Source organism: Monodon monoceros, unplaced genomic scaffold, assembly GCF_005190385.1.
Source record: "Monodon monoceros isolate NGI ecotype Baffin Bay Population unplaced genomic scaffold, NGI_Narwhal_1 Super_Scaffold_11, whole genome shotgun sequence".
Taxonomy (NCBI): Eukaryota; Metazoa; Chordata; class Mammalia; order Artiodactyla; family Monodontidae; genus Monodon; species Monodon monoceros.
In genome coordinates, this window is record NW_021703767.1 from 80,009,583 (window position 1) to 80,141,678 (window position 132,096).

Below are 132,096 nucleotides of genomic sequence, written 5' to 3' on the forward strand. Positions count from 1 at the left end.
ATGGGGAGTCCTGGAACACTTCACAGAGAACATTAATGGAGCACTCATGTGAGTAGCATGTTCTCACAGCAGGGATGGTGTGGAACCTTGGTGAGACTGCTGGAGAATGGACTTAACTGGAAGGCAGAGAAAGTGATGTTCTGTGAGGTTGATGAGTACTAGGTTGTGAAGAGTGTGAATGCCACGCAAAGGCATTTGGATTTCATCATGTCAAAGGGGGAAAGAGATTCAGGAGACTGACCTACACATTGGTGGGTTATGGTGAGAATTCATTGAGGCACTGCAGGCTTAAATGCCTCTTCATTGCATCAGACTTAGGCTCAAACAAGCATTTGGAGGATTTTAAAAAGAAATACCAAATAGGAGGTTGACATCTACTTAGGAGCCAAGATAGTTTACCAGGAGTTGAGAGAAGGAAGCCATGTCTTCCTAGAGAAACCGGGTGTGTCCTGAACAGGCAGGGAGGAGAGAGAAGGTATTTCAGGCTGGGCAAGGCTTGGCACTAGGTCCAGCAGCACTTCTCAGCAAGGGCACTAACCATTATCATAGACCAAGAAGGCCTTGATAGGTTTTTTTTACCTATAGCTGTGTGCAAGCTCCTAATGAGAAGGGGTCGTGTTTGGCCACAACAGTGCAAATGGAGCAACAGGGTGGTGCCAGCTCTGAGGACCAGGTGGGGGTGAGCCCTATACTCATACTGGTCCCATGTGGTACATTTTAAAAGGGAGGAAACACATTCTCTTCTTTCTGAGACTGGTCTTATAGAATCAGAGTTCCTCAGCTCTGGAGGGCCCATAGAGCTCCTGCATACCAACTCTTACAGCTCAGAGAATGTCTGAGGGTGCAAGGACCCGCCCAGAGTCACTCTGCCATCTAATCCCACCTGAAGTGTGACCTTTTCCCTAACAGTACCCTCCTCTATTCCCTGGTTAGCACACTCAGCAGCACATTGGAATAACCTGGAAAGTTTGAAAAATATTTATGCCTGGGTCCCACCCCCAGCAATACTGACTTAATTCATGTGGAATGGGGCCTGGGTGTTGAGAGTTATCAACACTACCCAGGTAATTCTAATGTGCAGCAAAGCGTGAGACTCACAGCTCCATTCTTACCTTTAAACAGTCAACCAATAAGTATTAGAAGGAAATGAGTGATTCAGTAATTGAGGTGTTAGCTAAGAATGCTATTCTCATTTTGATGAAGGATTCTTATTTTTCTTTTATACATATCTTGCTGATTTTCCTTTCAAACTCTGAAAGCAATCCACTTATTGCTGCAGTCCAAACAACACAATAAATATATTTTTCTATGATCTAACACTAAACCATGTCTATATTTTCCCCTATTTATAATGATAAAAATGATAACCTCCTCTTTGCCACATCATACATAGGAATCATTTTGCATTTGGGATCTAGCATAATATTGATTTATTTTTTATAGTCAACAATTATTAAGATTTAATTAAAAATTGTCTCTCTGAAATAATTTTCTCTTGTATTCATTTTGCTGGACTATAGCTTTCAGAAATTCTTACAATAAGAGTTGTTGTACAGACTTTGTATTCTAAAATCCTTTTATTTTGACCTTACATTTTAATGTTTATTTGGGTTGTTAAAGAATTCTAGGCTCAAAATTATTTCCTCTCCTAATATTGAAGATATTATTCCATTATCTCTCGTAGCCATTATTGGTCATCAGAAACTTGTTGTTTATCTGATTCTTCCTTCTTTGTAGGTAATTTTTTCTGAAGCTTTTAGATTGTTTTCCTGTTTGTTGCCCAAAATTTCACTAGGATGTGCCTAAGGTTGAATTTTTGTTTTGTTTCATTTACTCAGAAGCAAGGTATCCTTTTTTGAATCTAAAAACATCTTTCTTCAGGACTGGGGTATTATTTTCAAATATATATATATATATATATATATTTTTTTTTTTTTTTTTTCCCGTACGCGGGCCTCTCACTGTTGTGACCTCTCCCTTTGAGGAGCACAGGCTCCGGACGCACAGGCTCAATGGCCATGGCTCACGGGCCCAGCTGCTCCACGGCATGTGGGATCTTCCCGGACCGGGGCATGAACCTGTGTCCCCTTCATCGGCAGGCGGACTCTCAACCACTGCGCCACCAGGGAAGCCCTCTACTATATTTTTGATTTTCTCTCTTTTGTTTTGTCTGTTCTCTCCATCTTCAACTCATATTCAATAAATAGATATTGGACTTTTGACTCTGTCTTCCACATGTCTTAACTTTCTCTGAATGTTTTGTCTCTTGGTCCTTCTGTTCTAAAAACTGGTGGAATTGCTCAGCTCCAGCTTACAACACACTCATTTTCTCTTCAACTATGTCCAATGTGCTCTGTACTCATTGATTTGCTTTTTCTTTCCAACAAGCATATTTTATCATTTCTGAAATCTCGAATTGGTACTTTTTCGTAACATCTTGTTCTTGTTTCATAAATGTAAATATTAATTACATTTTCCCCCATTTTTATCTATTCCACTTTCTCTTTCCCAGGGAGCTAATTTTTCTGTTTGTTGAGTTTTATTCCCTTCTTATATGATGTTTGTTATCCTTAAATCTTTAGCAGTTCTTAGTAACGTGCTCAACTTTTATTAGAGGTTGCCTTTAATGCCACCTGAGGATGCATTTTCTTTACCAAAATCTGACTCCAGCCCTGTGGTGGAGGGGCAGGATGTGCTGTAGGCAATGAGTTGTGCCTGTGGCCAGACTTCTGGATGTGGGAGCTCCCAATTGCTTCTGGTTGTCGCAGGTACTGCCCTTCTTTGCAGCCCCAGCACTCAGAGGCTCCATCCTGATCTAAGGGCACTCACCCATGCAGCTTGCTGTTGGCTCACTGAAGGGAGGAAGTGAGGATGGATAGCACTAGCAGTGGGTCTTGAGACTGTCGGGACCTGGGGAAGTATACAGCTGATGCTCACATAAAGAGGAAGTGTGTCTCTCTTTTAATTTTATTAGAACTGGGCTCAGAGACAGATGAGGAATATATAGACCCAGCCAGAACTTAACTCCAAGTCAAAAGGACCCCAAACACTTCACTGTATTTCTTCTCCTTATTCTAGGAATATATCTGTATCTCTATATAGATACCTATCTAGATATATAGATAGATAGATATAGATATCTATCTGAATATCTATATAAGGTATGTGCTATGTCTATATAGATAGCTAGACATATGTACTAAATATTTCTACGTATATATTTAAATATGTACATAAAGTGTTTTACATAAGCCTTGGCACTCAGTAAATGAGAGCTACTACAAAGAAGCCTCATCAACATAATGTATTACTGCCACCAAAAGTCAATACCGTCTGCTTATTTTCTCTATCTTACTCTTCCTTTAAAACCCGATTTTGCGTTGGAATTGGTCTCAGAAGCCATTTACTTCAATCTCCTCATTTTTAAAGGTTAATTAAAACATTCTCATTGCAGAAAATACAGAAAAGGTAAAATAATTTAAAGAAAAACCTTTTATCCATAAGCCCATCACAGTTAGCACTATCAGCTCCATAATTTATGAACTGCAGCCCACAGAGGAGAAACGGTCAGCCAACAATCTGACCTGTCAACAGGTCATTGACCAAGTGTCCTCCATACCACCCTCTGTCCTTCTCTCTGAGACAGGAAGACTGTGCTTTGTTCTACTGGTTAGAGGAACACACGACTGACTACAAGCCTGGGTGGAGTTACTGTCCCATACAAGAACCCTCAGTTCTGCCTGCCCATGCCCTCTTTCCTTCACATAATCTCGTTGGTCACAGCAATGTCTTCCTCTTGAATTCCATGACCTCGAGGAGCTGAAGAAATCATTTGGCTCTTCACTTGTCTTAAACTATTAGTGTGGCATGTGTTTTGTTAGTACAGGTGTAGAGGTCATGCTAAAACCAGTCTGGGGGAGAGGAATGGAGAGAGCTGCGGGACTGTGCAGTTTTTCCCCTGCACCGCCTGGAAAACTCCTCTAAGAAGCTTCAATATCACCTCCAACTTGAAGTCCTCCTTCCTCTGCCCAGGCAATTGGTCAGTCTCAGCTCTGTGCTCCTTAGCAGTTAGTTCATTTCTCCCTACAGCATTTATAGGGTATGTGTCTATAGGTCTGTATCACCTGATGGATTATGAATTTCCTAAAGACAAGGATCCAACACCTAGCACAATTCCAGGTTCATAGCAAGGGCTTAATAAAAGTCTGATGAATGAATGATTGAATGTTTGAGTGAATAAACTTCACTGAGGAGCTTTAGCAAATATTCCAGAAGCATTTTGAAATGTTTGAAGAATATTTTGTTGAAATACAAAGAATGTCCCAAGAACAAGCAAGACAGCTTCACCTACCATATCTAACATGATATTACCAATAGTGTACCATAACTAAGCCATTTAACTAGCCTTCCTTCTATTAACACAGGCGTTTATTCCTTGACTTACCACCGAGTCAAGGGTGGAAAATGTGAGTGGCATGTACTCTAACACCATAATTATTGCTTGAATTTGTTCTACAGAATCCTAGAAGAGTACTAATCTATGTTCCTGAACTTCTCCAGTGTCAGGGATACACCTGCCCTCAAATTCACCTATTTCAAAATCAGAAAAATCATCATTTTTAAAGAAAGTATCCTAGGAGATAGAAAGAGATTTGAATTTTAAATTAAAGGTTTAGATTTGAGGCCCAGGTCTATTATTAACTGGCTGTTGTGTTCATCTCTTTACTATTCGAAGCCTCATTTCCTTATCTTGAAAATAAGGAAATGCTACCCTGCCAGAGCAGGGTAGCAGTGGACACAAAGTGTGAAATGAATACAAAAGTATTTTGTGAACAGTGAAACAGTGTACATATTTAAGGGTGGAAAGGAAGGGAGGATGGGAGGTTAGTAGGGACACGGATATCTGTTTTAAATGAAAGAGAGTATCTGTCAGAACAAAAGAGAAGAGATTCTTCTCCAAAGAGGAGGAAATCACTGGAATCATGGAATGCTGTGTCACAGGGGATGAGAATGCCTTGCTTACAGTCACATGGGGTCAGTGGAGAGAACAGTTTCATAACTACTGATGCTCCATCCTTCCTGCCTCCTTCCTCCCACCTTTCTGGTCTTGTCTCAAAGAACACAGGCTCTGAGATGCACTGCCTAGATTTGGGTTCTGATTCTGCCACTGACTGAACCCCCAAAAGTACTTCATTTCTCTATCCGTCACTTTCTTCATCTGTGAAATCAGAGTGATCATAACATCTCCACATAGGATCCTCCCTTCCCTGTTATCCAATTTTATTTCCACAGTCTATCATTACAACTTCCTTGTATTTACTCTCAACTCCCTTGATTCTCCTTCTCCTCTGGGTGCTGTACTCACTTTGCAATATCACGCCCTAGTGAATCATAACTCTCCTCACACTCTCTGCCTGCCCTTCTGCAGCTGACTGGAGCTTGAGAAAAATTCAGGACCCCACTGACTGACCTGCCTTAGATGCAGGACCAAGGGCCACAGGTGTGCCCTTAAGAATACCCAGATGCTCTATTGTATCCCCTTAGACCACCCACTCTCCCACCCTGCTAGAAACAACTTGACAACAAACTCCTCCTCAATCTGCCTTCACCCACACTCTCAGCTAATGGCCTTGCTTTTCACGTCACTGAGAAAATAGAAGCAATCAGAAGAGTATTTGCATGGACTCCCACAAATCTATCTATAAATCTGCCATCATTTTCAGTGTTCTACCTTCCATTCTGTTACTGAAGATAAATTTTCCACCTCTTATCGAAAGCTATTATGGTTGAACTGTGCCCTCCAAAACTGTATATTGAAATCTTAACCCTCAGCACCTCAGTGAGCTTATTTAGAAATAGGGTCATTGCAGATGTAATTAGTTAAGATGAGGTCATACTGGAGTAGGGTGAGCCTCTAATTCAATACCACTGGCTGGTGTCCTTATGTGAAGGGGGAATTTGTTCACAGACACACACAGGAAGAATGCCAAGTGAAAAGGAAGGTAAGACCAGGGTGATGTGCCTACAAGCCAAAAAATGACAGATTTCCAGCAAACCACCAGAAGCTAGGGGAGAGGTTGCAAACAGATCCTCCTTCATAGACCTCAGAAGGAACCAACCCTGCTGACACCTTAACCTTGGGTTTCTAGCCTCCAGGACTGTGAGAAAATTAATTTCCACTGCCACTCAGTGGCCACAAGCCACTCAGCTTGTGGTACTTTGTTCTGGCAGCTCTAGAAAACTACAACAAAAGCCAGCCCTTCAGTCACCTAAAGTGACTAGATTCTACCGCGTTTAGACTACCCTGAGACATTGGTCCAACAGCATTTTTCTCCTATAGCATTAGCTTTTTCCTCTCTACTGTATCATTCTCATCGGCTCCACACAGGCTGTTATTTGTCCCATCTCAAAAAAAAAAAAAAAAATTGTTTTTAACTTCCCTTGACCGTGCTTTCCCTGCCTTCTACCATTCTTCTCTCTGCAACACTTTGCAGCAAAACTTTTTATGTTGATATACTCATTGTCTCCGATTCCTCTCTTATCTTTTCTTAAACACACTCAAACTAGGCTCTCATGCGCTTTACTCCACAAAAAGTGTTTTTGTCAAGGTCACCAATGGCTTCCACGTTGCTACGCCCACTGACCAACTCAGTCCTCCTCCTACCTGAGCCACCAGTGACATTGGACACAGCAGATCATTGCTGCCCCCTCAAGGCACTTCTTCCCTAGACTTCTGGGACTACACACTCTTGGCTTTGTCCTCCCTTTCTGACTGTTCCTGTTCATTCTCCCTGGGTGGTTCCTCATCTAATCCCAGACTCAGGGTCCTGTCCTTGGTCCTCCTCTCTATCTACCTACAACATACAGCCCCTCAGTGAGCTCATCCAAGCTCAAGGTTTAATTACCATCTATGTACCAAAGACTCTTAAATGTATAGTTCCAGCTGAGCCACTCCCCTGAAATCCAGGCTCATGGAGCCAACTGCCCACTCCAAAAAAATACCACAAACGTAACATGTCCCAAACTGAACTCCCGACCTTCCTCCGAAAGCCTGTTCACCTGCATTCTTCTCTATCTCAGCTGAGGGCGACTCCATTCTTCCAGGTGCTCAGGCCAAAACCTGGTATTCGTTTTTTGTGTTTTGCTTTTTAAAATTTTTATTGGAGTATAATTGCTTTACAATGTTGTGTTGGTTTCTACTGTACAGCAAAGTGAATCAGCTATACGTATACATATTTCCCCCTTTTTTTGGAGTTCCTTCCCATTTAGGTCACCAGAGCATTTGTATTCGTTTTTAACTCCTTACTTTCTCTCCCGCCACAGATCCAAGAAGTCCTACTGACTCAATATTTAAAACATATCTGGAATCTAAACCTTTCTCATCCCCTCTCCTAAGCTGTCATCATCCTTCACCAAGATTATTGCAACCGCCACCTAACTGATCTCCCTACTTCTTCCCTTGCATCCTACACTCTATTCTCAACACAGCAGTCAGGTCCTATAAAACATAGCTCGCCTTAAGTCAAGTCCTCCCATGGCTTCCCACTTGATAAGAGAGAAAGCTGGGCCCTTCCAATGGCCTCCTGGTCCCTTCATTGCCTCTGACCTCATCACTGGGCTGCTCCAGCCACAGCAGTCCTTGCTGGTCCCAGAGCATCCAGGTTGCTCTCACTGCAGGGTCTTCGCACTGCAACACTGGTCCCCCAGGTAACCACATGGATAACTTCATTACCATCTCCTTCTCCTCCCAAATGTCACTTCCTCAATGAGACCTACCTGGACCAACTATAAAATTGTGATTCCTGCTCTCAGATGCTCCCTTTCCCTCCCCCTGCCCCATCACTTCCTAGTATACAATATAATTTACTTATTCATTATGGTCCTATATTTTCTGTCTCCCTGTACCAGAATGTAAGCTCTGGAAGGTAGGGGTTTATTTTTCTGTTTTGTTTTATTTATAGATTTATTAAGTGCCCAATAAATATTTGTTGAATGAGTGAACAAATGAAAGGATGAATATAAAGTGTCTAGAATAGTGTCTGGTGCAAAATATGTACTTAAGAATTATTAGCCATCGTCAGTATTACCTCGCATTATTGAATGGGAAATCAGATTTTGCAGCAGGAAGATCTAGGAACTTGTCTGGCAGAGTGCCCCTTGAAGGAAAGACACTGGGTGAGGGGGGAAAACTTGCCAGTTAATGAAGCTTATCCAAGGCTCATTTCTTTCCAGTTGACTTTGCATGGACTCTTTTGGTTTTCCTCTGACTACTCTCTTGTGGCAAACTTGGAGGAATCCCTTGGACCTACCCTGGCAGGGCTCTGCTAGAATCACTGCTCTGTGCTCTCAGGAGAGCCTCAGGCCCAGTTTAGCCAGTGGGAAACAGGAATTAATAACCTCAGAGAAGTCTCAGCCCATCTCTGCTGCTACCTCATTTCCAGGAGTTTTCAGTCTTTAAGAGGCTATAGGAGAATTAGGTCCAAACCCAAGAGCTGGTAGTAGTTAATACTACTGAACAAAGGACACACAGATTCTGCCCAGCCCGTCAGACATTCCCATGGTCAGTAGAGAACACAAATGGTTTATAATTTTTTTTTCGATGGAAGGGTTTGCCGGGAAACTGATTGAATGTGACTTAGGTTTTATAGGACCACTCTGGCTGTAATTTTTTAAAATAGATTGTAGAGGGGAAGTAGGGAGAGCAAGTAGGAGGCTATTGCACTAATCTTCCTGAGAGCTCAGATCACAGTAGAGAAGTAAGAAATGGTTGGATTCTGGATATGTTTTGAAAGTAGAGTCCATAGGATTTCCTGACTGGTTGGATCTATGGTATGAGAGAAAGAGAGAGGTCACAAAGACAGCATGGTTTTGGGGCTGAGCCCCTGGAGAGATGGGAGCTGTCATAGCACCTCATGTGACCCACAGGACACTCTTGGTATTGAGAAGGTGTATATGGCTGGGGGGCGGGCAGAGGAAGGGTTGCCTTAAATTGTTTTATACACAAACATTGCAAATATGTCTTCTTTAAAGCAGACAGACAAATGTTCTTCAATTTTTCCTAGAAACAAGAGAGAAGGTTTTGTCCTCAGAATTCCTAATAATTAATTCCTCCTTTCCCTAGTCTTTTTTTTTTTTTACTCTGTCCAGGAAAATTCATTTTCTGAATAATTTGCACAGAATAGAATAGCTCAGGTCTAACATATTGTTTAATAAAAATGCAACTTTAACAATGTCCACACACTCACACCCCTTCCTGAGTGAATTCAGACCCTCAACATGCAGGTCTTGTCTGAAAACATCAGTGTTGATTTAAAGCCCACCCAGTGAGAGGGGTGGGTATTCAAAGGACTGAGAGGGCTACTGGGGAGAGAGGGGGGCTATACTCTACATTCCTTAGCATTTGGGGTGAGGATGAGCCCCATTTTCTCATCCAGAGTCCCCTGGGCTGTCAGACTTCTGCCACTACACAGTGTCAGCCTGTCCACTGACAGCATTTCTCCCAGACGGAGCCTAACCCGGAGGAAAGGGCCTTGTTGGAGAAGAAAGGGGAAAAGAGTGGAAATGAGGATCAAGGGTCTCCCAGCTCCCCATTACTAATATTAAACTATTTTGTGTATGTAACATATGACTTGGAAATTTGGGATCACATGGAACAGTAGGATCAAACGGAAACTTTCAACTGGTTGTCTTAGGAATCAGTTTGCCTGGGAGGCTTAGGGCACTGTGGGGAAGAACACATACAGACGAGGGACATGAGACTCGGGGGTGTCCTGGGGTGCTGCCCTGGCCAGCAGCGTCCCACCTACATTGTCCACAAGATGGCGCTTGTCTGCCCAAAGCTCGGTGGAGGACTTTGGATTTTGTTTGAATAATGGAAACTGCAGTCCCATCCACTTATCTTCCAGGAGAAAGACTACGAAAAATGTCATGAAGAACCTAGGGGTAAGACAGGAATAAAGACACAGACCTACTAGAGAATGGACTTGAGGCTATGGGGAGGGGGAAGGGTGAGCTGTGACAAAGCGAGAGAGAGGCATGGACACATATACACTACCAAACGTAAAATAGATAGCTAGTGGGAAGCAGCCGCATAGCACAGGGAGATCAGCTCGGTGCTTTGTGACCACCTAGAGGGGTGGGATAGGGAGGGTGGGAGGGAGGGAGACGCAAGAGGGAAGAGATATGGGAACATATGTATATGTATAACTGATTCACTTTGTTATAAAGCAGAAACTAACACACCATTGTAAAGCAATTATACTCCAATAAAGATGTAGAAAAAAAAAAAAAAAAAAGAATGCGGATGAGCAGGGCCAGCCTGGTTGCAATTTCCCACCGAGCAGGACTGAGGTCCATCAACTCTGCTTGAAGGTAACTTCCTCATATTTGTGATGTTTGGAACCCTGAGTCTGTGTCTCCTGCCACAATAGGCCGCAAAACCATTCAAACAAAAACAGAAGGAAGATTGTATGTCAGCAGAGCACTTTGTAGTTAACACAAGGTGTTCAGATATGTTTTATGATTTGATTTTCAAACTAGCCTGGACTGGAAATCCATGTCTGTCTCATTCATTGTATCCACAGTGTTTGGAGCAGGGAGTGGCACATAGGCTCTAATGCATATTTGTCAAATAAACGAACCCTGTGAGGCCAGAAAAGGAATCATTATCCACATTATATATCTGAGGCCCAGAGACTCACAATTAATAAATGGCAGAGCCAGGACCAGACAGAGACTCCCACCCCAAGGTCATTGCTAGTTATTCTGTCCTCTGATGCTTCTGGGTCACTAGCCTCAGGAAGCAAAGAACCCCAAAGCCATGAGTGTGTGGAGCCGCTGTACAGTGCACGGAAAAGCAGGCAGCAGGGGTTTTCTAGCAAAGAGAAAGATATTCAAAGAAAACTCAGGACCAAGATGTGGACATATAGCTGGCAAAAAGCTTCATGTCCTCCCTGTGCAGCCAAGGTGTGTTCCAGCAGGCAGGCACTGGCTGGAAACATACGCAGCTCTTCAGCCTCCCCTGGAGCAGAGCTTGAGAATGCAGCCTTTTGCACGGCTGAAGTGCTCACAGGAAACCCAGATCCAAAAGCATTACAGTTATATCTAACTGATCCTTCATGGCCCGCTATTTAGTTATTAGCCATGGTAAGACTCGGGATCCATCACTCCTGCAGCTGCTTCTCTAGGGGAAATAACCAAGAGTTTAGTCTTGCCACAGATCAGAAAGCTAATGTGCATAGCTGACCACTGAGAGTGAATATATGACATGAGGTTCTTAAGACTGAGAAGAGCTCTGAGTGGTCCATAGTCAGGGTCCCTAGACACAAGGCCTGAGAGGCTGCTGAAATAACATGTATATTACGAGTGTTCTGGAGGACAGGGTCTATGGCTTCCATCAGATCCTCACAAGGGTCTCTGCTCCAAACCTAGCCACTGAGGATCAGAAATTACCTCCTTAGCCCCCCAGCTGCCCAGCTTTGGTCAAAGCCCCAGGGACAGGGCATAGATACCTTGCAAGGCAGCCCATCCATTTCCTGTGGTCAATATCTGCCCCCAGAGAGTGAGGGGTGGGCAGCTTGTCCCACTGGGACCCGAATAAAACACCTCCCTCCATGTGTCCAGCACACGGGATCAGAACCAGAGCTGCAGCATAGCAATGCTGGGACGGCCTCGGAAGTATATCAATAGGCATCACGGGGGCTGCTTTTCAAATACGCATATTTAAAGACAACTAATGACTAGTTCCCCCAAAGTGAGGGAGAATTCTTTTAAATAAGAATTGCTGTTCATATGTCTCAGAAGAGCCTCTTACATAGAAGCCAGGTCTGGAGCTGGTGGCGTCTATCAGCCAGCCCCAATTCTAATGAACCACCCCCAAGGCGAGGTTTCAGTGATGGAGGTAAAGCCCGAAGTTTGTGCAAAAATAGATCCTCTCCTGCCATCTGGTGTCTAACACTATTAATGCACCTTTTACAACATACATTGTATCAAGTTCCCATCTCTGATCTTTTCAAGGGTTTCAGAACCGAACTTAGTTTAAACTCCACCCTTTACTTACATGAAGTCTGGGCTCAGGAATTGTGTAAGCATGTGTCACACAGCTTATCAGTGGCAGAGCCCAGATTGAGGCTTAAGCCTTTTTCGCTGTCCTTCAGGAGCTCTTTCCCATCCTGTGCACTGTTCCGTGTTTAACCTTCCCTATCACTTTGCCCTTTTCCTGGGACAGGAACTTTCCATCTGGAACCAAGGTCCCGGCTGACTGTTCTCCTCCATGCTCCCACAGCTCTCCACACTTCCCTCTGTAACAGCATTCTGCACCCAGATTTTCCCCACCAACTTTTCTGTGTCCTTCACTCAACAAGAGGCCCTTGAGAGCAGAGACAGTTCACATTCCGAACACAGGGCCCAGCCTGGAGCCTAGCGCACGTGAACTGATGAGAGAAGTCGCCCCTCACCCAGGAAAGCAGCACCCTTGCTGCACCTGTCATCAAGACCATTGTCTTCCTGTTCTGTGCTACGGAACCCCATGCTCCTGGGGTTCTGAAGAGAATGGACATGGGTCCCCTCGTGCAGAGCTCTGGTGGGTAGGAGGCCCGTCCAGGACAATACTGAGTGAGGAATCTTACAAACGGGCGCCCTAAGGGCAAAAAGAGAACATGGTGAGGCTGTCAAGCTCAGGGTAGTTTCGGAGAATAATGTTCAAGGCAGTTTCTGAGGCTTGAAGGTGAATTCAGGAGAACCTTGGTGGAGAGCACTTGGGCAGCAGGAACAGCCAGGCCCAGAGGTGCAAGCAGGCAGGTGTGTTAAGGGTATACCTGGAGTGCAGAGAAATTTGAGAGCTGTGGGGAGAAAAAGCCTAACCCAAGAGCTTCACAAGGGCCAAGTGACAAAGATCTTTAATGCCAGGATCTGGGAGCTTAGCCTCAGTTTCCAGGGACAAGATGCCTGTGTAAAAGATTTTAAGGAGTAGAACAATGAGATGGGGTCTGGGCAGCAGTGGGATGGATGAATCAGGAAACGTTAGATTAAAGAGTGTGGCCCAGGGGAAGTCTGTAGAGCTGCTGTTCTCACACTTCAGTGTGCTTTACAATTTCTAGGAGAGACAGCTTGAATGCAGATTCCTAGGTGCCCTCCAGAGGTTCTGATTCAGTAGATCTGGGCTAGGGCCCTGGAATTTGCACTTTCAGCAAGAAGCAAACTCTTTGGGTGCTTCTGATACAAATGGCTTAAGGGCACACTTGAGAAACCACCGGAGGAGAATGAGAGGAGGAGAGAGTAGAGGTCGGAGGTCAACATGTAGGGGATGGGAAGTGAAAGGGATGAGATGCCTCCCAGTGGTCCTTGAGGGAAAACAGTTGGGGGACGGGAAAGGGAAGGGAGAAGCAGCGCCTGAAAAACCAAAGGAAGAGTGCTTTCAGAAGGAGAGACCAGTTCCCCAAAACAAACTCAATGAGACTGTTAAATTAGGTATGAACAGAAAACAGGGTTGGTCAGATTTGGGCGACTTAATCTATACTCTGCTTTATATATTTTTTAAGTTGTTCATTTGCAAACCTTGATATTTTAACTATAACTGGAAACCAGCCTTCGCATTCTATCTCAAATCTGACTACACTGATTTCACCAAGTGAGACTCGCAACCCTCCCTTACCGCCTGGGAGATCTTTGCAAGACTGAAGAATCCTAAAACTTCACCACCTCGGAGGTCTTGGGGGTGAGGTGTGGAGCTGTCCATGAATCATCCTCATGATCAGTTAGGTTTGGAAGTCTTTGGATGTGTCTGATTCCCATCCTAAGCTACTAAGGAGAGACAGAACGTTTTTCCTTGCACTTCATGATCATTCAGAACTGTCAGATTATGCCTTTGGTGAATATGACAAACTACTTGCCTGAGAGTATGGCTAATTATGGTCTACTAATAGCATTTGTTGGTGTCGCATAATGTTGGAAGACTTGCTGCTTAGATTTATAAACTCCTTTTCTTAAAAATGTTTAGTTTTCAGTATAAATCTAATCACTATATATCTATTCTTTCTAATCTTTTCAAATGACTGTAGTTATGAGTAGTATATCTATGTGCAATGATTCTGTGGATGTTATGAAGAGAGACAAATAAGACAGTAAGAGGTGGTTTGGAACTAACTCATCACACCCAAAGAACACATCACAAACAAATCATGTACCATCTTTATCCTTCAGGTTTAATTTTATTAGTGTGTCTCTTTGAGTTATAATTTACATATTATAAAGTTCACCCATTGTAAGTGTACAATTTGATGATTTTTAGCTAATTTATAGGGCTGTGTAACCATCACCACAGTTTCAGAACACTGCTGTCACTCCACAAAGTTCTCCCATGTCTGTTAGCAGCCCTACAGCCCAAATAAACCTCCGAGCTGCTTTCTGTCTCTAATGTTTTGCCTTTTCTAGAAATTTCTTGTAAATGGAAACACAAAGTATTTAGTCTTTCACATTCGTCTTCTTTCACTTAACATAATGTTCATGAGGATCGTCCTTGTGGTTAACAAGTACACATAGTTCGCACCTTACTTTTAGCTCTTACATTTCAATCTAAGATCCATTTTTAATTCATTTTTGTGTATCATGTGAAGTAAGGGTGTAAGTATATACGTGTATATATGTATGTCTGGATGGATGGATGTCTGGATGGATTTTTGCATATGGATATCCAGTTGTGCCACCACCTAAAAAGGCTATCTTTCCTCACTGAATTGCCTTGGCACCTTGGTTGGAAATCACTTGACCGTAAATGCGTAGGTTTATTTCTGGACTCTTTCTGCTGGTCCATTAATCTACATGTCTATCCTTGTAGGAAGGGTAAGCATTGATTTGTGAAAACTTTGTTTCAGTTTTATATATTTATATATATACATACATACATACATATACACACACACACACACTAGATTACTGTGTAAAATGTATTTCTTACTAAGGATTATGGTAAAGATATTTTCTTGAAAAATATTTATCTAGGCATTGCCAGATAATATTCACAAGAAGATATAAAAAAGGGACCCTAGAATAGTCTTATCAGGATGCATAAGGATGGTGGAGCATGAGTGCAGCCTCACACTTCACAGAAGGGGAAACTGAGGCCCAGCGGCGGTGGGAAGGAAGTAATTTACTCAAAGTTACACCAGAATGCAACCCAGGTGTCCTTCCTGGAAGCCCCCATCTTCCCAATGCACCAGCTCTTCCTCCCTGTTCTTTGGCAACTCCTTAAGCCATTTCCACCCCGCCCTCCACTGAAGTCGTGCTGGCAGCAGCTGGCAGAGCCCTCGTGGGCATGCAGCTTGGCAGGAGTCTCCCTCTTTCCTCAGCCTCCCTTATGAGACTCACTGAAAACAGTCTCCCTAGGCACTGCGTTGCCAGCAGGGCTGCCCCAGATGACTGTTCCCTGTGCTCCTGCCCCTCCCTTTCCAGGGACAGTGGAATTGGCTTTTCTTCAGGGACTCTTCTCAGAATGGAAAAAAGAAAGCCGTGCCATCGATGTCAAATGGCTCTTACGCAACGGCGGCATCTTGATGAGAATCGTGTAAATAACCCCAGAACATATGGATTGTATTTCGATTTTCCCCGGGAATGTAATAAGTTATGGCCATGGAGTAAGGCTGCTACCTGGCCCTGGCACTCGGAACACTGGAAAGACTCGTCTCCCCACCCCAGGGGCCTCTTAGCCGGGAACTCTCCTATCCACCTCAAGTTCCAAGGGCATCTGCCCTCAGCAAGGCACAGGCTGTGCTGAGTCACGCTAACAGCATCCCAGGCAGACCCTGACGCCCTCCTTCACAGAAAGATTGTGCTTCTAACCACACAAACTGGGCAGAAGATCTGCTCATTAGTTCATTCATTCATCCATCCATTCAACTAGTATTTATTGAGCACTGTTGTGGGGGGCGGGTGGGGGGAGTAGGAATATCACAGCGAACAAGAAATCACAGTCCTGCTCTCAAGTCCAGTGAAAGGACTTTCTAGCACTCCAAGTTATCAAAGCTTTTGAATAGGGGTGAGTTCCCAGCAGAGGTTGATAGAGACTCAAGCATCAAATGAAGAATTGGGTGGCTGATTTCCAAGATTCCTCCCAAGCGCAAGGTTTCACGAGGTTTTAAGTTCTTGGAACACTGCCAATGCTCCCCTGCTGCCCGCGCAGTTATCTTTGGATGGCACCTGCAGAAGCTTAGACCCAGAGGTTTTTGTTGGAAGGCCTGGGCGGTCCCTGGAGAAGAAATAGTGGGTCCAGGAAAAGCAGATGCCCATCCTTCCTGCTGAGAAAACCCTTTCCATTTTTATTTTTATATCCTGTCTTTTCTGTCTCTTCAGAAGAGATCTGAGAACTTTCTTCTGAGTGAGGAGGATGAATCTGAAGAGTAAAACAAAAACACACAAGCATAAAAGTTCTGGACAAAATGTTTCCATTGGGGGAAACTCCATAAAGGATGCACAGGATGCTCTGTATTATTTCCTATAACTGAATGTAAATCTACAATTACTTCAAAGTAAAAAGTGTAATTAACTCCCCCAAAACTTTTTGATTACTATACTACACATATGTAAGATGTTACCTTTAGGGGAAAAGCAGTGAGGGACTTAAGGATATCTATACTTTTTTCCAACTTTTCTGTAAATCTGAAATTAATTCAAAATAAAAAGTTTGAAAACAAGTTTTAAAATGCAAGAAAATGCTTTTGATTTTCTTGCATTTTAAAGGGTTGGGGACAGAGCACGAGGTTAGGAATTAGTAGACACTGACTTTCTGTGTGATCCTGGGCAAGTCCTTTCTCCTCCCTGGCCCTCAGTTTCCCCATCTGTACAGTGCAGGTGTTCCACAAGACGGTAATGTCCTATCCTATCTATGGTCGTACATTTATGGTCCTGTATTGGTATCACTCTCACCCTATTCTCTTTACCCTTTCCCAGCCCAACCTCTCAGAGTCTCCATCCGTAATGCAGGGATAAATAACATTTACTTTTTTAAAAAAAATTTAAATTAAAAGTGAAAGGAAACAGTGGATGCCAGGTACCTGCTTAGTAGGAAGTACTCAGTAAGTGTAGGATTCCTACCCCTTGCCCCTTCCTTTCCCACAGAACAGAGCTCAGTCTCTGAGCTCCTCCCCCTTTCCCCATCCACCTCCACAAACCCCTCCCTCTCCATCTCCCACTCCCCACTCCCTCTGCATTCCTCTGTCCAGCCATCTCCCTGTACCCACCCCCATCCTCCTCCCCACTCCTTCCTTCTCCCCTCCTCATCTCCCTCCCCCTCCCCATCTCCCTCCCCCTCCCCACCATCTGTGCCTGGAACTAACACATAGCTTTTAACCACAACTTGGGGGGCTCTCACTGTGCTTGTCAAGAAGCAGAGCTGAATACTCAGGTCCTCGGCTTCCTTTTGCGTTGTTTCCCTAGAACAGTGGTTTTCACACTTTGGGTGCATCAGAATTACCTGGGGACCTTCTTAAAAATGCAGATTGCTGGGGCCTGCCCCTGGAGTTCCCGTTCAGTAGGCCTGGTGCCAGACTTCAGAGAATGTGGGTCTCCAGCAAGTCCTCAGGTGATACTGCTGCTAGCAGGGGTTCCCTGCAAACCCAGAGGAGAGCTAGAGGCCCCATGTTCCAGAGGAAAAGCAGACTTGCCAGGGAGCTTGGCCCTAGGGCCTGAAGCCAAGGAGGAGAAGGAGATGCAGACCTGACAGATGGGACGGGGTCTGATAGGAGATCAGGGCAGGGGCCGCCCCCCACCCCCAGGAGAGGGGTTTCTCCAGCTTTTCTTCTTTTTTCTCCCTTCCCACCTGAAATGAAGCACTGCCCCCACCCCTGCACCCCTCCCTCCCACCCCTGGGAAGTCTCCAGAGCCAGGTGAGGACAGGCCCAAGCTGAAGTGCTGACTGCCAGGGCAAAGGGAGGGAAAGGGAGCAGTGCGGGAACATCTCCAAAGCCCAGCACTCACAAGCTGGAAGGGGAGTGGAATGGAGTCCATTTCAGACAGGTTTGTTGGGGGCGTGTTCCTGGTGGTTGGGGGACTGCGTAAGTAGAAGCTTGCCTGTGGCTGTATTTGTCAAGACGCCTGTGTGCTCTAATGGAAAGTGAGGTGGGAGATGAAGAAGGAGAAGAATAGCCAACTTTTATTAAGTATTTAAGTAAGTGCCAGGGCCTGAGTAAGCACATTTTAGTCTCCACGAAGTAGGTATTATCCCCGTTCTCACATAGTAACTGTTCCTCAGTTATGCAGGTACCCACCCCAGCCGACGCCTGTCATGTCACAGTCAAACTGTGCTCTCTGCTCTGTCATGACCTCTTCGGCTCTGCACCCCCTACAGGCGGTGAGACTGACCAAGTCAATCCTTCTGAGCCCCAGTGTCTCTAACAGTAAAAAAAAAAAAAAAAAAAGTCAATATTGAGTGCTCCCAAAAGAATTTTGAGGCACAGATAAAACATCGAGGTGAAATGATGAGGTGAAATGCAGGTAGCTGGGCTGTGTGTATCTCAGCCCCCCACCGAAAGGTTAATAGCAATGACCCTGGCCTCTGACATTCACGGGATAGCCACTTAGAGGTCTTACATTTGGTTCTGGGCACCGCTGGGTTAACATTTCATCCTGTTTAAATAAAACCATTACTCACCAGTGTAACTAATGTTTTATTATTACTAATTCCAAAACCATTACACTGTGGAGCCAGAGTTTAAAAAGAATTTAATTGAAGACCAAAACATGCCCAGTAGCATTGCCTATTTTATAAATAATTTCTGTTCCAAATTCTAACTTGGTGCAGCTTTTTTGGTATATTTCATTTTTCAGTGTGTGATATAAAACGTTTTCATTGTATCCCTGTGCAGAATCCTGAAACATTCATAAAAATAAGAACAAAAATAATAATCCTTCTCATTTTTACAGCACCAAATGGTAGGCTGAATGACCACTCATGTCCTCTTGTTACAGATGAGGAAACGGGCCCAGGCAAGTAACATAGGACGCTCAAGTTCTTAATGCTAAATCCATCCATCCAGGTAGCATGGGTGCAGACCCAGTGCTCTTTGTTTTGTCCATGCTACTTCCACAGAACATTTGAGAAAAGAGCATGACACCCTACCCAGCACTATCAATGCAGCCCTCTTTTCATATGAGTGTGTATAGCCATCCACTGGGAAATGCTCCCTTAGAACCAACACCCACCCCAACCCCCAACTGCTAATTTTACAGAGCCATTTCTCAGGCTCTGGGAATGACTTTGGGTGGCCTTGACCAACCAGCTGTGTTGTGGAGCTTTGCTGATTATATTCTCTATAAGCAGGTCTCTGAGGAGTTGTATGGTTTCACAGGGCTCCAGGAGTTCCTGTTAAGACCATTGTCCCAGAAAGAGTCTGGAATGACTTTCAAGTGACTTAATTTTTTTTCCCAGAAATATAAGTATGAGGCATTTCCTGGAGTGTGTACTTATATGTCCTCTATTTTCTTGATAGCAGAATGTTGTGGTTAACATTAGAGACTCTAGAGAAATGTGAATGTCATTTGTCACTTGTTGGGTGTATGACATTGGAAAACTTAAATTTTTCTGATCCTCAGTCTCCAGGTCTGTATAATGCAAATAATAATAATGCTTAACTCAGAAGGTTGCTGGCATAAACTAAGCGCTTGATATATGTGAACTGTCATCTTAATTATGCCTTTCTTCACACTCAAAATAATATAGACCCTTCTGCTTCCATGAGAATATTTTTTTTAAATAAAGGCAAGGTGAAAACTTTTCCAGATATGTAGTTTTAAAGAATTCATCACCAGCAGACCCACACTAAAAGAAATATTAAAGGAACTCCTTCAGGCAGAAGGAAAATAATACCAAATGGAAATATGAATATACACAAAGAAATGAGAGCGCCAGAAATGGCAACTACCTGGGTAAATACAGAAGATTTTAAAAATTATTTAAATCTATTTTACAGATAATTATCTGTTTAAGTAAAATAATACCAATGTACCAAGGGGCTCAAGACACATGTATAAGGAAAATTAATGACAGCAATCATATAGTGACATGAAGGGGAAAGTGGAAGTACATTATTTAAGGTTCTTATAATACACATTAAGTTGTATAATGTCATTCGAAAGTAGACTGTAATAAGTTAAAACCCCAAGCAACAGTAAAATAACAAAACAAAGAATTATAGCTAATAAGCCAACAAAGTAGATAAAATGAAATAAAAACAAATTCTAGTCTAAATTAATCTGAAAGGGAAAAAAAACCAAAGAAAACAAAGAACAGATGGGACAAATAGGATACAAAGAGCTGTGTGATAAACTCAAACTCAACCAAATAATAATCACATTAAATGTAAATGGTCTAAATTGGACAAAATTGAAAGGCAGAGGTTTTCAGATTAAATAAAGAAGACCCAACTATATGCTTCATACAAGAAATGCATTTTAAATATAAAGATAGAAATAGATTAAAAGGAAAAAGGTAGGAAAAGATATACCATGCTAACATTAATTAAAGGAAAGTTGGAGTGGCTATATTAATGTCAGACAAGTAGATTTCAGAACAAAGAATATTACCAGGGATAAAGAAGATCATAATGGTAAACAAAAGAATTAATTCACAAAGAGGATATAACAATCTTAAGTTTACACATCTAATTACAGAACTCCAAAATATATGAAACAAAACCTGACAGAACTGCAATGAGAAGTAGAAAATTTGACAATATAGTTAGAGATTTTAACATTCCTCCCTAAATAGTTGATAGAACAGGCAGAAAGAAAATCAGTAAGTATACTGACCACTTAAATAACATGATCAGCCAACCTGTCATTTAAAGACAACTCCTTCCAACCACAGCAGAATATACATGCCTTTTAAGTGCATGTGAAATATTTACCAAGATAGATCATATTTCAGGGCTAAAACCAATCTCAGTAAATTTTTTTTTAACATCTTTATTGGGGTATAATTGCTTTACAATGGTGTGTTAGTTTCTGCTTTATAACAAAGCTCAGTAAATTTAAAATGATTCAAGTCATACAAAGTAGGTTCTCTGACCAAAATGGAATTAAATTTGAAATCAATAACAGAATAATTTCTGGAAAATTACCAAATATTTGGAAACCAAATAGCACATTTTTAAATAACCAGAAGTCAAAAAATAAAAAGTTAAATGAGTAAAAACAAAAACACAGCATATATGGGCTTCCCTGGTGGCGCAGTGGTTGAGAGTCCGCCTGCCAATGCAGGGGACACGGGTTCGTGCCCCGGTCTGGGAAGATCCCACATGCTGCAGAGTGGCTGGGCCTGTGAGCCATGGCTGCTGAGCCTGCGCGTCCGGAGCCTGTGCTCCGCAACGGGAGAGGCCACAACAGTGAGAGGCCTGCGTACCGCAAAAAAAACAAAACACAAAAAACACAGCATATAGATATGTGTGGGATGCTACTGAAGCAGAACTTATGGGGAAATTTATAGCACTAAAGATCAAACCAAAATTAAACTCAAAGTAAACAGAAGAAAGGAAATACCAAAGATCTGGGAATAAATCCACAAAATACCCAACAAAGATATGTTGGAAAAAAATCAATGAAATCAAGAGCAGCCTCTTTGAGGAGGTAGTAAAGTTGACAAACTTCTATATAAACTGGTCAGCACAAAAAGAGAGAAGACACAAATACCAAATTCTGGAATAAAGGAAGTGACATTACTAAAGATTTTACAAATACTAAAAGTACAATAAAGGAATACTACGATGAACAATGTTATATCCATAAAGTTGACAACATAGATAAATGGACAAATTCCTTGAAAAACACAAAAGTTTACTCAAGATGAAACAGATAACTTGTATAGCCTTTTATCTATTAAAGAAATTGAATTTGTAGTTAAAAATCTTCCCACAGAGGAGAGGGAGGGGGGAAACTCAGGCCTACATAACTTCACTGTATTATGAAACAAGAAAGAAATAATACCAATTCTACATAAACTCTTCTAGAAAATTGAAGAGAAGGAAATACTTCTCAGCTCGTTCTATGAGGCCAGTGTTTTCCTGATACCAAAATCAGATAAAAATGTTATAAGAAAACTTCATACCAGTGTCCCTCAAAACCATATATAAAATAATTATTAACAAAATTTTATCAAATTAAATTCAACAATATACAAAAAGGATAATATATCATGACCAAGTGGAGTTAATGCAAGATTAACTTTCTGGAAAAGTCAAGAAAATAAACCAATGTAATTTACCTTATTTTTAATATGGTAAAATTTTAACATTGACATTTTAAATATTAACAAATGAAAAATGAAAAATCATATGATCATGTCAATAAAGGCAGAAAAGGGAATTTCCTGGACGCCCAGTGGTTAGGACTCCATGCTTCCATTTCCCGGGCCTGGGGCTCTATCCCTGGTCAGCAACTAAGATCCCACAGGCCATGCCTCGTGGCCAAAAAAATTAACAAATAAAGGCAGAAAAAACAATTGATAAAATCCAACAGCTATTCCTGGTACAAATTCTCAGCAAACTAGGAATAGAGTGGAACTTCCTCAGTCTGATAAAGAACAACTACAAAAAACCTACAGTTAACAACTAAATGTTGAAAGACTGAATGCTTTCTCCATAAGATCAAGAATAAAACATTTATGTTCACACTCTCCACTTCTATGCCATATTGTACTTTTGGTTCTAGTCAGTGCAACAAAATAAGGAAAAGAAAAGAAAGGAAGAAGTAAAACTGTCTTTATTCTTTTGATGATATGATCATCTATGCAGAAAATCTGATGAGATCTTAAAAAAAGCTATTAAAACTAAAATATGAATTCAGCAAGGTTGCAGGAGACAAAACCAATTTACAAAATCAATTGTATTTCTATATATTAGCACTAAGCAATCAGAAATCATAATAAAAATGTCAGATACAATGAAATCAAAATTTATGAAAGACTTAGAGATAAATATGACAATAGGTAGAGAAGAACTATTTGCTGAAAACAACAAATCATTATTGAGAGAAATTTTTAAAGACGCATAAATGAAGGGATATACTGTGTTCATTTAATATGAACACTCAATATTCTTAAGATATCAATTCTCCTCCAAACTGATGTATAGATTCAACATAATCCCAATCAGAATCATAGCAGGCTTTCTGGTAGAAATTGACGAACTCTTACTAAAACAACTTTGAAAAAGAGCAATGTTGGAGAGCTAACACTACATATTTCAAAATTTTTCTAAAGCTACTGTAGTTAAGACAATGCAGTATTGGCATAAAGATCGACAAATAGATGAATGGAACAGATTGAGAAAACAGATATAAATCCACACTTATAAGGACAACTGAGAAAGATGTAAAGGCAAATCAGTGGGGAAAGGATAGTCCTTTTAACAAGTGATGCTGGAACAATTGGATATCTATATGTAAAAAAATGAACTTCAATTCATATCTTGTGCCATATGTGAAAATCAGCTCCATATGGATCATAGACCTAAATGTAAATCATAGGATCATAGACCTAATGTAAATCTAAACCTAAAAATTCTAGAAGAAAATACAGGAAAAAGTATTGTGACCTTGGTGTTATGGACTGAACGTTTGTATCCCCCAAAATTCATATGTTGAAGCCCTACCCCCCAATGTGATAGTATTTGGAGGTGGAGCCTTTGGGAAGTAATTAAGCTTAGATGAGATCATGAGGGTGGGACCAATGATTAGATTTGTGTCTTTATAAGAAGACACGCCCTCTCTTTCTCCCATGTGAGGACACAACATAAAGGCAGTCTACAAACCAGGAAAAGGGCTCTCACCAGAAACCAAATCTGCTGGCTCCTTGCTCTTGGACTTCCCAGCCTGCAAAACTGTGAAAAATAAATGTCTGTTGTTTAAACCCCCCAGAATATGGTATTTTATTATGGCGGACACTTGGGTTAAGAAAAGATTTCTTTGATACAATACCAAAAGCATGATATATAGAAGAAAACATTGATAAATTGTACTTCATCAAAATTAAAAACTTTTCCTCTGCAAAAAACATTAAGATAATGAAAAGACAAACCATGGACTAGGGGAAAATATTTGCAAATCATGCATCTGATAATGGACTTGTATATATAATGGACTCATATATAGATAACTCAATAATTAGAAGAAATTACTTCCCATTAATGGCTTCCCATTAAGCCATCCTGTGGTATAAAAATTGTAGGGAGTGGGAGACTTTTTAAATGTATTATTATGGAAATTTTTGAACATACACAAAATTAAAGAGAATTGCATAAAGAACAGAAATAGAGACTTTTAAGGTAAGATCCTGCCTCTACTCTTGCCTCCCTCCTGATCCCCCTAATTCTCAGTTTCCTTATCTCTAAAGTGGGGCTAACAGTACCTCACTTGTGAAGACTGACTGAGATCATGCATGTAACGTCTGGCACATAGCTAGGGCTCAGCAAATGGTCAGTATTATTACTCATTAGGCATAATCCCTCCATCACTGATTCTCACTTCACTTTTTGCCATTACTGTAGCTCTTGTTCTTCCTTCAGCCTATTGAAATCCTGCTCATCTTTTTAGTCCCATCCTGAAGGCCACTTTCTACATATACATTTCATGATCCTCCTACCCTTGCTGTCTAATTGTATTAATAATAATTACTATCAGTTGAGTCTCCACAAAGGGCCAGGAGCTTTGCAGGTGATTTATAACATTACCAAGGATTAATTACCAGTCCTATAAATACCCAGATACATGTATATTTTATACTTTACTCCAGAGAAGATCAACTTTCATTAGATTCTCAAAGGTGTTACTCATTCAAAAGGCTTTAAGAACAACTGTGTCCTTGAAACAATATGTAAAAAAAAGTGCTATCATTGCTCCCATCTTACGGGAAAACAAAACAAAATAACTCAGGCCCAAAGAGTTGCCATAGCTTACCCAAAAGCCCTCACTGTCCTGATGAGTGTAAGCGTTGAGTATCATGATCTCCTGCTCAACTATCAGGGTCTGCTGGCATGTCTCCAGAAGAGTCACCCTTATTCACTGTCAGATATGGGTAAAGACAGAAGGTCCATAGAGCTCTGTTCCCCTTCCCTCTTCAGCCCCTTCGTCGGGGGGCTGAAAATATTTTGAGGCCCACATTTTAAAACAATTGTCCCAAAGATAGCCAGCTTTCCTGACATGCTTTTTTTGTGAAGTATTTCAGGTTTTAAAATCCTGCTTTTAAAAAGCAATTGTGGTTCAGGTTTGTTGTCTTGTGACAACTGAACATTTAACTTAGCACTGTGGTTTGGCCAGAGAGAATGTTGATGGCCCCAAGGCCCACGTGCTTCAAATGTCCCTGGCCTTCAGTCAATCTGTGCTCTGTACTGGGTGTGGCTGGGAGGTCTTTTCAGCTTTCTTCCAAACTTCTTTGGTTCCATTAAACTTTTCTGAGCCTGGGAGTGGCCTGAGAATCAGGGGGCCTGGGTTCATTGGGTATTGTAGCTCCTGGTTATCCTCCAATCTCTTGCCAACTCGTTTCCAGCTCCCATACTGCTTTCAAATATGAATTTGTTTAAAAACACTATCTGATCATGTCATTCTCTGTTTAAAAATCTTTTCTGTCTCCCTGTGGCCTAAAAATTCAGCGTTCCTCAACCCTTTCAAGACTCTGGGTGGGATCTGGTCTGGGAGTTGTTGCAAAAATTTGAATTTTTCAAGCTCCCATGTGACTCTGTCATCCATCCAGAGTTGAGAATCCCTGGCCTGTCTAGTAGATTTTCCACATCTAGTCCGGCATGCAAGTCTCCTTACACCCTGACCCCTGCTCACCTTCCACCTCTCTTCCCCATCTCAGTAAATGGCACCAACACCGTCTTAAGTCAGAATTCTGGGAGTTATCTTTGCTGTCTTTCTCTCCCTCAATTCCTCACTCTCAATTTATGGCCAGGTTCAGGCTTTTCTTCTTACAAAATATATTTTGTCTTTATCCTCTTGGCTCCATGTTCACTTGCTACCACTCTGATCCATCCAAGCATTCTCTCTCCTAATCTGGGCTTCATTCATAAAATAAATAAATAAATAGAAATTGTATTTTAGTGCTTCATTGCTATAAAAGTAAATGGATTCTTTATTATATATTCATTATTATCTTAGTTTTTATTCTGATTTTAAAAGAATTAAAATTAAAACATTTTCATGGCCCCAGGCTGTGTGCCTACTGTGCCTAATGGTCCTAACTACTGCAACAGCCTCCAAACTGGTCTCCCTGCCTCCTATCCTCCAAATCCATTTTCCTCACAATACCCAGAGTCCTCCTTTTTTTTTTTTTTTATTTCTCTCCCCGGTCTTATTTTTATTTATTTATTTATTTATTTATTTTGTGTGTGTGTTAGTTTCTGCTTTATAACAAAGTGAATCAGCTATACATATACATATATCCCCATATCTCTTCCCTCTTGCGTCTCCCTCCCTCCCACCCTCCCTATCCCACCCCTCTAGGTGGTCACAAAGCACCGAGCTGATCTCCCTGTGCTGTGCGGCTGCTTCCCACTAGCTATCGGTTTTACATTTGGTAGTGTATATACGTCCATGCCACTCTCTCACTTTGTCCCAGCTTACCCTTCCCCCTCCCTGTGTCCTCAAGTCTATTCTCTAGTAGGTCTGCGTCTTTATTCCTGTCCTGCCCCTAGGTTCTTCATGACCTTTTTTTTTTTTAGATTCCATATATATGTGTTAGCATATGGTATTTGTTTTCCTCTTTCTGACTTACTTCACTCTGCATGACAGACTCTAGGTCCATCCACCTCACTACAAATAACTCAATTTCATTTCTTTTTATGGCTGAGTAATATTCCATTGTATATATGTGCCACATCTTCTTTATCCATTCATCTGTCGATGGACACTTAGGTTGCTTCCATGTCTTGGCTATTGTAAGTAGAGCTGCAATGAATATTCTGGTACATGACTCTTTTTGAATTATGGCTTCTCAGGGTATATGCCCAGTAGTGGGATTGCTGGGTCGTATGGTAGTTCCATTTTTAGTTTTTAAAGGAACCTCCATACTGTTCTCCATAGTGGCTGTATCAATTTACATTCCCACCAACAGTGCAAGAAGGTTCCCTTTTCTCCACACCCTCTCCAGCATTTATTGTTTGTAGATTGTTTGATGATGGCCATTCTGACAGGGGTGAGATGATATCTCATTGCAGTTTTGATTTGCATTTCCCAGAGTCCTCTTTTATCCTTAAAATCCCCTGCCTAAACAGCTCTGACCAGACACTAAAGGTTTTGCTTATTACAAATATGAATAAAGCCTCTCACCACATCCTCCATACAAGTGACTAGTTGTGTTTGGTATATTTCCTTCCATGCTTTTTTCAGTGATATATGGAAAATACATGCAAAATATCTATGGTATGTGCAAAATATGTATTGCTGGTTGAGCCTATTGCTTTTTCATTAAATAAATGGTATCCTAATGCACGTGTCATTCTTCAGCCTGCCCTTTTCACTTAATAGTAAATCTTGGAGATAAATCCAGGTTGATGCATAAAGATCTTTCTCATCCCTTCTAACTGGTGCTCTGTGTTTCATAGTATGTCCATATTATATTTAGCCATTACTTTACTGATGCCCATTTTTCACCTTGACAACTTTTGCTACAATAAACATGTTTGCAAATGAATGTTTCCCTAGGACAGATATCTTGAGGTAAGATTGTTGGTTTGTAGGATATGCAAATTTTTATTTTATTAATACCCCCAGATTGTACTTCAAGTAGCCAGGCCACTTTATATTTCCACATGCATGGTACAAGTGTGGTTATTTCTCCACAATTTCAGCAACACTAACCAGCTCCAACATCATCCAGTAACTCTTTCTGAAAGGGCCTGCGAATGGTAGGCTTTTTAGAGTCTGAAAATGTCTTTATTTCAGCTTCATTTACATAATCCTTCAGCTAGTATAGAATGATAGGTTTAAAAGTATTTTCCTTTTGTACATGTGGGTATTCTCTATTTCCCTTTTGTTTCCAGGTGGCTGGTGAGAATGTCTGAATGATAATCTAATTTCATTCTTTCTCTTTGGTAATTTTTAAGATTTTAATTTTATCCTTAGTACACTGAAATTTTGCTGCAAGGAATCTAGATCTAACTTTATGTAAGTATCTCACTTGGGCCTTGGTAGATCTTTTCAGTCTGAGAATTCTTGTCTTTTCTCAATTCTTAGAAAACTGAGGCCAATATTTCTTCAAAGATTACTTCCTGTTCCCCCTCTTTATTCCTTTTTTTTTTTTTTTTTTTTTGGTGGTACGCGGGCCTCTCACTGTTGTGGCCTCTCCTGTTGCGGAGCACAGGCTCCAGACGCGCAGGCCCAGCGGCCATGGCTCACAGGCCCAGCCGCTCCGTGGCATGTGGGATCTTCCTGGACTGGGGCACGAACCCATGTCCCTTGCATCGGCAGGCGGACTCTCAACCACTGCTCCACCAGGGAAGCCCTCTTTATTCCATTTTTAATGAAAATTCTATTAGACATATGTAGGACCTTCTGAATCCATACCCCCTTTATTTTTTTCATACTTCTGATCTCTTTATCTGGGAGAATTCCTCAGCTTGATTTTCCAAATCGTTAATTAATTCTTCATTTGTGACCATTCAGCTGTTTATACTTGCAATTGCATTTTATTTTTAATTTCAATAAATATATTTAATAAATTATATTTAATAAATGTAAAATTGTTATTTTAATTTCGTTAATTAGCCAATTGCTTCTTTTTGCGTTTCAACCTGTCCTTGTTTCAAATCTTTCTCCTCTTCTTGTATCATAGATGATATCCCCTCCTTTAGCTTTATGGAAACAGCTTATTTTAAAATCCTATTCTTATGGTTCTATTAACTCTATTTCCTTCCATGAAATCCTTTTCTTATTGAGTTTACTATCCCTTTTCCATACGCAGGCTTTGAAGAGTATTTGTTGATTCTTGTTTGGCAATTTTTCTGTGGTGGTGATTCTCACTCCTTCCCCAGTGACTTCACATACAGCCCTGTCAGCCCCCAGCTTTCCAGCGGGACTGTGAAGACTTCCCACATGGTCAGGATGGGTTCCCACTGTGGGCAACTCACTGCCATAGCTTCTCATCTACCACCCTCCTTTTGCGGACTTTCCCACAGGAAATAACTTTTCTTGATTCTGAGTGCAGCTGTTCATTTATTAATCTCATTTCTGTATCTTTATTATTTCTATGAACTGGGTTATAAAAATGGGGAATTTCCACATTTGTGGAAGTCCAGGTAGCAAAGTCCATCACTGTGAAATCACCAGCTCTTCACTAGAGAACTTGTACTCATCCTATTCAGCTGAGATACCACTTCACCATGACTTTGCTAACCACTCTGTGTAAATTAAGCCCTTCTATTAGCCTCTCTCATAGAACTCTGCTCTCTTTCAACATGGCATTCATCACAATTTATAATTATAGACTTAGTTGTGTGTTTACCTGGCTTGATGCCTTTTTTTTTTTTTTTTTCAGTACACGGGCCTCTCACTGCTGTGACCTCTCCCGTTGCTGAGCACAGGCTCCGGACGCGCAGGCTCAGCGGCCATGACTCACGGGCCCAGCCGCTCCGCGGCATGTGGGATCTTCCCAGACCGGGGCACGAACCCGCGTCCCCTGCATCGGCAGGCGGACTCTCAACCACTGCGCCACCAGGGAAGCCCCATGTCTTGATGCCTTTTAAAAAATTTATTTAGACATCTATGTATTCAGTAAACATTTACTGAGCCAAAGGTACAAAGGATATTGTTCAGGCCCTCAAATTATTGTGATGAAAGGATGACACAAGTAGACAAAAATTTGCTGTATAATTTGACACATACAATTTAAACTATAATTTAAAGTTTAAGTGTAAGGAAAAAAGGTAGTGTTTACTTCCGTGTTGAGTGATTGGGGAAGATTTTCCAGAGAAGCTGACGTTTAAGCAAGATTTCATATGATAGATAAGAGGAAATTCTACAGACAAGTGAGGAAGAAGATAGCATTAAAGACCAAGAGAACCAAGTATATCAGTACATACAGACATGAGAGATCATGATAAAATCTGGAATATGCAACTAGTTTGGTACCAGTTCTAGACATAAAAGTCTGTATATGTAAGTGTGCTGGTTGTAGGAGAGAATATAGAGGTGAAAGAGCAATCCCATATAAGAGTATTGTGTCAGTCAGAATAGGCTAAATTATCTGCAGTAACAAATAATACTAAAAGCTCAGTGGCTTTGCACAGCAGTTTCTTTCTCACTTATGCAAAGTCTACTGTGGATCCAAGCCATTCTTCAGGGCAGCTGTCCTCCACATGTTGGCTCAGCACTGCAGGCTACTTCAGTTTCACTGCACCTCATGTCAACATTAAACTTCAGAGTTCAAATGCTCTTCTAAGGTATTTTTATTTTATTCTGTAAGCAAAGGAGTGATCTGAAAGGTTTGACAAAGGGAGACAATTAATGAGACTTGTGTATTTATAAGATTGGTACTAAGGGCAAAGAAACAAATGAGAAGTTGTTGAAATAATCCAGTGAGAACTAATGAATCCCGTCACTAATGCAGCGGTAGTGGGGAATTGAAGTTATGCATAATGATGGATTTGAAAGATACTTATATGTAAACAATAGGAGTTATTGATTGGTGGCATATGAGGAGAAAAGGAAAATGTAAATCAGGGATGACACTCAAATATCTGGCTTGAATTTCTGAGCTGATGGTAGTTCATAGACATCGTTGGTATGAGAGAATGAGCAAGTCAGGAATAGAAAAATAATGACCTCGGCCCAGTGGAACTTTCAGATGGAGGTGAGAATAGACATTTGATTTGAGGGTGAGGAACTATGGGAAGACATTTAGACTAAAGAAATAGATTTGCTAGTGATCAATATATAACGGTATTTAAAACTGCAGTGGTGGGATGTATGAGAAATATTCAGGAAGAATGGTTAAAATTGAGCTTCTGGGGCTTCCCTGGTGGCGCAATGGTTGAGAGTCCACCTGCCGATGCAGGGGACACGGGTGAAAAAAAAAAAAATTGAGCTTCTGAGCTTCATGGCTTCAGAAGAGCCATCAAGTCCCTGAAATTATATGCCAAAATTCAAGAATGTGTGCCTATTTAAATGTTTCTTGGAAGATGGCTCATTCCACAAATGTTTATTAAGGTCCTACTTTGTGCAAGTCAAAGGCATTATTGTTGGTACTGGGAATAGAGCAGTAAACAAAAAATATAAAAATACTTGTCCACTTGGAGATTATGTTATTCTAGTGGGGTGGCGAGCAAGCAACAAACCAATAAAAACTTAAAATAAATACCATCTTAGCTGATGGTTACTGCCATTAAGACAAATAAAACAGGATATGGGGAGAGCAAAGCTGGGTGGAAATAGAAATAATAGAATAGATTGGCCAGGAAAGACCTCACTGAAAAGGTGACATTTTTAGAAAGAATTGAAGAAGTGAGGGAGTAAATTACGTGGCTTTATTGGGGGTATTCCAGACAGAGAATCTAGCTTTCATTAGATTCTCAGTGATTCACCAGAAAGATGAGGAATCATTCCTCTGAAGTAAGAAGAGAGTCAAGAAACTGGTAGAGAAAGAAGGATCCACACAGGAGTGCTGGTGATTGGTTGTGGGATTCAGAAAAGATATAAAGCCAAGAGGATCTGATAGACTGGAAATGGAGTGGTGTCAGAGGACTGGATGTCTTGATGAGGTTGAAGTCTAGGGTTATTGAAGGAGTCAAAGACTTAGAAAGGTAAGAGATGGTGGTCAGAGAATGGGGTGTTACAAGTTTAAGATTTCAGAGGTGGATGTGGCTTTAAGTAGAGTAGATCGTTACAGTGAAATGGAAGAAGTCATCGTTGAAGTGAAGAGATCAAGCAATGAGGGTCCAGTGTCAGGATGTCAGGAGGAATTGGGAAGGAGAGGTAAGCATGGTGCCACATGCCTAAGCTCCTAATGAAAGGAACAGAGGATGGGACCAAGAGATTGGAAGGTGACAGTAATAGAGATGAGTAGGGTGTGCCAGAATGATAGAAGAGCAAGGGAGTTTGGAAGGAGGATGGAAAAGTCATGGTCACTGAAACAGCATTAGGGAGTTAGAGAAGTGATAACACTGACTCCCCTGATCTGAATCCTGCCTTTCACATGGTCTAACCTCAGCTGTCCATTTGCTTCTTAAGGCCTAATTAATCCTGTCCTATGGCTGAATCTGCTTGGGCCATGTAGTCTTAGCATCTGAGGAACTTCTGTGGGAGGGGAGACCTAATATGAGTGAATAGCAACAATAATTGGTATCAAATGGATTTAGGTGAGCAAAGGTAAGGGAGATGTGGATGCTCTATTAGCTTCCTAGGGCTGCCATAACAAAATACCACAGACTGGATTACTCAAGTAGTAGAAATTTATTTTCTCACAGTTCTGGAGGCTAGAAGTCTAGGTGGTTTCTTTTGAGACCCCTCTCCTGGGCTTGCAGATGGCCACCTTCTTGCTGTATCCCCGCATGGTCTCCCTGCTTTCTATGTTGTCTGTATCCTAATCTCCTCTTTTTATAATTAGATTAGGCCCATTCTAAGCCCCATTTTAACTTAATCACCTTTTTAAAGCTCCTGTCTTCAAATACAGTCATATTTTGAGATAGTGGGAGTTAAGGCTTCAACATATGAATTTGGGGTGGGGGTATAATTCAGCTCATAACAAACGGTCTATGTCTCGAGTATCTCAAGTACTTAAGAATCCCTGGATTCTTCCTTACACATAGCCTAGCTCCTAAGAATGGCAGAACAGAAAAAAAGAAAATGTCCCCAGGCCCACCTACTGCCTCACTTCTTGCTAAGTGAGGAAAATAAACTCTGTTTCAGCTTTAGTCAAGGTTTCTCTTATTACCTACCAAACAGAACCTTAACTGACCCAGCGTTTGTTAATTCTGTGCCTGCGGTGCTTGAAATCAGCTTGACACCGTGGTGGTATGCGCTCACGCTTTGGGAGAACTTCTGTAAGAGAGCCTGTATTAGTTTGCTAGGGCCGCCATAACAAAGTACCACAGACTAGGTAGCTTAAACAGCAGAAGTGCATTTTCTGACAGTTTAGGAGACTAGAAGTTCAAGCCCAAGGTATTGGCAGGTATTTTAAGGAAGTTCAAGATCGAGGTTGTTATTCTGAGGCCTCATCTCCTTGGGTCACAGGTGGCCACCTTCTTGCTGTCTCCTCACATGGTCTTTCCTCTGATTGTCTCTATCTTAATCTCCTCCTCTTATAAAGATATCAGTCATATTGGATTAGGGCCCACCCTAATAACCTCCTCTTAACTTAGACCTCTTTAAAGTTCCTGTCTCGGGTTTGATATGTGAATTTTGAAGCGGTGCAATTTAGCCCATAAGAGAGCTTCATAATTTATTTTTTGAATGTAATTATATATCCCTTCCCTGAAATCTTGCAGTCACATGACAGCGTGGCTCATGGATGCTCAAAGTCCACAGGCAGGATCAAGGGGCTGCAGATGAAAGAGCCCTGGATTTAGGGTCAGGAGTCCTGGACTCTAGATGTCCATCATCCTCTTGCTGACACACTTAGTCTCTCTGAACTTCAGTGTCCTCACCTTTAAACACATGTAAATATTACATGTAATGATGTATGTGAAGGTATCTGGCAGATACTAAGACTATATCATCAAATCTAAGATGCCATTAATTCTAAGACGCACCATTGTAAGTACCCAAAATGACAAAATCGTCCACGGGAGCTTCTAAAATTACAGATTCAGGAGCCCCACCCGAGATTCATTGAATTTGAATCTTCTGAGATGAAGCTCAGGCACTGGTTTTTTTGTCTTTCTTTTTTAATTTCCCATATTATTCTGATGATCCGATAGGTTCTGAAGCCAGGGTTTCCAGCATACTGTCAGCCAATGTGTTGAATAACCTAAAATTTAATTCTAAGGTGTAATCTTTGGGGCTATTTATCAGTTCTCATATACTCTATAGGAAGCCTGGATTGCACACTTTGCCAACAAAAACTCATTGCCCAAATATTTTACATTTTCCAGCGCATTCATGGAATTCCAGAAAGTCTGGGCTCAGGAGTTGCATGTAATAAATACTTTGGTAGAACATGTAAACCAAGCCCAGTTCTAGTTGTAGGAGTGCTGTAGTATTTACTTTCTTAGTAGTAGCTTTCTGATCCCTTTCCCTGACTATAAACGAGATGTTGAGCCCACATCCGTCATTCTACACTTCTATGATTCTAATTGACATACTGTTAGTTCCTTATATGTTAACCTTTTCATCAACATTTTAAAAAACGAGTTGAACCTTCTTAAAAATTATCTTTCTGAATACCTATGATTGAATCCTGAGTAATGTAATGCTGTTGTGACCACAGATAAAACAAGTGTCAAGATTAGAAGGTCACTCAGGACTCCTTGACTCTCTTTACAGATCATTAGCAATTCACCTCCCCACCTCCACTGCAATTTCCTAGTCCTCACTCCATGATCTAAATGGACTCCTCTCCCCTGATTTTATAGCGGAGCAAACTGGTGTCACTCCTTCCCCTCCTCCAGCAGAGAAAGTAGGTGACTTGCCCAAGGTCCCATGAGTTAGCCTACTCAAGTTGAGTCTATTCCTAAACCACTGTCTTTTCCATTCCTCCCACTCCCCGTGATCTATTCATGACACCCCAGGAAGTTTTTATCAAGAGGTCAGGAAGGTATCACCAATGCAGCCCAACACGATGGGAAACAGCTCTGAATCCCACCCAGATCAGTCCTGAGCCACATAGTTCCCGTTATCATGCAGATTCCATCTGAGCCTTGGCTAACTCCCAGGGAAGCACATATCAGCTCTGCTGTATATTGGCAGAACTTTGGCTCAGAACGTATTTCAAATGCCTCCCGTTGAGCACTGGCAGCCTTAAAGAAACATGGCCAGGAAATTATTCCAGGAGGCTCAGTTACTCTATGACACTTTGCAAGGAGAAGCTGATGGCTTTCCCTCCCAAGCTCTCCCCTCTGTGCCCAGAACAAATGACTGCATTTCCCTGGATGTGCCCTAAATTAGGAGAGGGTCAGCTCAGCTGCAGTGTTGATGGAGGGAATGTCTTTAGTGGGCACGGCCCTCTGCATGGTGCAGGATGCTTCGTGCCAAGTTCCTTATCCCTTGGTTTTAAAACCCTTGTATATTCCAAGAGAAATGTAGTCCATGTGTTTCTGATTCATTTGCACTTAAATCATTAAAATGTTGTGTGAGAGTTATTTGACGTTTGAGGAGCCTGTGAGTCTTCTTAATGGGACTTTTAAAGGGATTTTTTTCTATCCTGCCTAACACAGAAATTTTTAGGCTGTTTAGCCAGAATGGTGCCTAGGTTCACACATATTCTCCCATCTCATATACTTGCACTCACATTATCAAACACAGCCTCTTAATAATGCCCAGATTAGCAAAGCTGACCTTTAAAAGTGATAAAATAGAGAAACTGGAGAGAAAATGGAACCAGGAGAATTTCAGCAAGATGCAAGGCATTGTTCCCCCAAATGTGCTAAAGCAGTGTTATCAGAGGGTGGAGAATGCATGTGTTTGCCACCTTGGTTAGAATGGGTGGGAGCCCTCTCTTGGGTACACTGAACAGCTAAAAAAATGGCAAGGATAATTTCCTTTAAGTCTCAAAGCAACCCCCATTTTCCAGATGAGAAAACAGGATCAGAGATGTTAACAATTGGGGCCAAAGTGCACAGCCAGCTTGGATAGAAAGGGAAGATTATAGCCAACTCTGATGCTGAGTCTAATTGCTCTTTTCAAAATGCCCCAAATTGAGTGTCTTTGTGAATGTGGTGTGTATTTGAAATGCCGTATGTACTATAATATTCTAGTGAGAAGCAGTACAATATTGTGGGTAAGAACTCAAATTCTTCCCCATCACTTTCTAGCTGTGTGATCTTGGGTAACTTACTTATACTCTCTGGGCAGTTTCCTCATCGGGAAAATGGGGATAATATTACTACCCAGATACACAAAATGTAAAGATGATTGAAAGCAATCAATACATTACTAGAGCAGTACCTGACACACAGTGCTCAGTAAATGTTAACTGTTTGCGTTTGCCGTGGTAGCGGTAAGGAGTAATAAAGGGCTGGATAATCCAGGCAAATTGTGTACCTCTCTATGCTTCAGTTTTCTTATTTGTAAAATGAGTATAATAGTATGATCCTCACAGGTTTGTGGGAGTAATTGAGATGATGTTTGCACCTAGCCATGTGCCTAACACAGAAAAGGTTCTCAGTAAAATCTACGTTTTACACGCAGATGTCTCTCTCCCTATTCAGGACTGGTGGTCATTGTTGTGAAGAAAGGAATTTTCTTCTTATTCAGCTTGGCTTATATCTGATGCTGCTTTTCTCCACAAACTCCAGGTCTAGCCACCTTTACAGGCCCAGATCTCTCTACAGCCATGGGATGCGGGGCTTTCTGTCTGTAGTGGGTCCTCCCCGGGCTGTATCAGGCCTCTGAATGCTCTGAGTTGGTAAACAGCACAAGCCTTGCTTTTAAGTGATGAAGAACAACTAACCAACTGCAGGACTGACTGCTCCCCTCACATACCGGGCCAGCCGCTCTGTTCACAGGAAAGCCTGTAGTGGTTTGCAGACAGACAAGCTTTGGGATTTGGTTCTATTTTCTTGCCTAGTGTAGATGTTAGAATTGCCCTCTTAGTTGATCATCCTGTTTAATTGGTGTCCTTTGCCAGTGTCCTGAACACGAGCAGAAAACTATAGCCATCTGGCAAGGGAGACAGAGATCAGACTTTGTCCCCCTCCACCCTTTACACACACACACACACACACATCCACACACATATCCACACACATACACACACACACACATATACACACATATATCCACACACATACACACACACACACATGGTGATACAAATACCTATTTGAGCTGCTCAGTTATTCTCTCTCAGGAGCTGGAAGCAGCCGTATGGGATGAAGGAGGGACCTGGAGAAGCAGATCTTTTAAGGAAGAAGACAGATTCTGTTCTGTCAGGTTCCTCTGTGTGTGTGTACGAGCAAGTCAGAGAAGAGAGAGAGGAGAGAGAGAGGAAAAGGCAGAGGGAGAGAGGGGGAGAGGGGATCTGTTGCAGGCAGGGGAAGGCGTGACCTGAATGGAGAATGCCAGCCAATTCCAGAGACACACAGGGACCTCAGAACAAAGATAAGGCATCGCTGACACCACACCGGGGACGAGCTCGCAGACAAGTCAGGCCGGGGGGACCAGGCAGCCAGGAGCACCCAAGGCAGGAAAATGAGGTGAGTGCCAGGGCAGGAGTGGGCACAGGGGGTCCTTCCAGGGACCAGGTGCCAAGTAGCCCTGGAAGGTCTGACCTTGTCTCTGGGCTGACTCACCTGCGAGTCCTGTGGCTGGTTCAGGGGCTTTTCATCACTCCCTGGGGCTCTGAGAAAGGAGACAGGCTGGGGCCTTCCCTGGGACTCCGGAGACATGCAACTTGAAACGGGAGGCTGTGTGCAAATGCCCCTGACGCCGCTGGAACTCAGATTTCTCCCTCTGCCAGCGTAGGGTGCTGTCTGCTGGCCAATGTGACTTTTCTTCTGTTGCCCACAAGGCTGAGTTTTTGTTTTCCTCCTTTGTAAAGAGCATTGCTTTATCTCTTCCAACACTTTGTGAGTTAGATATGTGTTTGTGTGTTTATTTGTTCTGACCGGAAAAGAAACCAGATTCCCGTAGCTCAGCTATGTGGCTTCTTAAACCTTCAGAAGTTTGCTAGTTTAAAACCTCAATTTAGAAAACTAAAAACCTGTCCCCGTTTTACATTCCACTATAAATTTCTGCATTTCTTACTGGAATCAGAGGCCGCCAGTGGCGTGAATCAGGCTATGAATTGCACCAAATGGCTCTTAAAGGAATATTACAAATTGAAATTAAAAAAAAAAAAAAAAGAGTCTTTGGAGTTCTGAAACTAGGACTTTAAATTCTAATTGTTTCCAAGCTCTTCAATATTCCCCATTCCTTAGCCTAGACTTAGAGTTACCTGATGCTTGTTACCAGACATTTCTTGTAAGTTTTTCTCTCCAAGTGTCAAAATCCGACCACCATAATTACTTTTACTACTTATAAGTGTTAATACTGTTAAAAATACAAAAAAGAAAAAAAAAACACTCTGCAGATGTGTTGCCTCTAAACATCTTTTCCCGTTAATTTTCTTCTCAATTGGAAAAGGGTTTCTATTTGTTTCTCTTCTGCAAAGTCACCTAGCAACTTTTCAGGGTCTGGGGCCAATGAGGGGCTTCAGGCTATGTTAACTCTTTGAACTCAGATTACCTGTGGTTTAGAGAGATAATCAGGTCTTTAAGGTTAATCCAATCATTCTCTTCTTTCTAAATCCATTGTAATGTTAAATCTGCTATCTAACTTCATTTTCCTTTCTCCTAAAAGAGAGGAGATTTATGCCCATCTACATGGAATGACAATTTGATTGATCTGTCCACTATTCAGATCTCACCCTACCACCCAGTGCCCCAGCCATACCAAACTACAAGGCCAATGATCAGCTCTGTATCTTTGTGTTTGCTGATCCCTTAAGCCAGAATAGCTCTCCCTCTTATTTCTCCTATTTCTAGAGGACCCGATTGTTCAAGCTGGCTCATACATCACCTCCTCTTCCCTGCCCAGTATCCCCAGAGTCAGCATCTTCTCCTTTGTGATATCTCTGTCCTTGGGAGCTACCTTTCTTAATACCTCTTTGTTGAAATGTCCACCTCCTCTTCCAAGACTGAGTGTTCCTTAAGGAATAGGATCTATGGCATGTTCATCTTTGTATGCCTAGTACCTAGCATAATGTCTGTTTCCTATTAGGCATGCAATAAATATTAGCTGAATTGAATTCAGTTGTTCAATAGCAAAACTACTACTGGAAAAGTGCTCCACTAGAAGTCTATAAAAGGTCTTCCCTCACATAGACACAACAGTTCAGAGTTTGCAAAGCCCTTTCATAGGCACTGTCTCATCTGGTCTTCAGATTTTGGATGAGGTAGGATTTATGGAGAAGTGAGGATAAAAGAGTTTAGCAACTTGCCCAGAGCCACACTGATGATCTTGAAAAAGCCCAGACCCAAATTTGGATCTTTAGGCTCCAAGTTCAGGATGTTTTTCTACTGTATTTTGCCAGACTCTCAACCAAGTATATTATTCTACACCAGCGGCTCTCAATCCTAGCTGCACATTAGAAGCATCTGTGGTGCTTTAAAAAATGTCAGGGCTTCCCTGGTGGTGCAGTGGTTGAGAGTCCGCCTGCCGATGCAGGGGACACGGGCACGGGTTCGTGCCCCGGTCCGGGAAGATCCCACATGCCGTGGAGCAGCTGAGCCTGCGCGTCCGGAGCCTGTGCTCCGCAACGGGAGAGGCCACAACAGTGAGAGGCCCACGTACCGCAAAAAAAAAAAAAAAAATATCAGTGACCAGGCCTCACTCCAGACTAATTAAACTAAAATCTGCTGGGGAAGGGCTTTGGTATTAGTATATTTTTTTTTTTAATTTTCACATAAAGCTACGGGTTTTTAAATTATTTTTCACAGGATTAATTGCTTTGGCCAGATGCCTGGGCATGATATGGGCATGGACCCAGCATCCTCTGTGAGCTTTTGTTATTCCCTTCTTCTGTTGAAGCTAATTCACCATATGGTATTGGGCATGACATGTCACCTCTTGGGGTATCCTTTTCGTCATCTGTCAAGTACGGGTGTTGTCAAAGGGATCTATATAGTCCATTTCAACTCTTCTACCCCAAAACAGTCTTGGTGTAGTGTAGGTTGAAGTGAGGAGTGAATGGAAAGGATAGAAAGTGCTACTCATTCCACAACCATGGATATCTGCCGGCATTTTTTAAGGCATTCCTGAGAGCTTGCTCCTACAGTAGAGCTTAGGAAATCCTGGCATTATATATTACTTTTGACATTTCAAGCAAATGTAATTAAACTTTTTGATTAGTTGGAGAATAGATAGCAGGTGTCAGAATTTGTACAGCCGGTGCCTGGTGGATAAGAAGCCAAAAACATTCAGAGAGTGTGATGGGAAATGAAAGCTGCCACTTACATTCTTTAATTTGCAGCCCTGAAAGCAAGCAAGCAAGCATATGCTCAGGCTTATTATGTGAAAAGAGAGATTTGTTTCATATGTTTGAAACTGTTTTGAGATGCAAACAAAATAGAACAGAAAGCTTCACAGGCCTTCCTCCCACGATGACCAGTTGCCTACTACACATGGTCCTAGGCCTCTGAGGATAGATGGAGCCGTTAGCCTGGGCCAGCCCTTGACAGAAGCAGCATTAGGAAGCTCAGTCTCCTCCATGTGGTCTGGAAAAAGCAGATATGGAGAAAGTTGACCTTTCAGCCTTACATAATCTGGGTGTCCCTATTGCAGGGAGGTCCAGTTGGGGGATCCAAAGCTCATTCCTAACCCCTGCTTTTCGGGAAGCAGCATGATGGAGTAATCATAACTAATGTTTGCCTAGGGCTGGACAGTTAACAAAGTACTTATTTTCCAATCGTCCTTTATTCTGACAGCAGCCCCGGGGGATGTCATTATTATCACCAATTAAAGAATGAAGAAACTGAGAGGGAGACCTTACGTGACTTCCCCAAGATAGGTCAGATAAATAAAGTCAAAGTCTGGACTTGAATCCAGCTATTCCAACCTAAGACCAGTGCTCTCCCCTCCCCAAGCGGAACTGAACCAGAACTCCTAACCCAGGTACCATCAGTATATTTCCTCACTTGAAAGTGGGGCTGCCTGAGCCCTGCAAGCCAGAGTTTCTAGACTCAAGCTTTCCTACTAGTTCACGAGAGAGCTTGGACCTGTGCCTCCCCTTCTCTCTCCTCCACAGATTGGTTTATAAAAATATTGACCCTGGCAATTGGATTAAAACATTTTGTTTCCTTAGTTGCATCTCACATGTTGCTATTGCAGGGGCCTTGGAAAAAATTTAAATAACTATTTTTTTAATTGAAAAAATAGCACAAGGCCCTTCTAGACACATCTGAACATTTTATATACACAAAAGTAAAATTAAAAACACTCATATTACCACTTCAGAGATAACTACTGTTAATATCCTACTGACACCCTTGTAGGCCATTTTGCACTTACGTATTTACCTTTTATGTAAATATTATATAAGACAGCTAGATAATCTCATTGTAGTTATCTCATTGTGTTTACACACTCAAAAATTCATATGTGTGCATATATAAACATATGTGCATCTGTTTACCGAGCAGCGTGGGGCACCTTGGGGAGAAACAACTTCCTGATTAGCCAAATTGTATCTTAATCTTAAGACGCTGGTATAATTTCCCAGAAGTTACTTTTTAGGCTATATAAGACTCTGGCCCCACTTTCATGCTTTCATTCATTCATTCATCATCTCTTATATACCAGGCTTTATATTAGGTCCTTCACATACATCATCTCCAATGTTCATGTGAGCTCTGTAAATTAGAGATTATAATCTTCATTTTACATTTGAGGAAACCTGAGCTCAGAGACTAATTACCCAAGGTTTCACAGCCAGTAAGTAAGAGAACCGGGATTTGAACCCAAATACACCTAACTTCAGGGACTGTGCCTAAAGCAGTGCTCTAATTGGAAGCATGTACAGGGAGCTGGAATCTGGAGTGAAGGATACTCTGTGGTATCTTGGGAAGCTTTGAGCTGGATGGTGGAGGATAAATAAGACAACCAGGTGAGGAATGAGCAGGGCATGTGCAATGGGACCAAGGCCTGGATGGGCACGGCATGCTCCCAGAATGATCTGCCTCGGCATGGCTGCTATGAGATGAAGTTGGACAGGTGAATCAGCACTAGATCAGAAAGGGCTTATCAGCCATCCCGGGAGCAGATGCTTTGCCCTGCAGGCACAGTGGAGCAGTGTGGACACATCTGTGTTACAGAAAATCAAACTTGGCGGAAGATTGCTGAATGGTATGAAGTGGTAGCCAGGGAGATCAGTTAGGATGAAATAGCAACAGTCCACATAAGAACATTTAAATGAATTGGCTGGAGAGAAGGAGAGGGGTTCCCAAGACATAGGAAGCAGAACATATAGTATTTAAGGGAGAAGTTGATGAGCCAGGATTGGGATGTTTGAGTTCAAGGTCCTTGAGTCTCACAGGGGGAGCAATCTAGTAGATGCCTTGGTTGTCTTGTGTACTGACCATTAGGTTTTTTGTTTGTTTGTTTTTTGTTTTTGTTTTTGTGTGGTACGCGGGCCTCTCACTGCTGTGGCCTCTCCCGTTGCGGAGCACAGGCTCCGGATGCGCAGGCTCAGCGGCCATGGCTCACGGGGCCTAGCTGCTCCGCGGCATGTGGGATCTTCCCAGACGGGGGCACAAACCCTTGTCCCCTGCATCGGCAGGCGGACTCTCAACCACTGCGCCACCAGGGAAGCCCGACCATTAGGTTTTTGACAAGCCTTGGACATTCTGCCTCATTATTGCATCAGCCACTTTGGGTGTATTCTGTAAGTTTTGTTTAATTTCCCGTGCCCCTTATGCAACTCTTTTCACAGTCCATCATCTCTCATTCCTGCAGCTGGAAATAAACTGTATGTTTTTGATCCTTTTATAAAAACACTTGCCAAAAGGAAAAACCTTGTTTTGCTCATTCCTTCTTAATTCAAAATTTTGCATTTCTTGATTGATTTTGTTAAATTTGTTTTAGGTACTACAGATCCCATCATTGAGTATAAGTCTTATCTCAATATTACCATGTTACTATTACTTACTTTTTAGAAAATTGAATCAAGAGTTTATGATTCTTAAATGAAGCTAAGCTAAAGAAATGATATCAGCTTTTACCTAACTGTGAAATTTATATTTTCAACCAAAAAATGATATGCCTCAGAGTCCCAAATATGGTATTTTCTGGGAAAGTTTAATACTATTATCAAATCTTTAAAAAGAGCACAACTGGAAGCAACCTTTAAAATCAAGTTACCGCCCTCCAGTATTAAGGCTGGGTAAGCAAGACCCATAAGGATGAAGTAATTACAGCAGGTCAGCGGCAGAGACATGGCTGGGAACTTGTTCTCCTGGCTGTTGATTTAGCTAAATGGCAAGGACCAGTGTCTGTGAATGTAAGTGAATCCATTCATGTCTTTCAGGTGGCTCCTTCTCTCTCATGCTCTGTGCTTCTCCTTGTTGAAGGCTTTGGCCCACATAGTGGAGCTTAACAATATGTTTGGCCAGATTCAGTCGCCTGGCTATCCAGACTCTTATCCAAGTGATTCAGAGGTGACGTGGAATATCACTGTCCCAGAGGGATTTCGGATCAAGCTTTACTTCATGCACTTCAACTTGGAATCCTCTTACCTTTGTGAATACGACTATGTGAAGGTGAGACCCCTAATGTTCCCTAGGTTCCCCAGGTTCTCTATGGGAGAATCTGCTGGGAGTTAGAGGAGCTTAGATGAATTAGATGCTGTGTTTACCACCCGGGCTGGCAGTCCAGTGAGGGAGACATTACAATGTTATAACATTATGAAGGAGGGTTGGGGGTGGCATGCTAGGTGCAGGCTGAGTAGGAAGACCTAGAAAAGACCTTGAGGGAAACTGAAACTGGCAAAGTGTGACTCAGCCAAACACAACCTTGCCTTTTCCTTTCTGATCTCAAAGTCTTTAACGTTTCCACTAACCTCTGCTCCAATGTCACCTTTAATTCAACAAGCAGAAAAGGGCAGATACCCCAGAGTCAGCATTAATCAGAGTAAGCTAGCATTATATCCAAAGCTGAGGCATTAGAAAGCATTGCCCTGTTCCCTAGGTAATGATCAAGTGTTTGGGAAGTGTAGAGTATGCCGAAGCGGCGAGTAGGAGGTGAAGTTGGAAGTTTGGATTGGGGTGAGATTCTGAAGGGCCTTGAATATGATGCTAAAGAGTTTGGATTTTATCAACAAAGAGTATGGGCAACAGTGGGGGGGTCACTACACAGATGGATGTAAAAGACAAATGGAAGAGGAGCAGAAAATGATTACAACATCAAAACAACATTTCCCAGAATTTAAGGAGAGCCCACAAACAATGCCATGGGTGGGAAGCTGTTCTCTTTTAAAAGTGGAGCTAAGAAAGGTTAAAGTACTTCTGAGAGATGACACTTATTAAGGTTGTATCTGGTTCAAAAAGATGTGAAGACCTAAGAACCTACTTTATAAACTCTCTCTGGCTTCCTGGTAGAAGTTCTCATCAAACCACCCTAGAGTAGGCTTTCTATATTTTTGGTATTAGTATAGTCTCATTTTTCCACAGCCTGTAATTCAACAAGAGTTAACCTTGTATTTACCAGAATGTTTGATCAACAGCAAAGAAGTGAGTTGACAAGGTGATTTACACTTAAAATCTCATTCAACCTTTAAAACAATCCTATGAGACAGGTACTACTGTCCCATTTACAGACAAAGAAACAACCCCAAGAAGGTGAAGCAACTCACCCAACGTTGTACAGCTAGTAAGTGATGGATCAGGGTTCCAAACCCATGTCTTGTGACTTTCAATACCATGTTCTTTTGGCTCCACCAAACTGCTCACAAGCTGTACTACACTGAGCCCTAGGATACTGCAGGGCCTGAAAAGAACAGTGGGATGGGGCGGGGCGGAGGCCTGGTAAGTGGGGCTGTGAACCCCTACCCTGATTAGCTCATTTTAAATGGTGGCTGTTGCTAATTATACATGTTGGATATGCATCAAGTATCCCATTTAAAGCACATTTTCTGTGACTGAAAACTTTCTAAAGTTGGTGCTCCATGACAGTTTTTCAACTTTAACACTATCGACACTTTGAGCCGGACAATTACTTGCTGAAGAAAGCTGTTTTGTGAATTGTAGGGTCTTTAGCAGCATCCCTGGCTTCTACTCACTAGATGCCAATAGCACTCCCACTCCAGTTGTGACAACCAAAAATGTCTCCAGCAGTTATCAATATCCCCAGGGGAGCAAAATCTCTCCATTGGAGAACGATTGCTCTCTCTGTGTGATGCTGCCCATCTTTGAATGCCCTGTGCTAGAAACTGTGAGAATTTAAGGACACAAAAATCTAGTCCCTTAAAAAGAGAGATGAGCCTAGAAAAATAGCAATTGCACAAGATGAAGAAGAGTAATGACAATAAAAGATTGACAAAAAGAATGAGAAAAGGTAAAACTGGTTGCTCTAAGAGATGATGTGGCTTGGTAATCTAGATTGACAGACAGTTTCTATAAATTCATTGAAAATGGAGTCAACTTCTCAGACTCGCAAGGGTCAAGCAGAGAGTATTCACCAAGATCCTAAGTGTTTATCATCCTAAATCGAAATTTCTAACAAACAGGTTAGTTATGTCTTCTAGGACATAATCTAGCCTCTGGCAGAACCAAACTCCAGGATCCCAGATGCATTATGGGTAGGGGGCATTAGGTTAGCAGAATCCCCCAGCCCATTCCCCTAGCTGGTGCTCGCTGTACAACCATGGTATTCTCAAATATTTAGGTTGGAGAGTGAACTTAGCAGAAGGAAAATGACCAAACAGTGACTTAATAGAAGAGTAAATTCCATAGATTTAGACAAGGCTAGATGTGAACTTCCTAACTGCTTTTTTCTCTACTTTCAAATATGTCAATCATCTAGAAATTTTGCCAGCGGAAACACTTGCCTTTATTAGTAGCTGAGGCCTCAAGACCACAGAAATTAGAATTTTTTTCTTTAGCTGTGACAATGACTTATTTTCATTATTCCTCCCTGCCTCCACCCTAAGAATTCACTCTCAATTCATATTCAATCATTTCTCACAAGTTTTCCTCTTATTTATATGGATGCCAGGTTTGACCCTGTTAGGACTCCTTTATCGAGATGATAAACACACAATAGAGGATTTAACTCATTCCTTTGCCCCCAAATAAATTGAGTCTCCTGGCAAGGCAGATTAAAGAGTTGACATCAGCTACACTTTGTAGCGGAAAAAAATGATACTTTTCAAGGGCAACAATAGACTGTGAAGACCTCTTCTGACCCTGAATTAAGGACACTGAAATTTCTACCCAAAGTTTGGCCTTTCTGGTTGGAGAATATTTTGGAAATTGATTGATGGTTTCTATCTAGGGTGGTGAGATACCTTCCTGAAAGCCCAAGGAGATGGGACTAGGACCTCTGGAAGGGCAGCATCATCCTGGTTTCTTGACTGGGATTCAGGAAATGCCTGTTCTAGTCCCAGATCTGCCACTAACTCCCAAATGATCTGGAGTAGAAAAGACAATCTTTTAGCACTCTCTCTGCTCCAAAATTAGACTTATGACCTCTGAGCATAGCAAAGAAACAGTCTGTGTGAGGCAACACAGAGACTGAGCTGCCTACCTGAAGTGCCCGACAGTCCTTGCTTCTCTGATTCCAATACATTTTTCCAGTTCCTTTAGAAGAAGAGATTAGCATATTGGACAGAGAGGTATTACTTTGCTTGGGCTTGCACAGCTCACTTCCTTCCAGAATGCCATCCCAGCACTAGCATTGGCCTCCCTGCAGAGGCTCTAGCAGCCATGGGGCCTGAGCAGGCCTTCCTTCACAGGACGCTGCACCCTGGTCAGCTGATGACGAGTGCTCATGTGGAGACAGGCCCTGTGTCCTTGCCCACACGTGCCCGGCAGAGTTCCCCTCCTGGACTCAAGAACTCATAGGATGTCAGGCCACAGGGGCCCTCTGGAGACCCACCTAGTCCCATGTCATTGTTGTTATTGTTGTTTTTCAAATATTTTCTCCCTAGTGGACATTTTCTTCTTAAAAATCTTCTAGTAGTCCTGATATAGGAAACAGAAGTGAGGCTGCTAGGGTTGAAGGTGGCTCAGAAGCTCACTCTGCTCACTCAACCTTCTTGGTCCCCCTGAAGGTCACACCTTGCAGGAATTATAGCTTGAATACTCCTTAAGTTCCCAATTCAGGGACAAGACTAGTACTCTCACCTGTGAACCCTAAAACCCAGAAGCCTTCAACATATAGTCGAAACCCGTTGACTTTTTCTAATTGTGTTCTCTCCCTAACCTTCCACCCCCAGAATATGTGGCTTTCCTGGCTATGAATGAGAAGGAGGCTCTTCCCTTTTCATCTGAATGAAGCATGAGCATGCCAGCCATGCCACCCTTGGATAAGTCAATACCCCTCTACAAAATTCTGTCTTTTCACCTGTTCCATGAGGAGTAGAATGAGATGATCCCTAAGGTCCCTTAAATTCCAGAATTTTAATCTTCATTCTCCTTGCCAGAGCTTTCCAGATGACCCCCCCAAACCCTCATTATCCTAGTTAGGATAATGCCAGAAAACGGTAATAATATGTTACAGCAGCCACTTCTTGAAGTTCCGTGGCCATAAGCACTCCGTTAAGAGACTATAGTCTGCTGGAGTTGCCTTAGTGACATGTCATTTGAAGAAAACTTGTAAATATATCATGCCAGTGCTGTCCTTTTCCAAGGAACTTGGAATATCACTCATTTCCGTCTGATGGGATAATATCCCCTGTTTTGAGGCTCTTTCATTCTGTGACTGAATTCCCCTGGCAGGCCTGGGAGTGGGTTTAAAGGACCGTCCAGTTCACAGGAATCCTTTCAGCCCAGCCCCAGTCCACAGACTGCCCTTCCCACCCTGGCCCATCAGGGTGATGATGACGGAATTGCTGACACTGCACATGAGCAGCTTGAAGAAGGGCAGGACCCCAAGGCTGTGGTCTGGATGCTCTCATTTTATGAAAATTCCTCTCCAGCCTGACTTCCCGCAGTCTTTGGTCTTCAAGGCACATGCACATCTGCACGACAGGATTTGCTTCCTTGGAATGTGGCTGCAATGTGTGGATTCCTACAGTGCACAGATGAGACATATGAATCACAGCTGGTTAATGCTGTAGGCGAGGGGCAGAGCACAGACACTGGCCAGGAAACTGGAGGCCTAGATTCTTGTGGCCATTCTCTACTAACTAAGTAACCCTGGGCAAGTGATTGCTTTTAGAGTGGACTCTTTCATCCTGTCTCAAATACAGGGAGTTAAACCAGATGTTCTCTAAGGTCCACCTAGCCCTGATATTCTATGTATCTAAGACCTCAGGAATCATGATTCAACTTCATGATCATCATGCTGAAGCCCCGGAAAGGGCAATTCATTGGCCAAGGTCACACGGGGACCAGAATTTATATCTCAAAACTCTCAGTCTTTTCTTTTCTTCTTTTAAAAATATTGAGTGACAGTGGAGTCCCCCATCTTATGGATGCTTAGGTTTTTAAGTGTAATGTAAGGCAAATACTGTCTATAGTCAAACTTACTCTCTTAAATATAGTAGAGCACTGTCTTTTAGAATGTCCAGAAGAGACTTCTTTCCCAGAAATGCAACAAATTATATAGTTCCTTTAGTTGAGCATCAGATGAAGTAGTTTGACTTGTGCTGAGAAATGAGCCCTGGAGCTATAGTTACTGAAAAAGGTACTCAGAAACCAGAACCACCAAGGGAACAGCAGATTCACACATCTTATTTTCAAGTTCACTTCATGGTATCTGTTCACTGGAAAAGGAGATAATAAAAACCTGCATTTGGCTTTTTCTCTTTCTCTCTTTCCCCTTCTTTTATTGAGTGCATATAGCTCAACTGGCATCTGTTAAATGCTCATATGACATAACATCACTTTTCTCCTCTTATATTCTTGATACATTCAACATTTCTTCCATTCTCTCCACTTTAGCCCTTTAGTTCCAGTTCTTATTCCTCTCGCCTAGTTTATTGCAATACCATCCTAAATGTCTACCAGCTGTGGGTCTCTCCCCAACCAGTCCACCCTCTACATGTGTCCAGAGAGATCTTCTTAAACATTGCTTTGATTGTGCAACTCTCAAAACCTTTCAATCGTTCTCCGCTGTCTATGGAATGAAGTCCAAGAATTTTATTGAAAATCTACCATAAGTTGGACACTGCACCAAAGACAGGCCCCGTGAAGATGAGTAAGACAGTACCTGCCCTCCAAGAACTCATGATTTCTTAGTGTGTCAAAAGACAAGTACATAATTAATAAGCTAAAGCTAGGCAGAGTAACACAAGAGTATGGGGCAGTATATAAGTTATAGAGTGATCATTTCTGGGTGTTCAAGAAAAGCTTTGGAAATAATTAATGTCTGAGATAAGTCTTGAAGGGTAAAGAGGAATTTAACAGTGTAATTCCCTAAACTTCTTGATCTCCCTAAGCATTGGTTTTGTGATTGGTACCAAAAAAAAAAAAGACTCAAATGATACAGTACCTTCCTTGCAGTTTATGCAAGGGTTTAAATGAAATGATGGCTTATGAGTGGAATCAGTACTGCAAAAGGCAAACATGTTCAATGGTTTGGAGTTCAGCCTCTAGAGCCACTCAGACCTAGAGTCAGGTCCTGCCTCCACTATTTATTGTAAAATAGGGATAACAGTAATGCCTATCTCTTGGGCTTATTGTGAATGTCAAGTGAGGTAAATGCTATATTGACATATGCCCAACACCTATGTAATTAGTTCAGTAAGCATTATTAGAGTGGTAATGATGGCAAGGGTGTCAGCACTAAAGTGCTTGCTGGTATCACCAGATGCTCAGTGAGTGTCCGTTTTCTCACCTGCTCTGACTTTACCACTAACTGGCTGCCTATGACCTTGCACATATCACTCAGTTTTTCAGGCAATTTATGGAAAAGTACCCTGAAAGGACTAATCAAATGCAAGAGGCTGTTTATTTCTCCTGTGCATTCATTTGTCGTGACACAAGTTTGTGGCACTTTCTGATGTATTGCCTCCTTTGATTCTCATGGACTAGGGAGAGCCGGGATTACTACACCTAATTTACAGGAAAGGACACTGAGCATCAAGAGCTTGAGTGCATTTGTTGTCCAGGACTTTAGGGCAAAGCCAGGTTTCAATCCTTGTTCTTCTTACTCCTAAGTCATGATTGTGTTTCTCCATTTGGCCCTTCTCAGAACAAGTTTTATCCTGGTAGGGATTTCAGGATTTTGATATGCTTCCTGGCTATAAGAGAAATTTAGTAAAATCTTATAAAACTGAAGGACCTTGAGGGTCCCTGTGTTGTCTAGATTTTTGTTAAAGAACTTTCTCTTTTATTCTGACATTGAGAGAAAAAAAAAATTTATAAAAATGGAGTCTGAACAGGCTTCCCTGGTGGCACAGTGGTTGAGAGTCCGCCTGCCGATGCAGGGGACACGGGTTCGTGCCCCGGTCCGAGAAGATCCCACATGCCGCAGAGCAGCTGGGCCCGTGAGCCATGGCCGCTGAGCCTGCGCATCCGGAGCCTGTGCTCCGCAACGGGAGAGGCCACAACAGGGAGAGGCCCGCGTACCGCAAAAATAAATAAATAAATAAAAATTGGAGTCTGAGCTATGAAGGTTGGGAAAGTGCTCAATTTATCTGTTTGTGGTACACATGTCTAATGGTGAACTCAAGGACATTGCACTAGACTGTCAGGCCCAGGAGTTCAGGGCCTATGTCTGTGTTTATTTCTAGTAGTGAGCACAGCCCTGGGGGCAGAACAGGAAAAAGCAAAAATCTCCTGGTGGTAAGCATAAAGGAAAGGGCTCTGGTCTAGAAATCAGCCACTGACTCCTGTTGAGACATTGGGCAAGTCACTTGTCTGCTCTGGACCTCAGTTTCTCCATCTGCCCAATGAGGAAATTGGACTGGCTGGCCTCTCTAAGCCCTTCCAGCCCTGATGCTCCCTTCCCAGGCCTCGTTGGGTCAGTCTGCATCCTGCTGTGTAATTGACAGATAAGTCCCTCCCATGGCCCTGCTCAAAGACTGACTCCTCTGAACCCGGACTCCTAATTTCTGTGCAGTGCTCTGTGTTTACTCTGAATGTGCCCTCGACCTTCAACTACTGCCGAAGCTCTGTTCATTCTCCGGGAGTAGACAGGAGGCCTTGCCCCTGAAGGAAAAGAGGAATGGGTAAATATTTCTCATGAATTTCAATTGTATTCCCTAGTGGAATTCTTCACTCCAGAGATACCAGGTTTCCAAATCCATTCTAGCTGATTCAGAAGAATCAGGAAGTGAAAATGAGCTTCAGAAAAAGCGTGACAAAAGCTTATTTTATGAAGGAAGTACAAACAGCACAGGCTCTGGGGTGATGGAAAACAGAAGGAAGGTTCCCAGCGCTGGGGCAGAGAATGTGGGCAAGTGTGGGTGAGTGTGAGGTGGGAGTGCTCTGGGGAATAGGTGCCCCGGTGTGCAAATCTGTGTGCTTATGTGTACACGGGCCACTCTCAGACACACCTTAGTAAAAAGCAGGGCTTGAATTTGCTTTGATGTGCTCATAGAAGAAAAAGTAGGGAAGGGGAGGTATTCATTTATTCAACAAATATTCATTGAATGCCTACCATTTACTAGAGCTTGGGGTATAGCTGTAATCAAGACAGAAATGCCGGTCGGGGTGCTTACATGACACTGGGGGGAACAGACAATAAACACTACACACAATCCACAGGTTAATTATATAATGAGTAGTAAGGTGATAGGCAAAGAAGTGAAACAGAGCAGGGTAGAGAGGGTCCACATGACGTGGGGTGCATGTTACCACTGAAATATGTTGATCAAGGTGGTCCTTGTTGAAAGGGTGACATTTGAGCAAAGACTTGAAGAAGTTGAGAAAGTCAGCCATGTAGCTTTCTGGGGAAAAGCATCCCAACCAGAAAGAACAGCCAAGACCTTAGTGGGAATGTGCCTGGTGTGTTTGAAGAAGAGCAAGGTTGGCAGTGTGGCTGGAGCAGGAGGGACAGGGATGGGAGATGAAGACAGAGGTACAGGTGGGAGCCCCATCACCAGGGGGCCTGGGAAATAGGGTCCCTGTCTAATGCGCACAGGCAATGGCAGACTTTACAAGCTGCTTTCCCAACCAAGTGTCATTTGACCTCCTGACTCTTAGAGGATAGAATTAAGGTCCACCGAGTATGTTTGTGAAAACTGAGGCTGAACCCAGTGGTGCACTTATCAATGATCAACAACCTGGTCTGGACTGGGGGGGGGGTTGGGAGGGCAGAGAAGAGATACCTCGGTAGCTCTCTGTTCACCACTCAGATATTCTAGACATTAGTAAACTCAAGTGCTGAGATAATAGTAAAATGATAGAATAGTTAGGAGATGATGAGTTTTTATATAATTTATTTCTTTTTAATATAATTTATTTAATTGTAAATTTATGAAACAGTTTTTCACGATGGCTATGTTTAACAACAGCATCGCAAAAATCCCTGAAAAGTTGACAACTGGCCCCTGTAAGTTGGTAAGAGCCAGCTCCAGGGCACCAGTGCCTGGGGAGGTTAAAGTGACACATGTGAGTGGCAGGGCGGTAACCAGAAGCCAGGTCTTTTGGTCCCTATTCTAGCTCTCTTGAAAATTTTCCAAGATTTGAGGATGTGCATTCGGGCTGGGGAGGGCAGGGTCCTGGGCAGTGACGGAGGGACATACTGGCTTGCACATTCCTGGAAAGTGCCTGGAGACGCTGGCCTGTGGCGGGTCCCTTCTCTCCGCTCAGCACTTACTTAATCACTGCTTTCACCCCAGTGCTGACTGTGACCGACCTGGAGCCAGGCTGCCTCTGCAGGAGAAGAACACAACAAGGCTTTGTTTTTGCCTGTCCCCAGGCTATTTTCCTGTCCTGAACCTTCTGGGGCTCAGCTTCCCGGTCCCAGAGGGTATTTGCATGTGAATGGGTCTGGCTCTGAAGTCACAGAAGGGGTGGATGGGGAGTTTAAGCCATTCACGGGCCAATGAGAGTAAAGCCCTTCCTGGCCCCCCTTCCCAACCATGATTTCCAGACGCTCCCACCCACGCCCCCCCAGCCCTGCCGCACTGAGATGCCAGGCGCCTCCAGTTTCCCACCTGCGGGATGCTTGCTTCCCAAGCTCGCGGCCACCCCTCCCCAACCAGCTCTTTCTTCCCGTGCTCTGCTGCCTAGAGACCGTCTCCTTTTCTGCCCGGAGCCCTCCTAGCGACTGGGCAATCCTCCTGGTAGCAGAGGGATTCGGGGACTCTAACACCTGCCAGCTGGGTCTCAGGTCCTCACACTGTTAATGGCGTCTAGCATGTGCATGTACACGATACATACCTTCCTAGGGGCTTACCCAGCTCTGTTAGGAGGTTTTTACTCCGACTAACAAATGTATAAGAACACTTTGCTGGGACTATCAGTATATCTGGGCCCTGATGGTAGCTCTGCCATTATCTGGCCGTGTGACTTTCAATCAGTTACTTCACTTCTCTGAGCCTCAGTTTCCCCATCTAAGAGAGGAAAATGATAGGTAGCCTTTAATGTCCTTTCTATCTCAGACCTTCTATGGTCTTGTAATTCCAGTTACTGAACAAGGCTGGAAGTCAGAACATCTGGATTTTTATCTCAGGTCAGCTACTCCTAGGCTATGTGACCTTGGAAATTCATGTCACCCCTCTGGTCGGGGAATCACAATGTCTACCTGAAGTGCAATCATTACAAGACAGCCGTCAGAAACAAAGAAGGTGAAAACACCTTGTCAACTGGAAATTCCACATGGGGGGGGGGAGTGGGAATTATTACTATTACTACCACTACTACTACAATTATTATTATTATTGTTATTATTATTATTATCATCATTATTATTTTATGGCCAAACGACTTGATCCAGGACTGAAGCAACAACCTGCAGCCCCTCACAAATGTGGCCAACTTGAGTCTTAACCCCACCAGCTGTGCTGGTTTTACTTACATGGCTTTCAAGAGCTTCTGAAATGCAATACACACACACACACACACACACACACACACACACACACGTCTCCTTTTTTTTCTAGACCCGGGTTCTTGTCTGGCATCTGGTACCTTTACTTTGCTCCTTCTCATGATATTTAACTGCAGTTTGGGCACCTGGGTAAAGTAGCAGTTTGAGCTGTTAACCCCTGGCCCAGTCCCTGGAGGGTGACAGACTTGCGGTGAAGGCGACCACAGGAGCACAGAGCACTCACTTGTGAGTCAGGGGTCCTGGGCCCAGGGCTGTCACTGAATCATTGGCCTAAATTCACACACCTAGAGAAATCCTTTGAAACACAGGAAAGTAAAGGGATTCCTGGACTTGCTATTATTCTCTTGTGGATGGAAGCTTTCAGAGATCCCTTAAATTACTCTGGTCCTCTCTTATAAAATTAGGATAATATCTTTTCCATGTCACCCACCTCCCAGGACTGATAGGAGGCTTGTAAAGTTCAGAGAGCCAAAGGGACCTAAGATGCCACCTGCCAAATGAGGAGGCCAGGTTGCAAGGTCTCCCTGGGTTCCCTGCCTGCCCCATCAGCCTGGGACCTGGGGGGACTCATAAAAAGAGATGTCTGTGCTGATGACCCCAGTGAGACTAGGAATGAAAGAGTGGAACCAGGAAACAAGAGAGTATCTAGGGACGGTTTCAGTCTCTTAATTCTTCTTCGAATATGTGAAATTACCCATGCCCCACTTAGCTGGGAGTCCAGAGAGGTCTCACCTCAGTTGGCTGAATCTCAGTGGTCCTGTTTTTCTCACTGATTTACTGAGTGCTGACTATATTTCAGGTAACTTTCTAAATATTTTACATATATTAACTCATGTCATGTTCACAAAGTCCTATGATTTATAAATACTATTATTTTCACTATTTTACAAATGAGAAAAACCTATATACAGAGTGTATTCAATTCCTAGGGCTGCCGTTGATTGCCATTAACCTGGTGGTTTATAACAGCACCTGCTTCTGTCACAGTTCTGGAGGCCAGAAGTCTGAAATCAGGGTGTTGGTGGGGCCATGCTTCCTCTGAAGGCTCTAGGGAAGGATCCTTCCTTGCCTCTTCTAGCTGCCTGGTGGTTGTTTGCCAGTCCTTGGCATTCCTGGCTACGGCCACATATCTCCAATCTCTGCCTCTGTCTTCACACTTTCCTCTGTGTATGTCTCTGTGTCCAAGTTTCCCATTTCTTATAAGGACACCAGTCATTGGGTTAGGGTCCACCCTAATCCAGTATGAGGTCATCTTAACATAATTTCATAGGCAAAGAACTATTTCCATATAAAATCAAGTCCAAGAGTTAGGACTTGAACATGTCTTTTAGGGAATACAATTTAACCTAAAACATAGAGAATTTAAATAATTTTCCTAACATATACTAATTGGTGAAGACTCATGTGCAACTTATATAAAGATGCGGTCCCACATGATCCAGTCTCAGTAAGGGGTTACATCCAAAAAAGCAGAAAACTTACACAATTGAAAGCAATTCACAATTTGACTCACTCTCTTGAGAACCAAAAAAGGGCAGAGATGTTCTTATCACAAACATTCTTAAATGTTCAATCCTCCATGCCCCCTCTCTCCCTCTCCTCTTCTTTCCCCTAAAGTCTTCAGGAATTTCACACCAAGGATCTCTTCTATCTCCCCTCATACCCCCACTTACACCCCATCCTCTGGGTCCCTCTTGGACTTGACAATCACAAAAACTGTTCCCTGACATGAGACCCTCCCTGCCATATGTGAATTTTAGTTGTTCCGAGTTTCTTGATTGTTTTCTCAGAATTCTATTTTTCGCTGTATTGTTTGTGTGGAATTAAAGCAAAAATTTTCACCTCTTTTTCAGCTTTGTTGGGACCCAAGGGCTAGAAAAAAATGAGAGAAGGAAGTGAAATAGTGATGAGGGGGTCTCCATACATGACCACGAGGAAGGGAAGACTCAGGTGGTTATAAGAGATGGAGAGACTGGAAACCAACCCTGAACTTCCAGGCTGGTTCAGCTGCCCCACCTGTGTGCTCCCTTTGTTGGTTGACCTGAACCAACTGATTTTATGCCATTGGGTAGAAGCTAGAGGGAAGTAGCTGTGGGCCCAAATTTCTTTTTAAAATACTTTTAAAATAGAAAAACAGGAAAAAGAAAAATTACCTATCATTTCACTAGCCATTGTTGTTTGCTCTAATTCCTTCCACTTTTTATTTTCAATGTATGCTTTCAACATAGTTATAATTACATTGAATATACAATTTGTCCTGCTTTTTCACTTAGTATAACCTACTAAGAATGTTTCCAGATCACTGAAAATTCTCCATTAATGCAATAATTAATAGCTGCTTAACTAACCTAATGCTAATGCAACAGTTCCCCTAGAATTGGGTATTTACATTGTTTCCAGTTTTCTATTACTATATATAACTGCTAGAAACATCATTGTTCATAAGTTTTTTCCACAATTGGAATATCTTCCCCTCAATTATATTGCCAGTTATGGGGCCAGGGAAGAACTTTCTAAGCCAAAGATAATCCAAAATGGCCTCATCTATCTTGGAAGGTAGTGAGTTTTTCATCTCTGCAACTGATCATGAAAAGCTGATGTGAATTTTTCAAGGGTGTGGTAGAAAAATAAGAGGTTAAATGAGGTAAATTTCAAGGCCCTAAGACGGCATGAGACTGTAAGTCTCAAAATTTCAGTTCACGAAGGTCAGTGTCTCTCTTTGTCCCAGATTACTTCCTAACTCCCTATAATATGTCTAGTGCTGTGTAACAAACCACTCCAAAATTTAGTAGCCAAAACAATATCCATTTTATTTGCTCTTGATTCTGTGGTCAGAAGTTTAGGCTAGACTTGGCAGGATGCTCCTTTTGCTGGATTTGCCTGAGGTCATTTCTGTGGCTCCAGGCTGTATCAGTCAGAGTTCAGTCAGAAAAGCAGAGCCTCTGTGAGTATTATGAGATAAAAGCTATTTATGGGCATTAGAACTCATGTAATTATAGGAGAGGCTAGGAAAGTAAAGATCCCAGCTTCTCCTAGACAGAGAGTTGGAGGACCACAGACAGTTCACTTATCCATTTTCGTGAAGCCCTGGCATGGGTGGAAATATTGGTATCTTCAGAGAAAGCTGAGAATTCAAGCCTATTGAAGAAGCCAAAGTTGGGTCATGAAGGGGGAGCTCATGGAGAGAAGTCTATGAGAAGCTGTTGGCTCTGAGCAGCTACTATGCCTGTGGGGACACCTGCAAGCCTCTGGTGGGCCTGGGCCACTCAGTCATCAGAGCCAGAAGCAGGAAAGAAGAGCTGTATGCAGAGAGGAGGAGAGTGAAGACAATTAGAACCTATTGGCACATCTACATCTGTCCATCTCTGTATCTGATCATAAAACAACCTCCAGAGAGTGAGGACTATTGCCTTCCAAACCCACACAAGTTCCTGTTTTGGCCAACAGTAACCTGGAACTAGAGAGAAGGAAATTCTGGGGAACATGGTTCTGAGGTTAACTAAATTGACAGCAGGACAATTCAGCACACTCCCTGAATGCCTAAATTAAATCTGAAAAGCTCTTCAAGGGCCCAGAGAAGATGTCAGTGGGGCTCCAGGATGAAGCTTGGGAACATGGACTAGCAAAGCTCTCAGGCATTTGGGCTTATAGGACGGCCTCTTTTTTTTTAAATTGAGATATAGTTGATGTACAATATCATATAAGTTACAGGTGTACAGCACAGTGATTCACAATTTTTAAAAGTTAAAATCCATTTATAGTTATTGTAAAATATTGGCTATATTCCCTGTGCTGTACATATATCCTTGTAGCTTATTTATTTATACATAATAGTTTGTACCTTTTAACCCCCTACTCCTTTGTTGCCCACCCCCCCCCCCGTAACCACTAGTTTGTTCTCTGTATCTGTGAGTCTGTTTCTTTTCTGTTATATTCACTAGTTCATATTATTTTTTAGATTCCATATATAAGTGATATCATATAGTAGAGGACAGCATTTTTTGTTTGCCTCCTGTCTTAAAGGAGCATGAGCATTATTGACTAGGGAATCAGGATGCTGCATTGTGAACCTGAAGCCACCACTCACTAGATCATGACCTTGCTTGATTCATTTAAATCATCTGGGCTTCAAGTTTCTCATTGGGTGGCTGTCAGTGTATTTGTTAAGCTCTGGTGAGATAACCTTATGGACATGTGGAAAGCAGCCATAGCTGTCCTCCCACAGAAATTTGACCAAGTTTTCTGCTGCTCTGCCTTAGCTTTGCCTAGGAGGTTTGTGCTGTTTCTACTAAGGTAGAAAATTCATAGAAAACAGGCTCTGGCTTCTTTTCCTTAGATCTCTCTCCCCTGTTCCCTGTCCTCAATAGAACTCCTTTCCTACATCAATAGAACCCCTTTCCTAGGTGGTGGTGGGAAGGGAGGGGCAGTTGAGACTCCTAATGCCCCTGGGACTTCGCTATTCCCTCTGCCTGGATGTCCTCCCCTCTGCCCCCCAAACCCTCCACCTACTGTTTCTACCTGCCTAAATTCTACTCACCTTTCAGTCCCCAGATCAAAGAACATTCTCTTCTTCTGTGTTCTCTGATTCCTCTCAGCTGGATGCAATATTTTCCCATCTTATAAGCGCAGGGGCTTCCTAGCTTTCATTGCAATAACTACAATCTGGTGATCCCCTAACACATACACATTTGAGTACTTATTCTCCTACTAAATTTTACATTCCCAGAGGCAGGGGGGGGGGACTTCCTTATTAAGCACGTGCAACAAATAAGTAATTTTTGACATCCTTCACATTATAATGCAGACAGAACTTGCTATATAAATATTTGCTGAGTTGAGTTGAGAGAAAGCAAATTGAGGACATGCATCCATGTGTTGGTGCCCTAAATCACAATAGTCTGAAAGGACATGGGTGCCCATAAGAAGTAGAAAAATGAAGAGTCTGTGATCCCCAGCCAGATGGTTCTCTAATATTACAAATTTTGTGTTTTCATTTGATAAGGTATTTCCCTCCATCATGTTAATACGGTGACCCTAGAAATGGGATAGTCTGAACAGAAGCCAGAGCTCAATCCTCCATCTGTACTCAGAAGTCAATGCTTTTTGTAGATTTTTACAATCATAGCAAGGGCTGAAGATATTAAGTAGGGCCAGTGACCCCTTCTATTTAGGTTATGGCCAGAGATGTCACTGAGCCACATCCTCTCTGGGAGACAGTCCATGCACCCAAGATAAAGTTTCAAGAGGCCCTTGATCTAGAAAAGTTGTTTGGCAAAGTGCCTATGTCTTTTGCCTTGCACTCTCTGGGTTGGTGGGTTCCTTTCTCCGGGGTCAAAACAGTTCCAAAAACAAAACAAGTATCAGGGAATCATGATAATCTCTCTACTCTTGAGCAAGTCACTGCCCCTCTCTGGACCTCAGTTTCCTCTAGAAGGATGGGGATCGAAACAGCTCTTAAGGGTCCCTTCTTCCACGCTCTGATATTCCAGGACTCTATTCGGAGCTGCAGGCTGAATTCCCAGGGCCCTGGGGCCTTTTCTTCCCTGCTTCTAAAAGTATATCTGGCTCAGATTTCCCCATGGGTCTCAGCTGGGGCGTGCTTACCTGTCCTCTGGAATAGTGAGGCCCTGCAGGTGATGATCGTTTACCTGCCATCATAAACGGTCCTTAAGCCTGGAAGTTACAAGGAGGGAGGTTGTTTATCACAGACTTTCATTAGGTCTCTCCCTAATCCAAATTATCTCTGGCTGATTTCACTTGAAAGTGTCCATGCTACAGGTACTATGGAACCCCAGAGACCTTGGGAATACCGAATTAGGAAGGAGGCTGCTGTGCCTCCAAGTGTTAATGCTCAAGGCATGACTCTTCATTAGTAATTGATTCTGTATCACATGGTTATAGACCACAAACAAGTTCAAGTTCATCAAGTTCCTCAGCAGGAAGCAATCTGTGTGCTGAAATTCCTGCTCACCGTCCTCTAGTTGGTTTATTCAATGTATGGATATGATGACTTGTTAGAATACTAGTATGTCAGGACTGGAAGAGAGTGTAGAGCTCAGCAAGTTGAAACCCCTAGTTTACCAGGTGGATAACTACAGGAGTCAGCCACATAACAGTTTATGGTGGAGTCAGGAATACTCAGGACCTCTAAATGCCAGGTCCATACACTCCAAAGCAGAGGTCACCAAGATACTGCATTCCAGCTCATGCAGTTACTCATAGAAGAAGCCTTCTCCCAGGCCCTCACTCTAAATCTATTTTGTTTCATTTTTATTAAGTTCTAACGATAGCAGCTTAACTGGTTTCTATTTTACAACATATTTCAGCTAATAAACTGATTTTAAAACAGCGAATAAAACATAAAGAAGACGTAAGAATTGCGAAGGCATAATAGTCTGGGGACCTTCAAAGCAGGGCAAGCAACATTACGTAACTCAATATCCCTAAGATAGTTGATGTTCATAACAATGTCCCTGGATCACCAAGAAGGATTAGCATGTTTTACCTGAGAAAGCAGGGATTTGAATAAAGCACTTTAAAAAGCATTATACCCCGCTACCCCGGAAAAAATTTTTTTAGTCATAGCTAGGTAAAAACTTCAGCTACCTGGAAAACTCAGATCAGCAAAACAGCTGTGATGTTCAAGGAAGTGACATTTCAGCTGTGTGCAGATAGGCACATTCTATAGCAATAAGGCTGGTGTGAGTTGGGCTAGTATCTGCAGAGAAGAGGAAAAAATAGCAAAGCTATGATCTCATTTTCTGTTTACACTTCAGTTCCCAAAGTTAGTGATTAATTGTCCTTGTGTTTTGTTGCCAGGGCAAATTGTTTTTCTTTAAAACTCCCACTTATTTTAAATAAATAAATCATTAGTTTCAAAACAGAAGTGTCAAATGTTAAGATACTTCTGACATACTAAACTAATGAACAAAACAATGAATTCATTAGAAGCTACTAGAGATAGGCAGCCTTTGAGAACTTTCTTTAATGACTTTGAAAGGCAGCAGAAATCATTCTTGGTCAGAGATTTTTCTCATGCATCTTGGTTAAAATACCAATCTAGAGGTTGCAAACAGAAACACTACCTTAAAAGGATCGCGGTAGGTGTAAATGATAGAGTGGTAGGTAGGCCAAGTATTAGTAGTCAAATAAATATACCAACCAGCTACAACACTGTGCTTCCCAAACCAAACACACAAATTCTGCTTTAGGCAATCAGTTTAGAATCTCTCCTTGGGTCTCTGAATTTACCCAGGGCCTCAGACTCTTGCAAAGTAGAGAATTCTTTAGCAAATAGGCAATATTTGCATCTGAGTCTTAACACAAATGCACCTGTTTCTGGGTGACTCCAGTAGTTTCTGTATTATTAAGACTACCTATTAAATACAGTTCTGATTACGTCTTCCCTTTACTCACAGAATTGAGTCACTTGTTATTATGTCATTCAAGGTCAACTGTAATCTAGTTTCAACTTATTCCTCCAAATATATCTCCTCCTACAATCCCCACAGACTCCCTGGCATCTCATTGTTCTCAGAATAGGTCTTGCACTTTTAGTTCTTAATGACAAATATTTATTGGGTAACTGCTATGTTCTAGGTCCTGCACCATGCACTGAAGATACATCTATGAAGAAAAGAATCTGAAAAAGAATAGATGCCTACATATGTATAACTGAATCACTTCGTTGTACACCTGAAAAGAACACATTATTAAGCAACTATACTTCAATAAAAATAATAAAAAGCATATGCAATTTTTTTAAAACTTCCACTTCTGATACAGATATTGTATCATTTTATAAATAAAACTCAGATATATCAATAAGTAATTAAGTAATTAATCAATTAAGAATTAATTAATTAAAGTCTCACTCTCTTGCAGCATACATTCTAACGGGGATCCTTCACCTCCTTCTGAGTGCATCCTCAATGACACACTTGTCACACTGTATGATAGCTCTGTCTCTGTTTTTCTCCCCCTGAACACTGCCTCCCGGTGACAGCTCTGCATCTTACTCATCTCCCATCATCCCCACCCCACGCTTTGCTCTGTTGCAGGCATACACTGAATGTTCAATGAATGACTTATATTGTGTATAAACTTTCTTTTCCTGGAAATGTAAGTTCCTGTTGCGTATAGAATCTGTGAGATTATCTAGCTCTTATTTATTTATTCTATTATCCAATGTTAAAATTTATTTATTTTAACATTGAGCTATTTTTAACAAATAAGCCATTTTGTTGTCAACAGGAATGACAAATGCCAAGCTACTTCTGATGGACCTAAACAAAACGAGTGAAACAGTGGCTGGACGGCCACATTGACTTAACCTGTAATGTGTCTTTCCTCAAATCCCAGAATCCCTAAACCCCTTTCTCTGGCTTTCCCAGGCTGCCTGGTCTACTTGTGGGCAGCCCCTCCGTCTTTTCTCCTGGAGACCAGCAGAGAAGAGCTAATTTGGGAAGGTGCTCATCTTGTTTCCTTTCTCTTTGACCCTAAAGGTAGAAACTGAGGAGCAGGTGCTGGCAACCTTCTGTGGCAGGGAGACCACAGACACAGAACAGACCCCTGGCCAGGAAGTGGTCCTCTCCCCTGGCTCCTTCATGTCTATCACTTTCCGTTCAGATTTCTCCAACGAGGAGCGATTCACAGGCTTTGAGGCCCACTACATGGCTGTGGGTAAGTTAGAGAAGTGGGTGGCTCATCCCCGGGTCTCCATTTCTCTCTCAAGATTAAAAGTGCCTTGTGCTCTCTTCTTTAAAATGAACACCTTATACTCACCACATAGATTCTACCAGTAATGTCTTACTGCATTTGCTCTATCACTTATCTATCCATCTATCTATCCTCTATTCATTAATTCATCTTTTTTGATGCATTTCAAAATAAATTGCAGACATCAGTACTCTTCTTCCTAAATACTTTAGCATGTATATTGTTTATCTAATCTATTCACATTTTTTCCTTTTAATGTAAAATTTACATTCAATGAAATGCACAAATCTTAAGTACATTTAAATTTTCAAAAATTTATATTTGTGTCTAACACAAACCCCTAAAAAGATGTTGAGCTTTATCACTAACCAAAAAATTTCCCTTGTACTCCTTCCCAATTGCAACCCACTCCCACCTCCTTTAGAGGCCACAACTGTCCTGATTTATTTTCCACCATAGATTAGCTTTGCCACTTCCAAAACTACATATAAATGAACACATACAGAATATATTTTGTGAGGTGAGGATTTTTCTACTCAGCATAAAGTTTTTGATATTCATTCATGTTGTTGCAATGCGTCAGTAATGGTTTCTTTTCCTAGCAGAGTAATTTTCCATTGTATGAGTATACTGCAATCTATTTATCCATTCTCCTATTGTTGGACACCTGGGTTCTATCCATTTTTTGGCTCTCAATAAAATTTCTATGAACCTTTTTGTACAAGCCATTTTGCAAACATGTTTTCACTTCTGCTGGGTATATATCTAGGAGCAGAATTGCTGAGTCATAGGGCAGGTGTATGTTTAGTTCTATAAGAAATTGTCAAACTTTTTCCAAAGTGTTTGCACCATTTTGTACCTCTCCACCAATGTGTGAGAGTTCTGGCTGCTCCTTATCCTCACCAACATTTGATGTTATCAATTAAAAAATGTTTAACCATTCCGTGGGTTATGTAGTGGTACTTCATTATGGTTTTGTTTTGTTTTGTTTTGTTTTTGCGGTACGTGGGCCTCTCAGTGTCGTGGCCTCTCCTGTTGCGGAGCACAGGCTCCGGACGCACAGTCTCAGCGGCCATGGCTCACAGGCCCAGCCGCTCCGTGGCATGCGGGATCCTCCCGGACCAGGGCACGAACCCGCGTCCCCTGCATTGGCAGGCGGACTACCAACCACTGCGCCACCAGGGAAGCCCTTCATTATGGTTTTAATTTGCATTTCCCTGGTGCCTAGTGATGCTGAGCATCTTTTCATGTGCTTTGTGGCCATTCCTGTATCTTTTGGGAAGAAATATATGTTCCAATTTTTAAACTGGGTTGAGAACATACATCTTTTTATCCTTATATTTCCAATGCCTAGGATAGGGCTTGACCCCCATAGGGACTTAGAAAGAGAGAAGCAGCATGGAGGAGAGGTTAAGAGCCCAGATTCTAGAGCCAGCCCACCTTGATTTGAATGCTGACTCCACCACTTAACTCTTGGTGTGACTCGGAGTAAGTTCTTTAATGGCTCTAAGTCTCAGCTTCATCATCTATAGAAAGGGGATCATAATGGTCCTGCTTGCTATTATCACAACTGTTAGAGAACAGTGGCACCACCAGAAGTCAGGTTGCCTGGGTTTGAACCAGGCTCTCTGTGATCTTGGGTAAGCCTCCTCATTTGTAAATGGAGATAGTGGCTACTTATGGGCCTTCGGTGAGGCTTAAATGAGGGATGCAGGAACCTCCCAACACAGTGAGTGGCCCATACTGAGTGCTCTGTAAATGTTGGCTGTTGTCTTCACCATCACACATGAACTGGTTGACTGAGAGGCTCTACCTGCCCCGCAGATGTGGACGAGTGCATGGAGCGGGAAGACGAGGAGCTGTCCTGTGACCACTACTGCCATAACTACATCGGCGGCTACTACTGCTCCTGCCGCTTCGGCTACATCCTCCACACAGACAACAGGACCTGCCGAGGTGGGGCCCAGCAATGATTCTGTGCATCACCATTATGCACTGTATTTTCTGATAAGATTAGGGGAGGCTCAGAGGAAGGACAGATATGCAGTAGGGATGATTTAAAATGAAATCAGAGAGCTATGCCTCAGATACCCAGGGGTAAAGATGCTGAAATGCCCACCAGCCTGGAAGTCAGGTTCAGGTTCTCAGAGGACCGCATTTCAGAAGCCCTAGCCTCTAGTTCATCTTTCTTCCTGGGCAGCAGGAATTTCTGCTCCTTAGTCCCTATTTCCTCTTCTACTGTAAGTAACTGGCCAAGTCAAGGGAAAACCCAGGTTTCCCAGTCCTGAACCATGAACTAGGCTTCACCCACCAGGTCCTTTTTTCCTGCTCTTTCATGGCCTCTCAAGTTCCTCTGTGATAGAGAGAACCTCAGTGCAAGGGAGAGAAGAGGGAAGAGAGAGGCAAAGACAGAGGTGGCAAGAAAACGTCCCATTCCTTCTAGCTCCCTTTGCTTTCACCTCTCATCAATGTGCCTTCTCTGCCACAGTCTCCAGGCTGAGGCAGGGGTGGAGAAATAGGAGGACTCGGCCACTTTCCATGAGGACCTCCTGGCTAGCAGGTAATAGCCACATAGGAAAATGGTAAAATGTAGTAAGTGCTGTAAAAGAAGTGTGGACATGGTACCATCAGACTGAGTCTGCACAGAGAAGTGAGCAAGCACTTCTCAGAGATGGTGCCCTTGATGAAGGAGAAATAACAAGGAAAGGAGGGCACTCCAGGCAGAGAGAACAGCTTCTGCAAGCATTCAGAAGCATGACAGAATTTGGAATGTTTGAGGAATTGCCAGTAGATTAGTTTGACTTCAGGGTAAGGATCTGCGTTTTAGAAAGATCACTTGGAAGCTGAGTGAGGGATCATTGGAGGAGGTAAAGGCTGGAAACAAGAATTTTTTTCCTTTCTCCTTCAAAAACTTCTACTTACTTCCAAATAAAACCCTATAGGACCCATCAGTACAAAGCAGGCACATAACAGGAGTTTTCTCGAAGAGGGTTAGTATTTTCCATGATTTTCATTCAGTAAGTATTTATTTATTGAGTATCTACTATGTGCTGAGTACAGAGGGGCTAAGAATGAGCAATGTTTCCCAATCCTGTTTTTCATTTTCACTTCTGCCCCCAGGAGCCTTTTTAAACATTCTCTTCCTAATTGCCTCACCCACGAAATTTTAATACCACAGACATACTGTATATATGCTTGTGCACTGTATGTCTATCTGTGTATTATGCATAAAAAGAGTAACAACTCCCCCTCCCAAAGAACCAATTTTGGCCCCCTTAGGGGCGATATTCTCCCCATGAAAGTGGTTGGTGTAGAAAACGAAAGCTTCGGGATTCAGAAACCACTCTAAACCTTGTTCTGCAGCTCGTAGCTGTGGGACTTCAGGTTAGTCATGCCCCCTTTCTGGCCACAGTTTTCTCATTTACAAATAAGCAGGATAAACAAAGGCTTAGGAAGAACTGTCATGCCAGATCCAGGATGGGTCAGCCCAAGGACAATGGTTCAGTGGCAAACAACAGGGCCTTGGCAGGGCTCAGCCATGGCCGGGATCCAGGACCCTGGGTGCTGGGTTGCAGCTGTGGTGAGGAACAGGGCAGAATCCCTGAGCTCAGGGAACTTACAGTCTAGTGGAGACAGGAAAATCCACTGACAAATATATTTCATACTGGCAAGCAGTGGTCAGCAGCATGAAGAGAAACAAAAGCAAGACCAGGGCCAGAGAGTGAGGGTACGTGTGAAGGTCCTGTGTTATATGAGGGATCCAGGAAGGCTTTGAGCAGAGACCCCAGGGAGTCCTGGGCTGAGGGGAGAGCAGGACAAAAGAAGACCAGACTTTGTACCAGACCACTCCATCTGAGACCCCTCCAGCCCCCCACGAAGACCAGAGAATTTGACAAGAAAGCTTATCACACTCACTGCCTTTGAGTATTGACTCTGCAAATTACTGGGTGTGTGACCTTGGTTAAATCACTTCCCCTCACTAAACTGCAGTTTCTCCATCTGTAAAATGGGGATAGTGACTCCTTCCCCACTTGCGTCTCAGGACCACTGGGAAAATTGTACAGTAGCCGATAAGAAAGGGGTTGCTGTGGCCATGGGTGTGGTGTGCCACTTTGCTCTGGTGTGTTTCCCACAGTGGAGTGCAGTGACAACCTCTTCACGCAGAGGACTGGCGTGATCACCAGCCCCGACTTCCCCAGCCCTTACCCTAAGAGCTCCGAATGCGTCTACACCATTGAGCTGGAGGAGGGTTTCATGATCAGCCTGCAGTTTGAGGACATTTTCGACATTGAGGACCATCCTGAGGTGTCCTGCCCCTATGACTACATCAAGGTAAGAAGACAGTGGGCATAAGCCCTGGGAATGCTGGAAAATCTTGGATGAATTGGGGAAATTGACATTCTTGGCCCTCCCTTCTTCCAGGAGAGGGGGCCAAGCAGGTTTCTTCCTAAAAATAATTATTTAAAATAACATCTACCAGCTTAATTGGATCCAGTCTAAGGATCTGCCCTGTTCCCAAACTAGCCCTTTGCCCACCTGCAAAATCCCTTCTGCCAGGTAACATAACATCATCATGATGTAACACCAGGGTGAAGGTCATGGGGACTGTCTTAGAATTCTGTCTACCACACAGCACATCCTGGGAGCTATGCTATGAGCCTTATCCAGGCACGTAACCTCTTGGGGCTTCACTTTGCCCCCTTGCCACAGTAAGGCTGACAAGATGAAGATGTACCCAGGATTATAGAATTCATCAAATGAGGGTTAAAGAGTGCTGGTCCTCAGAGGTAGAAGGAGAAAGAGTTAAAGGCATAGGCAGGACCGGGCCTGGGAGCTGGGAAATCCGGACCAGCCCAGAGTGCGTCTTCCCATCTCTCCATCCCCGATGCCTCCATCTGAGTGTAAACCCTGCTCTCTTCCGGTCAACTGCAAAGCTACCTGGCGGGTTTGCTTGCTTCCACTCTTGCTCTACACAGTCTGCTCTCTCATAGAATCCAGGGTAAACTCTATGAAAGCCAGGTTACATCAAGATTGTATTTGGAGTAAACATAAATTCCTCAACACAATATGGCCCTTGTCTGCCTTTCCAACCTCAAGCCAGGGCATTCCCTCTGTTCCAGCCCCACTGGCTTCCTTCCCATTCTTTTATTTATTTATTTACTTTTAATTTTTTTTAACATCTTTATTGGGGTATAATTGCTTTACAACGGTGTGTTAGTTTCTGCTGTATAACAAAGTGAATCAGCCATATGTATATATATATCCCCATACCTTCTCCCTCTTGCGTCTCCCTCCCACCCTCCCTATCCCACCCCTCTGGGTGGTCACAAAGCACCGAGCTGATCTCCCTGTGCTATGTGGCTACTTCCCACTAGCTATCTGTTTTACATTTGGTAGTGTATATATGTCCATGCCACTCTCTCACTTCGTCCCAGCTTACCCTTCCCCCTCCCCGTGGTCTCAAGTCCATTCTCTACTCTGCGTCTTTATTCCTGTCCTGCCCCTAGGTTCTTCAGAACCTTTTTTTTTTTTTTAAGATTCCGTATATATGTGTTAGCATACGGTATTTATTTTTCTCTTTCTGACTTACTCCCCTCTGTATGACAGACTCTAGGTCCATCTGTCTCACTACAAATAACTCAATTTCGTTTCTTTTATGGCTGAGTAATATTCCATTGTATATATGTGCCACATCTTCTTTATCCATTCATCTGTCGATGGACACTTAGGTTGCTTCCATGTCCTGGCTATTGTAAATACAGCTGCAGTGAACATTGTGGTACATGACTCTTTTTGAATTATGGTTTTCTCTTGGTATATGCCCAGTAGTGGGATTGCTGGGTCGTATGGTAGTTCTATTTTTAGTTTTTTAAGGAACCTCCATACTGTACTCCATAGTGGCTGTATCAATTTACATTCCCACAAACAGTGCAGGAGGGTTCCCTTTTCTCCACACCCTCTCCAGCATTTATTGTCTGTACAGATTGCCAACAAACACATGAAAGGATGCTCAACATCACTAATCATTAGAGAAATGCAAATCCTTCCTGTTCTTGATACTTGCCAGGCTCCTTCCCACCTTTGGCCTCAACCTTCATATAAGTTGTTTTCGCTGCCTGGAAAGTATTCTTCCCTCCTCTTCCAATGAGAAGCTCCTTTTCATCCTACATGTTTCAAATGCAATGTCACCTCCTCAAAGAGGCCTTCCCTGACTTCCTGTTTAAAGTTATTATCTATTACATTAATGATGAATTATACAAACTACATAGATTTTACTACATAAATCATAAACATATAGCATATATTTATATTATATATATACATCATCCTGATTATTTTTGTAATGTTTACCAAAGCCTGTAATTATTTTGTTTATTATCCATTAGTCTGCCCCGACTAGGCTGCAGGGTCTTTGAGAACAGAGGCCTTTTCTGTCCTGTGTACCTGGACAGGGCTCTTCTCCTTTCTGAGCCATAATATATTCATCTATGAGCAGAGGATTATCAGCCTGCCTTGTCCACTTCCAGGGTCATTGTAAATTGTAAATGGGAGAGTGGAGATGGAACCCTTTGGTGAATGGTAATGCCCACTAAAAATGTGAGTGAACACCATGGGCTCACATCGAAGCTTCCAGAAAACCCCAGGTGCAGTGTAGAGACAATCCCTGCAGCAGCCTCACACACACTCAGGTGTGACCCTGCTTTTTCTCTGTCTTGCCCCTCACAGATTAAAACCGGTCCAAAAGTTCTGGGGCCCTTCTGTGGAGAGAAAGCCCCAGAACCCATCAATACCCAGAGCCACAGCGTCCAGATCCTGTTCCGCAGTGACAACTCAGGCGAGAACCGGGGCTGGAAGCTGTTGTACAGGGCAACAGGTAACACGGCCTCTCCCCTCCTGGGTCACACTTGGCTCCCATGCTCAGCCCTCATGGGGCAGTGGCCACGTGGTGAGGGGGAGCAGGCCTGGGGCTCCTCCCGGGATGTGGCAGAACTCCCAACTCTGCCAGTGAGCAGCTTGGGACCGAGGCAAATTCTCTTTACTGACTCAGTTTCCCATCTGTAAAATGGGCGCAAGGGCAGCAATGATGGTGGGTTTGGACTAGATGTAGATTTCAAAACTGGCTGCGCTTCAGAATCACATGAGTAGATTTAAAAAAAAAAAAAAAAACTGCTTCCTGAACTTCACCCCTTCACGCTGTGATTCATTGGGTGTGGGGAGGACCCCTCCAGTGCCAGCCCTCCTCACGTCTGGGGCAGGAATTTGGGTGAGTCTGTAGCTCAAAGTGTTTCACCATGGCCGTTTGCCTCCATGTGTCCCCCAGACTGACAAAGCCCACAAGCCTCATTCCCCAGTACCTCAAGGCACTCAGTCCTGGTCCATACCCTGCTGGAGGTATTTGATCCAACGGGCCTGCAGTAACTCGAGGAAGAAGTGGGTAGACATCAGTGACAAGACCACAGCTGTGTGTGACTAATCCAGTTCAGAGACTATCCTGGACTTGCCTGCATCATCACATTTAGTGCCTGCTTGAGGGGAGAGGCAGGAAGAGGATATTAACAAAGGAGAGTTCGTCCAGGAAGGAGGAATCCTATCCAATTTAGCCTTTTGAAGAGAGGGCTCAGGGGCATACAATCACAGTCTCTCTAACACTTTGAAGAATGGTCTTGGGAAGAAAGAGTGGGGTCATCGTGCGTGACCCAAGAGAGCAAACTATGCCCACTGAGTGAAAATTACAAGGGTATAAATTTCAGCTGAATATGAAAATTCTGTTCCTTTAATCAGAGGAGTCTAGTATGAAAGATACAGGTTGGGAGGTATCGAGCTCCCTGTCCCTGTAGGAATGCAAATAGATGTCTGAGGTCTACTATAGAAGATGTAAAGGGAACATTAGACAGGAGTTGCACTCAGTGACACTTAATATCTTTTCCAACCCTGAGTTCTGATGAAATCATCTGGCCAACCACTTCATTTTACAAATGAGGAAATAGAGGTCCATGTTGGAAAGTGACCTGCTCAAGTTTCCAAAGTAAGCCTTCTTCAGGGCCTGGTAGGTCCAGGCCCCCATAGCCTGGGGGTATGGTTTTTGTGTGGCTTTTCCACCTTCATCAGGCCTTGCATTCTAAGGAATGGCCTCTCGTGACCAGACTTTTCTTTGTTTTCTCACCTTCTCCTTTCATTGTTCCCCACCAGGGAATGAGTGCCCCAAGCTGCAGCCTCCTGTCCATGGGAATATCGAGCCCTTGCAAGCCAAGTACTTTTTCAAAGACCAGGTGCTCATCAGCTGTGACACAGGCCACAAAGTGCTGAAGGTACAGGGTCCTGCCGGGGGAGGGAGGTCATCCAGGCCAGAGAAATTCTCCAGAGCCTCCCAGGGCAGATGGGCTTCTAGAGCTTGTCCTGGTCCCACCACAGTATTTCCTACCTTCTCCATTAAACCTCCAAAATGCATCAGAGATTCCAGTCTTGTAAAAATTCAAAGTGTGTGTCCCAGACTCTCATTTCTGAAAGTGACACAAAAGTCAGAGCAAATCAAATCCATGCAGCCCGATAACCAGTACAAACAACATTAACAAAGTTTGTCAGGCTTCTGGGGGGGACCTGGGATAGAAGTAGAGATTTTGAAGGTGGCAGGTAGGCATTGCTTGCTCTCTGAAACAGTCGTTCTCCTAGGAACCCCATGGTTAACTTAAAAACAACAACAACAACAACAAAAAAAAAAAAATCACCTCCCAACCCCACCTGAGATCAATTTAAGCAGAATCTCTGGGGGGGAGGGTGTCCCAGTGACTGTTCTCTGTTAAGTTGCCCAGGTGAGTCTGATGTGAGCCAAGCTAGTGGACCGCTGCTCTCAGGGAACGATCATCCAAGTGAGGACCCCACGACATCAGCACATCACTTGTTAGAAATGCAAAGCTGTGGTCCCCAGGCCAGACCCACTGATTCAGAAGGGCCCAGTGACCTGTGCAAAAGCCCTCAGGGGCTCAGGGTTGCTGCCGCTCACTCAGGTTTGAGAGCCGCTGCTCTGAAGGAGTCACGGGTCCAGGTTTCCCTTCAGAGGCAGCCTCCCGGACCCCTTCTTGCACACAGTCCTGGCCTGTCTCCAGAGTAGGAGCGGGGGGATACAAATTCAGCATCTGTATTCCCCTTAGCTTCAAGCCCTTGGAGGCCCACGGTTGGGAAAGCTCAGGGGAGGGCAGCCACCTTTGCTGTTCGAGCTGCTTTCACTGGGAAAAACCACAGACCCCACCGTTCCTCCTTCTTCCCATACCTCCTTCATGTTTCTTCCCAGGATAATGTGGAGATGGACACGTTCCAGATCGAGTGTCTGAAGGATGGGACGTGGAGTAACAAGATTCCCACCTGTAAAAGTAAGAAAACACAATCGGTTGATTCTAAGGCTCGTGAGCTCCCCAGCACTGGTGGGATCCGAGCAGAGCCCACACAAGGGGGGAAACCTGGCAGGTACAGTCTGAGCAGGTTAGGGCAGGAATTCCACAGGCACATCGGGGTTGGACAAAAGTTTATTAATGTTTCTTTCAGCAATAAGATGTTAGAATTCCGAAAGGACCTTGTGGGTCCCAGTTTGTTTTCTAAATACTAATTTTACCTCTGCCTGCAGGCAGGTTGCCAGATTTGCTAAAGGAATAGCTTGTTTCCAGGTTCGAAACTAGCTCCGGCAATTGCTAATTCAGGAAACTATTTTGGCCCTGGTGCCCAGAGCCCAGTGACCTTGCCAGCCTTTACGTGGCCATCAGCTATATCCACTGTCTCCTGGGACAGCTCATGAGCTGGGGCTGTGCGGGAAGGGCTGTGCGGTCAACACAGTGAAGCAGGGGGTCCAGTTCTGCACTGGTTCTTGGGACCCAGAGTTCTTGCCTTGGCTCTGCTCCTAAGCCACGCTGTGACCAGGGACAAGATCCTTCACCTCAGCTGTAAAGATTTTGGATCAGCTCTAGAATATATCCCACTGGTTCGGAAATAATGTAATCCCTATAAATCACCTAGTGAGCTTGTAAAAATACAAATCACCAGCCACCACGCCCTCTGCCCCTAACCAGGTGATTTCAATGCAAGACTTGTAAGGACCACAATTTTAGAAAACTTATCTGTGGCAACAGTGATGAGAGGAGGCCTGGCGACAGAAAGGGAAGGAAAAGAGGGAGGGAGGGAAGGAGGAAATATTTTCGAATGGAGAGGTGAGGAGTTGAGAATTAGGGTGGGTCCTGCCCAGCCCCATTTCATGACCTCATATAAACTTTAGAGTGCTGTCCTCTTCCCTTCTAATAAATGGCTCGGGTCCAGTAGGCAGGCGGATCCACTCCCACTGCCCCAGGGGGACACTGTCAGGGTGAGGCTCCCCTGAGGCAAATCCCAGGCATAATTTTGGAGCAGAAAGTGCTTGTTTTCAATTTTCTTTTCTATATGATGATGAGGCTGGAGTCAGCCCAGTGTGGGAAATGGGTGCACTTTATGGCTGCAACAAAAAGTCTCCACAGACACTTACTGGATGCCTGTGCAGAGGTCCACAGGGAATTCAGATGGAAAAGACAAGGCCCAGGCATCGAAGAACTAGATGCCAACAGACACATCTGCCACCTCCTGCGACACGTGGCTCGTGTGTGGTGCTGTGACTAAGTTCTGAGTGAAGCACTTTGCAGAACAGGGCAAGGAGGCGGTCTGAAGGACGAGGCAGAGGATGGGGGGTAGAGAGGACAGGGTGTTGCTTTGGAGACAGGAATTTCTAGATTCAGATCCAGACTCCACCAGTTAAATATGCATGAACACTTGACTGAGACTCATTTGGCCTGAGTTTCCTGCATTCTTGATTGTTCTGTGGACTGAGTTAATGTACGTATCATACCCATGGAGCACCAGGAATAAGTCAAAGCTCTGTAGAAGCTTGTTTCTTTCTCCTCCCCAACCCCCTCATAGGAAGAGATTTGGTTTCTCTCATTCATACTCTTGGAAAGTAGGAAACGTTGGTAATAATTTTTTGTCCCTGATGAAACACACACTTTTTATTGTCACGGAAGTATTGATAGAGTAAGGCACTAATGTATCTGCTGGTGCTCTTTTATGTGACGTATGCTAGTATACAAAGGTATGCTGTCATTTTGTACTAAAGAAAAAGAGGAATTTTTTCTTCCTAATATGGCCTGGTTCTCCCAGCATAGCCTGAATCAGGACTATTAGACTCCCCACTCAGACACACCCGGCATCTCTGCTTGTTCACTGAGTAGGTATTTATTGAGTACTTTTGTCCCAGGCATGTGCTGGGTCCTAGGGGAGATGCAAAAAAGACAAAAAAGACTGAGAAGTTGTGAGTCCCCAGGGACTGTGGGGAAAGCAGTTGGGAACAGACAGAAGTGTGTGTGTGCAGTGAAGAAACTTGCACCAAAACAGGAAGTGGGAATTATGGGCTGTGGTTCTGGCCCTGCGTCCACCTCGCTGGGCGACCCCAAACAAGTCCTGCTCTACCCTGATTCCATCTGCCAAATGAGGGTTCGGACCAGATGAATGCAAAGCTTGCTGCACGGGCAGAATGTTATCATTGCCATGAGCCAGGATTTATGACTGTGCAAATTCTCGGAACGGTACGCATTCCACCATCCCAAGCTGTCCTTCACGCTGGCTGTACCTACACTACGCATTCTTAATCGATTCTGGTGGAGTGATTTCTGTATTTCCTGCAGAAACTGTTTCTGCTTTGCTTGCTAATTTTTCTTTCTCTTCTTTTTCTCTCTCCCTCCTTCTCTCTGCTTCCTTTCTCTTTACCTCCTGACCCCTCTTTGATCTTCATCATGGTGGCAGAAACGGAAATGGATGTGGAGAGCGAACCTGAGTCAGAGCAAGTGGCAGAGTGAATGGCGGGACCCCACACAGTGCAGACATCCAGGAATGGACCACTCACAAGACCCCTGGGTCCCAGAGCTCCTCCATCCCTCCCCATCCTGCCAACACTCCATTTCCCATTTCAGTGCGGATTAGAATGGATGCTGAACAAGGCAACACAGGCCTAAGCAGTTGAAACCGCGGCGTATATAACAACTCTCCTTTTGAGGGTTCACCCATCATACAAACATTATGCTGAAAAGATAATGGGGGATTTTTTTTTAGCACTTCTATGTGGACTATACTCTTATCAAAGGAAAAACGGCTTTCATTCTAGAGACATTCACATGGTCTTAGGTAGACCAGGTCAAAGTGGGCCCTGATTTCCACTCCACACTTCAAGTTTAAATGGGCCAAAATGCCTGTGACTTTATGACTTTAATATTTGTCCCCATTGCTACTTTCTTAACAACCATGAGTAGGTGAAACTAACAATAACTCATATAGCATGGATTTTTAGGAAACCTGGACCTATTCTCATGCCCAAGAGTTTCTCTTCCACCTGTACCTAACACAGGGCTGAAATTCCATCATCAAAAGATCTTTCCTCTGGGGTTTACAAATTTTGCATTTCTGAAAATTCCCTAATTAAAGTTTTTCAAAAGATAGGCATCACGCTTGAAAGCAGCAGTCCTCAGCTCTGGTGCCATGGGACATCAGTGGGTCATAAATAATGATAAAGAAAGGGCTGTGGAAGGTGGGAATGAATCTCTGCTTCAGCCTGAACAAAATCTGGGTAGACATATCAGAGCACCCCTGCATTACATTGTGACTGCTCAGTCTATTTGCTGATTGAATGGCCTCTTGATGAAGGTAGAATCCTGCAAAGTCGGACAATGAATGGTCCGGAGACTGCAGCACCATCCTAGATCAAGGGCACCCTTGAGAGAGGAGATGGGGCAATCACTGAAGACAAGCATCAGTTGGATCAATATTTTTAAGACCACAAAGTATAACAGGTCTTGTACTCAGTGTGAGAGAGGGGATCGTAATTTAGACAGAAGATGTGATATAAAACCAAATAATTGCAATACCAGGCAACTTAAGATACATGCCTCAGAGAGCAGTGAGTAAAGGGCCATGCAAGGAGAAATGAGGAAGCAGCCCTATCCAATCAGAAGAATGAGAAAAGCCTTTCAAGAAGCAGCAATGTTCGATCAAGGCCTGGAGGGTGGCCAGAGCATGAACCACAGGGTTTCCTGTGTAGGGAAAGCAGCAGCACAGTGAGGGGTGTGTGACACTGGAATGCAAGGGCACAGCAGGAGGGACGAAGATGAAAGTGGGGTGGGGCAGGTCAGGGGCATCCCTGGGACCTGAGGGCCAGGTGAGCTGATTGTGTGTGGTTCCCTAGGAAGCCCCAAGACTGTGTCAGTGTATCCTCAGGGCGGCAGGTCAAGAAAGACATGTCTGAAGGAAAGTAAATGGCAGGAAGAGTGACAGTGGAGACAGGGTGTGGGTGCCACAACCCAACCCAGAGACTGATGAGAATGGGAGGCCAAAGGAAAGGGGAAAGAAAGAGCGTTTTGATCCCAGAGTGTGGAAGTGGCCAGACTCACTTTAGAGAAGATGATGGGACCCTTTCCCAAGCAAAGAAGATGGACTAACTGAGGAAGCAGGGTCTGGATCTAGCATCTTGGATTGTGGCAGGCAGAACTCAAAGGGCCTTCCGAACGGGAAGCTGTCTCTAGGTCCCAGAGACACATGGCTCTTTGCCTGCCAGTGTAGACTTGGGGAGAAGGTTCACCTCTTCCCCACTCACTATACCGAAGCTGAAATGACCCTCTGTTTTCCACTATCTGTCACCCCCTGTGGTGTCTGGTTGTAAAACCAGCTTCATCAGTGGGCAAAGTTACTTCTCTGGAGTAAAGTGAAAGCAGGCCCTCCGTCCAGACAATCTCTCTGCACCTGTGCTGGCTGCTTACAGGCTCTCAATGGCCTGACCACCTAGCCATGTCTATGACTAACTCTGGAATCCTCCACCCAGAACTAGGTATTAGGTCTTGAGGATAATTTGGGCAAAATAAATTGCTAGACCGAAGTTAAGGGACTCAAGAGTAATACAAAGATCCAGGCACTAATCAATGGTATTTCTTAAAAAAGGAAGAAAAATCTGCTTAGAGACTCTGCAGGAAAATTCTTTTAAAATTGTTTATAGCTTTAGATAGTAAATATTATTGCCTCTTGTTATCATAGTGCTGACCCTTACATGCTTTCTCCTCAGAGTAGAAGGGTGTCTCTACCTTTGGGAGATCAAAACAAATGGGAACGATTTGTCCAGGGGGATTGGAGGCCAGGAAACAGCACTAACCAGTTCTCTTGGCGTTTGCCTTCCTTGTAGATAGGAGGTACCTACCTGCTTTCACTCCCATGCTTCATCCCTCTCCTCCACCCTGAAGGATCTTAGAATCATCTGTGTTTTCAGTTAGATAACTCTCTGTTCAATCAAAAATATAGATTTGGAGTCCTAAAGTTAAAAATCACAATTTCTGAATAGCGTCTCAGGGCTAAATTGCCCCTATCTCTGTTTCCCGAGGTGACCAGGTAAAATTCAGGAGGAGGGAAACTCTGGCTTTAGAATATGATCCTCTGAAATTATCAGAAGATGGACAGCTAATGTCCACCATTACCCAGCTAATATTGATTACAGGCCGTTTTCACTAGAAAACAGATCCTAAGAACCGTACTTAAAAAAACACTGAGTTTAAGGTCAGGTCTGGTTCTCTGACTGTAATTCACTATGTGACCTTAGACCAGCCAAGTCTCCCCCCTGGGCTCATCTGTAAGTAAAGATGATGTTCTAGGTTGCCTGACTTCAGGTTCCTTTCCACCTGCGAAGTTCTGAGTCCTCTGGGATTCTTCAATTCTGGCAGAGGCTGTTTGAACTAAGATTAGGATTTCCTTAGACATGAGCACCATCTTCTAACAAAGGCCCCTGAAGAGACATTGACAAATTGGGTCCTCAGCCCCTGACCTGGCTCCTGGCACACTCGTGCTGGCACCTCCCCTAAGACTTGCCTGGACTGGCAAGCTCTCCTAAGATCACCTCTGAGGAGCAGGCATCTTTGGTCTTGCCCTACAGCCAGCCCCAACATCCAGCCACCAACAACCAGAGAAAATGAGTAGGTGAAGACTAAAAGTTGGTCCCTCCTGACCCCCCTTCTGCCTTCTGTGCCTGCAGAGAGCCAGCAGGGTGCGGCTGTGTACTCATGCAGGAGCTGGGTTTCTTTTTGTTTGTACTTTTTTATGCCAAGCTCCAAAGTGAGCACAATAATTGCTCTTACTCAGCATGTGGTGCGGTCTGGAAGAACTGAAGGTTCTTTGGTTCATGTGAGCCAGAATTTTCTCACTGAGACATGGGCTTCATGCTTGTACAGAAGAGGATAAGAGGATTGCACAATAGAACTGGAAGTCAAGGAAAGGGCCCTGGTGGGGAGAAGACTGGGATCTTACTTGAGTCTCAGCAGACCTGCCCCTGCCCTGGAATTGACACCAGGCCAGGTGAGTTGACCACACAGTAGTCATAGATGGGAGACACCCCAAATGCAGGGCCACCATGTGCATAGACCATAACGTTGCTCTCTGGAGTTGTGTGCAGTGTACAAGCTGCACATCGTATGAGACATGCACCAGATGGCCCCAAGAAGAAGAGGAAGGGGTAATTGAGGGGTCTCACGCTCTTCTCTCTCAGTTGTGGACTGTGGAGCCCCGGCAGAGCTGGAAAACGGACTGGTCACATTTTCCACCAGAAACAACCTTACCACGTACAAATCTGAGATCAGATACTCCTGCCAGCAGCCCTACTACCAGATGCTGCACAGTGTCACAGGTGAGCCTTCCACGCTAAACCAGCGCACTCTGTCCTCACACGCTCTGGGTCTCAGGGTTAGGCTGGGGGCTGAAACAGCCAGTCTGTTGGCCACGGTTTGGGAGGAATTGGGAAGAGAAACCCTTGGAGACATGCCTCACCTCTCCCTGCCTCAGGCCTGCACCCCGAGTTAAGCTGCATGACATCCCCGTACCCACACAGACATACAGCCTCTGGCAGAGAAGGAACCCTCAAGATGTGAAGGCCCGTCAGTGCTGCTTCCACCACAGACTAGCACTAAGAAAATTCTCCTAATTTCTCAAAGCCTCCAAGTCCTCCTTCCAGAAGGGGAATAGTGATAGCGCTCACAGGGCCAGCGTAAGTCTCACGAGATGGTGGGCACAAGTGTGGTTTATGAAAGGGTTTGCTAAGTGGAGAAGCGGGGGCAGGGGAAGTGCGTCACAGAGAGCTGTGTGACTAATGATGAGAGGTGCCTCCCAGGGGCTGGGCGGGGCCCCGACAGGCAGGAGTCAGATTGCTCAGAGCCTTGGACACCATACTGAAGAGCATCCTGTTTATTTTTGAGGCCAGTGGGGAGCTACTGTGATTTTGAGCAGAGATGAAATGATTCCCAGTTTAGAAAGATGTTTCAAGTTGCAGACAGGACTGGTTCAGAGAGAACGGCATCAGAAAGACTCTTTGGAAGACTTGCAATGATCCACAACAGAGGAGTTAAAAACCCGGATCTATTTTCCATGTGCTATAAATCACCTATGTTCTCCTTCTTCTTCAACCTTTTCTCCCTCTCCCAGATGTATATACGTGTTCTGCCCAAGGAGTCTGGATGAATGAAGTCCTGGGGAGAAGCCAGCCCACCTGCCTGCCAGGTACCTCACCCTCAAGTTCTCTGCCTCAGGGTCTCCCATGCCAGGCCCTCGGGCCGCAGGTGCTCTGGCTGTTGATGGAGTAAGGGGTGGGGAGGTCATGATGCTTCGACTGATTTTTAAGAGATAACGTCAGAAGGGCAAAGGTCAGAAAAGCCTAGCCTCACATCTTCTCAAACCAGCCAGCCTCTATGTTCAACCTGTTCTGTCACACCAGGAGCCTTCTTGCCTCTTCTCTCTGCAGTTCTGCACCCTTCCCACCAGGTTTTTCATCCCACAGAGTTGGTGTTTGCCCTGGCTGTGCACCAGGAAAAGTGAGAAAGTAGACACCTCGTCCTCAAGCACTCACTGTGTTTCAGAGGAGGTGGAAATCAGACAAATACCAAATGACCATAGGACAGAGCAACAAGTTCTTCCAAAGAGCAGTGCGTTCAAGTCTTAGTGACTGCTACCTCCCCCAAGCCTGTCTACTGACCCCACTTTAAAATGAACAAAGAACGTTGTGGTAATAGGAAATGTCCCTGGCCATCACAGCTGCTACGAGTTCCCAGAGAAGGAGGAAATTCCTGCATGTAGTTGTCTGGGAGTAAAGGGATGGGGACTGGTTAGGAAGACTTCACTTAAGAGGGCTTTAAGTCTAAGAAAGAACACAAAGAATTCGTGAGGAGCTGAAACAGGGGAAAGGCCAACCCATCCACGCTCTGCTGACCCCCATCATCTCAGTTAGGCTTAGCCAGGAGCACACCCAAGGGCCACGGCTGGAGAAGCCTCAGAGAAGATGGGGAATGGTGGAGCTGTGGCAAACTGGAGGCCAAACCCCCATTTTTCTAAAATACTAGGTGGACCAAAGATGGCACTGCAGGTGGCTTCCATCCCAGGCAGCCATGTTGCGGTGTCTAGAAGGGGAGGAGGCACTGAGCTGGGAGTCATGGGCCCGGGTCTTGGTCCCACTGTTGTCTTTTCCTAATTGCAAGCTTTGGTAGGTGACCTCACGTCTCTGGGGCTAGGATTTCGTACCTCAGAAGTGAAGGAGAAGTACCAGGTGATCCCTGACATTCTATGACTCTTAGTGGTCATCGTCCTCTAGATTCATACAAAGCGTCTCGCAATGAGTCATGAAATTCTTACCTGGTATCGAGCAGAACATCGTGTATCATTGAACCAGGCCAGAGAATTCGAAATTCTCCCCCACTAAAACATCAAGACTGAACCCAAAGGCAAGCCAGAATGGAGAAAGCCATTTCATCTAGCATCATAATATCCCACCTTTCCAAGGAAACTGTTAAGAAAATATTATTTGCCCCTTACTTGACACATGAGAAAACTAAGGATCAGGGAGGTGCAATGATTCATCCAGGGTTACCTACAGAAAGTGAGAGGCAGAACTGGAAGACGGACCCAAGACTTTTGATGTCAACACAGCAATGCTGAGCCATTCTTGACTCTGCCATGCTCATGAACCCAGAATTCTCGAATATCACATTTCTGTTTTTAGGGCCCTCCCTCAGTACCTCCAGTCTTCTAGAGCCCAAATCTGACTTCAGCACAGCTGAAGCTCTAGTATTTCAAGGTGAATCCTTTGCCTCAGGAAAGACTGGATGGAGAACGGTAGCAGCCTAAAAGAATGGCCCCATTTCAGTGAGCCCTCTCAAAGGCTTGCTGCGTCATTCAACCTCTTGAAAGGACAAGAGCATATCAAGAAGAAAAACAGACTTTAGTGGGAAAAAATGAAGCCAGTGTCCAAAGAAACAGGCTCCATTTCTGGCTCTGCCACCAATAACTTTGAGTGTGTCACTTGCCTTCTTTGAACCTCAAGTTTTCCATCTGTAAGTGAGCTGTTCTCCGAGCTTCCCCCGCTCAGACACTCTGTGACCTGGAGTATGCCACTGGCACCTTCGTGGGAAAAAGGCACCTTTCAGTGCCGGCTTTGCTGCGACCGTGGACTGAGCCACAGAAGTGTCCCTCACCAGATGAGGGCCTGTGAGCGCTCAATGCGCTGTTCTGCAGGGCCAGTCGCAGACCTGCCTGGAGAAGTCACTTGGCAGGCTGCTGCTTATAATCGGGAGTCTGGCCTTCAGCTCTGAAAGGCCTGCCACAGACAATTAGCGAAAACCACCTCACGTCTGGCCTGGGGTGCGCAGCAGGGTGCCTCGGGATCATGTAAGAAGCATTTGGCTTCCGGAAGAAGAGCATCTGAAAAGCATTAGGTTGCTGGAAGCCTGACCTCTCAGAGTTGCCAAGAAAACTCAGATGCTTCTTGGTCTTTAAAGGACTGCTGGAAGTATTGCAGGCCAAGAGGTGTAGCCCGGCAATTCGCAACCAAGAGGCGGTCCACGCTCATACCAGGCTTAGCCCCCAGACCCAGGCACCCTGCTTGGAGGGGCCCTTGGGAGCGTGTTCTTAGGCAGCGGGGGGCTGGTTCTGAAGACCCTCTGCTCACAGGCCAAAGGCGTTTGGCTACAGGAGGCTGGCGGTGCGTGTGCATGCTCGGGGTACAACTCGGTAGAATGAAGTTTGGTCAGACCTTTCTTCTTTCCTGAAGGTACTACGGGGTTCCCAGGTGCAATGATGGGTAGAGCAGAGCCTATGCATCATTGCTTGTAGATTATGCCACCTTTCCCTAACCTTGGATGCCCTGGGCATCCCTTCACATCATGTGTCCTTTAGTCCAGAGAAGAAAAGGTTCTTTATATGTAATGAGGCACTGTGGGACACAAGGACAAGACATCCATCTTAGAATCTAGTTAAGCCCCTGCTACTCAACTTAATAGCAATGTGACCTTGGGCTAGTCATTTAACCTCTGGAGAGTTCTACTCACCTATAAAATGGGGGTGACCAGGGCAGATGAAATAAAAATCAAAGGAATTTGGAATTTAAAGGATCCTTGGAGATCATCTTGACCAACTGCCTCATTTAGCAGATCAAAATTGAAATCCAGAGAAGGAAATTTCCTAACCCAGAGTCACACAGGACAGAGGAGAGAAAAGCCACTTCAAGGCCCCAGGTGTCTCAGTTCCCAGTCCAGTGTTTGCTGTGACTTTCTAGGCAGTATTTTAATTTCCTTCCATCTCTCAAAGCCATTGATCTGTGGTTTTCAGAAGTTTTCTAAGTACCTACGGCATGGACCACGTCTGGGTTCTGAGGTGCCTTTCTAGGGAAGAAAGGGGCAAAGTGACCACTGCTAGAGATAGTCCTGGCTAAAGATGATCCAGGCCACAAGTGATCTTGGCTGGAATGGTTCAGGATGGTGAAGGCCCACATATAAAAAGGTCTGGTCCATAGACAGCCCTGGCTACAGAATGGTCCAACTACAGACGGGCCAGACTAGAAAGACTTAGGCCAAAGATGAGCCCACTCACAGCTTTCCCAGGCTAGCATGGCTCTGTGATGCAGAGTAGGGGCCGTGGTGGCATAATCTACAGTGGGTGAGACGTGCATTTCTTTCAGAGGTCCTCCACCTGGCTGACCTGACGTGTCTCTGTCCCTTGTCCCCGCTCCCTCCTTCTCCTTGCAGCGTGTGGCCAGCCCTCGCGCTCCCTGCCAAACCTGGTCAAGAGGATCATCGGGGGCCGGAATGCTGAGCCCGGCCTCTTCCCGTGGCAGGCCCTGATCGTGGTGGAGGACACCTCAAGGGTGCCCAATGACAAGTGGTTTGGGAGCGGGGCCCTGCTCTCTGAGTCCTGGATCCTCACGGCAGCCCACGTGCTGCGCTCCCAGCGCAGAGACAACACGGTGACACCGGTCTCCAAGGAGCACGTCACCGTCTACCTGGGCCTGCATGACGTGCGGGACAAATCGGGGGCTGTCAACAGCTCGGCCGCCCGAGTGGTGCTCCACCCAGACTTCGACATCCAGAACTACAACCACGACATCGCTCTGGTGCAGCTGCGGGAGCCTGTGCCCCTGGGGCCTCATATCATGCCCGTCTGCCTGCCGCGGCCCGAGCCCGAAGGCCCGGCGCCCCACATGCTGGGGCTGGTAGCTGGTTGGGGCATCTCCAATCCTAACGTGACGGTGGACGAGATCATCAGCAGTGGCACGCGGACCTTGTCAGACGTCCTGCAGTACGTCAAGTTACCCGTGGTGCCGCACGCCGAGTGCAAGACTAGCTACGAGTCCCGGTCAGGCAACTACAGCGTCACAGAGAACATGTTCTGTGCCGGCTACTACGAGGGTGGCAAGGACACGTGCCTGGGGGACAGCGGCGGTGCCTTTGTCATCCTCGACGACTCGAGCCAGCGCTGGGTGGCCCAAGGCCTGGTGTCCTGGGGGGGCCCCGAAGAATGTGGCAGCAAGCAGGTGTATGGGGTCTACACCAAGGTCTCCAACTACGTGGACTGGGTGTGGGAGCAGATAGGCTCCCCGCGGGGCCTGGGGGAGCTCCAGGTGGAGCGGTGAGCTGCATTACGTCCTCGGGGCGCCTGCCCTGGCCAGCCCGAGCGAGGCTGCACCACACACTCCCAAAGACGGCACACTCCATGTTACTCACGTGACCAGTGGGATGGACCACGCTGCTCCCACCCTCCCAAGACAGCCCCTGGGACCCTGAGAGGCAGCAGTATGGTACAGGGAAAAGGCCCTACACAGGAGGCCTGGGTCGCTGGCCCTGGGCGAGTCCCCTCCCCTCTCCAGGCCTCCTTCTCCCCGCAGTACAGTGAGGGAGCTAGACTGGGGCCAGTACCCCCCACTCCTCTCCCGAGTACTCACCCCAGGGGCCTCGTTCACTGCTAGTCATTTGTCAAACCCAGTGGCCCTGCTCTCACTCTTGGCGTAACTGAGCTTGGACCTGACTGTTAGAAAATGTTTCCTTGCCGTGAGCTAAGTCCTTGTGTTCTCCCAGCTTTGCTCTCTGGGTACATTCTGGCCGAAAACTCCTCAGGTTTGGGGAGACAGGGATGACAGCCTGAGGCCCCTCTCTCCGAGTGTAATGCCTTGTAGTACTTTTGTCCCTGGGTTTTCTCTCCCAAAACCTCTTGCAGTCCAAGCCTTATCCCTTCTGTTCCCTGTTAAAGGAATTTCAAAGGACAAAGAGAAAGTTGGGAAGCTCTGTGGTGACTGGGGGGAGGAGAAGAGCAGTGGGAGGCCCCCCAAGCCCGTTAAATTCCCACCAACCACTCAGAGCACATCATTTGGACCCACACATCACTCCCGAATACCAGCTGACCACACGGGTGTCCACACCTGGCACTCCAGACGAGCACGAAGCAACCTTCCAGCCTTGAAATGTGTCATGTGAAAAGCCTCAGCCTCAGGTGTGGAGACTCAACTGGTGTTTGGAGAAAGAGAAGGCTCACACCATGCTCTGCTGTGCCTCTGGACAGGGAAACAGAAGAAGGAGGGCTTAGGGCATAGGAGTGACCCAGTCCCACCAGACTGCCCAGCGTGTCTGTGGTCTGAGCTCTACAGAGAACACACCCAGCGTGGATGTTGAGAGGGATCCAGTCCTCCAGCTTCCAGGAGCCAGAGCCAAGAGAAGCAGGGACTTGCCCGTGAAAGACAGTGAGAAGAGAGGGAGAGCCCAGAGTCCTGGGTTCTAGCCCCAGCTCTGCCCCCAACTGGGCCTCAGTTTCCCCATCTGTAAAAGGAAGGCATCAGATCCCCCTCAGGGTCCTTCCAGCTCCAGCGTTCGGTGCTTCCAATGCCAGCAGCCTCTCCCTGGCCCTCACAGGGCTGATCATCTTCCTTCTCCCCAGGCTCGCTCTCCTGGGGACTCTCCATCAGAGAAAGAAGAAGCCCTGAGAGGGATTCCAAGAGAGCAATTAGGAAGCATCCACTTTGTCAGTCGGGTCCTGGACGCACACTCCTATGTGTATGAACAGTGCATGTAGAGGATACTATATTTTGTTTATTTTATATCACAAGCTTCACTCCTCTGTAAGTTTCCCCTGCACTCCGTTTCTCCCATCAGGGGACTAAAGTGGAAATAAACCCTCTGTGGATAACCAACAGCCTTTGTTTTGGGGTTTGGTTATTGTTGATGTTCGTTTGTTTTGACTTTTTTTTTTTTTTTTTTTTTTTTTTTTTCGCGGGCCTCTCACTGCTGTGGCCTCTCCCGCTGCGGAGCACAGGCTCCGGACGCGCAGGCTCAGTGGCCATGGCTCACGGGCCCAGCTGCTCTGCAGCACGTGGGATCTTCCCGGACCGGGGCACGAACCCATGTCCCCTGCATCGGCAGGTGGACTCTCAACCACTGCTCCACCAGGGAAGCCCCGTTTTGACTTTTTGAAGAAAACCTGGCCCCTCATGAAGCCAACATCTCTCCCATTGCAGAAACAGTACAATATTTGTCACCTGGACATCATCCAAGAAAGGGTGTTGAGGAATGGAGTCGGTTATGGACATGTGTCCTCTCGAAGGCTGCCCATTCCATCACGGAAGTGCCTGCCGTTTAATTCCTTGAGTTCAAAGAGCTCAAATGAGCACGCAAGGCAAGACCGTGTGCACCTAGGTCTCACAAAGACAAAGGGAATTAACGTCATTAGAGGAGTGGAGATTGCAGTATTATGGGAACTTAAGGAGGGGGAGGTTCATACAGCTGAAGAGGATCTGGATACGTTTGCAGAGAGGTTACAAAGAACGCACTGGGAGATGGGAGACAAGGGGAGAGGGGACAAAGATGAAGCAGAAAAGTGCCCTGAGTAGAGTGGGGGCAGAGGGGATGAGGGGAAGGTGGACAGAGTCTCGAAGGTCATTCTGTGTTATTCTATGTGCTCTGTCCTGTAACCAGTGATTCTCTAGTTTGGGGTATATCAGAATCACCTGGAGTGCTTGTTAGGAATGCAGATTCCTGGGTCTCACCCATGGGAAATTCTGAATCAGCAGGTTAGAGCGTGAGCAACATGCTGTGAAAAGTGGAGGGGTCGGGGAAGGACCAAGCTAGAGAGAGCGGGTGGGAAATTACAACAGCCATTCTGGAGAGAGGTGGTGAAAACCCCCCGGACCTAGGGTGTGACACTGCAGATGTGGGCGTGAGGGAGTTTGAAAATATCTAAGTAGTGTATTGGGCAGGGCTTGGTGTAGAGGCATCGTGTGAATAGTGCAGACAGAGATGTGGAGTAACACAAGCTAATCTGTTAGTGAGAGCTCCCCATACAAGGTATTCCTGGTTTGCCTTTGTTTGGGGTTTGTATCATAATGAAACTGTCATGCTTTTTACACTATTGAGAGCTAAAAGAATCCTACATTATGCCTTATACTTTATATGTAGATGATTTCGAAGATTATCGTGTCTTGTATTCTATTACATTTCAGAGTTTTACTTTCCTCTAGATATTTGGACTTTATGTTGTGACATATTGAGACACAGGTGTCATGAGGTTGCATGGAGAGCACATTGTGACATTACTCTCTGCTTCTTCTGGTGACTTTTTTTTACCAGTTTAGTGGCTGATTAAATACGGGTGTTGAAGAAGAGGGAGGCAATGAGGATGCAGTCCGTGCAGACATTGACAGACATCTGGAATAACAAAGGGGAGACAGATGGGTGGTGAAGGGTGGAGACCAGGACTTGGGTTTTCTGTGCTTGAGGAGTTTATGTGCAATCCAGCTGGAGACTTCAGGATCAGTTCGGAGGAAAGGGCAGATTAGAGACACTGATCCGAAATTCATCAGGGTCTAAATAGCGTGATGGCATGGGAGGAGATGGCATTATCTACTGGAAGAGAAAAGAAAAGGGGGCTGAGGACTCAAAAAGGGAAACACGAGCATTGACGGCATGGAGAGAAGAAGAGAGACCCCAAGAAAGAGACAAGAAAGAGGAATCAGAAACACAGGAAGAGAGGAGCTTCAGAAGTCAAGGAGGGAAAGTGTCAAGAAGGATAAAGTGATCAACAGTGCAAATGACCCCAGGACAGTCCAGAGGACGCTTCCAGGCTGGACTTTCCCGGGTGCTGGGACCCGGTCTCTACTGTCAACTCTGAGAGAGGATCCAGGGAGCAGGCCTGCGCTCATGTTGAAGTCCTTAACCCTTCCTCCCTCTTACTTTATCCTCCTCGTCCTTTATCCTCCTCCTCTTCCTCCTCCACCACCTCTTTCTCCTCCTTCCTCTTTCCCTCTTCTCTCTCTCTCTCTCTCTTTCCCCCTCCCTCCCACACCCTCTCTCCTTCTCTTTCTCTCTTCAGGCTTCTCCTAGGTTTTTATCTCTTTCCTGAGGTAGCACACTGCCCTTACATCCTCCCTTCTCTTGGTTTATATGCTCAGTTCTCCAGGTTTTGCTTCCTTGAAACCTAAAAACCCCCAGCAGCCACAAGGCGAGGAGATTTCCTAGAGATGAAGAACACGTGAGATAAAATTTCAGAAATAGTGTTCTGCTATACATGTAAATATCATCATTGAAGTTCCAGCTATGGGCCCAGAGCCATTCTGTCTCCATCTATGACTACAGATCTATTAAACATTCAAATGGCCACTTTATGTCCAAGTTTGTGTGGAGCGTGGCACTTCCTTCTTTCGAATCCACCTCCAAAGGACAGGGAAGAATGCGGACACTGGGTGTCATCTCCTCTTTCCAGAAGCTTGACTATGGAAGAGAGGGGAGGGAGAGACTGTGGAATGAGTGAGAACCAGGGAAAATGGAAATTTGATTTTTAGGATGAGAGGCCTTGATCATGTTTTGGAGGCATAGACAAAGGAGAGATGCAAGACAGAGGAGAGGGGTGCGAATCCTCAAAGCCAGGTCCCCAAAAGTTTGGAAGTGAGGAGATCCAAAGCCCAGAATTCGTTCTGAAGAGAAGAAAGTTTACAGAGGGAGCAGATGGAGAGGAGGATGTTTTTTGGTTTGGTTTGGTTTGGTTTTTCCATTAGTAGCAAGTTTTTCTACAAACTTTCCATGAAGTGATCTCTGGCAAATCTGGGCTTTTAGCCAGCAGCTTAGCAACCCCAGCAGAGAAGGACCTTCTAGCAAAATTCCCAAGGCAGGCTTTCATTGGCCTGGCCAGGGTTACATTCCCATCTCTGAGCAATCGCTGTGACCAGAGTATAAGAGGCTTTCATTAGTCAGGTCTGGGTCACATTCCTACCCCTAGAACCAGAGGTAAGATCACTGCAACTCAGGCTATATGGACAAGAAATGGGGGAAGAGTGGGCCCCAGAGGAAAATTGGGGTGCTGTTACTGAAAGGAGCAATGGATGCTGGGATATCAAAAATAACAGATGTTCCTAACAGAGGGTGATGTGCTAGTAGCTCTGGCAAAGGGCAAGATGGAGCCCAGAGTGTGATCTGTCCTCCCTCCCTTGGCTGCAGTGTGTGGGATCCCCAAGTTCTCCCGGAATTTGATGGCCAGGATCTTCAGTGGACGCCCAGCCCAGAAGGGCACCACCCCATGGATTGCCATGCTGTCACACCTGAATGGGCAGCCCTTCTGCGGGGGCTCCCTTTTAGGTAAGGTGAAGGTGGAAGGGGTGGGGGACCCAGGATTAGAGGTTAGGGTAGAAGGAAAGGGACCTGACCCTCTTCCTGGAGACTGACAGGATTTCTTCACTGAGAATCTTCCACAGTAGTAGCGGGACCCAGAAGTACAAAGTGGCAGAAAGAAACCTTAGCTGGAGCCAGGAGACATGTGTTCTGTTCTAGCTGGCTCCTTCAGCCAACAGCACTTCCCGAGCCCTGGTCATTCTCTGGCACTGAGAAGGGTGAGGGAGTCAGACCCTTAAACATGGATTACAACACAAGGCACTTACATGCGGCTCAAAGTGAGGGTGTGCCAGCGCCGTGGGACCAGGGGGAACCAGGAAACCCACACTAGAGGAGTCAGAGAAGGGAGATTTACAAAGCCTTGAATGCTATGCTTGGGAATTTAGATCTTTTCTTGAATGCTGCTCCAGGTTTATAAGCATGTTCTGGAAAGTTCTCTCCTGAGACAGCATGGATTGAAAGAAGGGCGAATCTGGAAGCCAAGAGTCCAGTGAGGCAGCTGTAGTGCGATAGTGGGGAGGGAAGTCATTAGCCTCAGAAAAAGGACAGGGGCTGAGGAATAGAAACCAGGCCGATTCAAAGCCATTGAGAAATAAGATTGTGAGAATTTTGTAATGGACTGAATGTGATTGGCAGTGGGAGCAAAGGCAGGCGAGAAATGATTGATGGCTCTTCCTGCCAGTTTAGTCCAAATGATCTAAGGCCCATCCCAGCTCTGACATCATAATAAAAATTAATAGCAGTCTAGAGTCCCTCTGACCCTATCACAGAGGAAGAAGGCATGGATGGGTCCACTTCTGCCTGGGCAGCTCTGGGGCTGCCGGTCTCGCCTCGCGCTGACCCACCCTCCTCCTCCAGGGTACACTCAGGTGAGGACAGCTCCCTGACCGGGATCCCCGAGGGGAGGCGCAGTCTCCGGTGAGACTGCAGTCTGGACATCCCTGAGATGTGAAATGGTAACCCAACAGAGGGTTTGATCCTTATATTCCTACAAACACAAAGATGAGTGGTCTCCCCTATGGAGCCTCCCAAAGGGGCACAGAGAGTGAGCACAGGTTAAAGGGAAGCCCAATGGGGAGCAGGCAGGGGAGAGGACCAAGGATGAGAAGGGGCAGAGAGACAGAGAGAGGGCTTAGAAGGACAAGGACAAAGATAGAGAAAGAGACAGAGGGCATATGAGAGAACTAGAGAGGGAAGTGAAGAGAAATTAAGGGGAAAATGAAAGGAAACAAATACAACCGGAGGAAGAGAAACTGGTGGGGCATGAGACGAGACAGAGAGAGAGAGAGAGAATTGTGAAAGGCGTAGAAAAGCAGGGAGGACCCATAAAAGAACGCATCAGAAGAGAAGCAAAGAGAGGGGAGGAGCCGGCGGGGAGAGCAGAAGGGAGCAAAGACATTTCTGGTTTTCTTAGAATGTAAGTAAATAGATGGATTACTGCCCACGGTTTTAAGAGTTAGATTAGTTTTCTGAAGCCTTGAGTGTTTAAGTTCAATGATGTTCAGCACTCACTTGTGTCTACTGCGTGTTTATTCCCACTTCTCTACCCTCAGCCAAACTACAAGATCTGACTTACTCAGCCCTCCCCACAGCTCTCCTTGTCTAGGATCTCTCTCCTCCTCTGTTGTCTAGTTTTGTAGAGAGAGGGAAAGACAGGAGAGGGCAGAGGAAGCAGGGAAGGAGCTGAGGGACAGACAGAAAGCTCCCGCTCAGTGTCCACCCTAAAGCCTGGGTTCTGGCTCAGGGACTCAGTATTTGCAGAGCTGCGAGGCAAAGCCATGTCTTTGGACTCACCACTGCATACCCCAGGTTCATCTAAATGGCCCAGAGCCCCGCTCCAAGGCAGGCTCCCTAATCTGGGTACCTCATCCCACTTTACCTACCTGGAAAATTAGTCAACAGCCCCTGGCTGTGGACAGGGATCAAAAATGCCACCAGGGAAAAGAGGGTGGCCTGTGTGGAGCTCTATCCAGAAGCCTATGTAGCCAGGGAACATAGCTGCTCCTGAGAGGGCCAAGTGGAGCCTGGGACCTGCTCCAGAAAGGGACTCTGCCCTGGACTCTATACTTGGCCCTGATACCCCACCCCAAAGCCCTGGTGCCTTTCTTTCTGCTTGGCTCAACCCAGCATGTCTCTGGGCTCAGCTATTTATGGGTTTGTCATCTGTTCCACCCTAAGGATGAACCGAAGCCTGACCCCATATTGAGCAAAGGGCAGGAACCTGTCCATCAAGGGAAAAAGACAGCCAAGATGCAAGACATGTGCTCAGCTGACCATCAGGAGACCCAGGGTCTGGCCCTGGCCCTGCCACCAACCTGCAGAGTTGCCCTAGACATCCTCACTCTCCCCCAGGCCTCAGAACCCATGTCTATAAAATGAGAGGTTCGGATCAGAGCAGCGGTTCTCAGCCCTGATGGCAGTAGAATCATCTGGGAGCACTTTTAAAGTGTATTTGTACCTGTGCCTCACTCCCATGACATAGATGCTCTGGCTTCAGGCCCAGGTACTATTTTTGGGGATTTGTTTGCTTGTTTGTTTTTAATTCCCCAGGTGATTCTAAATGTGCACCCAAAGTTGAGAAGAACCACGTACAACAGCGCTTTCCAAACTTTAATATGCATAGAAATTACTTGGAGATCTTATTAAAACCCTCAGATTTTACTACTGAATGCAGATTCTGATTCAGTAGATGTATGGTGGGGCCTCAGAGTCTGCACTTCCAAGAAGCTCCCAGGGGAGGCTGAGGCTACTGGTCCAGGGACCACGCCTTGAGCAGCAAGGCCGGAGGGGCAGCCAGTGAGCACGAAGTTTCTTGTGGACACCTTGGGCTGTCCGGAGCTCGCCAACCCCATGGGTTTAAGGGAGACCTGAAATCATCTTTAAAACATTCAGTTTGGGCCTAGGTTGGATACGGCAGATGAAATCTCAGATTCAACTCCCCATTTTCAGATCAGGATCATATGCGTTTCAGCCTTGAGGCTGTGAAATGCAAGGGAGAGGGGTGCCATGGAGAGGAGGGGTCTGAAAGCCCTCAGCTTGAGGTTGTGGGAAGCAGGATGGGGCCGTGAGGACAGTGTGTGTGTACAATTCTGTTCTCAGGCTCCAAATGGATTGTGACCGCGGCTCACTGCCTTCACCAACTGCTGGATTCAGAGGACACAACCCTACATGGCTTGGACCTGCTCAGCCCCTCTGCTTTCAAAATCATCATGGGTGAGTGCGGAGCAAGGTGATTCCTGCAGCCAGCTGTGGTTCTGGGGATGGGGTGTGTCCACTCACCCACTCAATCATCAGGGAAGTTGCCTGGGATGAAGGACAAGTCACGACTGGAGGCCAGGGACCTGCATCTAAGCCCAAGGCTGTGATTCTCAGGTGGTGGGACCATGAGCAGGTCACTGAAGGTGAAGCCTCAGTTTTTACAATAAAGAGCCTCATCTGGATAATTTCCAAAAGTGCTTCAGGCTTCTGTGAATCCGTGGTTTCAAGTGGATCATACACAAACAATCCAAGCTTCCCCTCTCCTTTGTAAAATCAAGACCACTGGCCGATTCAGTTTAGTTCAGCACATATTTATGTCCTGACACTATGCCAGCATATAACTACACAAGTTCCTGCCCACAGGGACTTAGAGTCTAATAAAGCAATAGAATGTAAGCACAGAGACCTTGAATATAAAGTAGGAAGCAGTAAGTTCTATAGGAGAGGAACAGATAAAGGACATGGGAGTTCGTAGGGAAGAGATTTCCAATTGAAGAATCTAACTCAAGACTCTGAGAGATTTCATGGAGGGAGGCAACACATGACCCAGGCAAGGAAGGCTTGGACATATGGCAATGGGCACTGGAATGAGTATTATAAGGCAATGGGATCAGGTCATGAAGAAAGACAGAGGTCAGAGCCATGAGAATATGTGGAGAAGGGCAGGTAGGATGGGATGCCTTGAAAAAGGTAGATGAAGGGCAGTATAAGAGTTAAGGCTGGAAACATGGGCTGAATGGGGCAGGGGCTGACAGGGAACAAGGTGTGACCTTATCCTCTAAGCTTGCATTGCCCTCATACCTCACATGCCTTCTTCTTTCCCAGGCAAGCATTGGAGGTACCGGTCAGATGAGAATGAACAGAGTCTCAACGTCAAACAAATCTTCCTCCATCCCCTGTATAACCCCAACACATTTGAGAATGACGTGGCTCTGGTGGAGCTGTCGAAGAGCCCGGTGCTGAATGACTTCGTGATGCCCATCTGTCTGCCCCAGGGGCCACCGCAGGAAGGTACCACCCCCACCTGTGATTCCACATCTGCAGAGCACCTGGTGCCTCCATAGAGCCTTCTTCTCCAGCATTGGTCGGGCTCTGGTGCCAACTGAGCCAGCTGACCATGTCTGTGTGATTCCTCAGCTGCCTCCCCTAAAACAGTTGAGTCAAAACTGGTTCCAAGGTAAACAGGCAGGCTTGATCAGTACTGCAAGCGCTATATGAGTCAGGGTCCAGATAGGAAAACAGAAACCAGACCAGTTATTATATCAGAGAGAATTTAATATAGGGTATTGGAGGACTGGAGAAGTAAAGGGGGATGCTGAGATAATAGAGATAGCACTTGCAGGAAGAAACCACCACTCCTGGGGCTGGAGGAACAAAGAGAAGAAGTTGGAGATATAGAATCTAGAAGCTTGACAGGGGCCTGTGAAGCAGGAACTCAGACGCTGCAAAAGAGGCCCTGTGCTGATGGTGCTAGGGAGAACAGCTGGGACCAACCGCCACTGCTGGGGTGAGGAACCATTGCTAGGGTGATGCCAACAGGGATGGCAAGCCTTCCTGGAGGTTCCCCCGATTTTCAGGAACACCCCTGACAAAGCAGATCTGCCATTTCAGAGCCTCATTCGCAGCATCACAAGGTAGAGTGTAGAAGGGTACGTTTGGAGCTGAGAGACAATAGCTTAATCACCAGCACAGGCTCAAGTCCCCATGCTGCCATTTCCTAGTTGGGTGACCTTGAGGAAGTTGCCAAACCTCAAGCCCCTTCCCTCTACACCGGGGATAATATCCCATGGGTGGTTGTGATGTTTAAATGAAATAATCATCAAACATATCCAACATAGAGTGAGAGTCCAACCCAGGGCATTTGGCTTTTGTTTCATCCTGTTCTAAATTCAGTGGTGCCATGTCACAGATAACCTCGTTTAGTTCAAAGAAGTTATTTTTTAAAATGGCTGAATGGAATCTGAGAAGTATTCAGGAGAAGTAAGCCAACAGGAAAGGCACAGGTATGGCTCTGATTCATCAGATACCACGCGCCTACCATGTGCCACTTGATTTACATCAATTAATTTATGTACTACTTGTAAAAGCCTTATGGGGTGGTATTGTAGTCCCGTTTTCCAGATGAGAAAACAGGCTCAGCAAGGCACAGTGACTTACCCAAGATTCAGCTTGTAAGAAGTAGATCTGGGGATAGAATTCAGATCTTCCAACTTAAAGCCCAATGTTGTTTTCAGTATCCAGGCTCTTTTACAAATGAAGAGATAAGTGTTCTATCAGTGCTCAACCCATTTCCACACTGCCTCGAGATCTGCCAACTTCATAGACTTCTAGAATATCAGAGCTGGGAGGGGTTTTAGAGAATACCAAGTCCAGCCTCTTCATTTTATGGATGGAGAAACTGAGACTCAGAAGGGAAGGGAACGTAGCATATTGTGGGCTAAGCTGGACTTTGTATTTATTCAGTTATTGATTGAGCATCTACTATGTGTCAGCACTGCTGTAGGCATGGAGATACAGCGCTGAATAAGATATATGAGATTACTGCTCTCATGGAGTCTAGGTTCCAAGCTAGTTGGGAGTGGGAGAGAGCAGGCAACTAAACAAATAAACCAGCTAACGTCTCATAGAAACAAATGCCTAAACCTCTGTCGTGGGTAACCTTCAACCCAGCAGTCTTCTCCCCCACCATGCTGCCATTCTCTGAGGGGGCAAACTCAGCCCTTCCTCCACAGGCAGAGGGTGATGGGGCTGCAAGATGCCACCCTCTGAAAACCCCACAGACAGCCTCTCTGCTCTCACTGTGTCTTCTCTCCTCCAGGGGCCATGGTCATCGTCAGTGGCTGGGGGAAGCAGTTCTTGCAAAGGTTCCCGGAGACCCTGATGGAGGTGAAGTTCAATTTATACCCTTCAGAGGGTAACACCTCTGCCCTACATTGGACCTTTCTGCACCATAGTGCCCCTTAGGGGGTTAGAGGCCTCGGCAGGGGGTGGGTGAGAGAGGTACCAGGGGCCCAAATTCACCTTCAAAGTTAAATGAGACTGAATCCCAACTAGTTGGATCTGTTTGCTCTACATGTCATAGGGCTCTAGTCTCTAAACATTGCTTAATGTTTCTGTAGCTTATTAAAGTCTCAATTTATGGAAATTCTTCCAGAAAACAGCTGGCTTGGACTCCCTCAAAGGTGATCCATCTGTATACATCATGAAGATTCACATAACAGAGTAACCAAGAATGGGCCAAGGAATGGGCCTTGAGAGCTGCAGTCCTTGCAGCAATGAACTTGACTGTTGCATTTAGAAGTTTACATTCTTGTCATATCAGAAAAGAACACTGAACCAGGAGTAAGGAGCCATGGCTCCAAGTCCTGGCTCCTAGTAACCTGCTGCGAGATCTTAAACGAGTGATCTTGCCTCTCTAGACCGCAGTGTAGTATCTCAAGCTGCAAAGTCAGGGGCAACACTAGATGTCCTCCAGGAGCTGCCTGGCTCGGACGTTACCAGCTTCTACGACTGCCACAGCTAGTCTCTAAACCCTTCAACATGCATTATTTTAGTGTACTTTAAAATTCTGGATTGGCAACACCAATTTAGCCCTTCAGTCATTAACTCTAGAGTGTTTATTCGGTGCCTCCTGTGTACCAGACATTGTATTAACTACTAGGTATGCTGGGAGGTAAGAGGACAGATCTGGCCCCTGGCCTCCTTGGGCTTACAGTCAAGTGGGATAGACAGAAAGTAGTTATCAATGTGATCAATGGAATGAGGAAGAGGTACAAGATGCTCCAGAATGTACAGCAGGGGCTCTGACCTTGTCTTAGGGGTACAGAAGGGCTTCCCAGAGGAAGTGACACTTAAACGATGCATGAGCGATGGATAGAGGTCAGTCAGGCACTCAACAGTTTGCTGAGGACATGTGCTCACGACCACCCTGCCTGACTTCCTCTCGCTACTTCTCTGGGAAGGCCGTGGCCCCAAAGAGACCTGAATGCCTCTGGTCCCCTCCCGGCAAGGGCCGACAGGAGTTGTGCTTTTGCGGGGAGTGTGACCCGTTCAGTCCTTGGTTTGGCTGAATGAAACTCATATGTTTCCTCTTTTTATTCTAAACATCCATTCCAACGTTTACCCCCAAGCTGAATCAAGGGCAATAATAATCACAATACCTTACTTTATGTATCAATGTATCAATGTATCAATTCAAAATAACATTTTCTGAGTACTGACCATGTTCCAAGCTGTGTGAGGTAGAAATGGACAACATACAGACCGAGTGTCTGGAAGCTCACACTGTGGTGGGGGAGAACGTAAGTGAATGCTTGCTGCTAGGCGAGCCTCACTAACCCTACACCACCTACTATTCATGCAGTGTTTGTAGTTTACAGAATACCTGCTCATTCTTCTCCTCTTCGCACAACAACTCTATGCGATTAGTATGTCAAATATTGTGACTCCCATTATTCAGATAAGGAAACAGAGTCTCAGAGATCTGAGAAAACACTGGTGAAGGCTACGTGCCCCAGGTCCCACAACCAATAATGGTAAGAGTGAGGAAAAGAAGACTGCCCATAGGTTTTGCATACACTGCCATATTTGAGATAATGCGTGTGCTAGGCAAGTATTATTATCTCCATTTTACAGATGAGAAAACTGAGGCCCAGAAAGGGCAAATGACCTGCGCAAGGTCACACAGCAAGTTCATGACTAAGACTGTACCAGAACATGGATCTCCTGATTCTGCATTCAGTGTTCCTTCACCTGTACCATAGGTAGTTTCTGAGGCCAGGTCTAAGGCAGACCCAGGCTCATCCAGGAAGGGGATGGGGATGAGTCAGCTCTAGGGGTGTCAGAGCAGCAGGGCTCCTCAGCCAGGGGTGGGGACCAACAGTGGCCTTGTGTTCCAGATCGAAATCCCAGTTGTTGACCACCGCATCTGCCAGGAGGCCTATACCCCACTGAAGAAGAAGGTGACCAGAGACATGATCTGTGCTGGGGAGAAGGAAGGTAAGTCAGGAGGCCGGCGTACAACAGGGCACTACCAGCCAGGGAGGGGAGCCGAGCCTGGCAGTGGAAGGACTGGGGACCTTGGAGCTGGCAGGTTGAGCAGCGGCGGACAGGCAGGAGCGAGGCGGGGGAGAGGGAGGACGGTCATGAGAGGAAGGATTCCACTGAAGAAGCTGCATCGGAGAGAAGGGGGCTAAGTAAGGAACTTCCATAATTCCCTTCTCCCAGCCCAGCTTTTCCCTTAGGAAATGAGAGAGTCCTAACGTGCACTTTGTAAAATCACTGAGGTCTGAGGAGGTCTGACCTACAACAGCTCAGAATCCAGGCCTGGGTCCAATGGTCTACTGCGCCCCCTGGTGCCCGACTCTCTGAACTACAAGGCAGTTGTGGAGAGAAGGAGGCTTCTCTGGATTTGGGGCTAGGGAAGGAGACGCTTTAACCTGCCTCACTTCTTCCTCTAGGTGGGAAGGATGCCTGTGCGGGTGACTCTGGAGGGCCCATGGTGACCTTGGATATAGAGAGAGGCCAATGGTACCTAGTGGGCACGGTGTCCTGGGGTGTGGACTGTGGAAAGAAGGACCGTTACGGAGTGTATTCCTACACCTTCCACAACAAGGACTGGATACAGAGGGTCACCGGGATGAGGAATTGAACTCGGTTCCTCACCTTCTTCCTCACGTGTCCGTGGTCAGTCAGCAGCAGAGGATGGTTATCTGATGCAAGATGCCCCTTGCCCTACACGCACCTCGTTCGGCCCATCTATTACTGGCCAATAAAGGGGGCATCTCAGCCCCCTTCTCACTCTCTTTAAAGAAGCAGAGTAGCAGGGCGGTCAGAATCCAGGTTGTATCACCTACTAGCTTTGTAACACTGGGCAGGTGACTTCACGTCTTTAAGCCTCAGTTTCTCTGTCCACACTATGGAAATGGCATACCTTACCTACCTCATAAAAGTCTAATGAGGATCAAATTAGTTAATATACATACAGCACGTAGCACAGTGTAGCACAGTGCAGGCATAAAGTAAGTGCTCGATAAACATGACTTAGCAGAAGGCTGGTGTGTCTACCAGGCACATGACATTCTCTTACAAATCCTGGCTGGGCCTTAGGGCTAACCAGTGTGCACCGCTCCCCTCAACCTTGACCATCTCCTTCACCTGCCCCCGAATGCTCCACGCTTCTTTGCTACCATGCATTTCCCATCCCCAATCCCCACCCCTCCCCATAAAAAGGTAAAAGAGACAATGTTCTTGGTCTATGGCATGTCCCATAGTGATGCACTTATGACCATGAGCTGGATACCAAACTGTGAGAGTGCCTGAGAGAAGCAGGCACTCTCACAGGGTGGGGAGACTGGGAATGGTGAATTAGGAAGTCAGACACCAGGTTCTAGAACCAACTCTGCCCGCAGCTCCCTGTGACTCTATGCAACTCCCTTCCCCTCATCCCAAAGGACCCTCCCAGCTCTGACAACCTAGGATCCAATGAAGCCATTTCTCCCTGAAGAGATGAGTTAAAGCCAAAATAACCAAAAGGCAAAAATTGTCTTAGGCTCAATAGAGCTTTGTTGCAGACCAAACACTGCTGCTACTGCAACACCCACCCCTGTGCACCACACCCTAGTTCCCAAGGACATAGGCCTGGCGAAGTGCTAGCCAAGGGCCCTTTCCTTATTCCTAAGCAGAGCCTCTGTTCTAGGCACCGACCTCCTTTTCTTCCTGGGAACCTGAGTTGCACAAGGTAGGCCCTGGGAGGCTAGACTCAGGCCCCTGCACTCTCCCTCCCTGTGTCCACAGCTGACCCCAAGCCACCATTCCCCTGGTTCCTCACCCCTGTTCTTCACCCTGAACACCCCAGCCCTGCAGGGTGGTAATTGCTTCCCAAGCAGGATGCCTCTCCTCTCCAAGAGCCACCTCCTCTCTCAGGAAGCTTCCAGGGACCTCCTTCCCTCCAGAGCTCTGAGATTTAAGCCCTTCAAGGGATCAGAAGCCCCAAGTCCCTGGCTTCTGTTCTATCAAATTTGGTCTTCATGGGAGATTTCATTTCTCAACCTGCACTGCAGCTGCTGGAGTAGTTCAGGGTCTCTTGCTGAAAGAAGATGATACTGAGGAATGAGAACTTATGGACACTAAGCCCTAAGCTCACAGCCTGCTTTTGATTCTCTGAGCAAGTCATTCTACCTCTCTGTGCCCTGCTGTTTATTCTGTAAATGGAAGATGGCAATCATACTCAATCTCACCAGACATTTGTCAAGCAAACTGGAGCTCTACTTCAGACACCAGAGAAGAATTGCAATGCAAAGTTTTGGAACTACCCTAAGGCATTCCAAACACCATGCCTTCCAATTTCACAGCACTGCCTGGGTGCCCCCACGTGCCAGGTTATGCTGACGGCTATGCGGACCACCAAGATGAGGGGAACATGATTCATACCTTCCAGGAGCTCCTACAGGAAGAGCTGACACATACACAAGTGTCTATCATGAACAGAATGAACCCCACCAAGTGCTATGTGTCAGAATAGCACAGAGGTGAAAGAAAGGCCATTCTAGTATGGAGACATTGGAGGAGGGGGCGTCAGGAAGACATCCCAGAGGAGATGGTGTTGGAGCTGAGCCTTGAAGAGGGTGGGCATTTCCAAAGGTAAGACAGAGGGAGGCCTTCCAGGTAGAAGGACAAGAGTCCATGTCCACTCAGGCTTTCCTCAGATTACACTCTCTTCCCTCACAAAAAGGACATGTCCTCCGCCTGCCGATGCAGGGGACACGGGTTCGTGCCCCGGTCCGGGAAGATCCCACATGCCGCGGAGCGGCTGGGCCCGTGAGCCCTGGCCGCTGAGGCTGCACATCCGGAGCCTGTGCTCCGCAACGGGAGAGGCCACAACAGTGAGAGGCCCGCGTACTGCAAAAAAAAAAAAAAAAAAAAAGGACATGTCCAGCAGACCAGTGCTCTGACTCCAGGACCAGAGCCAACATCTAAAAGAAACTTTCTCCTTAAAATCAGACAACTCTGAGACTTGAAGCAGCCTCGGAATTTGTGTACAAATTCTGGCTGGACCCAGTTTATCCTGTTTATTCCCCCAATTGCAATTTCATCCTGATTCTGAGGGATGTCTAGATGTGCTGCTGGACTTGGGCTTACCCTTGATCTACAAACATTTACCAGATGTACCAGCCCCCGCACTGGTGCTAAGGTCCAAGAAAACCAACTGTCTCACAGAGTCATAGAAGCAGAGGGTTGGAGTGTCTGTTAGGACCATATTGTCTAACTCTATGACCTCGTTCTTGAACATATCTAAAGATGGGATACTCACTACCTCCAAACATAGCCAATTTCAACCTCAAAACGTGCTCTTAGAAAGGTCTCTTCTGTACAACCAAAATCCACCTCCCGGAATATACTTAGCATATCTAAAGCTATGATTCCGTGCCATGAATGTTGTTATCAGCAATAATGATCATGCCCGATTTCATTAGCAACAGAAGCTGTTGCTCTACATGTGTAGCTGTGACTACACATTACTTCCAATAAACATCTGTATCGAGTCAAAGCATCCTGTTTGGCTTGTATGTTTTTCATGTACTGATAGTTCTGGTGAGTTGTGTTTTCGTTTATCAACATTTCTCTGTATCCAATTAGGATCCCTGAACCATGAAGAGAGAGAGGGAGATTGATGGGAAGATCAAATTATCGATACAAAAGCACTTCTTAGGCTTTTCAGGTCAGTTCTGATTAAATACCTTGTTCTATTGTTCCTGTAAGTTATCAAAATATCCCAGGATGCCAGTCTTTCAATATCCAAATTGTATTTCTGGATTGTTGCCCACACCTAGAATAGAAAAAACATTTTTTTTCAGATCATGTGTTCAATTGTTTGGTTCAGAAAATATGGCACCAGGTCTATGAGTGGCCTGCTCTGAATTGGAGTATGTACTTTCCTTCTGCCATGAGTTAACCTTATTCCCAGGTGGCAGGAATCAAAGAACCAGCAACACTAAGAAGTCCTTCAAGTAAAGGTAGGCAACAATCATGGAAGGAAAATCTATACCCCTCATGCAGCAGAGACGGTGGCCAATCTGGGTCTAGTATGGGGCATGAAATCAAGAGACTTAGGTTCTCATGCAAGCGTATGTTGACTTCTTTATCCACTTAAGTTCTCCATCTATAAACTGGCAGAAAAATCTTTGCCCTACCCCTGTCTGAGGGTTGTTGAATCAGATGAATTAGCATACAGGAAAGAACTTTGGAAACTAAATTAGCTCAAAATAAAAAGGTCTATGGGAGATAATCACTAAAATACTTTTGAGTATTTACCATATGATTGAGACCACACTAAGCTCTTACACAATTCTCTAATTTAGTCCTCAAACTAACCTATGACAAAAGTACTATTATTATCCCCATTTTACAACTGAGCAAACTGAAGCACGGTGAGGTTAAAAATGTGGCTCTACCTAGACACAACAACACCCCAGTAGCAATGCGCACACGTATTGTCCAGATTTTTGTTTCTAATACTATTCTGCAATAAAAGAAATAAGGGCTCCTTGAAGACATGGCTGATTCTAGGACCAGGGCCGGAAATATACAAGATGATACAAAAGCATCTGGTACCAGAAATTAAGTAAGTCACACAATGATGGGGGTGTGTGACACAGGAACCAACAGGAAGAGCTCCAATGGTAAAAGCTGGTATAATTTGAGCAGCAAAATATTATTGGATTATAACTCAAAGTATAAAATAAATACCCGTAAATATATACTTATATGAATAAATAATTGAATAAAAAAATAGAGAATAAAAAATAATTTATGTAACTACTTTGCCATAAAGGAGGTAGAACATTACTCCCCATCCCTTAAGTGTGGGCTGCATATAGTGACCTCTTTCTAAAGAGTACAATATGGAAATGGGGTGAGGGGAGAGCCACTTTATAGAGGAGAAACCTGACAAAACATTGCCTCAGCCACATGAGCACAGTTAATATCAACAGAGGTGAGTCACACTGATAGTTTGTGACCTTGATATGCTGTGATGAAAATGTCGCGGTACCTCTGTGTTCTACCTCCCCAGATCTCATAAGCCCACTCTAATCCTGAGGAACATATCAGAAAACTCCCAATTGTGGGATATTTTACACAATACTTGACCAACACTCCTCAGAACTTTGGAGATCATCAAAAACAGAGAAAGTCTGAGAAACTGTCTCAGCCAAGAGGAACCTGTAATAGGTTGAACTGTATCCCTCAAAAGATATGCTGAGGTCCTAACCCTCAGTACCTCCAAACAGGACCTTATTTGGAAATAGGGGCCTTGCAGATGTAATTAGTTAAAACAAGGTCATACTGGAGTAGGTGATGACTGGTGTCCTTAAGAGAAGATGAGACACAGAGAAACAGACACATGAGGGCAGAACACAATGTGACGATGGGGGCTGAGATTGAAATCCCACAGCGGCAAGCCAAGGAATGCCAAGGAATGGCATTCTAGCAGAAGCTAGGAACAGACAAGGAAGGATTATCCCCTACAGGTTGCAGAGAGAGCATAGCCCTGCCAACTGTGAGACAATACATTTCTGTTGTTTTAAGCCACCCAGTTTGAGGGGCTTTGTTATGGCAACCCTTTATGGAAACTAATACAGAGCCTAAGAAGACGTCTTTAGATGACATCCTGGGACAGAGAAAGGACATTTAGGTAAAAACGAAGGAAATCTGAATAGTTAAGAATAATATATCAATACTGGTTTATTAATTGTGACAAGTGCACCATACTAACATGGGATGTTAATAACAGGGGAAACTGGTGAAGCGTATGTGGGAACTTTCTCTATCATCTTCACAACTCTTCTAAAAATCTAAAAGTATTCTAAAGTTAAAAGTTTGTATTTAAAACAATGTGACCTAAGATCTTGCAGCTAGGAGATTAGGGGCACTGGGATTTGAAACCAGTTCTGATGGACTCTGGAGCCCAGGCTCTCGCTCCACTGGTTCTATACCAGTGGTTCTTGAACTAGGCAGCACACAGGAAACTCCCGGTTTAAAATTTTGTAATCACCTTAAAGAAATACTGATGTCTGGTTCACACCCTCCAGAGACTCAGATATAATCAGTCTGGAGTAAGGCTGAGCCCTGGGGGCTTGGGCGTGGTAGTTAAAATTCCCCCAGGTGATTCTAATGTGCACCCAGTTTGAGATGCACGTTTCCAGGCTGTCCTGCTTGTGTGTGACCCCTGAAGAATGCTGGGAGCCTTTATTTCCCAAGCTTGGGTTTTTTGACCCAGGTCATGCTTCTGGTGAGAGGCAGAGGAGAGGCAGACACCCTGCTGCTCTAGCCCTAGATCCAGGAGTTCTCTGCGACCCAGCAGCAACGCCGTCGCTAAGCCATTTCTGCATTAGTGTCTTCCTGGCAAGAACAGTGCTCTTTTGCTTTGCAGTGGTCAACTGAAGAAGGGGAAAGCATCCCAGGCATGGGCAATAGCATGTGAGGAAGCAGGGGTATGATAGGGTGTTTGGGGGAAACTGAGTGACTTGGTGTCCCTGGAGAGCCAGAGAAATTGGGAGAAAAAAGAACAGCATCAGGAAGTACTGACCTGGGATGCTCAGCGCGGTTTTGGGAATGGGGAGACATCTGAGGGTTTTAGACTAAGGAGAGATGTGATGCTTTACCTTTCAAATCAGGCTTTAGTGCAGAGAGTAAACTGCAGGAGAAGAGCCTAACGGTAGGGAGACTCCATATGGCTTCCCAACAACAAATGAGACACCCTCTGGTCCTGAACAAGGGCAGGCCCGAGGAGAGGGAGGGTAGGAATCGGCTTCCAGGGGCTCTGAGAACCTAGGGCTGGGCCTAGAAGAGCCACTTTGAAGAGATTCAAACCTCTGTTCACATTTGAGGGTGAATTAGTAGAGAGTAGAGGGGGAAAAGGGCAGGGACAAAAACCTGAAGGCAGTAACTGTTTTCAGGTCCCTGGACTTTCTGGCACCAGTGCTGTCTCCAGAAAGGAAGCCAGGGCATTCTCTGAACTTGAGGGAAAGAGACAAACAGGGCCTTTGTGACCACCTCCTGCGTCTGGTATGTGTTGGCCTTTTTTCAAGAAGATAAGGAAAATGTCTTTTGTATGCAAAAAACACAGGCTCAATTCCCAGCAGTGAGCTTCTGATCACAGGAAAAAGAGCCGGGACCCTGCTAATATTTAGGCAAAGGCTCCTAGGGAGGCCTCCCTGAGAAGTGGGGCGTTAGGACAAGACAGTGTTAAGACAGGGGAAGGTGTGTCGAGCCTGGATGTTGCCCAGGGCGAGCGCGCAGGATGATGAACAGAGTGTGGGTGGGAACAAATCTTACCCTCCAATATCCTCCAGTCCCAGGGGAAATCTCTGCGAAGTAACATGCCAACAGGTCAGCACCAAACACAGCAAGCCCCGAGGATCCAAAGGGTACAGCATAGATGCAGTCCAGGCCCAAGGTCTTAGATGATGCTCACCTATTTTAGAAGTGAGGACTCTCACCTCCCATTCAGCTGTTTATCCTGTGACATTATTCCATCTTGCCCATCTCCTGGGACTATCCAGCTTATTGAATCCACTCCCACTAAACGCTCCCATGTGGCCCAGACTTGCCAACAGGACCCCAGACAACAGAATCCTTCCTTTAAACAATTCCAACAACAGCTCCCTTTGCTCTGAGTTTGCCTGTCCAAGGCCCAAATCCATATTGGCGGTCTAGGCCTCCCATTAAGTCTTTTTATTTCAGTGTATTTCATCATTACGAAATACTTTAAACATACAAAACAAAACAAAACAAACAAGATACAAATCCACGTCCTGCTCAGACCTGATGAAACAACAGGGGACGCAGGGCACATGGACAGGATTCCAATTCAAGGAGTAAGTTGGTGCCATGAGAGAGAAGGTGCTTTGGATGCGTGGAAAGAGTTCTGAAACCTGACCCTGAAGACGTGGGCTCCAGCCCCAGCTCTGCTGCCTGATGGTTCTGAATGCTCAAGTGGATCATGCTCTCTGTGCTCAGTTTCCACAGTCCCCCTCGAGTTTCTCCTTCTTTCCAACCTCTATACATGGATAGCCCCAGGGCTCAGTCCTGGCCCTCCTGTCTGCGCTCTCCACCCTCACTCCCTGAGTAATCTCATCTAATCTCATGACATTTAACATCATCCAAATGCTAATGACTTCACTTGCATCTCCAGCTTGGTCCTCTCCTCTGAACCACAGGTATGAATATTCAACTGCCTTGGCATTTCTCGTGTTCAGTGTCTAACAGGATGCCCAAAAAGCATCTCAGACTTCACGTGTCCACAACCAAGCTCCTGTTACGGCCCCCACGTCTGTTCCTTACACAGCCAACCCCATCTCAGAAAGCGGTAACTCCACTCTTCCAGTTGACCTGACCAAAAATCTTGGGGCGTGTTTGATTCCTCTTTCTCGAACACCACACATCTGAGTCATCAACAAACCCCCTCAGCTCTACTTTAAAATACAGCCGGATTCAATCCCAGTTGCTACTACCCTGGTACAGGTCCCCACCCAGGAACAGGCACTATCCCCTCTTTGCTGGATTGTTGCAGGAGCCTCCTAGCTAATCTTTCCTCTTTCATTCTTGTCCCTCTGTGGACATTCTCAACACAGTGACACTAAATTGGATTACATCACCCCACTGCTCAAACCCTCCAATGGCTTCTTGTCTCATTTAAATCAACAACCAATGTCCTGATGACCTATGGCTTATATGCTCTGACCCCCATCCCCACTTAGTAATGACTACTAAGCCTGAACTGCATTCCAGCCACATTGGCCTCCTCATGGTTCAACATTCCAGGCTGCTCCTACCTCAGGGCTTTTGCACATGCCCTTTGCCTTACTCAGTTCCTTCATCTTTTTTCAAACGCCACCTTCTTAGTGAGACCTTCCCTAGCTACCTAATCTAAAATTGTAACTCCATCCCCTGCCCTTCCTGTCCCCCTTGCCTACTTTATTCTTCTCCTTAGTACTTAACACTATCTAGTATACCACACAGCTTACTTATATTGTTTGCTGTCTAGTTTTTCTACTATCCATAAGGTCAGTGATTTAGTCACTTTGCTTTCCACTATATCTCTAGTGCCTAGAACAATGCCTGGCACATAATATGTACTCAATAAATATTTATTGAGTGAATAAGTCTTGAAAATAGGGAATATCTAATTATGTCCTCAAAATAAAAATTATTGGGCTTAGAAGTGAAGGGATAAGACACAGACTGATATTCCAACACTACCACCCAAGTCCTTGTATAAGGTGACACCTCTCAAGGTAACTGCCTTTCAAAATGTGAATACCTTTAGAGAGAGGTTGAGTCAGAGTAAGATGCATAAATCAATTTGCTCCAGAAAGGAAAGGAAAGGAAGATGCTATGGACATTCAGATAAGAAGGTCCAACCCCAAGCTGACCTAGGCAGACTGAAATCTTGGTGTAACAACTAGATGGCCTATTAGAGGGGTCAGGATCAGGGCACTATCCCAAATGCCCAAGGACAAAATAAGACTTAGCAGCTTTTTCGCAATGGGTTTGCCTCCAGGACCCAGGTGTCGTGAAAACCACCACTAAACCTAAGCAAAAATGGGAAAGGAGAAGACCCACACCAACATCATTGTCATTGGACACGTAGATTCGGGGAAGTCCACCACTACTGGCCATCTGATCTACCAATGTGGTGGGATCAACAAGAGAACCATTGAAAAGTTCGAGAAGGAGGCTGCCGAGATAGGAAAGGGCTCCTTCAAATATGCCTGGGTCTTGGACAAACTGAAAGATGAATGCAAGCGTGGTATCACCACTGATATCTCCCTATGGAAATTCGAGACCAGCAAGTACTATGTGACCATCATTGATGCCCCAGGACACAGAGGCTTCATCAAAAACACGATTACAGGCACATCCCAGGCTGATTGTGCTGTCATGATTGTTGCTGCTGGTGTTGGTGAATTTGAAGCCGGTATTTCCAAGAATGGACAGACCTATGAACATGCCCTTCTGGCCTACACTCTGGGTGTGAAACAACTAAATGTTGGAGTTAACAAAATGGATTCCACTGAGCCACCCTACAGCCAGAAGAGATACGAGGAGATTGTTAAGGAAGTCAGCGCCTCCATTAAGAAAACTGGCTACAACCCTGACACAGCAGCACTTGTGCCAGTTTCTGACTGGAATGGTGAAAACGTGCTGGAGCCAAGTGCTAACATGCCGTGGTTCAAGGGATGGAAAGTCACCTGAAAAGATGGCAACGACAGAGGAACCACACTGCTTGAAGCTCTGGATTGCATCCTGCCACCAACTCGCCCAACTGACAAGCCCTAGCGTTTGCCCCTCCAGGACGTCTACAAAATTGGTGGTATTGGCACTGTCCCTGTGGGTTGAGTGGAGACTGGTGTTCTCAAACCTGGCATGGTGGTCACCTTTGCCCCAGTCAATGTGATAACTGAAGTGAAGTCTGTTGAAATGCACCATGAAGCTTTGAGTGAAGCCCTTCCTGGGGACAATGTGAGCTTCAATGTCAAGAATGTGTCTGTCAAAGATGTTCACTTTGGCAGTGTGGCTGGTGACAGCAAAAATGACCCACTGATGGAAGCAGCTGGCTTCACAGCTCAGGTGATTATCTTGAACCATCCAGGCCAAAGCAGTGCTGGCTATGCACCTGTGCTGGATTGTCACACAGCTCACATTGCCTGCAAGTTTGCTGAGCTGAAGGAGAAGATTGATCGTTGTTCTGGGAAAAAGCTGGAAGTTGGCCCCAAACTCTTGAAATCTGGTGATGCTGTCATTGTTGATATGGTTCCTGGGAAACCCATGTGTGTTGAGAGCTTCTCTGACTATCCTCCTCTGGGCCATTTTGCTGTTCGTGACATGAGACAGACGGTTTCTATGGGTGTCATCAAAGCAGTGGACAAAAGGCAACTGGAGCTGGCAAGGTCACCAAGTCTGCCCAGAAAGCTCAGAAGGCTAAATGAATATTATCCCCAATACCTGCCACCCCAGTCTTAATCAGTGGTGGAAGAATGGTCTCAGGACAGTTTGTCTCAATTGGCCATTTAAGTTTAATAGCAAAAGACTGGTTAATGATAACAATGCATGGCAAAACCTTCAGAAGGAAGGAGAATGTTTTGTGGACCATTTGTTTTGTGTGTGGCAGTTTTAAGGTATTAGTTTTTAAAATCAGTACTTTTTAATGGAAACAACTTGACCAAAAATCTGTCACAGAATTTGAGACCCATTAAAAAAGTTTAATGAGAAAAAAAAAAAAGTCTAAGCAGCAGTTTTTGAGCAACGTCAGAGCTAGCAGGGAGCCTTCAGTTCACCTTACCTCTTTGCTTTACAAATGAAGAAACTGAGACCCAGGGGACGGGAAAGACTAGATCATCCAAGGTCATCAACCTACATGCCTGGATATTGGCTAAGCCAGGGCTGAAACCCAGGTTTCCAGCCCTCAGGCCAATGAGATTTCTATACCACAACTGCCAACCCACCAGCCCTCACAAGGCCCTGTCACAAAAGAGCCATACAGCAGGCAGATTTCACTTCCCTGATGCATGTGGCAGTACCCACGCAATGCCGAAAATGATCCCAAAGGAAATTTCTTAGCTGGGAGTCCTGCAGAGAACCAGAATGGGACTTGGAAAAGAACTAAATTCCTTCTGGGGTATTTCAGCCAATGGGAATGGAGCCCAGAAATCACTGATGTTTTCTGTTTGGGGAGATTTTTTAAATAGCTATCTTTGAAGAATGAAGAGTGGCTACCATGCTGCTGGGAAAATGAAGTCATTGCTTTGCAAGATATATGAGGAGAAGAAAAGAAACGATGCTACATATATTAAAATAAACTAGTTCTAACTCTTGGGCTGGGAAGTTAACCCTTGTCTTCCATGTTTTTCCTAAAGTATTTACCAACAGAACTGAAATCACGAAGAGAAAGCCCTTCAGGTCTCAAAGGGGAGGCTGCCAATGGAAAGGAAAAGGAGAAGAAAGAAGAGGATGAGCGTTCAATCTCATCAGAAAGAAGAGAATGAATATGGGCTTTGTATCTGGAATGTCGCACGTAGTGTATTATTTATTCCTTACAATAGCCCTCCGTGGCAGATTGATTATTCCCATTTCAACAAGGAGGAAAACTGGGGCTCAAGGAGCTTAACTAATTTTCCTAAGGCCATACTAGTAAGTAGCAGAACTAGGACTCAAGTCTTTCTTAACCCCAGATTTCATGATCTTGCCTTACTCTACGCTGTACAGTGCAGCTCAACTTTCGTACTTTCTCTAGTACTTCAGTTTTTTTCTCCATAAAATAAGGGCACTCAATCAAGACATCTCTAATCTGTCTCACAGCAAATCATCCTTAGTTGGTGATCTTCTGGGTTTGCAGGACTCCGGAGCCCCAAGAAGCGTTCTCCCATTGGGCTGTTCCTCCATCCTGCTGAGTTTGAAGGAAGTGATCAAGGCAGCACTTCTTGCTGACCCTACGCTAAGGATTGCAGCCTCTGGAACACCAATTCAAGTGCCTGTAGGTCTCCTCCTGGCTTGAACATCAAGACCAATGCACAGAAGCACCAGTGGGAGAGGCTTGGGATCCTGGAATGTCCCTGAGGAGTTTATTTATAAAACCTAGGGTACATCTAACAAGGTCATCATGTGGCATGTGGCCATGTGTGCAAAGAAAGAACTGCCCTAGAGAAGTCTTTGCCAAGACAAGGGCTAAGCTGTGAGTAAGCCTAGCAAGTATGAGGGACAATAAGGGAGACGGAGGAGGTGTTTGTAGATGGTAGACATCTTCCTACAGAGCAGGAAGAGGCTTAATGCTTTAGGAAAGTGTTCCGGAGTAAACCCAGTCAAGGGTTGGACCCTTGCTCTACCACTACCTGGCAGTGGGGACTGGAGTAAGTCACTTCCAAGCCGTGATCACACTCTAGCAGGGAGTATAGCTATGGACAAGTAATTACAACCAAGCTTGATAAGCATCTGGCAAGGGTGGCAGAGCTCAAAATTGGAGATTCTCAGAGCAGGATAAAGCCATGCAGCAGGTGGTCAGGCAGGAGCAGGGAGGTTTGAGGGAGGGTCAAGTCCCCAGGGAGTGAGTGGGGAAGCTGTGCCCAAGTCCTAGAGAATCCACGGCAGGTCATCAAGGAAGATCTCTGGGCTCATTATTATAAGCCTGGGTGCAGAAGGAAGCCTATTCCTCAGTTAGGAGGCCTTACACCAGGCAGCTCAGGTGGATCACCTGGGGGTCTTATTCTAATTTCAGATGCTCAGGCCCCACACCCAGCAATTCTGATTCTGCTGGTCTCAGGTGGTGGCTGGGCACTGACATTTCTTTAAAGGCTCCCCAGGATTTCTGAAGTACAGCCAAGGCTGAGAATATCTGCAGTAAGCAGAGATCTCTGAGAGACACGGCCTACCCCTTAGTGCTCGCTGGATCCCAGCACCCACATCAGGCCTTGCCAGAGAGAAGGCACTCAGGATACGCCTCCTGGATAAAGGAATGAATACTTGTGTACGTGAAGCAAAGGAAGTCACCAGGCAGTTACTAGGATCAGAGCAAGGGCAAGAGTAAGAATAATCTTAAGCTGAGTGCCCTGGATGGCTGACCAAGGGCTGCCTGAATCCCTCCTGACTATGTACACGGTTGGCCCAGACCTTGAAGCTGGAGCTAGATCAAGCTTTATATGGGGACCCCAGAAAGGGGAGAGAGGGGATGGGAGGGGTGTCCAACAGCCCATTACAGATCAGGGACACTGGTGAGTCCCAAGCACACAGTAATGACTACTAAGCCTGATTGAAGAAATCCCATCTTTATTAAAGTACCCTGTCTTTATATAAGTGGCCCTCCTCCCTCCACCACTACAGACGGTGGGTGGTGACTTCCCATTAGAAAGGGGAGCAGTGGGGGAAGGAGAAGGAGTCAAGTTATTAACAAAGGTGAGGTGGACGAGGACCCTCAAAGGTACAGGGTGGCGTCCCACTTCCTGCTTTCTGCCTCCCTTCCCCAAATCACACTCTGTACCCCTACCATCAGAAAGTCTCCTCTCCTCCCTTTCTACACCACATGGCATCCCATTTGAAGGCGATTAGGATTCTCCCACATATCTATGCACTTCTCTAGGGCAAAACACTTCCCATCTTTCATGCTCCCTCTCTTACTAATGGCCCCCCATCCCTGTGGTTCTAGGTGGACAGCTGATCTTTGGTGAGCGGGCCCATGCCTGGCCCATGTGGAAAAGCCTCTCAACGAGGGTTGCAGCAAATAGCTCAAGAAGCCAGGCCCCTCTTCAGGTACTCTGACCATCAGAACCACTGAGAATCAGTCCAACTTGGTCCCTGAACTAACTCTGAAGACTCTTCATTATAATGGAGAGTCATTATATTTGTTTCCTAGGGATTTTGTGCTTTGCTTCAAACATTCTACCTTCTGAACCTCTCCTAAATTCTCTGATGGCTCACGTGCAGTGGGTGGGAAGCCTACTCTATGGGACTCCACCCCAAGCACCACCTGGGCACCAGACAGGCCCCAGAATCCACGCTGAGTGGAGGGAAGCCGGAAACTGGGAGTGTGGAAAACAGAAGCAAGGGACCCCGCGTACCCAGGAACAAAGGGGCAGCCTAGTGCCTCCACCTCTCTCCCTTCAAGAGGAACCTCTGCTGTGTGCATGGAGATGGAGCTATGGATGAGACTCATACACCAGGCAGAGGCTAATGTAAGGCTGCAGCTCCGGATGTGGGCAATAGTGAGGGTATCTAATGGGAAGGGTAGGGCTGGGGTTAATGAGAAAGCAAGGAGGAGCTCATTGCTGTGGAAAGGCCCCTTGAGATCACACCTAGCCCCGTAATTTTCAAACTTTTTAAACGCAGTTGGACCTTTTTCATACAAAACTCTTAAATAAACTCCATCTAACATGGAGCTGCTCTAGAGGAGGAGGTAGGAGTTGGGGATGGGCGGTTTGACCATGATGGGAAACGCACTCACTCACCCCTTCCAAATCCAAAAGCCCCGAGGCACCTATGCAGAACGTTGGGGTCCTGGGCCTCACTTTGAAAAGCCAATGATCTAGCCCAAACCCTTACTTTTATAGATAGAAAAGCAGGGTGATTTGTCCTGGGTCCCCGCTGAGTCAGTGGTGGCACCGGCTCTAGAACTTATCCCCACTCCCAACCCAGGTCTCTCTTCACCCCCTCCCACCAGTTGGCTGGCCTCTCAGGCCTTGGGCCCCTAGCATCCGCCTGGGCCCAACAAGGGAATCTTAGACGGAGCTGTGGAAGGAGAACTGCAGGTAGATGATCAGCAGCAGGACCGTGGCCCAAAACAAGCACCAGGGGATGGAGCAGAAATTGCAGCCAGAACCCGCCTTGGCCTGCGGCTTGGTGGGGCTGGGAGCCCGGGAGAAGGTGTAGGTTGTCGCCTCCTCCTCCAGCAGCTTCTCGCTGGGCTTCCAGTGCACGATGCCCTCCTGGCAGGCCTCGCAGAACTCTCTGCGGTGCCGCCGGTTGTCTTGGCGGCTGGCCATGTGGATGCGGTACTGGCCGCCGCTCTCCCCATAGCACTGCTCGCGCAGGCTGGTGATGAGGTTGTCCACCAGGCTCTCGATGTTCTCCTCCAGCATGCTCGACTCGTCCAGCCGCGCCGTGCCGCACTTGTAGCACAGCTGCTTGAAGACGCGCATGTGCACCGAGCCTGCCCGCTGGGCGCGGTCCAGGTACATGTGGAAGAGGATGACCACGTGGGGCGACTGCCAGGTGTGCCAGCACCAGGAGCAGTGGAACCTGTGGAGACGAGGAGAGGCAGGAGGAGAGGACGGAGTGGAGGAGGTGGAAACAGATCCAGGAACGAGGTAAGGGGCAGTAGGCAGAGCCTGGAGGTAGAGGTGTTGTGTTTACGGCCCCCTGGGTTCACTAGCTTTCCCCAGGTGGCTTCCCAGCCCGCCCCCTTGTGTGCTCTGCTAGGAGCAGAGTAGGCGCCTCAGGAGGCAGCTGGCATCCAGCAGCGCTCTGCCATCACTGGGCCCCCCTCTGTGCTCTGCAGAAGCCTCAGTGCCCTCCATTTCAATGCCCTTCAGGCCTTGCCTTTGGGCCTTTGGCTCTGGGCACCTTTCCTCATCTGTAAAACGTGCACGTTGCACTAAGAGTCCTTCCTGCTCAAATATCCTTTGAGTCTGATAGCAGAGATGGCCCGCACCACAGAGAAAACACAAGCTCCATCCACACACTCTTGCCTGTCAACACTGACTATGAACTGGCTAGACCCAAATCCAGAGAAAATGACACCATTATCAATTCTCAGCCTCTGGGCCGGTGCCAGGGTTAATGTATCTGAAGGCCTGGAAGTGGAGGCAGTTCACGCCCAGAGTGAGCTAACTGGGGCCACCTGGGGTTCTCAGGTCATCAGCCAGGTTGGGAGGATGCACAAGCCCTCCCCACTCAGCCCCACAAGCCTTTCAGGTGTTTGAGAAGCTCCTGGGCCCTGACAGCGAGTGTCCGGTCCTTTGCATCCCTCCCATCAGCTGGTTAAGGGACTCCACATTTCCATTCTCATCTCTTCTTGTTTACTCACACCCTTTGGGGACTGTTTCCCCTCTCCCAAACTAGACTACAAAACTTGGAATGGAAAATGTCAAAACTGGAGGGAGCTTAGAAATCACCTAATTAACCCTTTGTTTTACTCTGAGGCAAAGAGAGTAAGAAAGCTGTATACACAGTGAGTTAGAGGCAGAGCCAGTATCCAACACCTAACAGGTACCCAGTAGATATTTCTTGAATTGAATAAATTGAACTAGGGAAGGAAGGAAGGCCTTGCTTCTGACCCCCAGGCTGCACCACTCAACCTCCGAATCTTATGTCCCAGAGGTAAGTCTTTACATAATCCACCCACGGACAAGAGTGCTCGAAAGTCATCTCAGACATTATTGTGCATATGAATCACGTAGGGACCTTGCTGAAATGCAGATTCCGATTCAGCAGGTCTAGAATGGGGCCGAAGATTCTGCATCTTTAACAAGTTCCAGGTGATGCTACTGATGCTGGTCCATGAACCAAGAGGCAAGGATCTATGCTAACCCCTCCTTCCACAAGTGGGGAAAGCGAGGTCCAAGAAGGAAACTGAATTTCTCAAAGGTCATAAAGAGTAGAGCTAGTTTCCAGCACACCTCAGGTGTTCAACATTTTATATTAAGTCAAGCTGAATTAAATAGATTGAAACTGAACTGTTCCAGGACCAGAACATAGGCCTCTTGACCCACAAGCCCCCCCTTCTCTTGGCTTTCAATTGTGTTAAGAGTTTATTAAAATATAAAAGTATGTAAAATACCAGTGTTTAGAACTAATAAATATATTCCGCCTCTTTTTCCAGAAGGGGAGACTATGACTCAGAGAGGGAAAGTTACCAGGTGCTCAGCGGAAGAGCTGGAATCAAACTTAGGTGCCCCAACTCCCAGTAGCTACTCGTTCTCTGCCTCCCAGTCTGCACTGGGCCAACAGTGAGACTGACCCCTAGCACCTGGGTTCCCCATGTTTCTCTTTTCATGGAAGGTGTCCCAGGGGCTGCCTGCAGGGGCCCTACTTCCTGGGCTACTCACCTGCCTGAGGCACGCAACTCCAGGTACTGCTTCCAGCCTGGGGCTAGCACATTGTGCTTGAGGTTGGGATCGATGATGAGGTCCCAGCTGTCAGCCGGCTTTGCCGCCTCCATCTTCTCGTAGAAGATTTTCTTCCATTCACCTGCGGTCACACTTTTACACATGGTCTCGTCAGTGGCAAGGGAGGGCAATCTCCACTTGAGTGAGAACACGGGAGGTGAGGGCAGGTGCAAGGCAGGGCAGCGCAGTCTCCACGGTCTAAAAATCCTCATCAGTAGGACCGGGAGGAAGCAGGACCCAGCTCCCTCCTTTGTCCGCAGCGGAACCTGTTTCCACGGCAACCAGGCAGGGAGTCAAGAGACAGAGGTTGGGAAGGAGGGAGCCTCTGAAGGGGTGTTTCAGGGCCCCCAAACTGAGGCTGAAGAGGCAGGGTTTGTGGATCTAAGTGACCCTAGACAGGGTGGGGGGCCTGAAAGGAGGCTGAGCTTCAGACCGTCTCACTCTGGCCTGCCAAGGGCATGCACGAGGACCTGGGAACTGGCTCAGCTTTACCTTGCTGCCCCTGGAGGTATCATCAGCATCATCTGGCTGCTATGGTAACCATGATGCCTTAGGGAGCCAAAGAGAAATAAGGGATGGGAAGATGTAGACCTGTTAATAGATGCAGCAATAATAATAAACCCTCTTTCTGCACCCTCACCCATCTTGCGACCAGCACTTTGCCATTTACGAAAACTACTGGAGGTCTCTTGACCCACAATTGTTATCGCCACTGTACAGATCAGGAGACTGGGACTCACCTAGCTTATAAATGGCAGAGCTTGTAGCCAAATCCAAGCTATTGAGCCCCCACCGATTCATTAATTCATTTGTGTCAAACGTACCCATGTGCCAGGTTCTATATATGCCAGATGGTTGTAACTGGGTATGTACCCGGTAACCAGAATGCAATAGGATCCATGCTGTGACAGCCATGGATAAGAGCAGCCACCTGTGCACAAAGGTGGGAGCCATTGCATCAGCCTGGAAGGAATAGAAAAGATAATTTTCAACTTGATTATAGAAGAGGAACATGATATCCATAGGAAAAACAACCTTTACTATTGGTGCCCCTTTAGCTATTTTTTCATTATTTTTCCTTTATAAAAGTCATACAGGTTCATTATAGAAAACTTGGAAAATATAGATAAAATAAGGCAAAAGTAAGACTCTTCCTAATACCCGTGCTCAAGATAGTCACTGTTAATATTATGATGTGCACACCCTGCCTGCTATTTTCTGTACATGTATGTGTGTGTATATATATATGTGCGTATGCATGTATGTGTATATATACACACACATTCTACATAGTACACTGTGATCTATTTTTTTTTAAATAACAATATATCACAAATATTTTTCTAGATCATTTTCTGGGCCTATTTCATTAATATTATTCCAGCTTGGAGGCTGCCTATATGCTGTTATATGGTTGGGCATAATTTATTTAGGCAACCTTCTATTTGGGAGCATTCATTTTTTCAGTCTCTCACAGTTACACTCTTGCTTCCTATTTGAGTAAAACTTACTGCTGAAGCTCATGGACCTGCATTTCAGGCATCAGAGATGACGCTTTCTGCAGTTGGAAAACACACTCTTGACTCTACTCCCTGCAGAAGCTTGGTGCGGCTAGCGGAATCTGAGCAGGCTCTTCAAACAGTATTAACTCATAGACAGCCTAAAGATTCTGAAGTTTAGGGATGAAAAAGAAGGGCCTAAATCTCCCATCTGATTCTGGAGACTATCTTCCAAGTTCTCCTCCTGCCTCTGCATGAATGCTTGATGCCTTAGCATCCTTTATTTTAGCCTCAGTTTATTCAGATTGGCAATGGGATAAAAAAAAGAGGCAGTGTCTCTAGTGACTAAAAGCAGGAGCTCTGGAATTACTTGCATGGGTTCTTTTTTTTGGAATGCTCTTATATCCTCATAGGTAGCTATTCTAATAGATTTAATATGTATCACTTCAAAATGTATGTTGATGTTTTATGTGAATATATTTTTAATTTGCATAGTAACAGCGATCACTATATAGCACTTACTATGTATCAGGCATTTTTCTAAGTGCTTTATACATATTAACTGAGTTCATCTTAATAATAATCTCTATACATAGGTAATAGCAGCAGCAGCTCCATTTTGCAAATACGTAAGATAAAGCAGAGAGATTCGATAACTTGCCCAAGATTCGACAGCTAATAATGAATGGAACTGGGATTTGAGCCTAAATGATTGTTTCCAAAGCCCCAGCTTAACCACTACTCCGCTCAGCACAGAACATCAAAACAAAACATTTGCTAAACAAATGCGTCTTTCTACCTTCTCATCACTGGATACGGTCATTCCAGACCCAGAGAATTGAAATTCATGTCCTTTCGGCAAATAGCTCAGTAGGCCACCCTGAGGCCACAGCCCCTGGATAGAGAAGTGAGCGTATTTAACCCACCAAGTTCCCTGTTATCACTGCGGATGCCTCCTTTTCTGCTGAGCTTCATGGAGCAAGTGTCCACAGGCCCCTGATACCCAGTGTAAAGACTTTAGAGCTGAAAGAGAAATTCCGCTTGAAATCTTACCAAAGGAAATACAGTGTAGAAAGCCATCTCCAGGAGCACCATTCCTGTGAAGCTGTAATCATTTGATGACAGGCACCCAGGTTCAGTGGAGAGAACACTGAACTGGAAGGCAGGATATGTCAATATATATCCCAGCCCTGCTACTACTGGCTGGCTTTGTGACCATGGACAAGTCACTTCTCTTGGCCTCAGTTTGTTCATTTGTTTGATGAAGAATTAGACTAGATGGCAAGGCTGAGGTCCCCTCTGGCTGTGGCCACGTATGAATTCAAAGAGCTTTATACTTAGAAACCTGAATCCTTGGAGGGCAGGAGGTCAGATGGAGGCCACTGGATGGAAGAGGGATGCTTCTAATGAGGCATTGCAGGTAGTGCCTGGAGTCAGGGTCTGTCTCCTTGGGGGCTGCTACATAGTTGAAGATGTCTGTGGAGGTGTCACTCCACTAGCTTTGTACTGGACACAGTAAGTAAGAAAATAAATTGGAGCCACTGAACGTTAACACTAGAAGGGATCTTAAAGTTCATTAAACTTTTTATCCTTCAAGTCAGTATTCTTGCTTCTGAATTAAGGCAATCAATACTCAGAGAAGTAAACTGACTTAACCAGTCTCAGAGGTGTGATGGGAGCTGTCTCACATTGCAGCCACAGGCCAAGGAGAGAATGGAAACTGAGGACAATTCCAGAAAGTATGTAAAGCTGATAGAAGCTTTTAGAACTTGCCCTGGAGCCAAAGTGTATTACCCAACACCAGGAACAAATTCTCTGGAAATACTTTGCAGTCGTTGCTACAGTAAACATTATGATGAAAAACAAGAACACAGAAGGTAAGAATCACCAGAGGTACGTGTGTGTGTGTGTGCGCGCGCGTGCATGTGCGCACGTGTGTGTGCCTAACCAGCTGATGCAATTCCCATTGGCACAAATTAAGTGTAATTTAGAACCTGAGCTTACTATGCAGAGAGCAAAGTAACACATCGTTCTGTATAGCAGAATGTTTTCTCTAATAAAATCATATTTGTATCAAGACAAATAACCCTGTGGTATTGCAACTTGCTCTCAGTCAAATGAACTCTGATGTCATGATATCCACAATTTAGAGATTGCCCATCTGTTATTGACAGGGTTCTTAGACTCTTTAATCAATAGAAATTGATAAGAGGACAAATGAGAAATTCAGGCAAGGCTTTACTGGGACTTGTGCTGCAGCAGGAGGGAGTGAAAACAAGTAACGGGTTCCCTTGCTCACTCCCTGAGGGGGGCAGCGAGCTGGTCCCTTATATGGGGCAAGGGTAGGGGTGGGTCCAGGGGTCGGGCCAGAGGGCGGGCTTAGGTGTTTTGCCCACCCCTTTGGTGGTGTTGAGTGCAGGGGGCATGCACAGTACGCAGCTTTTTCTCTGGACTCCTCAGAAGTGGCACTTGGGTTTTTAGTCTTTTGGTATCTCGTTGTTCATAATTTGCCCCAACTGCACATGTGCGCATTTATTTTTAGTCCCTTATAGTTTCTTCATATTTTGTTGCTTGAGGAGACATTTGTCCAGGTGCAAGCACTACAGCAAAGGGTCCCAGGTCCCAGCCTGTCTCAAATCTAGACATCTTTAAAGCCAATGACCTCCCTTGGCTAGTTTCTTAAAGTTTGTGACCACAATTTAAATCCATAAAATGGTTTAAAACTAAATCCCCAACTAGAAAATAGAGTGGTAGGGGAAAAAAGAGGGAAAAGAAAGAAAACCATGTCTCTAATTTGTTATTTGGCTCAATAAGAAATATTTTATAAAGTTTATTATTCTATTATTGCTTATCAAAATGTTATAAAAATAAACATTGTCACTGTTGAAACAATGCACTAGTGACAAGCGATTCTCAACCAGGGACAATTCCATATCTCTAAAGGGCATTTGGGAAGGAAGGGTATGTTTGGGGGTTGGATCAATGACTAGAAGTATCTGCTGGCACACAGTGCCTGGAGACCTAGGATCTAAATGTACCTGACAGTTCCACAACAAAGAATTTTCCTTCCCAGAAAGACCTACTTTTGCTGAACCCAAACAGTAAGCCCCTCCATGATCTGTTGATTTACTGGTATAAAGAGCCCAGGTAGTAGTCTCAACTTCCAATTTAATGAAACAATTCTTTTCTTCCTTGGTGGAAACATTCCTCTCTTGGGAACCAAGACCTCTAAACCAGCAGAGTCCAAAGTTGTCGGGGATAGGAAGCAAAGAATAAAACAAAAAAAAAGTAAAATCACTACCATCAGAGGTAATTTTGAGGGAGCTTTTCCACCTCTGAATTCGTGGAGCTGAGGAAAACAGCATCAAACCTTGGTTGCTAATTCAGAGTATACGCCACATCCTGGAGAACAATACCCCGGCCCTGCAAGGTGCTGTCACCTAGATGGCTCCATAACTGAGCCTTCCAAAGGCCTCCCCACTGTTCATTGGGGCCAGCTGCTTCAGAGTGATGGGAGATACAGTAAAACAAATGAATTCCATGAGTATGAACCCATTGCCAGATTTCATTTGCTTTAAAATCAGTTCCTGGTCAGAAGCAATGCTATACAGAACATCACAGTGGCAAATAAGTTATTCTCTAAGTTCACTGCTGAGTGTCCAAATGACAATAGCAGAGATCAGCAGTGACCCCTTGAATGGGACATGATTCCATGGGGAACCAGCCAACAACCTGGTAGCAGTTTGATTTTATTAGACCATTTCCATCAAGGAAATGGAAATGGGCAGAACTTTGTTCTCACTGGAATAGAAAATTATTATGGATTTAGGTTTCCCTTCCTTCTTCACAATGCTCCGTCATTTGTGGACTTTCAAAACGCCTTGTTCCCTGTTATGGTATTCCTCAGCTGCTTAGGCTGCCTCACTGCATGGTGGATGGTTTCCAAGAAGGAGCATTCCAAGAGGAAGGAAATGGAAGCCGTCAGTCCACTTAGGGCTGGGTCAGAAATCCCGGAACATCACTCCCATCATGTTCTATTGGTCAAAGCAATCACAGGGCCAGAGTTAAGGAGCTGGAAAATAAACTCCACCTTTTTTTTAAAATTGAAGTATAGTTGATTTACAGTGTTGTGTTATTTCAGGTGTACAGCAAAGTGATTCAGTTATATATATATAATATATATGTGTATATATATATACACATATATATACATATATACATATATATATGTACATTCTTTTTCAGATTATTTTCCATTATAGGTTATTACAAGATATTAAATATAGTTCCCTGTGCTATACAGTAGGTTTTTGTTGTTTCTCTGTTTTATATATAGTAGTGTGTATCTGTCAATCCCAAACTCCTAAATTATCCCTCCCCCATCCCTGCTCTTCCCTTTGGTAACCATAAATTTGTTTTCTATTCTGTGAGTCTGTTTCTGTTTTGTAAATAATTTCATTTGTATCATTTTTTTTAGATTCCACATATAAGTGCTATCATATGATATTTGTCTTTCCTGATTTACTTCACTTAGTATGATAATCTCTAGGTACATCCATGTTGCTTCAAATAATGCCGGCATTATTTCATTCTCTTTTATGGCTGAGTAATACTCCATTGTATATATATATATATATATATATATATATATATATATATACCACATCTTCTTTATCCATTCATCTGTCGATGGACACTTAGGTTGCTTCCATTTCTTGGTTATTGTAAATAGTGCTGCTATAAACATTGGGGTGCATGTATCTTTTCAAATTAGAGTTTTCATTTTTTCCAGATATATGCCCAGAAGTGGGATTGCTGGATCATATGGCAACTCTATTCTTAGTTTTTTTAAGGAAGCTCCATACTGTTCTCCATAGTGGCTGCACCAATTTACATTCCCACCAACAGTGTAGGAGGGTTCCCTTTTCTCCATAACCTCTCCAGCATTTATTATTTGTAGACTTTTTGATGATGGCCATTCTGACGGGTGTGAGGTAATAACTCATTGTAGTTTTGATTTTCATTCCTCTAATAGTTAGCGATGTTGAGCATTTTTTCATGTGCCTGTTGGCCATCTGTATATCTTCTTTGGAGAAATGTCTATTTAGGTGTTCTGCCCATATTTTTATTGGGTTGCTTGTTTTTTTGATACTGAGCTGTATGAGCTGTATGTATATTTTGAAAATTAAGCCCTTGTTGGTCATACTGTTTGCAAGTATTTTCTCCCATTCTGTGGTTGTCTTTTCGTTTTGTTTATGGCTTCCTTTTCTGTGCAAAAGCTTATAATAAACTCCACCTCTTGTTGGGGAAGTGGCATATACCTACAGGGAAGACAGGAATTGGTAGTGGCCACCTTTGCAGACTATCCACCAAAGTGCCCAATCATTTGTTCTTATCCTCCAAAGCTTAGTGTCTTGAAAAAGCTATGTCAAATTCTATGATGTAAGTAGAGGTTGACATTATTTTGCAAAAAAGGAAACTAAAGATCAGAGAAGCAAAGCAAATAGTAAACTAAATCCAGTAAGCCCAACCTCAAAACATAACCAGAAAGGGACAGTAGGGCTGCTCACCTTGAAACCCAGTAAAGGAAACCGTCGCAAATACTCAGCCCACTACTACCACCCACCCCTGCCTGCCCTATCACAATGTATAGGAATCCTTTCCTCTCCTTCCCCTCCTGCCCTCACTACCACCACTGAGCTTCTCTTCTAAGCTATTGCTCAATTTTGTGAGTCCTATGTGCCACTATCCTCCAGGGCACTATCAGAGGACAGGGTACAACTTTCTTTTACTTTTCCATGAAGTTACCCATCAGTCAACTGAAAATCCATCTAGGTTGCATGTCTGGAACTTTCCCTTCTCTCCCTGACCTCCCTTCCGATGAGATCAGGCACTTTCAGGGTGGTATGGCCATAGAATCTGATCTCCCATCTGTCTTCTCCTCTTCTGCTTTCTCTTCAGGGCCCTGATTCAGTCTTTAGCATGAAGCATCTACAGGCAAATAAATGTTCCTCCTACTAATAGTGACTACTTAACCATTGCGTAACTTTGATTCACTAGCAAGGTTTCTGTCCCTTCATTCTCTTATATCAAAGATCCTCTACTCAGCAAGGTAAAGGAAGAAGGAATGGAGGGAATGGAGGAGAAAGAAAATTCCATCATACCACATACTATCCTCCCTCCAAACATGACCTTTCCAAGAAAAGCCATGAAAAGAGAAAATATGGTTCTCTCTTTTGCAAGCGATGGGAAACTGCTCTGGACAGCGAATGTGTATTTCACAGCAGCCACAGAATAATCCTGGATCACAATTACATTCAATTACTTTGGCTCAGCCTCTACCACATGACCTGAAAAGACAGAAGTGTATGTAGAACAGAGTCAAGGAGTGGAAGAGGTCTGGGAGTTTATCTAGTCCAACCCCGATCAGATGTACCAGTTACTCTGATTTATCACATGTGAGGCTTTACACAGACATAAGATGATCAGTTTTTAATTTAGTGTGAAGGCAACTCTTCACCCAGAGTGAGGAGACCATTCACCGTCTGTCTTCAGACAGACCCAGTGATCCAGGATTAGGGTTACTACTGAAGTCCGAGTAATCACAGAAGCCCATTGACTGTCACACAGTCACCCTGCCTGACATGAACACCCCCAGTGCCATGGAGCACACTGTCTCCAGAGGCAGCAGATCTAGCTAAGCTCTGGCTGTTGGAAAGCTCTTCTTGGCTGTATGCCAACCTCTCACTCCCCGAAACCTCAATTCATTGTCCAATGAGGAGCGCTTAACAAAGTCCTAGCCCACAGTAAGCAGTCGATAAATTAACTACTTTTAGAGGGGGAAAAGTGTTATAGTTTTTCTGCTGGAAGCCTCTATTTAAATAATCTGTAAAAATCTATGTTGTCAGAGCACCGCTGCTTTTTTTTATTCTTTAAACTTGAAAACTTTTATTAAGAATACCTTATATTGGAGCTGAAACACAACTTTAGGGGAAAGAGTATTAGTTATTCTATTCTCTGACATAATTTTCTGTAATGGCAAAAGCAGAACAGTTCCTAGTTTTCCATCGGTGTATCTTGGAGACTTTCAAGACATATAAAAGTGAACAGCAACAACAAAAGATGGAACTCCACGTTCCCATCACCCAGCTTCAATAACCAGCAGGCTTCTGCCATTCTAAAACATTTTCTTTAACATAATATTTGAGATTTCCTTCAAAATATTATGGGTGGCCGTATAGATGAAACATGATTAACCACGAGTTGATCATTTTTGACTCTGTGGGTACATGTGCATTTATTATACCATTCTCTCTACTTTCTTATGTCGAACGTTTCCGTAATAGAAAGTAAATAAGCATTTTTTCTTTTGCTCATCGTCCTCTTCAAATATTTTGCTTTGAAACCGTGAACCCGTGCTTCTTGTAACTTGTAACTGCAGGCGTCTAGTTTAAGCCTTTGTGGTCTGAATTTTTCCATACATCTTCCTATCACTATAATGACAACCTAATATGTACAAAAATAGTCTAAACGTGTTCCTCTTGTAGCCTCAGATGCACTCACCAACGAATGTCTATGTTTGAAATACATGGTGTATACATAACATGCAGGTAATTAGCAGTTCTGTTATCCAGAGGCCTAGCTTCTCAGGCCAAAAGACTTTTCTGTTAAAGGAGTTAAACAGTCTTGGTGAACCATAAAATTTAAAGTTCCCTTCATTCAACATCCATCCATTGAGTAACTCTTATATGCTAGATGCTCTAGCATGTAGGTAATGTAACATGGCTGTGGGCCACAAAGACAAATTATTCTTTACTCTCTCAGACCAGTGTTCAGATGAATTTTATAGTCTTGATCAAAATAAAAGACCACAGGGATCCCCAGCATCTAGAATACTGCTCAACATGTAGTAGATGTTCAATGTCTGTTGAGTGAATGATGTATGAGTGCATTGCTGGATATCAGGTTATAAGCCCAGCCACTTAACAATGACTTAATTATTGAGAGAAGACTATTGACCTCAGTGGAAAAAATCGGAAGGATTTACTCTCCCATATTCATCTTTCTAGGCCCTCAGTTTTTGATTGGCTTTGGTTTGGAGGTTAATTTGGAAGTTTATATGTAACTTTTGGTTGCAGTATTTGATTTAGGTGAATGGAATTGGAGAGTTATGTGCAGCCTGAAAACAGGACAAAGGAACAGTGAAAAACCCAGGTGCATCCTTCACAGCCAGTCACATTGGTTAAGTCCAATGTCTTACCAAAAACTGCTCTCACTTTCTCTTAGAAGCCAGCATTGATCTTTCAAGGGTCTAAGTTAATTCCTTTGTAGATCTGATTCAGGAACAGAAGAGTAAAGGGGTCCTCACCTCAGCCACTTGGGAACTGAGAATCTTCAGACTCCAGATTTTCTCTTCAGTGTCCCAGAGGAGTTATTTTCTTCCCTGGGACCAAAATCTAGGCCCAGACTGACTCCTCGAAAAGAGTGTGACTCCCGTATGAATGAGAGAGAGAAAAGTTCCAGGGAGAGAGAGCCCTTTGCCTGAGATGGGAACAAGCTATGCTTTTCTTGGGGTTGGGTGGCAGGATGTTTAGTACCAGACACAGATAGGAAGAGAAGTAGGAAAGGGAAGCCTGAGGCAATGGACCGGGACTGGGAGACTGGCCCACAAGGCAGGTGTGAGGCCAGCCTTCCTGCCAGCTTTCTGGGGCAGCAGCTCCAGAAGCTGCAGTTCTCCTCTGTGAGCTTCCAGGAGCCAAGACCTGCCCTAGGAGCCCTGACAAGCCCCACCAGAAGGAAGATGGCTTTCACACCAGACAGAAGACCAAAGAGCCTGAAGCCCCTTTTCTGAGTACCCGTGGGGAACAGGTCCAGAAGACTCAAACAGATGAACGACTCAGCCCAGAACTAGCCAAGTCTGCACCAGAGTAAGCTCATGGGTCATAGTGACCTGGGCATCGCCCAGGCCACTTGTGCCTGACTAGTGTTAAGACTTTGGCATCCATAGCCTTTTCGATTTAAGTAATACCTTTACTATATATTTTATTTGGACTCTTTGCCATTGTTTGACTGAATTGCACTTTAAACATCTATGACCCATGCTTCTGGAAGCAACTGGCATCTGGTCTGGCTATGTGGTGCCACCTACACCTGCATTTATATAAGGCCTGTCTTAGGTGTAAATATGATACTCAGTACATGTCTACATATATAAACTCTCAGAAACTACGAGAGAGAGAGAATTAGCAAGAACTGTGGAATGAATGAGAGCAAGGAAAAATAAGGGGTCTGCATTCTGTCACTGACTTGCTGTGTGACCCAGAGAAGCTGGTCTCCTGGTGCTACATTTCTGTGACCTTAAAACTGGTAGAACTATACCACATGTCTATAAGTTTCTTCTTTGTGCTAACAGTTTATGGGCCCACAATTATATGAAGCACCTGTAGCTTTGGCAAAGGCAGGACTTCCCTCTTCATACCACCCCCGCCCCCGCCAGATACTCAGAAACATATGTAAGGAGCTACTTCTATTTTCCCAATGAATAGATAGGGCTGTGCCAAAATTTTTCTTTATGAAATATTTTCTGAAGAAATAAGGACTGATGGTTATTTAGAAAACCCCTCAAATTTTTAAATAACCAAAGTTATGAAATAAGCACCCCGTCATCCAGACAGCTCAAGGTTATATCTTTACCTGAATTGGTATATCTTCCAGGTTTTTTCTGATTCCAAGCAAATTCAGCAGAGTCTACAGAAGAAGGATGTACAAGTATGGAAATCACCCACCGCCTCACACTTGAGGGCCACATCCCGGGGTTAATTACTCAGTGTGGCACTCAGGTTCACCCGTGACCTGCTCTCTATCTAACTCACCAGACACAGCTCCCACCACATTATCCCTGCTCAACCCACGTGGCCGATGCCTCTCTTCCCAGAACAGGACCTGGAATCCCCCCTCCTCTTTTGTTCTTGCTGTTTCTTCTGTCTGAAATGCCTTGTTCTCATAGAGCACCATCTTACCCAGCCTGGTATGCTTGCTCCCCTATACTGCGGCAGGGGCGAGAGTTCCTATGTTCTCCGTCACAGCCCACATTTTCCCTACTGCAACATTTATAAGGATTGCTAGCATTTACCGAGCACTTACTGTAGGCCAAGCAGGCACCCTGCTAAAGGTTTACATTTTACTCTCATATCAGCCCTATAAAGTAAGCTCTTGTTTTTCTGCCTTTCATGGATGACTCAAATAAGCCTTGAAATGGTTCAGCATCTTGCCCTGAGTCACTTGGCCAGCAGGTGGTGAAGAGGAGATTTGAAGTCTGATGGCAGTGCCATCACAGCCTCTTAACCACTGTGCTGGGTAGTGGCAGGATGATCTGTCTTCCCCAAGAAAAGAGGAGCTCTCTGAGAACAGGTTCCTCCTCTGACTTTCACTGACATGTAAAGTACAGCATCTAAGAAAGTTGGTGTTGAATGAATGAGTTAAAATCCTGCCTGCACTGGGAAGATTCCCCACTGTTCCCTGTGAGAATATGCTTGCTGTCTTCTAAGCCACTGCAAACCCTTTCTGGTGCCTCTGTTACACTTGCCATGTTATTTTGAGTGTGAGCGAGCTGTGACTGTGACAGCAATTCTAACAGTTCACAAGCCCCTTAAGGGCATGGCTGTGTCTGCCAGAACCACATGGGCTCAGTGCTCTTGTCTGGGAATCCAGGCTGACTCGCAAGAGGCGAGAAGGGATCTGCTGGGCCCCAAGAAATATGTCTACACTTCATGCCCTCAAGGACCTCCACTCTGATAGGAAAACTAGGACACACATTCTTGGTCCCCCTCTAACCTCACAAGAGAAGCAAAGAAACACATTGCAAACTTACTCTCCACTTGCTGAGTAACCCATCACTTAGAGACTGTCAAGGACTTGATTATCTCATTCCTGCCTGAGGTAAGAAGAAGTGATGTGTCCCTTGGGTAACATTATTTGTAGACATTTTATAGATTACTGAGCTAAGTAACTCACCAAGTGGAGGGGACATTTGCTAACACATCAGAGTCTATCACTGTTGTTCTGGTCTCTGACTACTGACTGTCTCTGCATCACGTGGGCTGGGCAATGATGCCACAGGTTCTGACACCCCAGTCTCACAGGAGATGAAGACCAGATTCTGGAGTCAGCCTGTCTGCATTCAAATCTCAGCATCACCTCTTCCTAGCCGTGTGACAATTGGCTAAATGACTTGATCTCCCTAGTCTCAATTTTCTGTCTATAAAATGAACAGAATAATAGTGCCCACTTTATAAACTTGTGAGGAATAAATGAGGTAATATGTTCACAGTGCTTGGAATAGTATTTGGTACATAGTAAATGCTGAATAAATGTTAGCCATTATTATATCACCTCTGAGCTGGAATGGGCTTTAAAGTTCATCTAGGTCAACTGCCAATTCCAAAGAATCTTCTCTCTGATCTTGTTTCTATCTTCTTCTTGAATACCTCGTCCTATGGTCAACTCACTACTTCATAACCTATCTAATTTTGAAAAAGCACTGTCTTCCATTAAACTCTTTCTTTCAATGAGCCGAACCATCTGTTTTCCTGTTTCACCCATATAGTGATCTTGGGTTTGCCTTCTGAACGCGCATTGATACCCACTCCCCCGCCACTTCATGGCACCCTTCAGATATTTAAAGGCAGCAACAGTTATCATTCTTGGAGCTTTCCCAACCCTCACTTCAAGACTCAAGCCTCAGAAAATGGCTCTGTAAATAAACTTCTATTAAATACAAGATGCTAAAAGTCTTTGGGGAACACCTCCACACCTGTAGCTTCCTGATATCTTCGAGGTGTTAATATATGAAAACATCTCCATGTCAAGGTCCCTTGGACTTCTCTTCCATTCCATTCTATCCACTCTATGCTTTATCCAAAGTAAATGTCTTTAAAGGACACTTACTTTGAGAAATTAGATCTTCTTTATTCACAATCATCTGGGGCTTGAAGACCTGCAAAGACTTAAAGTGCTTCCAGATAACTTCCTGCCTACATTCTTGCTACCTACCCCTCATCTCTACCTATCAAAATCTGGCCTATTTCTCAGGCCCAGTTCAATGCTGCCTCCCCCAGGGAACCTTCCCACATCATCCCCCAAAGATGATATCTCCCTTTCTTGGTCTTTTTCTTACCCCTTTGTTATTTTGGTCATTATCTCTTTGTACCTTGAATGAAGACCAAACCCACGTCTGATTACCCTCTGTCTCATTTATCACTGTGGATGCAGAAGAAGGAGTGTATTGGATGGGTGAAGATAAAACAGCCATATTATATCTGTCCCCAGGGTATCACTCCAGCTCTCCACCCAAATTCCCAACTCTCTGCCAATGCTCCCATCCCTCAACTAGGAATACTGGAAATGCTGATGGCTCACTGGGAATTGCCCTTCACAGTAGGCTCCCAAAGGCCAATGACTAGCTGATTCAAGGATCCAAAGACCTGTCCCTCCCCCCGGTCTGATTTGAGACAACTCCAAAGGGCTATCTCACTTCCAGAGCCCCCCATAGGGTAGACTGAGACTCAGTTGCAACCATATCCCATGTTCCTTTCTTGTCTATCCAGTTCTGCCTTCCTCACCTCCCTACAGGTGTAACTCCTGAGAGCACTTCCCAATAAACTCTGCACACAACTCTCTGTCTCTGAGCTTGTTTCCAGGAAACTCAATCCAAGGCACGCTTGGACTCTACATAGGGCATCACCACTGCCACGCACCTGATGCATCTTGGCTTCCTTAACAAGCCTGAACAAGTGAAACATAGAGCTAAGGGAATCTGATGTAAGACATGAACTTAAGCTCTGCAAAGGAGGGAGCCACAGGAAGAGAGATTTCCCCCATCCCAGGTGGCTCAGGGACTGAGAGGACCTGGAAGTTCAGATCCCAACACGCCTCCCATGACACAGGATGGAGAATGAGGGGAAGATTTAAAGATGCCCACCATGTCATCCTTAGCAAGGGCTATGGAAACTCAAAAGGATAACCAGAAAATAGGGAAAATGAGATGCAGAGGGAGGAAGAAAGGGAGAGAGGACATGTGGAGGGGGGTAAAGAGAAGAGAAAGCATATGGAACAGTGAAAGACTGGGAGAAAAAAGGGAGCCACAGGAGGAAAGAAACAGAGTTGGAGGAAAAAGAAGGAAAGCAGATTTCTCTAAAGCATGCTTTTGCTTCCTATAGTAACTTCTCTTAAATTTGTACTTCCTTTGCAGCTGTAGAGTATTACTATGCTTTTGTGTGGCTTAATTGTGTTTATAGATTCCATTTGGATTGTGTTTTTATTTTTATTTGGCTTGATTTGAGGTGTGTTCATTTGTTTGCCTATTTGCTCAAATTTGAAAGAAGATCCATGAAGGCTCAACGTTTTCCAGCAAACAGGTGACATGGATGCCCTCTTTCCATACCTGCCTGGGTTCCCCTCATTCAGGTCACACCCTGGAGGGAGGTGATTGTCCTATAGACAGACAGACATCAGGAGTGACTCATTCAGACTAAGAAGGAATCTTTCAATTCTTCCACTGCCCATTTGTCTGACTGTGAAGGGGAGATAACTTTGGACCACCTTAACGGTCATTCATTAAACAGCGCTACAACTGAAAGAAGCACAATCCAAAAAGGCAGTGGAAAATAATTTATATTTTTATTGACATTTCTCACAGAGGTGCCAGATGGGCAATTACATTGTATAACACTAAGCAACATGTCCTAAACTTTCTTTTCACCCATCCATTTCCCATTTACCATAGCATATCCCTCTAAAATCTTTTTCTTTTTCTTTCTCCGAAGCAACATAGAAGCCTGTCCCTTACTGGCTGGCTTGAGTGCCTCCTTCAACAAAGCCTGGTAACTTACCCCCCTCCTCCTGCTTAGATCTGTTGAGTTCCTTCCCAACTGGCCCTATGCCCAATTTTTTTCCAATTCTCCCCATCTATTACTTCTACTGGCACAAGAAAGGCATGTGTGGGGAGGGAGGGACAGGGCAGTGGTGTCTCAGGAAACAAAGCCCCGGAGTGCACTGCCCCCAAGGCTCTGCTTCTACGTCTGGTTGATTTTATATTTTGTGCCAGGAAGAAACTAACACAGACACTTCCTCTGTTTCCCTCCCACCCAGGGAATTGCTGTCCAGTGGATGTTATGACTTAGAGATGAAGGGTTGTTATGGCCTGGAGAGAGGAACTGTGGGAGGGGAGCGTCAAATCTGCTTTCCAGCATCGTCATGGCTAGTCCTGCTGTACTGTTTCACAGGTCAAAGTGAAAAGTTTGTCATTTTAAGCCCCTCCACATCTCACTTAGTGGTAAATTTCCCAGACACTAGCAAATAGTCCATCACCATCCTCAATTCCCAGTGCTTTTGCAGTTGTGTCCTTTGTGGTTTTTTGTACACTTTGGTGGGAAATATGGAGATGGCATATCAAGGATGGTTAGACTGGTGCTGTCTTAGCCATGTTCTAAAACGGACAGTTGGTGGGCAGCATGAAGGGTGGATTGACATGAAGAGAAACAGCAGAGTGGCTGTTTGAAGGCCATGGTCATAACGCACCCCAGGAGGAGTTGGCCGGAAGCACGGTGGTTAAGAGCATGCATTTTGTAGTCAAAGAGACAAGGCTGAAATCGGCTGTGCCACTTACTACGAGTGTCACTTTGGAAAAGTTTATATCCTCTAAAGCCTGTTTCCTCACTCGGCTGATTTGGGGTGGGAGGTGGGGACAGGATAATGGTTCCTACCTCACAGAGTGCTTGGGAGCATGAAGGAGATAAATACATGGAAATTTTACATTCACTTTTAAAACGTTGAGCTGAAACTAGCGGTAGGCAGAAAAAGGGAGAGTTGCCTTCAGGGTAAATGCCAATATCAGTGCAATAATCCAGAGCTAAACTTTGAGCAAAAGTAAAGCAGAATGAACCCAGGTTCCCAGATGAAGCTTGGGACAAGGGAAGAGGCTAAAGCAATCGCAGATCTGTGACTTCCCCAGCCTGCTGCAAATAGTAGTTTAAAAACTAAACTCTCTTTTTTAGTTTTTTTTTTTTTAAACTAAAAATAGAACTACCATATGACCCAGCAATCCCAGTACTGGACATATACCCTGAGAAAACCATAATTCAAAAAGATACATGTACCTCATTGTTCATTGCAGCACTGTTTACAATAACTAGGACATGGAAGCAACCTAAGTGGCCATCGACAGACGAATGGATAAAGAAGACGTGGTACATATATACAATGGAATATTACTCAGCCATAAAAAGGAATGAAATTGAGTTATTTGTAATGAGGTGGATAGACCTAGAGTCTGTCATACAGAGTGAAGTAAGTCAGAAAGAGAAAAACAAATACCTTATGCTAACGCACATATATATGGAATCTAAAAAAACGGTACTGATGAACCTAGTGGCAGGGCAGGAATAAAGATGCAGACATAGAGAACGGGCTTGAGGACACAGGGGGAGAAGGGGAAGCTGGGACGAAGTGAGAGTGTAACATTGACATATACACACTACCAAATGTAAAACAGATGGCTAGTGGGAAGCAGCCGCATGACACAGGGAGATCAGCTCGGTGCTCTGTGACCACCTAGAGGGGTGGGATAGGGAGGGTGGGAGGGAGGCTCAAGAGGGAGCGGATATGGGGATATATGTATGCATATAGCTGATTCACTTTGTTGTACAGCAGAAACTAACACACCATTGTACAGCAATTATACTCCAATAAAGACAAATCAAAAAACAAAACAAAACACTAAACTCTCTGGAAGAAAGAATCCAGAATTCGGGCCCCAGGTTTTCCACAAATGGAGATCAACTAAATAGAGGATTACAAGAATGCTACCCTCAGGGAACGGGTTCCAGTCAGCCCTCAAGGCCATCAGGGACAGGCCCAGAAGGCTCATTTTCCATGAAGGAATCCTGTGCAGGGCAGATGTGACAGCTCCTCGGGCACTGATCACGGACAGCCTGACTTCAGGTGCTTTTTAGATGACAGCCACACTTGCCAACATTTTGACAACGTGGCCTATCCTGTTTAGCTAATACACTGGCTGTGCTTAGAGTCAGCCTTTGTTTTCTGTTGCTATGTTTTTTTCTTCTTTTTTAGAAATTTTACCAGTGATTC

General features: G+C 44.8%; 2 protein-coding genes and 1 pseudogene across 6 annotated transcripts; 2 read left to right on the forward strand and 1 right to left on the reverse strand.

Annotated features, from left to right (window-relative positions):
• Window positions 1–36,740: 36,740 nt before the first annotated feature.
• On the forward strand, window positions 36,741–100,339 carry MASP1 (mannan binding lectin serine peptidase 1). 5 transcript variants are annotated; one of them, XM_029214459.1, is made up of 16 exons: window positions 36,741–37,325; window positions 43,193–43,424; window positions 62,331–62,508; window positions 64,369–64,500; window positions 66,680–66,876; window positions 69,271–69,418; window positions 70,735–70,853; window positions 71,834–71,912; window positions 78,125–78,262; window positions 79,054–79,128; window positions 88,368–88,505; window positions 91,638–91,751; window positions 92,622–92,807; window positions 94,615–94,682; window positions 96,695–96,794; window positions 97,256–100,339. In XM_029214459.1, the coding sequence occupies exons 1-16, from the start codon at window positions 37,321–37,323 to the stop codon at window positions 97,444–97,446; spliced, it is 2,100 nt and encodes a 699-aa protein (XP_029070292.1). In that variant the 5' UTR covers window positions 36,741–37,320; the 3' UTR covers window positions 97,447–100,339. The 5 variants fall into 5 exon arrangements, with proteins under 5 accessions (XP_029070292.1, XP_029070291.1, XP_029070288.1 ...); XM_029214458.1 differs by lacking the exon at window positions 97,256–100,339 and having other exon boundaries at window positions 96,695–97,043; XM_029214455.1 differs by lacking the exons at window positions 88,368–88,505; window positions 91,638–91,751; window positions 92,622–92,807; ... (1 more) ...; window positions 96,695–96,794; window positions 97,256–100,339 and adding an exon at window positions 82,641–85,068.
• Window positions 100,340–106,400: 6,061 nt separating this feature from the next.
• LOC114891324 lies at window positions 106,401–108,081 on the forward strand (annotated as a pseudogene).
• A 3,982-nt stretch (window positions 108,082–112,063) lies between these two features.
• Window positions 112,064–114,663, reverse strand: RTP1 (receptor transporter protein 1). Its single transcript, XM_029215453.1, has 2 exons — window positions 114,392–114,663; window positions 112,064–112,583 (listed from the first exon to the last, which is right to left on the reverse strand). Exons 1-2 carry the CDS (start codon window positions 114,661–114,663, stop codon window positions 112,064–112,066), a joined length of 792 nt encoding a protein of 263 aa, XP_029071286.1.
• Window positions 114,664–132,096: the final 17,433 nt, after the last annotated feature.

Coding starts and splice junctions, on each gene's coding strand:
- MASP1 (XM_029214455.1), top strand. Junction 43,425..62,330: donor GTGAATACGACTATGTGAAG/GTGAGACCCCTA, acceptor TTGACCCTAAAG/GTAGAAACTGAGGAGCAGGT. Junction 79,129..82,640: donor CCAGCCCACCTGCCTGCCAG/GTACCTCACCCT, acceptor TTCTCCTTGCAG/CGTGTGGCCAGCCCTCGCGC.
- RTP1 (XM_029215453.1), bottom strand. CDS start 114,663: ATGAGGATTTTTAGACCGTGGAGACTGCGCTGCCCTGCCTTGCACCTG. Junction 112,584..114,391: donor GAGTTGCGTGCCTCAGGCAG/GTGAGTAGCCCA, acceptor TCGTCTCCACAG/GTTCCACTGCTCCTGGTGCT.